The sequence below is a fragment of the Monodelphis domestica genome, chromosome 4 (assembly GCF_027887165.1).
Source record: "Monodelphis domestica isolate mMonDom1 chromosome 4, mMonDom1.pri, whole genome shotgun sequence".
NCBI classification, from domain to species: Eukaryota; Metazoa; Chordata; class Mammalia; order Didelphimorphia; family Didelphidae; genus Monodelphis; species Monodelphis domestica.
In genome coordinates, this window is record NC_077230.1 from 68,079,397 (window position 1) to 68,223,575 (window position 144,179).

Sequence of the window (144,179 nt, forward strand, 5' to 3'; positions counted from 1 at the left end):
AGAAACAGACTGTGAAGGGCTTTAAAAGCTGAGCTGCGGAGTGTACATTTTATCAAAGAAAAAACAGGGAGTCATGAGCAAAGGAATGAGCTGCTCCAACTTATTCTTTCAGACTATCATTTTGGCAGCTTGAGCATCATTGGCAGCTGGAGAGAGAAGAGACTGGGGGCACAGAAACCAATTAGTTGCCTATTGCAACAATCTAGCCAAAGGGGCTTGAACTTCAAGAAAAGCAAATTATTCTAGGGAATTGAACACAGTAATGCAAAGATAGTTTGTCAAAATGATCCATGTGTGTTAATATTTTTAATGTTTAACACAAATGGACAGCAAGGTATTCCTGATGAGTACTATGATGAAATTTCTAAGAAAATTAAAATAAAATTATGTTTTGTTTGCTCCATATTTGCTATGAAGAACTTTCAACTTGATAGCTGTTTATTGAGCCGATTCCCACTAATATTTTCTAACTCCCAGGGCTGTTGATGTCATTGCTGAGAGAAGAGTAAAGGCCTAGGAATGGGAAGAGTTATAGCTGTCACAGTGCCAGTAGGGAAGAGGCACATTCCTAATGGCTTACGTGGTGTTGGTGTGGGTCCCTCAAGTCCTCAATACTTTATCTATGTTCCTGTCCTTATTTGGTGTTTTCAATCTCTATCCTCAGTCTTGTCTTGTACCATTAGACCCCATTTTCCCTCCATGCCATCAATTTCCTGTGGTTTCTGGGCTTTTCTTCTGGATGTTCTCTTGGTTTTAGTTTCATTAAATAACCACAGCACACTAAGACAAGATAAAACACATTTCTGTGAAGTAATAAACAAATGAAAAATGACAACATCCTAAGTGACAGGAAGAAAGATGCTCATAGCCAGGAAAAACACTGGAAAACCATCAGAAAGAAAGTGAGTAGGGCTGAAGATGCTGGGAATACAGATACTATTCTGAGATAATATATGTAAATTGCTTTGCAAATCTAAAGCGCTATGTAAATGTTAGCATTTTATTACATTGTCATTATCATTATCTTATCTAGAGCTTGAACAATCCAATTACCCATTCCTACTAGGATCTTCAGGCCCAGTTCTCAGGAATGTATATGATGGAGAGGCCAGGCTGTATGTAATCCCCTGACAGAAAAAATCCCTGAAAAAAATTCACTTCATTTTAAAGAATAAAGCACAAGGCCCAAAAGGCTCTCTGAACATGTAGCTAATGATAATTTGGAAAATTTTAAACTTGGGTATTGAGAGCAAAAGCACAAAATAATCATATCTGACATCTTCAGATTTTTTAAAAAAAGAAAATACTGTCTTAAACGCTCAGTACTTTAGAAATGCTTCCCCCTCAAATTTTCTTATTGAAAAGGGGGGTTCACTTTTGTAGAGAAGATTCGTCAAGAAAATTAGGACTTTAAAGTCAGTTTTGTCTTTTAAAATAGTATTTTACCATTTTTCGTGAATTTTAGGGTTTATGATTTAGTTAGTTCACTGAATTCAGAAAATAGCACACATCAATCATAGCACAAGTTGCTATTAGATCTCAAATCAGGTGACAACATTGTATCTTAGTATAATAATATTGTCATATTTCAGTGGAACTCTAATCCCATTCCTGGGTATCCCCCCTGCAAGGGTATAGTTTGAACTCATCTACAATTTCTAATCCTGTGCCACCCTTGTTCACATCCTATCATAAATCCTCTAGAAGGAGTCCATAAAAGGTGGGGCCCTTCCTTTTAGGTCTCTTCACATTAAGAGGATAGCAATTGAGCAAAGGGCTGTCAATCTATTACCTCTCCCTTGTCCACATCCTTTTCTCTCTCACTCTCTATCTCTTTGTATGTATGTGTGTGTATATATATACATTTGTACTCCAGAAAATTCAATGTGATCATGTGATCCATGTAGTCCATGTGGTCCATGTGGTCCATGTGATCACAACAGGTCTTATTTCACTGACGTAGACAGAAGCTAAATATTTTAGGTATGGCCAAGTGTCTCTTAAGAGTTCTAATTCTTACTTACACTACTGTGTAATTGTACTTTGCCTTAAAAGAACTAGAGGAGGCTCTTCAACTGCATAACCTTCACATCTGGTACAAATGAGAACAGCTAACACCATCTACTAATAAGTGCTGATTCAGATAAAGCGAACACTGAAACAATGATCTGGATAATTCAGGTCTCCAGACTTGTTGAGTTAAGGTTGGGGGTGGGGTTTAAATCCACAGATGGACATCTGATTTGTCAGATAATTTTCCAACTCTCTCATTTGCCTTTATTAAAAAAAAATTGCTAGGGAATTAACACTAACTTGGTGAAACTTTAAGCTAGGCCTTTCTTTCCAAACCTGGCTCCTACTCTGCCCTGTGCAATGATTAAATAGCAAAAAAAATTCTGGGGCTATTTAATCTACCTGCTATCTCATGGTGAATTTTTTTTTCTTTTCCTCTTCCCTCCTAGGAAACAAATTAAATAAATAGGCTCACATCCCATTGTATTGATTGTTATCTTCTTGAGTAATGAAGTAATTTATACATAGTGATAGATTTTAATCTCTTTGGTTCATCTTCAACTAGAGTTTGGAAGGAAAAGTAGAATCTAGTTTGTATGGGAATGTGAAAAATTGAATAACGAAAATAAAAAGAGAAAAAGGTTAAAACAAAGAATGACACTAAGGGGAAACTTGATTAATTAAACATAATATTACTTCTAGCAATTTCTGTAAGCATTGACGTTTTTCTCTAAACCTAGGTCATACCTCAATGTCTGAAAAGCATCCAAGACCCAAAATATTATCTACTCATTGTCTTCTCTTTTGTTTCAGGAATGGCTGCCCAGTTTGTTGCTCATTAGCTTGGCTGAACACATAATGTCCTTCATTTGAAGAGTTTGTCATTACTTTTTTCTTATGAAATTACTTTTTATTTTATATATGTGTATGTGTGTATACAGACGCAAATCACAATGTAAGATACAGTGAGATACTTTCTCCTTCCTCTGGGGAATATCTGATCTTACATTAGGTAAAATGTCTAGTATTTTTCTGGTGGCAATAGAAGCTAGAAGATACCTCTAATAAAATAATTTTCTTCAGGAAATCTCATGTTGCAATAAAAAACCCTAAGCATCAAAATTCAATATAGCTAGGACTTTAAAAAAATTATATTTTGTAAAATTTGCATTTGTCCAAGAAGGCTAAAAGGTAATTTCAGATAACTAGAAAGCAGAGGGAGACAAAACCATTGTGACAGGCATCTTACAATTTCCTCAACTAGTTTTAAATAATAGGATCCAATGGTGATTACAAAACTAGTAAGGGATGGTCCAAAGACCTATTTGATGTTCTTATTCTATTTTTATTTTAAAATATACATGGAAGACATACATTGTAAAAAATCTTGTATGATATAGTCCATTGTAGAATATCATTTGTGAGGAAAACTATTTATTCTCTTCTAAGTTAGGATCATGGATTTAGAGATTTACGAGACTTTGGGAACCTTCTAATCTATTTTACTGTCTCATCTTTCAGGGAAGGAAACTGAGGGTCAGAGAGATTAAGAGACATGGTGAAGGCCACACAAAGTAGGATGCACTCAATATGTGTACTGTATAGATTACCCTCACAAAACTTTTACATAGCCAGGAAAAATCCTTTTTAAGTTCTAAGAACAGAGATAACACCTTGTTATCAAGAGAGGCTGAACAAGGACCTTGGCCAATACAAAAATGCCTGAATAGATCAGATCCCTGACAAAAAGCTGACATTTGCACTGGACTGAATAATGATCACAAAATCCAATGAGAATCTACAGCAATTTCTTCCACCTCAGAACAGCACAGGAGGAAGCCCATGGGCAAAGGAAAAGGAAGTCCTCAGCAAAAACATGTGAAACCTGCAAAGTTCTGTGCCTGAAAACAGCAAGAGTAAATGAAGTCTCCTGAGAAAGTCAGAGTGGTCACAAAAGTCCCAATATGGAGAATTTGGAAGTTTAAAAAAAAGTGTTTCCTTCAGTCTCTGAATCAATACTAAGTATTAGTTCCAAAGCAAAAAAGTAGTAAGGGCTAGCAGTTGGGGTTCAGTGTCACGTATCAAAGAAGTGTCTGAGGCCAAATTTGAACCCAGGATCTCCCATCTCCAGCTCTGATCCATTGAGTCACTTCACTATCCCTATAATGACTCAGAGTCCAAGCAGGGTAGATTAGATTATCTCACCCAAAGGCATAGGAGAAGCTTGTTCTATAATGAAGCACCAATCTGGAAACTAAAGATGGGGAGATGAGTAAATCACAGAAAACATTAACCAGGCTCAAAAATCATTGCAAATGTGGAGATTCCCCCAAAGGACTAACTCTTAACAACTAGGCAGCTAGGTAAGGCAACTACTGGAGTACTAGATCTAGAGCCAAGAAGAACTGAGTTCAAATCCAGTTTGAGACACTTAATAGCTATTATCACTCTGGACAAGTCCTAACCTCTGTGTGCTTCATTTTCCTGATCTATAAAATGAAGATAATAATAGCACCTATCTCCCAGGGTTGTTGTGATGATGAAATGAGAGAATCGTGATGCTTTTATACAGTGGCTGGCACATATTAAACAATATATATCAATGTTAGCTGTTGTTGTTAACTGTAAGGAGAGACACAAAGGGAAAAGTAATTTTCCACAAAGCCTACATGAAAAACCAAAAACCATAATAAATGAAGTGAGATTAAAAACAAAAAAGAAAAATGTAATAAAAAACTCCAGAGGAAAGAATTGGAAAGGGAATGATTACCTTTGAAGACAAACTGGTAAACCTTCCCTAAGAAATGGAATCCTTGAAAACTCAAAAAGACCAAACAGAAATCAATGACTTAAAGAAATTACAAAAAGATTGAAAAAAGAAGAAGAAAATATAAGATATCTGATATAGAAAAGTAATTTAGAAAATTGGTCTAGGAGAGAGAATTTAAGAATTATTGGATTTCCTGAAAATCATGATTAAAAATAAATAATAAACCAAAGAAGTTAGACACTTTATTTCAAGGAATCATAAATAAAAACTGCTTATATCTAGTAGAACCAGAGTGCCAAGACAAGCTAAATTCACCACTAGTTTCCTCAAAGAAATCCCAAAAGGGAGTGTCCAGAATAAAACAATTAAAATCTGGAGCTCCCAGGAAAAAAGGAGAACAGCTGCAAACAGCTATAAAGGAGTTCAAATACCAAAGATCTAGAATCAGACTATATCATAGCAGCTTCTATTAAAAGATGAGAGATCTAGGAATACAAGAATAACTTTCTCAGAAAAGCAAAGTATAACCTTTTATGGGGTGAGTGGGGGAAGAGAGGAAGAATTTTCTACAGAAAATATTCAAGATTTTCTGATGAGTTGAAAAGGAACTCTGAAATATAAACACAGGAGTCCTAAGAAACCTAAAAAGGCAAATTTATTTCAGCAGCTGGAAGCAGCACTGTGATGAGAAAAGAAACATCTCTTCAGAGTTGGCCTCAGGTCTTCCTGATTCCAGGACCGGACCAGTACTCTATCCACTGTGCTACATGGCTGCCCACTTAAAGAAAGTTCAGGGAAAATATGCTTCCTAAATGTGTTTATCATTGAAGAGAACCATTAATGGTGAAGTTCTCTAGCTACTCCTTTTAGTGCATAACATTGTACCAACTATATCAAACCCCAGAATATTGTAAAGTCCTCAAAAAGAGATCTCTAATCATCTTAGAGTTTGGCCTTTCTATACAGGAAAATCTAACAAAGAATAACTTTCCTAAAACACAGGTCTGATCATGTCATCCTCCATTCAATAAACTCTAGTTCAAATACAAAATGCTGTGTTTCACATTCAAAGTCCTTTATAAAACAGCCCCTTCCTACCTTTTCATTTTTCTTACATCTTACTCTTCAAAAGTATTTTTGATCCAGTCGCATTGGTCTCCTGTCTGTCCCACTTCAACTCTTGGCTCCAAAGCATTTTCTCTGGCTGTCTTTTGATGACTCTCTGGTTTCCTTTAAGTCCCAACTAAAAATCCCACCTTCTATAGGAAGCCCTCTGCAATTCACTTAATTCTTCTGCCTTCCCACTCTAATTTTCTATTTATCTCTTATATAGCTTGCCTTTGCATATTGTCTCTTCCATTAGATTGTCAGCTCCTTGATGGTAAGGTCTGTCTTTTATTCTTTTTGTAACCCTAGCACTTAGCATAATGCCTGGAATGTAATAGGAGCTTGATGTTTATTGAACTAAATATGCACGCATGCAGTTGGATATGCAACACAGCAATTGCCTGTATCTAGGTAGATACATACATGTATGTAAATTTGAATAGAAATGGAAAATAAGACAATGGGTTGGACTTCTAATTGAAAAGAAGGAAAAAATAGGCTTGATTCAAGCCTTTTGGAAACTGCAGTTATTGTGATAAGCTTAAGATTTCCTCTGAAACAAAAGTGCAACTTTTTTAATACTGGGATTTTTCTAGTGATCATATATAGTTGCATCTAGGTGGCACAGTAAGTAGAATTTTGGATTTGGAGTCTGAAAGTAGTGGATTCAAATCTGGACTCAGATATATATGAGTTGTGTGAACCTGCGTGTTTTAATTTCCTCATCTATAAAATGGGAATAACAGCATCTAAAGGCTTGGTAAGAATATCTGTAAATTGCTTTGAAAACTTTAAAATGTTTTATAAATATGAACTATTATGATGATGGTGGGATATTAATATACTAATATGATTATGGCAGTCTATAAAGGATTAAAATTGAAGCTCACTCAAAGGGCAATGGATACATGGTTGGCTTGAGAGGGTGACAACACGTTATATAAATGAGATTAAATAGAAGCAAATGATGTTATCAAAGAAATATAATTTTGAAAAAGAAGGCAGACTGGTTAAACAAATAGAGGGAAACCAATGTACCATGTTATTTAGTGTAATACTTTTGATGAAGATAATACAAGGAAGCTTCCCATGAAGCAAATGTATATGGGGGGGGGGGGTGTCAAGGGTCATACAGTAAGTTGCTTCATACATCTTTTTTTTTCCTTTTCGACATTATTTATTTGGTCATTTTCAAACATTATTCCTTGGAAACAAAGATCATTTTCTTTTCCTCCCTCCTGCCCCCATAGCCGCCATGCGATTCCACTGGGTATCATATGTGTCCTTGACTCGAACCCATTTCCATGTTGTTAGTATTTGCATTAGAGTGTTCATTTAGAGTCTTTCCTCATTCGTGTACCTTCCACCCCTGTATTCAAGCAGTTGCTTTTTTTTCAGTGTTTTTACTCCCACAATTTGTTCTCTGCTTGTGGATAGTGTTTTTTAGATCCCTGCAGATTGTTCAGGGACATTGCATTGCCCTAATGGAGAAGTCCATTACATTTGATTGTACCACAGTGTATCAGTCTCTGTGTATAATGATTTCCTGGTTCTGCTCCTCTGACTCTGCATCAATTCCTGGAGGTTGTTCCAGTCTCCATGGAATTCCTCCACTTTATTATGCCTTTGAGCACAATAGTATTCCATCACCAACATATACCACAATTTGTTCAGCCATTCCCCAATTGAAGGGCATCCCCTCATTTTCCAATTTTTGGCCACCACAAAGAGCGCAGCTATGAATATTCTTGTGCAAGTCTTTTTCCTTATTATCTCTTTGGGGTATAAACCCAGAGGTGCTATGGCTGGATCAAAGGGTAGACATTCTTTTATTGCCCTTTGGGCATAGTTCCAAATTGCCCTCCAGAATGGCTGGATCAATTCACAACTCCACCAGCAATGAATTAGTGTCCCCACTTTGCCACATCCCCTCCAGCATTCATTACTTTCCTTTGCTGCCATGTTAGCCAATCTGCTAGGCGTGAGGTGATACCTCGGAGTTGTTTTGATTTGCATCTCTCTGATTATAAGAGATTTAGAGCACTTTTTCATGTGCTTATTAATAGTTTTGATTTCTTTGGCTGAAAACTGCCTGTTCATGTCCCTTGCCCATTTATCAATTAGAGAATGGCTTGATTTTGGGTACAATTGATTTAGCTCTTTATAAATTTGAGTAATTAGACCTTTGTCAGAGGATTTTGTTATGAAAATTATTTCCCAATTTGTTGCTTCCCTTCTCATTTTGGTTACATTGGTTTTGTTTGTACAAAACCTTTTTAATTTGATGTAGTCAAAATTATTTATTTTACATTTTGTGACTCTTTCTATGTCTTGCTTGGTTTTAAAGTCTTTCCCTTCCCAAAGGTCTGACATGTATACTATTCTGTGTTCACCTTTCCTTCTTTATGATCAAGTCATTCACCCATTCTGAGTTTATCTTGGGGTAGGGTGTGAGGGGTTGATTCAAACCTAATCTTTCCCACACTGTCTTCTAGTTTTCCCAGCAGTTTTTGTCAAATAGTGGTTTTTTGTCCCAGAAGCTGGGGTTTTTGGGTTTGTCGTATACTGTCTTGCTGAGGTCACTTACCCCAAGTCTATTCCACTGATCATCCTTTCTGTCTCTTAGCCAGTACCAAATTGTTTTGATGACCGCTGCTTTATAATAGAGTTTGAGATCTGGGACTGCAAGGCCCCCTTGCTTTGTATTTGTTTTAATTATTTCTCTGGATATCCTTGATCCTTTGTTCTTCCAAATAAACTTTGTTATGGTTTTTTCTAAGTCAGTAAAAATTTTTTTTGGAAGTTCAATGGGTACAGCACTAAATAGATAAATAAGCTTGGGTAGGATGGTCATTTTTATTATTTTGGCTCATCCTATCCATGAGCAGTTAATGTTTTTCCAATTGCTCAAGTCTAGTTTTAGTTGTGTGGAGAGTGTTTTGTAGTTGTGTTCATATATTTCCTGTGTTTGTCTCGGGAGATAGATTCCTAAGTATTTTATTTTGTCTAAGGTGGTTTTGAATGGGATTTCTCTAATTCTTGTTGCTGAGCTGTGTTGGAAATATATAGAAATGCTGATGACTTATGCGGGTTTATTTTGTAACCTGCAATTTTGCTAAAGTTGTTGATTATTTTGATTAGCTTTTTGGTTGATTCTCTAGGATTCTTTAAGTAGACCATCATGTCATCCACAAAGAGTGATAACTTGGTCTCCTCCTTGCCTATTTTGATGCCTTCAATTTCTTTTTCTTCTCTAATTGCTACTGCTAGTGTTTCTAGTACAATGTAAAATAGTAGAGGTGATAATGGGCATCCTTGTTTCACTCCTGATCTTATTGGGAATTTGATTCACAGGTTTGAATCAACCCCTCACACCCTACCCCAAGATAAACTCAGAATGGGTGAATTGGGAATAATAGTTTATCCCCATTGCAGATGATGTTAGTTGATGGTTTTAGTTATATACTGTTTATTATTTTTAGGAACGACCCTCCTATTCCTATGCTTTCTAGTGTTTTTAATAGGAATGGGTGTTGTATTTTATCAAAGGCTTTCCCAGCATCTATTGAGATAATCATGTGAATTTTGTCCGTTTGTTTGTTGATATGGTCAATTATGTGGATGTTTTCCTAATATTGAACCAGCCCTGCATTCCTGGTATAAATCCTACTTGGTCATAGTGAATGACTCTCCTGATCACTTGCTGGAGTCTTTTTGCTAGTATCCTATTTAAGATTTTTGCATCTATTATTATTATTATTATTAGGGAGATTGGTCTATAGTTTTCTTTCTCCATTTTTGAACTACCTGGCTTTGGAATCAGTACCATGTTTGTGTCATAAAAGGAATTTGGTAGAACCCCCTCTTTGCTTATTATGTCAAATAGTTTGTATAGTATTGGAATTAGCTGTTCTATGAATGTTTGATAGAATTCACTTGTGAATCCATCAGGCCCTGGGGATTTTTTTCTTAGGGATTTCTTTTTCTGATATGGGATTATTTAGGAATTCTATTTCTTCTTATATTTTTGTAAATATTCATCCATATCATATAGATTGGTATATTTATTGCCATATAGTTGGGCAAAGTAGTTTTTAATGATTGCCTTAATTTTGTCTTCATTGGAGATGAGGCCCCCTTTTCATCTTTGATGCTGTTAATTTGCCTTTCTTCTTTCCTTTTTAAAATTAGATTGACCGGTACTTTGTCTATTTTGTCTGTTTTTTCAATAAAGTACCAGCTTCTAGTCTTGTTTATTAGTTCAATAGTTCTATCACTTTCAATTTTATTAATTTCTCCCTTAATTTTTAGGATCTCTAGTTTGGTTTTCTTCTGGGGGTTCTTAATTTGTTTGCTTTCAAGTTTTTTTTATTTGCGTTTCCAATTTATTGATCTCTGCCCTCCCTAATTTTTTAATAATATATGCACTCAGGGATATGAATTTTCCTCTGAGTACTGCTTTGGCTGCATCCCATAAGGTTTGAAAGAATGTCTCACCATTGTCATTTTCCTCAATGAAATTATTGTTTCTATGATTTCTTCTCTAACCGATTTTGGATTATCATATTATTTAATTTCCAATTAATTTTTGATTTGGATATGTACCCTTACTGATCATTATTTTTATTGCCTTATGATATGAAAAGGTTGCATTTATTATTTCTGCTTTTCTGCATTTGTATGTCATGTTTCTGTGACCTAGTGTATGATCAATCATTGTGAATGTGCCATGTGGTGCTGAGGTGTATTCCTTCATGTCCCTATTTATTTTTCTCCATATGTGTATTAACTCTAGTTTTTCCAAGATTTCATTCACATCTTTTACCTCTTTCTTGTTTATTTTTTGGTTTGATTTATCTAAATTTGATAGTGGTTGGTTCAAGTCTCCCCCTAATATGGTTTTACTGTCTATTTCTTCCTTCAATTCTCCTAGTTTCTCTATTAAAAATTTGGATGCTATACCATTTGGTGCATACATGTTGATTAGTGATATTTCCTCATTGTCTATACTCCCTTTTAACAGAATATATTTACCTTCCCTATCCCTTTTGATCAGGTCTATTTTTGCTTTGGCTTTGTCAGATATCATGATTGCAACTCCTGCCTTCTTTCTATCAGTTGAGGTCCAAAAGGTCTTACTCCATCCTTTAATTCTAACCTTGTAAGTATCAATCCTCCTCATATGTGTTTCTTGAAGACAACATATGGTAGGGTTTTGGATTCTAATTCATTTTGCTATTCATCTACATTTTATGGGTGAGTTCATCCCATTCAAGTCCAAAGTTATGATTGTCATTTGTGGATTCCCTGGCATTTTGATATCCTCCCCTAATTCTGACCTTTCTTCTTTAGCTATAACCTTTTAAACCAGTGATTTACTTTAGATCAGTCCCCCTAGTCCCCTCCCTTGATATGCTTTCCTTTCTAGCCCCTCCCTTTTTTGTTCCCTTCCCCCCCTCCCTCTCCTTCCCTTTTTATACTCCCTCCCCTCCCCCTCCTTAATTTTCCCTTCTCTCATACCCTTTTGGATTAGATAGAATTCGGGATCCCAATGGATCTAGATGTTCTTCCCTCTCAGAGTTGATTTCACTGAGAGTAAGGTTTAAGTAATACCACTTCGTGCTCTCTTCCGCTCCTCATATGAGAATTCTTCCCCTCCCCTTCCCATGTGTATCTTTGTGTGGGAAAGATTATTCTATTTTTTTCCATCTATTTCTTGAAGTTAATCTTAGTGCCATCAATGATCCCCCCCTTTTTCTTTCTTCCCCCCCTTTCACCAAATCGTCTTGATGCCCCAATCTTTCCCTATGCATGATTCTTCTAACTACGCTAATGATGCATAATTTTTGAGTTACACATTACATTTTCTCCACATATTAATATATATATATATACATACAATTTTATATAAATGTAGTCCTTATAGAAGAGAGTTTGAATAAAAGAAAAAAGATAACATTTTTCTCCTTTCCCCTTTCTTTGATATTTACCTTTTCATGTTTCTCTTGCTCTTTGTGTTTGGATGTCAAACTTTCCACTGAGTTCTGGTCTTTTCTCTGCAAATAATTGGAACTCTTCTATTTTGTTGAATGTTCATACTTTCCCCTGGAAGTATATAGTCAGTTTTGATGGGTAGTTGATTCTTGGTTGGAGACCCATTTCTCTTGCCTTTCTGAATATCGTGTTCCATGCTTTGTGTTCTCTTAGTGTGTTCGCTGCTAAGTCATGTGTGATCCTTATGGGGGCTCCTCTATATCTGAAGTTCCTCTTCTTGGCTTCTTGTAAGATTTTCTCCTTTGCTTGGAAGCTCTTGAATTTGGCGATTACATTCCTGGGGGTTGTATTTTGGGGATTAAGAATAGAGGGTGTTCTATGAACCCTTTCTATTTCTATTTTGCCCCCTTGCTTGAGAATATTAGGGTAATTTTCTTCAATAATCTCTTGTAGTATGACATTGAAATTTTTGTTTATCTCTGGTTTTTCGGGTAGACCAATGATTCTCAAGTTGTCTCTCCTTCCTCTGTTTTCCTGGTCTGTCACCTTGTCAGTGAGATCTTTGCTTTATTAATTCTTGCTGTTTTGCAAGATCACTGTCTTCCAGTTGATTAATTCTGGTCATTAGGGACTGGTTTTGCTTTTCAGATTGGTCCACCCTTCTGTTAGAGGCTTCTAGCTCTTTCTCCAATTGTGAAGTCTTGTCTGTTAGGCTGTTGACCTCTTTCTGAATTTTTTCCCATTTTTCTTGCCAGAAGGTTTCCATCTTTTGGATAAGCTCCAATTTGAGTTCTTCCAGAGCTTGTGGATAATTTCTGTTTTTTGGGCATGTTTTGATTTTGTTTGAATTTCATCCTCTTTCTCTTCTGTCCCCTGGGTTTTACCTCCATAAAAGTTTTCAATAGTCACTGTTTTCCCTTTCTTCTTGGAGGGTTGGTCTTGGGTAGTGTGAGACATCGCTGTGGTGGTTTTCCCTTTCCTTTTTGGTCAGAGTTCTGGGTGATATGGGCGGGTTTTCTGTGGATTTAAGTTGCCTCAGACTAATTCTTCCCAGCCTCTGCGGTTTGTTAGCGTGCCTGCCCCCATGCTCTTCTTTCTGTTGCACAGCCTGTAAAACCGCTCTGAGGGGTAGATCTCTGGAAGCCCCTGTCAGTTTCCAACGACCCTGGCATGTTCCGCCCCCCCCCCCCCCCCACAGCGAGGAGGGAGCTTTGGTCTCAGGCCATTTTAACAGTTTACAGTTTACAGAGAGTACATGCTGTTTGCAGTTTTCAAGGGCCCCCGCATTCTGCGTGCTCTCCAGTGTGCAGGGTTCTCCAGTGAAACCACCCTCAGAGGTATTTTCCTAGTAGTCCTCCTTAGCTCTGAAGGACCCTGGTGTGTGTGTGTGTGTGCCCCCCCAGACAGAGACTTTCCTTACTCACTCGCTGTCCCTGGTGAGTGCTCTGAGCCCCTAATCTGGTTCCATGGGGGAGGTCGGGGGGGAGGGAAGCTAAGTGCACATTTTTGTGAAAGCTTTTCCGCCTTCTTATAGTGTGGAAATGTTCACTCCCCATGTACCTTCATTACTGTGGCATACTGGAGAGTCCCTCCATTCTTCCAAGGAAGATTTTTATGCTCTTTTGAGGTAGTCTATTTTGTTAGGTGCCGGGGAGAGGAAGTGATTCGCATCTAGATTGCAGCCACGTTTACCTGGAAGTCTTCATACATCATTACAGGGAATTCTCACTTCATGAAATCACAGATGCATTGGAGTATCTTATATTTTGTATTATAGTTATTTGTGTACCCACCCATATATCCACAAGCAGTTTAATTTCCTTGAAGTTAGTGGAGAGATTTTACTTATTTTTATTATCCCTTCTCCTCAACCCCCCAACATAGTGATTTGCACAGAACAAGTTTTTAGGAAGTGTTAATTTAAGTTGTTACTTCCATTCCTGTTAAAGGTTTATGGAAAAGATATAGAACCAGTCATACTCCATAGCTCTAGAATATGTAATAAAAAACAAAAGACAAGTCCACTAACAAAAATTTCTAATTATTTTATTAAAATTATATTTCATCTCAAAGTCTTTAAATCACCAAATTCACCATCACACAATATATGTGAATATATACAAGAATAAGGCATCTTAGACAATGTTCAATGAGGTATAATAATTGTTTTTTTAAATTAAGCAATGTGAAATATAATTGGTTTAAGAAAAAACTGAGCAGAGAACAAATTACAATAAATTTTAATAAGAACCTATTGCAGATTCTGGAATGATTGTTGCATGCATATCCCTAGTCATATTTGACTTCTCCTTTAGTTTTGACTGGAGTAATGTGTGTTCCACTACTCCAATTCTAATGTCCATTTGGACTGTTTCTTGCTTCAGTTTGGTTAAGCTCTGTTTAATCTTTACCAAAGGAGCTGTAAAACAAAAATAACATGGAATAAAAGTATTCTTTTGGAGTACTGATCTATTACTGGGTGTTTGCTTAATAAACAATTTCTTTAATTTTTGTCTTACACAGAAAAATAGGGATTTAAATATCTAGTCAACAATTCCCTGTTGTCTACTCAGTTTTGCTATGGTATTTTGGATATGTGATATTTTCCAAATAGGAAAAGACCTCACTTTTGATGAGTTGAATGTGATCCTTTTTTTCTTTTCTAGGGAATAGGCTGCTGAAAGAGTGAAGATAAATAAACTAGGATTTTTTATGCCCCTTTAAATGATTGTATATATAGGTAGGTGGAGACTAGAGGGAGAAAGAAGTGAAGGTCAGTCACCTTCCAAGTCAAAGCAGTATGGCTGCTATGATATGGTGCAAAGAAGAAAATGTCTGGCCCCATTTGGATGAGTTTTGGACAATCTTGGGAAAATTGAAAAAAAAATCTAGTTCACCGTGAAAGCCGATTTTTGATAAATGTTCCCTCCTGTCCTATTTATCACATCTACAGCGGGAAGAACAATAACATAAAATTATTCTTATTATTACTTTTGTGGCTATTTGTACAAAGAACCAACAATCATCTGAAAATCATGGGATTACTAATGCTGTACCTACAAAATAACCTATTTTTACCACGTGGTATTATTTTGCTTAACAAACTGATTATATAGTGTTTGGCCCCTCTTTGGTTTAATAAAAAAGATTAGGATGAAAAAATCAAAATGTGTCAGACAACAAGTTACTAGTGAATTGTCATCAGGAAAATAATGCTTTGAAGATTTGAAATCTCTCTTGTGATATGTATTTCATCTCCATCAATTTAAACAAATAATTCATCCAAAAATTATAATCATTACCTTAGTAATATTTTACTAACTCAGTTTTTAATTTTGTAATCATTCATCTCTTTCATTGCTACTTTTTCTCTTAAAATGCACATAATACTTACCACCATCAGTCATGCTGCTGCCCTTTTCTTCCATTTCCTGTTTTACCTTTTCTAATTCTTCTGTAATCTTAAATTGAAGGGAAAAAAGAGATTAGCTTCATGAATTCTGCATCATTAATGATTGTTTAAATATTCTCAATGCTTATGGCAGGAAAAATAGATTTAGTATTAACAATGCATAATCTGGTCATGATTCCAGTAATAAAAAATGAACTATGCAAATATTGGTGGCTAGGTGGCACAGCCAGGCCTGGAAGTCAGGAAGAATCATCTTCCTGAGTTCAAATCTGGGCTCAGACACTTACTAAGCTGTGTGACCCTGGGCAAATCGCTCAATTCCTCTTTGCTTCAGTTTCCTCATCTGTAAAATGAGGTGGAGAAAAAAATGGCAAACCACTCGGTTGTCTTTGCCAAGAAAAGCCCAAATAAGGTCACAAGGATTCAGATATGGCCGAAAAGAATGAACAATAACAACATGCATACTATGCTTGATGTGGTAACCATTTGATTTAACCTACTTTGGGACATCTTAAATGGGAGTAGTAACAGCTCCATCCCCATGTCACTTAGGGGGTCTTTCCCTACAGTCTTGGGGTTGCCTAAATAACAAATCAACACTGAACCCTTTGCCCCTTTATCATCAATCAATGGTACCTCCTACTCCCCTACTTTGGTAGGCATGATTTGGTATCAGGTCCTGGGCATGCAGAGAAAGTAGATCTTCGAGACTCCATTCTATGTCTTATAGGAATCCCTTTCACGATCCCTATCGTCAAAACCTCAGTGCCACTTTCCAACTGTGGGCAACATATCCCATGGCATCCCTTCATTTGCTTGAGCTGCTCCTGGTGGTATGTGCTGAACAAACCTGCTTTTTTGATCGTCTTCCTGCCTCCTCAGTTCTTGCAGCTTCCTAAGACCCTCATAAGAAATTCTCTGGATTTCCCTTGGACATATCCATTCTTTTCCCAAGTGCCAGGCCAGACAGTTTCCCTACCACTTATTCTCTTTACTCACCTACTAAAAGGGCACACATTTTTCATCCTTAAAGAATTTTGTTATTAACATCAAAACTCATTAAATTTGTTTTTCATTCACGTTTCCAGACTACAAGATAGTAGAGTAAACCTATTAAAATAGTTTTAAGAGGGGGCAGCTGGGAGTTCAGTGGATTGAAAGCCAGGCCTAGAGACAAGAGGTCATAGGTTCAAATCTGGCCTCAGACACTTCCCAGCTGTGTGACCCTGGGCAAGTCACTTAACCCCCATTGCCTGGCCCTTACCACTCTTGGGCCTTGGAGCCAATACACAGTATTGACTTCAAAACGAAAGGTAAATGTTTAAAAAAAAATAGTTTTAGGAACTAGCTGTTCTAGATATGTAATTATTTCATGACATAAACATATCCCATTACATTATTCCCTGATAATTAATCATTAATTAAAACAGCATAAACACCCAACGAAGTTAGGCATTTCTAAAAGTTTCATACTTCTTTTTTCAGTATTAAGATTTTAAAAGAGAGATAATATCCCTTTTTCCCCTCAGTCTGGTGTTGTGGGGGTAAAAGAATCAAACTTTATAGATATTGTAGCAAAATGCTAAATTGCAAGTTTAGCAAAACATTACCTGCTAAAACAAATACTGTTTAGAATTCTGTAATAATAAAATGAAAAAATATATTTTCAAGTTGTATTTTGTTTTAATTCCTTATCTACAAACCTACATCTTGACTGCCTTATTTCTATCTATTATCAGCAATAACATAAACTTCCATTAGAAAAATATGGCCAATTACTCTTTTTTCTAATTATGAAAAATATTTGATATAATCTAGACATAATTATTACAGTTTAATAAGTCTTATTCTGTCATGATTTAGGATAAATAAAATACACCCAGGACATAGAGTACTCATTCATATAAGGCAAGTTAATTTTTTCAGACACCTAAAAAGCAACCATTGGGAAAACTACCTCTTCTAGAGAACTAAATGATTTCCTGGAATCCTTAAATTGTTGACTTCCCTAACATATCTGAGCTCTTTGTTTCCAGAGAATGTTTTATTTGCTTGGTTGAGCCACAGAATTACATTTGCAGTATTTCTAATGCTATGTATCAAAGTACTTTAAAATCATTAGCAAGTTTTTTAGCATTCCTCCCTGAGGCAGGTTTAATCCTATTAAGAAGTGTAGTCCATGAAATATCATTGGATTGAGAATAAAGAAAATATGGGGTTTAGTCCCAAGATAGCCATTGATCTTGGTCAATTTAAATTTTCTGTGCTTCAGGTTTTTCACTAAAAAATGGGAAATAGTAAAATCTAGAACCTATTCACTGCCAAGAACATAAAAATGAATTAAACAAAATGTGTGAATGGCATAAGATTCTAAGAAGGAAGTTATTATATTATTATATCTCCTCTCTATTTTATGGATAGTAAAAGAGATAAAAATGAGTTAAACATAAACCCTAGATCACAGGATGAATCAACAATTATTAAAAGCATTACTTACATGGTAAAGAATCCTAGATGACTGTTCTACTTTCTACACTATATATTTCTTCTATTTCTGATGTAGCATATTATGATTTAGGCAGTTTAGATATTTAATCATATAACGAACAAGAATTTTCAATTAGAAAATTAAGGCTTCCTCCTATAGAAAATTATTAAGTCATAGGGACATCTGTATAACTAAAAATGGCTGTAGAGGACATTAACAAATGCAGAAGGCAAGTATTTATGCCCATGGCATTGCTTTCACACAACCAAAAAAACAGGATTATAAAGCCCAGGCAAGTATTGGATCAATATGGTGGAAGTGCCTTCTCTGTACCTCTGAAAGGATTCTAGTTCTTTCAGTTACTCCGCCATTTCCCTGCTGGTATCTTTCTCTTGCCTGAAAAAGAAGACATTTAATTTAGTCACACATCCAAAATAGAAGTGCAAGATTACTTAAATATGGCCACTTTGCATTGCCATTTCTGAATATCATTACATGACAAAAGTCTCTTTTTTTGGGGTGGAAATGTATGTGAAAGTAACAATTAAGTATAAGCTGCTTTACATGGCTAATAAATATTATGTCCATTAGGCATACATCTGAACTACACAGTACTATAAAACGATGACATTTTTATTTTAGGATTCTGAATGTATAACTTGCAAAATCATTGTTCTATGTAAAAATCATCTTTTGTAATTCTTAAACAGTATGGGAGAATGGTTTGTGTTCATTCTGTTCTGCACAGCCAGCAGGGAGAGTGAGTTCTAAAAAATCAATCAAAATAACATTATCATGCTCAGCACTTTACCAGAGTTAACAAAGAGGATGACTGTAATCAATCTACATATAGTTTTGGGGAAGAAATGTTAAGAAAATAGTGAATATTAATGCCTAAAAATTACCGAAGGGTTTTAATCTGATTCAAAGCATTTTTGAAGAAACAACAATACATATCAGTATATGATATGTGGTTACTTGGAACATGAAAATGGTCTCAAGTGAAAAGCATCATCTACTTTGTCTTTATGTGGGGAACTCCCAAAGATGAACAAAATGGCTTTGCTCTTTTCCCATTTAAGATTCTCTCCCTCTTTTCCCTTTCTTGCTTTCAGTGTGTGCAGATGTCTGTTGAAGTTAGAAACATGTCTTTTTATTTATGCATTGACTCTCAGTCTGCCCCAGTTTTAGGAAAGTAGAAAGATAAGCCCCACATTGAACCTTTTGGCTCCAACACTGAGAAGAATTATCAAAGTCTGTCAATCTTCTTAAAAGTGGAGGACTTTAAAATAAAATAATTCTGATTTAATTAACTGACATGTGTCTTAGATTTAGTCTTGCTTTTATACCATTTATTTTCTTGTCCTAAACTATTATCTTCCCTTTCTTCAGTGACTCTAAGATCTCACTACACATAGATACTCATCACACTGGGGTAGATCCAAACATTCCCATGTCTTCTCATGTTTTTGAATTTTTGTCCATTGTTTTCTGTAAACTTTCTTCTATTATAAGACTTACTTAATGACTTGGGTTTATTTATTTATTTTATTTCTTGCAGGTCTGTTCATCTGTTATGTCACTCTTGCTACATAACCAATCCACTTTCTTTTCTAGTAATATATATATATATATATTATACACATAATATGTATAATGTATAATAGTCATTGTTAAGGATATATATATCTCCTTAACAATGTATATATGTATGCATGTGTATATATATATATATGTATATATCTCCTTAACATCTCCTGACTATTATACTTCTTTTATTCTGGACCTCTCCTGATACCTTTTTTTGATTGTCACATTGCACTATTGAATCATATGGAACTTGAAGTTCACTAAAACTCCCAGATTTTTTTTTATACAAATTGCAGCCTAGCCATGCCTTCTGAATATTTATGCAGTGGATATTTTGAATCTAAGTGTAGGCTTTAATGTTTAGGTCTATTAAATTTCATTTAATAAGATTTATCAAACTTCTAATTTCTTGACTGCTTTTTGGTTCCTGATTCTTCAGCCAGTGTGCTAGTGATCTCTCCTAAGTTGTGTCTTCTGAAAACAATTACCAAAAAATCCACCAGGATCTCTATGCCTTCTTTAAGGCACTGATACAAATGCTGAAAAACACAGGGCCAAGGACAGGTCCCTAGAGGAATTCCATCAAATTGTCACCAACCCAATATTCTTTGAGTTTAGTCATTCAGTTAAATTCTGACTTGTTTCCATAAGGAGAGTATGATAGACTTTGTTGAATGCCTTGCTGAAATTTAGGTAATCTCTATCTATATATAGCATTTCCCTGATCTGCCAGTCTAGAAACTTCATCAAAAAAGGAAATGATGTTACTCCTCCATGACCTGTTCTGGATGAAACCATGCTGCTTTTCCTGCTTAACTGCTCAGAAATTATTTCTTTAATAATAAATTCTAGAATTTTTCCAGGAAATCAGTCAAACTTACTGACCTATAGTTAGTAGACCCTGATACTCTAACTTTTTAAACAACAAGGATAACCATTAGTCCTCCATACCTGTGCCACATCTCCAATCACTCACATTCTTTCATTCTTTCAATAACTGGTCATCTGGCTTTGGTGGTGAACTCACCATAATAATATATTCTTATTGCTTAGCTTTGATTCTGGCTCTTTATTAACTTTTTATTTGGTACTGCTTAGTCCAAATATTTTCTTTGGCAGAGAAAAGAAACAAAGTAAGAGCTGAATAGTTCTATTCTTCCCTTATAATTTGCTATCTTATTCATGTTAGGAAGAAATCCTAACTCTTCTTTGATCTTTCCTTTTCTAATAAAATAACTGAAAAGGCTTTTAAAAACTCCTTAACATTAACCTCAGCTCATTCTGAGCTTTAGCATCTCTGCTACTATTCTTTCAAGACACATTATTTTTGTGTATTCAACCTCCATTAACTTTTTGATTCCATCTTTTATTCCAGTCTTTTAAAAATCACTAAATTATAGTTGATGCATCCCTTCTTCTCCACTTTGGTTTCTTTATATAGATAACTCTTTTTCCTTATTTGTTTTATTTTTAAGTCTTAAGAATTCTGTTCTGACATACTTCCCCTGCAGAATTTTAGACTATGGGAGTCTAATTACCCACTTTAATTCAGTCTCCCCAAAGTTGGGATGCATGTCTGACTTTATCTGGTTTTCCTTTTATTCCACTCCCCTTCTATAAATTATAAGATGGAATATTCACTTCCTCATAATATCCCCATCATTTCTACTTCAACAACAATTTCTTCTTATTAGCCAAAATCACGTATAAAATAGCTCCCTATGTTTTCTCCATCTTTTGAAGAATGAAATTGCCATTAAGTTGATTCAAGAATTTATTAGCTACTCTGATTTGAGGAGAGAAAGCTAGCAGATGACCAGATAACTTTAGCCCCATTTACATTTTAAGGTCCTTTTAATCAGATTTGCAAGATTCTAGGCAAGAATATTTTTTACCAGCCCTCACTAGGTGCCCTCCATCTTTGGCCAAGAGCCTATTGTTTCTTTACTTTAAGACATGGTCCAGAAATACAAACCCACTTCTCACATACTATCTTCTTACTCAGCTGTTCACTTTGCAAATCTGTTTTCCTTTCCAAAATACCTCCCTTCAATTGGCAGCAATGATAAAAACACCACCTGTGCCCTGAAGGTTTCCAATTTTTTGCCCAGAACTTTATAATTCCTAGCAAAGCTTTCTTAGTTCCTTCTGGAGGTATCATCTGTCTTCTTATGAATCACCAGAAATAGGTAGTGATTGTTAGATTTAAAACACCTCAGTTATCATGAACATGATATGTTGCTGAAAACTACTTTGCCTGTTCCCTGCCTGTTTCCTTCAAAGATGCCTTTACTGTATACAAAGACCAATCTCAGAAAGATTTTATAGATGAAAAGTTAGATATGTGGCTCAATAGTTGTTGGTATTTTCTTAATTCTTTTTTTGGGGGCAATAATATCTCGTGATTTTTTCCCCATTCTGTTCAGTTCTTCTTTTCTTTGGGAGAGTTGGGAAATTGATCTGAGTACATACTTTTTAAACTGTATGATTAGCAGCATGAATTTCCTTTGCATTCTCTATCTCTCAACATTTGGTCATTCTTCCTTACTTTATCTTTGTAAATATATTCCTGTTTCTTTCTTCTTTTTACACTTGGGAGTTAGATAGCAAAGCCCAAATGGATCAGTGTAGTGGCTTTGCTATCATTTAGCCTAAATTGAGTCTTTGTTTTGCTATAGAAATGCTGGCGGGGGCAGCTGGGTAGCTCAGTGGATTGAGAGCCAGGCCTAGAGATGGGAGGTCCTGGGTTCAAATTTGCCCTCAGACACTTCTCATCTGTGTCACCCTGGGCAAGTCACTTAACCCCCATTGCCTAGCCCTTACCACTCTTGGGCCTTGCAGCCAATACACAGTACTGACTCCAAGATGGAAGGTAAGGGTTAAAAAAAAAAAAGAAATGCTGGCACATTTCTACTTTACATCTCTTTTCTGACCTTTCAGTTTCACTTACAAATGTTCTTGCTATGCTCTGGCTTAGCTGGGTCTCATTCCAAGATCACTCTAGAAGCTCATTTTCCTTTCAAATACTTTTCATTATCCTGTGAGGTATGAGATTGACTATAACTTTTTGTAATATTTTACAGATGAATTTATAACAAACCAATGGTGCCAAACTCAAATGGAAATGAGGACCACTAATCATACCTAAGAATCTCTAGGGGCTACATATTGATTTTAAAAACCATATATTAATATTACATTTGTTTTACTGTATTTTTATTTAGGGTTATAAATAATATAAATAAAATAAATATTAACCAATTACATTTGAATCTAGTTTGGGCTGTACTGTTGTGGGTCACATACAGGCTGCCTGTTTGTGCTACCTCAGTGCTAAAATGGTACTGCCTTTGGCTGCCCTATATTTCTGCTTGACAAAAAGACCCAGGGGGGCAGCTGGGTAGCTTTGTGGATTGAGAGCCAGGCCTAGAGATGGGAGGTCCTGGGTTCAAATCTGACCTCAGACACTTCCCAGCTGTGTGATCCTGGGCAAGTCACTTAACCCCATTGCCTAGTCCTTACCACTCTTCTGCCTTGGAACCAATATTGATTCCAAGATGGAAGGTAAGGGTTTTAAAAAAAAAAAGAAGACCAGATGCTTGGTAGTTGGGGTAGTTTCTATGCTTTTTTCAGGTTCTACTAGCAACCATCTTATATTAAAATTTTAATATAATTCAAAATTGACAGTTATCCTCTTTCTGATACTAGAATTTGTCTTTGGCTGCTAAGTCTCCCTATGTTGAAAACAAGTGCTTGGCTAGCCAAGGTATTCCAAGCACTTTTGATTTCCTCACTGTGGTGATTTGTTTTGCATTGGTTAAACTTTTCTCAGAGAAGACAGTGATAATTAGAACCAATCTTTAATTTTCTCCATTCCCTAATTTTTCTTCCTAGGACAACAGTTTATTAAACACCTAGAGTGGGTTGTAGGTGCTCTAATTATGCACACTTATCAGCTCATCTTTATAATTTCTTTTCATTTGCTATTAATTTTGCTCTATGTAGTTGATGATTTGATTACACCAAAACAGCCAATTCTGATATGTCTCCCACTCAGGTCATCTATTAAGAGTCAATTAAAAAAAATTTTTTTAATGTTTTTTGGCACTGCACATAGTTGGGGCTTAAGATGCATAGATAGGAAACTTCTGAAACATCTATAAGCCTTTGGTTTCACTTATTTCTTGATTCCTAAATACATTTCCCAGTATAACTTTTGCTATTCTCTACTGTGCATCAAACTTTCTGCTGCTATCACTCAATATTAAGAAAAATATGGAAATGCATTTTATACTTTCCCCCTCTGTTCATAAAGCAAGCTAATGGAAAAATATGAGCCTGAATCACAGAGTGCCTTGTCTCAAAGTTTGCTGCTCTAGATCATGTCCCTCAGCAACATGAATATTACTTTGGGGACCTCCTTCCTAAAGATGAGTTTTTAAAAAGGAAATCAGAGGTTTAGCATTCCTGACAAATGGGAATAATTATGTCTGCTGCCTACTTAGCTTCCAGGATTATCAAGAGAATCAACGTGCCACTGTTGTCAGGAATTTCATGTTTCTCCAAAGAAAGGTGCTAATGCCAAAGCTTAGGATCATTAACCAGAACTCTCCATGGTCATTCCTGAATTACCTCACTCAGCTGGGCTTGGGCAGCACGATACTCTTGAACCAAATGCTCAAGCTGATTGTTGATGTATTTTTCTCGGCTGCTGATCTTTTCCAGGGTTCTACTGATCTCGTTATGAAGTTTGTCCAAAAATCCCTAGAAATTTCATGAGACTGTCAGTTAGAAAGAGACTTCACAAAGATCTTTTTCAGAAATCCAGTCTTAGTATGGTTATCATTCCATCACCACTCAATTGTTCTAAAGACAAGCAGGGAAAACATTTCTGAAAATTTTAGTTATGAAAAGTTTAGTTAAAAACATTTTAGGTATACTTTACAGAATGTGAAAAAGTACCTACGGGTAGAGGTCAAAGTATTTTTCTATTTTGATATGGCTGAAATCTATATGTGTAGTATTAACCTTGTACAGGGTTCACAATGGAAGTGAGTAGAATGAATGTGCCCAAACTAGGACAGAAAGAGAGTTTCCTCAGTGAAGGAGTGATTTTCCATCCCCAGAGTTCCTACTATGCTGGTATTTATCATCCCTTCCTTTCCTGGCCAATAGTACCTAATAATACCAGTTATTTTCTTTAAGTACTATTCAAGTACATGAGCTCCTCATAGGATGGAGCTTTATTCCTGTCTCATTTATGTCACTACATAATGAGGATTTTTGTGGTGAGGAAATCTTTGCTGACTGATAGTAATGTACTTACCTTTGTCTCTTTTAAAGCAGACTCAATTTCACTTTTGTGTTGGTGCATTTGGTCAACGTGGATCCTCCAGTCCTAGAAACAAAAACACATGAAAGTATTGAATTTAGCAATGGAATACTGAAAAAATACGTTTTTCTCAAATAAAGATACACTACATTCCCCTCTTTTTTTTTTCTGTTGTGTGGTACTGACTTATATGTTAATTACTGTATTCAGACTATTTCATTCCAAAAATAGTCCCATTTCAGGTGAGGAGGTTCTTAAATATAGTTTACAATCAGATTATAAAGCAACATGTGTAAAGCATCTTAGGATAAAAGGCTCTAAATAAATGTAAATTATTTTATGTGTTCACAGAGTGATGTTTGACAATTTGAATATAAATTGCAATTGCACTGCTGGTGGTTAATATTTATGACTATCCATCAACAAAAAAGTATTATCCAAGAACAGAAATAATTGTTTAAGCAATTAGAATCATGTTGCCAGGAATCTCTTTGGACTAAATTATATAGCAAAAGATTATATGTCCCTTAGGATTAAATCTGAAACCTTGTCTGTATAAGGTACTTCAACTTTTCTTATGAAGGTAGCTCCTAAGGAGTCCTATAATTCTTTTTTTCTTTTCAGTTTGTCAAAATTTATTGAGTTTTATGTATGAGATATAGTAAACCATGGGTGCTATTTCTTTTAGATTTCTAGACTTCCTTAGACCTGCTTGGTTAATTACTGCTGTCATGGGTTGTTATATTTGCTGAAATCTACACTGACATTTTAATTATATGACTCTAATGTTTCAAAAACCATAGGTTTGGAACTGAAAAGGGACCTTAGAGATTTCTAGTTTGACCTGTTCATTTTAAAGAGAGCAGGAAACAAGTTGGAGAAGCTAAAGCATTCGTCCAAATCCAGATAGTGGAACAGTGAGGAGCAGAGCTGGGATTTGAATAGGTCCTTTAAATCCAAAAGCAACAATGGTCTCAACTGTGTTTATTTTTTCAAGGTTTTGATTATTTAAAAAAAAACCTACAGTTTTTACAACAGGGACATTTGAAATATTTTCTAATCATGTGCCTATTAAAAAAATCATTAAATTGCAACTATGTAGACCATTTTACTTTATGCTATGGTGCTTATTGGAAAATGAAGACCTACAAACTTGGTATAAGAGGGGAGATAAGATGTGGACATAAAAAAGGATATAAAAAAGTGAAAGAAAGCAGATGGGGCAGGGGGGGAGTGTAGAAAGAGAGGCATAAAATGCCACAGGAGTTCAGAGAAGGGACAGACTCATTCTAGCTAAGAAGGTGGTGGCTTCATAATGGAGGAGGCATCTGAGCTAGAGTTAAAGAAGGGAAAGATTTCAATGGGCATGATGTCACAGAGCACTAGAGGTGGTATGAACATTTTGAGCAAAAGAATGGAGGCAAAAGTGAACAGGGCATTTATGGGGAATAACAAATAGTACAGTTTGGCTAGAATGTGGGGTGTGTGACAGAGAATAATGAGAAATAAAGCTGGAAAAAAAGAATGAGATGGACTTAGAGGGCCTAAAGGCCATAGAGGCTAGGTATTACAACAATCCAGATTTTGGTAATGAGAGTCTAAACCTATGAAAAAAAATTTGTTGTCTTTTATGTGCAAAGGAATAACAGTAGGTGGGGTAGAGAAGGAGCTTTCAATCTTGTAGGGGAAAGAAGATATTTACATGCCCCCCAAATAGGGGCATATGAAAAAAAATGATTAATTAGCTCTGATCAGAGGCACCAGGGGAAGAAGAGTCAGGAATCAAAGACAATCCTGGGGTTTCAAAGTAGATGACTAAGGAGATGAGGGAATCAGTAACAAAAATAAGGAGGGACTAGACATGTTGCAGTAATCTACAGAGTATGTAAAAACTCTGGAACATATATTCTTATTTGCTTGGATAACTTCTTTCCCTAACCCTCTTATATTCTATATCACTTTCCTGAAAGAAATACACAAAAATGTTTCATGAAAAAACTTCTACTCATTTTCCCCTTCTGCTCTGGAATAATAACTCTGGGTAGGGTCAGTCTAGTAGAGTGGGTGACTGGTACTCTTCTCTTAGGTTCTCCTGCATCTCATCTATGATCTTGGCCTCCTTAAGTACTGGCCTTCATGGGTGTCCTAGGTTTTCTGTCTTCCCCATGGGATAATTCTGCTCCTTGTCTTTTCTCCTTCCCCACCAAGGTTTGTGGCTCTTGCTCCATTGCAAAAATTGTAAGTTACAGTTTTGACCATAGCAAAAGCTACCTGGAAACTTTAAGTATGTCAGATGGCAGAATTCATTTTGTCCCAAATTAAAGGAGCAGCCAGGTACTTTGTGCTGTGACAGGTTGTAGAGCAAAGAACTAGTCAGTACTTATGACCTCCATTCATTTCCTTTTCTATTTAATCTCTGTTTCCCATTCACCTATGTTGGCCTAGGTTTATAGAGCTTTCAATAAAAAAAAATATTGGCTTGCAGTGAACTCTGGCAATTGTGACAGAGCAGATTTGGCTAGGGATAAGGTCTCTTCAAACCTGCCAAGAAACAATGGTGCAATGAGCAGTCAGTCACCTGAACCTTATGCCTTATTTCCCTGTATCAAAGGTACAAATTCTACATATAATTTATATATATATATGTGTGTGTGTGTGTGTGTGTGTGTGTGTGTGTGTGTGTGTGTGTGTGTGTGTATATATATATATATATATATTTAAGTGATTTTGCAAATTTTTTTTTTGGTCTTGTCTCTGTTTCTCTCTCTCCAACTGTTATCTTTATTTATTTAATAAAACACCTGTTTTTAAATGGCTAAAAAACTAAAGCAAGGATAAGGAATGGATAACTATTAAAAAAAGATAAATTTCAATTAAATTTCAATTAACTTTGTCTTGATGGCTATGTGATTCTGAGTATATCATTTTAAACTAAATAGGAGTGTGAATTTCAATGATGAAAGTGACCAAGCATTATGCTCATTTAATTTTAACCCCATCTTCACTTTGGGATGAAAATACTAGGGGAAAATTATGACTGAACATTGTAGTGGATGTTTCCATATTCTTTTTTTTTTTTTTAATATATTTTATTTGATCATTTCCAAGCATTATTCGTTAAAGACATAGATCATTTTCTTTTCCTCCCCCCCACCCCCCATAGCCGACGCGTAAGTCCACTGGGCATTAGATGTTTTCTTGATTTGAACCCATTGCTTTGTTGATAGTATTTGCATTAGAGTGTTCATTTAAAGTCTATCCTCTGTCATGTCCCCTCAACCTCTGTATTCAGGCAGTTGCTTTTTCTCGGTGTTTCCACTCCCATAGTTTATCCTTTGCTTATGAATGGTGTTTTTTTTTCTCCTGGATCCCTGAAAGTTGTTCAGGGACATTACACCGCCCCTAATGGAGAAGTCCATTACGTTCGATTATACCACAGTGTATTAGTCTCTGTGTACAATGTTCTCCTGGTTCTGCTCCTCTCGCTCTGCATCACTTCCTGGAGGTTGTTCCAGTCTCCATGGAACTTCTCCACTTTATTATTCCTTTGAGCACAATAGTATTCCATCACCAACATATACCACAGTTTGTTCAGCCATTCCCCAATTGATGGGCATCCCCTCGTTTTCCAGTTTTGGGCCACCACAAAGAGCGCAGCTATGAATATTTTTGTACAAGTCTTTGTGTCCATTATCTCTTTGGGATACAGACCCAGCAGTGCTATGGCTGGGTCAAAGGGTAGATATTCTTTTGTCGCCCTTTGGGCATAGTTCCAAATTGCCCTCCAGAATGGTTGGATCAGTTCACAACTCCACCAGCAATGAATTAATGTCCCTACTTTGCCACATCCCCTCCAGCATTCATTACTTTCCTTTGCTGTTATGTTAGCCAATCTGCTAGGTGTGAGATGATACCTCAGAGTTGTTTTGATTTGCATCTCTCTGATTATAAGAGATGTAGAACACTTCTTCATGTGTGTTTCCATATTCTATATGTGTTTGACTTCAGTCCAAATCCTGCAAGGTTTTTTAGCATTTGCCACTGTTCCTGAAATTGAAAATTTGGTAGAGTCACATTCATGGGTTCTAAGTATGAGCTTTGTTAAAAATCCTTATGAATGCGTAGGAAGGCTATAAGGAAATTGGAGACACTTAAGAAGAGGATTACTGATATGGAGACAATAATTATTTGAATTGTGGTATTGGTATTTTAGATTGACTCAAATGCATAACATGTAGATTACAGATGACTCTAGGAGGAAGGGAGGTATCAGCAGTCTGTGGCACAGGGTCAAATCCAGTCTGTTCTATAGCACAGAGCTAAGAACAGATTTTACATTTTAAAATACAACAAAACTTTATTTAAAAACATAATCAGTTTTTGGGCAACAGTTTGTCAAACCATGCTTTAAAAGAACATTACCATAATCTACATTATCAAAAGATTTATAAGGATTTTTACAGTAAGAATAGGGAATAAAGTATGGATTTTGGAGCTAGGCCAAAACTTGAAAATAATTTCAACTTGTGGAGAGGGTTTTCTGCAATGCCTCCAAGTCAGGAGGAATAGAGTTTACAATGCTGACTGCTTCACTTCTGTATTTGTATCACTAGCACCTAGTAGGTACTTATTAAATTTGATGGCAAATTTATATATAATATGAAGTAAGAGATTATGATTGATATTTGTGCTATGCTGATTTTGTAGTGATAAAATAACAGGCCATTTGAAAGATAAGGAATGGATCTCAGCATATTATTCCTTCTTATGAAGGTCTAATAAGCATTCTTGATTCATATATTTTTAGCAGATTTTAGGATATCCTGCTTCTTACCCTAAATGAAAGATGATTAATACTACTAATACCTTATACTTGTATAGGGGTCATGTGTGTATGTGTGTGTGTGTGTGTGTGTGTGTGTGTGTGAAACCATGACTTTGTCTTAGTAACAACTCTATGACAGAAGGGCAAGGTCTGGGTAAATGGCATAAGTGTATCTAAGTATGGAAGTATCTAAGAACACATTTGAACCCAGGCCCTCTTGATTCTAGCTGGTACTCTATCCACTGTGCAACCTAGCTGCCCTGGTTTCATATCTTTTTCAAATTACTTTCATACACATGATCTAATTTGATCCGCAAAATAACTCTAAAAAACAGAAATGGCCCAGTTGTGTATTTAAAAGAAAACTAGATTTGAAGTCTTTAACACCTGAGTTTGGGGCCTGGCTATGATACTACTTTCTTGGGTAACCTTAGGCAAGTCACAATTTCTCCCTAGGTTAGTCTCATCATCTGTACAATCTGATCTGTTTACCCTGAAGTACTCTTATGAGAACCAAATTACACCGTGAATTGAACATGCTCTGTAAACCTTAAAATGCAAAATGAGTTAGCTAATGATAACAACAGTTAACATTTACATAGATGATACTTTAAGGTGTATAAAGAGCTTTACAAATGTATTATTTCAGTTTGATCTTTACAACAACACATTGAGGCTAAACTTCTATTCATATCTCCAGTTTAGAGAAGAAGAAACAGGCTTGGAGAGATTAAATGACTTGCTCAGAATTACAGAGCTGCTACCAAGTGTCTGAGGCAGGATACAAACTAAGGTCTTCCTGACTTGGAATTCCGTACTCTGGCTACAATGCCCTTAAGCTACTATTACTTGGGTTATGATAATGGAAATAAAGTGCTTTATATCTCTAAAGGGCTACATATCTGTATCACTGTCCCCTCATCACATACTGAGATTAAATGATTTGTCCAAATTTGCCAGATGAGTAATAGAGCCAGAACTAGAAACTAGATCCCTTTACTGACAGTGTTCTTTCTACTATAATGGTGAATTTCCTCTTTTCTCTATCATTCAATTTCCATGAGAAACTAATTCCAAGTACTCCAAATTCCAAGTAATTCCAAATATCTCAATGTCTAAATTTCTTTAATTGTAAATGAGGACATCAGACCCAATTATGTACCAAAGCTTGAAGAGCATAATGTAAATATTTATTAGCTTGTACTAGTGTTATCCGTATTACTTGGGGGAGGCTAAAACTTTTGTAATGCCATCTTGTGATAGCAATGGTCATATGTGTGAGCGTCTACTGAAATTAGACTGAGTCAGAACTAATGGCCTTGAGCAGAAAACCAGACTGAGTTAGATTTTCCAATGTTAGTTTGTTCTCTGCCATTTGGGTGCTATATTTCATATCATCCACACATCTCATTGCTCTTTTAAAAAATTCTGTAGTTTAAAACATAGATAATATTCTATGGAAATGTGCAAAAGTTGTAGCTATTAATGAGCACACTTCAAGGACAACCGAGATGTTGCAGTAGCTAATGGTGGTACGGAGGTCATATGTTTCAAGGATTATCCAAGCTGCTGAAATGGTGGTATGGAGGTCACATGTTTCAAGGATCATCCAAACTGCTGAAATTTAGTTGTGATGACACATAAAGTTAACTCTAGCCAAAAATGGAAGGGGGTGGGGGGTTAGCTGGATAGCTCAGTGGATGAGAGCCAGGTCTAGAGATGGGAGGTCCTGGGTTCAAATCTGGCCTCAGACACTTCCTAGCTGTAGGACCCTGGGCAAGTCATTTAACCCCCATTACCTAGCCCTTACCACTCTTCTGCCTTGGAACCAATACACAGTATTGATTCCAAGACAGAAGGTAAGGGTTTTATTAAAAAAAAATGGAAGGGGGGGAAAAACCCTTTAAGAATTGAAACATTATGTGAAACAGTTTAATCCTTTAAAATATTTAAAATTCTTTTTAAAAATTCTTAAAAATTAAAAAGAACCTTCAAATGCATTTGGAAGCTGGAAAATTTGTTGATTTCTTACAGGGAGGATTAGGTTTCTTGGATTAGGAGGAATAGTGAGATCAGTTTTAAAAAATTTCTGTTAAAAAGCAACACTGGTCATTGGCAAGAAAATATAAAGACTGGAGTACTGAAGATTGGAAAAAGGCATTTTTTTATAGACAAAATTCACTTTTTTTCATTTAAGGCTATGCTGAAACAATTGTAAGAAGTCCAGGTGAGCCTGTAAGATCTGGGGATTGTCATGACTACATCTAACTACAAATTTGGAGTTTGTTTTTAAATGGTGAGTAGGCCTGGAAGTTTTGTTCTCATTGAGTGAATGAATGATGAACTCTGAAAAAGATATTTCTATACTGACAGGCAGAATTATCCCAAAATTATTGTAATTCTCAAATAGAAAGGTAATCTTACAGTGTGACTTATAATATGCCACCAGTCATTAAAGGCTTAAGAAATTCATCTAAGAAATGGATATTTGAGTGACCTGGGAACTTGCATGATTTAAGCTCTACTGAAAAATCTATGGGCTATAATTGATGCCAAGTTCAAGGACATACCCAATATTCAATGTGACCGACATGTGGCTTCATGATGAATTAAAAAATATGTAAAAAGCTTATTGAATTCAATGCCAATCCATGTAAAATAAAGGAGTGGAGAAAAAAAGAGAAAATATTATATGGTAAATTGTTTAAAAATATAAAAAAGTTTGATGGTTTATTTTATAACAATAAATTTCAGTGTTTTCCTTTGTCAATGAGAAATTTGGAGCTGGGAGACTCTAGTCCAGTGATGGCGAAACTTTTAGAGATGGAATGCTGAGTGCCTCCCCATCCATAAATAAGAGCGCTGTGATGATTCTCCCCCCCACCCCCGACAAAGTATCTCACCTGTCCCCGCCCACCTCATCCCCCACTTCCCCTTTACCCTAGGTAGGGGAGGGAGGAAGCACTCCCAATGGGCTTCTGGGCAGAGTGGGTAGGTCATGTGCTCAGGTGCATGGAGAGGGAGAGTGGAGGAACTCTTCCCTGAGTCCCTACAGCTTTCTAGGAGCGAACTCTGATGGGTGACTGCAGGTGTGACCACAAAGAGGGTTCTGTGTACCCTTTTTGGCATCCATGTCATAGGTTTGCCATCACTGCTCTAGTCTAACCTTCTTTATGAGGTAACTGAGGCACTAAATGAAATGACAGGATTTGAATCCAAGTTTTCCTGACTCTAGGACCAATGTCCACAATACTAGGTTACACAATACTACACACACACATACACAATGGTTACTATATCCTTCTTTCTATCTGTCCAAGTCATTATGATCTCTTTACATGTAAGCTCTTAAGAGGCAAGGATCATATTTCTTTAAGTTTTATTGCATAAAGCCTAGTATAGCAAGTGTAGGTGGATGCTTAATGAATTCTGAAATCTGTCTACTAAATGTATCACTTCATATATTTGGTGTCTTCTGCTAGGGAATGAATTAACTGTAAAAAGCCAAATCACTGAAGCTTACTTTTTTAAGTGCCAAAAGCTTAATTTAAACATTTGTGATAGAAAGCTTTTTGAAATATATCACCTATTTCCCTGACTTCCTGAGTACTGTGTTCGGAAAACTGAGTCTTTTTACTGTTGGATAAGGCCCATGATTATGAACTTCAATTACTGTCCTAAGAAATAATACAGTAACTTAAAAGCTGACTGAATTGTATAGAGGTGTTTGGCTTTCCACGAAATGGCCTCATTCTACTGTGCTTTTTAAGTTCTTAGGGCTGTATTTATATTCTTTACTGTAAAGCTTTAACTAACTACATTGCTGTGGTCAATGTATACTTTTGACTTTGCAAACCAGATGAACAAGTTTGTCAGAACAGTATGCCTTAAGAGTTAAATAGGCTTTTAGGTGAAAGTCTGATTTTTTTTCTTCCTTTTGAATAATAGCTCATTTACATGGCGCTTCAGGGGTACAAAGTGTTCTAGATAAATCTTATTTGATTCTCATAATCACCAGGGGAATAGGCAAAGTAAGTAAGTGTTCTGCCTATTTTGTTGATGAAGCTAAAGGTTAAAAATTAACTGACTTGCCCAAGCATTGACTTAGCAGTAGGGCCTAGGTCTTGTGACTCCAGTTTCCTTTAGTTCTCTTTTCATGACACCATGTAAACTTTATGGAAATGGATTACGTGATACCTATTTTGTTTGCTCAAGCATTTTTATTTCCTTCCCAATCTTTTTCCTGTGGTGATCACACCCCTAGCCCTGCTCCCCTAAGTAAAATCCTTAGAGGTTATCTTTTCCAGCCACATTCTATTTTATAGCAGAGGAAACAAAGGCACAAGTTAGATGACTTGCCTGGGATCATAAGAGATAGAACAGAGACCTGAGCTATAGTTCTAATACCAAATGCACTGTTCTTTCAATTGTATTGTGCCTTTGATTCAATGTTATTATGTAACCACACGATAAGAGCATATCCCAGTCTGGCCGTAGCAAATATTTCTGGGACAAGACTATTCTTTTCTTTTTAAAATCATTCATTTACGCCTACTATACAAATATATAACTACAAATACAAGACACTAACTTATCCCTCTCTTCCTCAGACTCTTTTTTCCTAGTAAAATAATGACCTCCATTTTCTCTTTGTACAAGCAGGCTTTGAGACCCTTTTACTTCTGTTTCATCCTCTTCACAAAAGGAGGTTTCACATTTGTTACTGCCTGGATTTTTGAAGATTCCATTCAATTAAAGGCCTGCTTTCTATTAAAAAATTATTTTATTAATGCAAAATTATGCTGAGCATGATTACTGAATATAACTCTTCTCAATTGTTAATTTAGCATTTTATTTATTTTTTGCTGGTAGTAACTACCCTTTTTGCTGCATACCTTTGAAGCTTGTATGCACGATTTTTCTTTGGACATTAAAAAAAAATAACTACTAAAAGAGCCACCTGGAGAAGGCCCAAGAAGTGGGTTAAAAAAGGACTCAAAACTAGTAGAAATAGTTCTTTTTCCAAAGGTAGTTCCTGCTTTCTGAATGATATTATTTATAGAGAGAAGCAACATAATGGGGAGGGGGGGCAAAGAGTATGTAGAAAGGAGGGAATGTATAATTTCAAAATAGTTGCTGACATTTTCAACTTTGTCTATAATTAACCTGAAGCTAGAGACTCATAATCTCAAAATAAAAATGCTATTACTTAAACAATTTCTATTTCTAATAAGTTATGAGTCTGTTATCTTTGTTCAACACCATTTGTTACCAAGGATGGGATTTTCATTTTTAAAATTATATTCTAATGCATATTTTCCTGATCCACATGCTCCTTTCTAGAGCTGCACAACTCAAAAAAGGTTTCCAGGGACATGAAAGGGAACTCCACATCTGGAGAACAAACGTGGCAGTGAAGAAGAGAGAGTGAATCAGACTCAGATAAATGGAAATAGAATTTGGTAACTTCACAATGTGAGGAATAATTCTTTATTGCATATCAAAACCTAAATCACTTTTAAAATGAGAAACAATCTTTGCAGACATCAATGGCAATTAAGTCTGACAAGGAATCAGGTGTGGTACAATGTTATAAAAAATAAAGGACTCTCAACATTAGGAAAAAGTCAACCAAACACACAGGCAATAATAACTATGAGACTACTGTAAAGTAGTCTCTTTTACTGCAAAGTAAAAATTAAGCAAGTCAGTAAAGAGTAGATTGTTTTCCTTTGTTGTTTTTTTAGCTGAGTCTTCTTAAATCATTTTGAACTTACACATCCAATAAAATGAGCACTTCCTACACATAGTAGAACAGAAAAAGAACATTATATGTGAAACTGCATATCTTTATTATATTAATCCTGCTTCTAAGTATAACAAATTCAGTTTTAGCTTTCAAAGCTATCTTGCTTGTCTGGGCTTCTTTTCTGATCTTCCTTCTGTTCTCTGCATTTTTCAAAAAAGATGCCTTGATGACCTACTTTTTCTTTTACTTCTTCCTGTACCCTTACTAATTATTATTTTCATTGCATTGTGATCTGAGATGGTTGCATTTATTATTTCTGCTCTTTTTCACTTTTTTGTAATGTTTTTATGCCCTAATACATGGTCAATTTTTGTGAATGTACCATGTGCTGCTGAAAAGAAAGTGTATTCCTTTTTGTCCCTATTTATTCTCCACATATCTACTAACTCTAATTTTTCTAAGATTTCATTCACTTCTCTTACTTCTTTCTTATTTATTTTTTCATTTTATTTATCTAGTTTGGATAGAGGAAGGTTGAGGTCTCCCACTAGTATAGTTTTTCTATCTATTTCATCCTTGAGCTCCACTAGTTTCTCCTTTAAAATCTGGATGCTATGCCATTTGGTACATGCATGTTGAGTACTGACATTTCCTCATTGTCTATACTGCCTTTTAGCAGGATGAAATTACCTTCCCTATCTCTTTTAACTAGATTTATTTTTACTTTGGCTTTGTCAGATATCATGATTACGACTCCTGCCTTCGTTTTATCAGTTGATGCCCAATAGATTTGACTCCATTCTCTTACTTTCACCCTATGTGTATCTACCTTCCTCATGTGTGTTTCTTGTAGATAGCATATGGTAGGGTTTTGGATTCTAATCCACTCTGCTATTCGCTTGCGTTTTATGGGTGAGTTCATTCCATTCACATTCAGAATTATAATTACCAGCTGTGTATTTCCCAGCATTTTGATTTCTACTCCTAGTCCTGCCTTTTCTTCTTTCAGTATTTCCTTCTACACCAATGTTTGTTTTAATCAGTTCCCCTAGTTCCCAACATTATTTTACTTCCCTTTCTACCCTCTCCCTTTTATCCCCTCCTTATTTTGTTTGCAGTCTTTTTAAAACTACCCCCCTACCCTCTCCCTCCCTTCTACTTCATTTGTTACCCTTCTACTCTCCTATAGGACACAAATCTATTCTCTGCCCCAATGGATTGGATTGTTCTTCCCTCTTTGCATCAATTTCAATGCACGTAAGAGTTGAGTATTTCCTGTCTCTGACCTCTTTACCCTTCAGTGTATTGATGTCCCCCCCCCACCATGAGCTTCTTTGTAACATATAAATTTACCCCCTTTTTTGTTTCTTTTCCCATTTCTTTTAGTATTAACCTCTTTTTTTTAGCTCTAGTTGTGTGTATATATATAATATATACCCACACATGGATATGTATTTATGCATACATATATATATATATACACCTATTTATGTCTTGTCATTTCATCCTATAGTTTGTCACTGTTGCCTCTAAGTGTAATTCTTCTAGCTGCCCAGATGATAATAACAATTTTTAAGAGTTACTAATGACCCCTTTTCTTAGAGGGATACATATCATTTTAACTTATTGAGTCTCTTAAAAAAAGTTTTTTGTTTTGTTTTGTTTTTCTTTTTTCCCTCTTTTTAAATTACCTTTTGATGATTCTCTTGAGTTCTGTGCTTGGACATCAAATTTTCTGTTCAGGTCTGGTCTTTTCTTTACAAATGCTTGGAATTCTTCTATTTTGTTGAATGGCCATACTTTCCCCTGTAAGAATATAGTCAGTTTTGCTGGGTAGTTGATTCTTGGTTGTAGACCTAGTTCCCTTGCTTTCTGGAATATATGCAGCCAGATCCTGTGTTATCCTCATTGTGGTTCCATGGTATCTGAATGACTTCTTGGCAGCTTGTAATATCTTTTCTTTGGTCTGATAGTTCTTGGATTTGGCTATAACATTCCTGGGTGTTGTCAGTTGGGGATTAAGTACAGGAGGTGATCTGTGGATTCTTTCCATCTCCACTTTTCCCTCTTGCTCTAGAATATTGGGGCAGTTTTCTTGGATAATTTCCTGTAGTATTATGTTCAGGCCTTTTCTTTTGGCATGGTATTCTGGGAGACCAATGATTCTTAAATTGTCTCTCCTCGAATGATTTTCTAAATCTTCTGTTTTGTGAATGAGATGTTTCATATTTTTCTCAATTTTTTCATTCTTTTGATTTTGTTTTATAGTGTCCTTCTGCCTTGTGAGGTCACTTAATTCTAGTTGTTGTATTCTGGTTCTTAAAGACTGGATTTCATCCCTGGCTTTTTGGTTATCCTTCTCCTTCTGGTCTGATTTTCTTTGGAGGTCATCTTTCATTTTCTTTACCTCATCTCTCATCTCTTTTGCCTCATCTTTTATCTTCTTTGCCTCATCTTTCATCTCCTTTGTCTCATTTTCAAGCTGGTTGATTCTGGCTTTCAAGACAATATTTTCTGTTTCCAGATGACTTATCTTAGTTTTTAAGTTCTTTTCCCAATTGTCTTCAGTCTCTCTTAATTATGTTTTGAATTGCATTTTGAATTCTTCCAAAGCCTGTATCCAATTCACTGGGATTTCTGCTTTGTTGTTTGGTGATCATTCCTCCTCTGTTCCATTTGCTCTTTGTTTGTTGCCTGTATTGAAGTTGTCGATTATAATTTCTTTTTTCTTTTTCTGTTGTTTGCTCATATATACCCCTTCTGTAGTCCCCATATTTGTCTGTGTTCTTGCTCCTCTCATTGTTCTGGTTTTGGGGTTTTCTGACAGTCTCCCCTCTTGGAGCTTTGTCAGAAGATCTCTCCCTGCAGTCTGTGGGGGAGGGATGTTGGAGTTTGAGCTTCCCTGTCCTCTGGAGGCTTTTGATTGGATTAAAGTCCAGCATTCTGTGAGGCAGGGGTGTTGGAGCTTGGGATTCCCTGACCTCTGAAGACTTTTGATGGGATTAAGTTCAGCTGGGTTGGGCTGGATGTGCTGAGGCCAAAACCTCCTGGAAGGCTGGAGCAATATGGAGGGTCTCCTCCGCTGTGACCAGGCTGCCTGCTCTGTGCTTCCTCTCAAGCTCCTTCCCCACCATCTGTGTTCGATGCTCTGGGCCTGGCACAGCCCTGACCACAAGGTACACCCTCCAGACCAGCACCTTTGCCTGCCCAGAGGTTCCTACTGCCGCTGGAGGCTTAGCGCTCTAGGTGGGGGAGGGGAAGGGTCCTGGGACCTTCTTTCTGCTTTCCCCTTAAACCCTGGCTTTGGGGGGGGCATACCTTTTGGATTGAGTCCGGCAGGAGGGTTCCTTGGCTCTGTCTTGTTGTTAGGTTTGATTTTCAGTCTCCTCTGAGCATTTAGTTTGTAACTGATAAGGAAGGGTATTCAGAGGTCTGAACTTTTGCTGCTTCTACGCCACCATTTTGACTCCGCCTCCTCCCCTACTTTTTCTTTTTAAAAAATGTACAGTCTTTAGGACAATCTTCATAAAAAATAGTTCTTGCTTCAATTGCTAGTTTATATTAAACATCTAAAAAGGAATATTATACCATACCTTAATAAAATATTCAAGTAGTCTGTAAGTTTTAGTCAATCAATATTTAATTAGCTAATCTCAATTATAAATGCCTATTCATATGATGTCAGTAGCATCACTTCTGGCTTCCCTTTGAAGTATTTACATCATAGGTATATCCTTCACTACAGATTTCTTTAAAATCTGCCTCTATGGTTCACTTTCCAGTTATAGATGATGGTAATCTCTAAAGCAAAACACTTGTTCTTCTATTTCAACTTGGATAAATGGAGCCTTTCTGAGAACTAGTTGAAACATTTATCAAAATCAGGGTTGATATTCGGGAAGGTATTATCAGGCTATCTTAAACCCAGAGTATCCTGGATATTCAGTGAGGCTGTAACAAAAGAAACTGGAAATGTTCTACAGTTATTCAAGGTTGGTTGTATTTTTCTCTAGCCCTTCGCTGTATATTTTTACATGTATAATCTTAATTACAGGATTTCTTCCCACTACCCTGAAAAGCTTCTAGGGTACGGACTCCATGAAGAAAGCAGAGATTTGACCTTGATGAGGCAGCTATAACTTCACTACTAAAGCTCCATTCAAAAACTCCTTGTTTTGTTTTGTTTTTATATGTGTTAAGAAAAGCTTTCTGCAAAATCTATTTTGTAGTCCATCACTGAACAATTTCCTATGTTCTCAGACAGCACATGTTTGTCAGTTGACTAATCATCCATGCTGTTCAAAAGTATGTGTCTAGTTAATTTAAGCAGTTTATTTTGATAGTGTTCACCTCCTTTTGATTATAGCAGGTGTTTCAAGGATAAATTTGCTGAAAATTGTATTTTGTTTAAACAACAGCACCATGTACATTTATGGCCCTACTATATTAAATAACATTTATTGTCTGGAAGCAATAGATACAATTACAAACATTTGTGACAGTAATTGGTGCTATTACTCCTGCATGAAGTCTCACAGAGACCAGCTTACTGCCACCTGTATTTACATTTCTTTGTTGCTCTGTAATTCTCAGACTTGAATTTTTTATTTGGCACTTTATTTTTCCTCAAATTATGTGGATATTTCTCAAAAGAAGGTCTGTCTACTTATAAATCTACAAGAGATAAAAATGTCACCTCCTCATTATTCAAATTATAGGAGGAATTTCATTTTAATGAATAATGTCCAATTCTATATAACAAGGCTAGTTCCACATCTTGGGAGACAGCCCATTCTAGCACCACTTTGCTGACATGGATACAAGAACATAAGTAAAAGAGAGAGGGTAAAAAAATGTACTTGACAAGCAGTTAGTCAATCTTGGCCTTTTCAGCAAGGTTTTTATTTGCATTTTAATACCTGTAGGGTATTAAATATTTTTAAACAAAATTGGGATTTTTTTCAAAATGTTGCTAGTATTTTGAGATTTTGTTGTTTGTTTTTAGAGTCATTCCTGACTGCTGATGTTTGAGTGGGTGGGGCTGCAAAATGACAGTGCTCTGTTCTGCTTCTGGGGGAGACAAGTGAGAGAAAAATGTGGGTTTCTTTGTGGCATACTTACAAACTTCACAGGATCACAGATTCAGAGCTAGAAGGGAGCTCAGAGGCTCTCTATTCCAACTATCTCATTTTACAGAAAGGGAAAGGAACTAAGGCCTAGAAAATTGAAGTAACTAGCCCCAGGTCACAAAGATATAGAGTCCAAGTTGGTATCTGAATGAAGATCATCTGACTCTTGAACTCTGAACTAGTGCCGCTTGTACCAGGAGGCTTGGCAAGTAGCAAACTGCCCAGACAAGGGTGAATTACTTACCAAACTAAAATGTCATAATCATTGATAACAGAATTTCAGTGTTGAACTTGGGAGTCATTTACTACAAAGAAACTGAGAATGAGTTAAGTGAAAAGTCAAAGAACAGAGAACAGCAGAACTGGGGCTAGAAATTTCCCCTATGAATTGTGAAGTACATTCTGAACAGTCATGTAAATTATTTCCTTATATTTTAGATGAAGTAATTAACAAAATACTCCAAGTAAAATGTATAGAAGTAGAAGCCAGGAGATCTGGTTCTAGTTTTAGTTGGGTCAGTACTTCACTAGATGACTTATGAGGCTGAAACTTTCTGTGTGTCAAGGTCTATATCTATCAAACCAAAAGTCTGGAATGGATTCCCCAACACTAAGCTCCCTCCCAATTTGAATGATTCATATTTATAAAGAGTTTTACAGTATAGTTTATTCACAACAGTCCACTGAACTAGGTAATAATCAATAAACATTTATTAAGTATCTACAATGTATCAGACACAGTGCTAAATACTGGGGATAAAAAAGAATAGCAAAAGACAACCTCTACACTTGAAGTACTTACAACCTAATGGGGGATGAAAAGGTTTGGAAGAGTACTTGGGATGAACAGTGAGTTAAATTAGAAATGTGTAACAGGACTGATCTGTAGCTGTGAGGACCCAGTTGAGTAACATAAATTTGTAGTTGACTGGTCAGCACAGGTTTGTGATTTTCTCCAGCTTCATTTGGGCATACATGTGTAGGAACAAGGGCAAAAGAAAGTGAGAATGATATAAGACTAAGGCCTGGCAAAGTTCTAAGATGGCACTGAGATAAATGGGCCAGAGGGGGCAGCTGAGTGGCTCAGTGGATTGAGAGCCAGACCTAGAAATGGGAGGTTCTAGGTTCAAATCTGGCCTTAGACACTTCCTAGCTGTGTGACCCTGGGCAAGTCACTTAACCCCCACTGCCTAGCCCTTACCACTCTTCTGCCTTAGCACTAACATACAGTAGTGATTCTAAGATGGAAGGTAAGTGCTTTAAAAAAAAAAAGATAACAGGACAAGAGCCTCAAGAAAAGAGGTCAGCAGGTAAGAGAGGAGAGAAAAACTAATTTTTGGGGTGATAGCCTAGAAAAAAGGAGTTTGCAGAATTGGTGGTTATGGAGTGGACAAAGAATAGGGACAGGGGTTATAAGACAGAGGGAGAAGGTGGAATGATAACAAATTATTATCAAATAAGGGAATTTCAGAGTGCATGAACATGGAATTGGCACATGTATAGGTGTTAACAGGATCAAAGGAATGACCATCTTTGTATGTGTCTGAGTTGAGGTGGATTAGGCCATGTAAAATGAGTAAACTGAATTACAAATATCCCTATTTTACAGAGAAAGAAACTAAAGATTAGATGCATTTACTGGTGGTCACAGTTTATATATCTGTAAGTATTAGAACCTAAGTTTAAAGGTTTAAAGCTAAGAGTGTTAGTTAAGTCTATAATTTTTATAACCTTTAGCATTCAAATACCAACTACTAAGAAGTATTCTTTACTATTACTATTATCCAACAATTTATAATATTCCACAATATTACTAGTCCAATATTTTATAAAATATGTAAAAATAACTATATAAACTACAATCATAGATCAAAGACAAAGTATCTTTGCTCCCTTAGTCAATAACATAGTTATAACCATTTCCATTTCATTTGCTCCTTGTGTCATCATGACTTCTTACATTTGAAAATGTAGTGACATACACTTAACATTTTGTTTTAGTAACCAATACATGAGGGGCTGTGTGGTGTTATAAATAGAAGGCTGAAAGAAAAATTGGATCATAGCACCAGGAAAACATATTAAGGCCTAATTTCTGAAAAATACAATAATAGCTGAAAAGGGTCTGGACCATCTAATTCAACCCTCTCATTTTACACTGAGAACATTCACTGGATTTTTGTGCCTCTTAATGCTATTATTTTCTTTTTGCATTGCTTTCATTTCTTTTCCCCATTTTTCTTTGACCAGTCTTATTAGATTTTTAAATTCCTTTCTGAGTTCTTATGGAGCTTGAGACCAATTCCTGTTTTTCTTTGAAGTTTTGTTTGTGGTTGCATGAGATCACCATCCCCTGTTATTTCTTTGCTTTGCTCTTTGTTAAAAGTTAAAGTGTTTCTTTTGCTGTTTTGTTCATTTTTCAAGCTTTTTATTTTTGCCTATAGATTAAGGATTCTGAAAGCTGATGATTCTGTCTCTTCTGCTGCTAGCTTTCAGGTCCAGGCACTGTGAAGTATTTTGCCCTGGGGCTAGGTCTTCACCAGAGCAGTGTAGGCTTGAAAGGCCCAACACTTCCAGGTGAGTCTGAGATGCTCTTTTGTTGGTGTAGCCCATGTCCTGGGATCCCAAATTAGCCTATGCTCCAAAAATGAACCTGGCAAAGTAGGTGGGGGGTGGGGGGGGGTTGGCCAGCACTCCTTTGTGTGCAGTTTTGTTTCCCGTTTCCCCTTATCCCATGAAAATCAACTCTCTCTGCCTACCTTTCAAGTTGTGTTCAGTAGAACCCTCTCACTTTGTCTTGCTGTTGGTTTTTGACTTCTGTCATTTTGAGGGACTTTTAAAAGATTGGTTTGAAAGGAATGTCAGAGTGGTTTCAGCTTTCACTACTACTAAGCTGTCTCCTTGGTTCCACCCCCTACACTGAGAGCCAGGAAGATAGGTAGACTTCACCATGGTCACACTAGTTACTGGGCATCAGAGGTGGGAATCTGAAGTTAGCTCCTCTGACTCCAAAGTCTGTGCTCTTTCCACTCTACCACACCATTCTATAACCACAGGAAAGTTGATTTACCTCAGTGTACCAGACAACTCTCTAGGACTATAAATTATATAAATACCAGATAACTCAAAACTATGACCCTGGAGAGAAACTGAAAAAATGTACTTCTTTCTCTGCAGAGGCTGAGATTAGGAGTAAAGTATATTACATAAGCAGTTAGGCTTGGCTGATACATTGATTTTTTCTTCTTTTCCTCTCTTCCTCTCCCTCTCTCTCTCTCTCTCTCTCTCTCTCTCTCTCTCTCTCTCTCTCTCTCTCTCTCTCAAACCCTTACCTTCTGTCTTAGAATACAATATTCTGTATTGGTTCTAAAGCAGAAGAGTGGTAAGGACTAGGCAATGGAGGTTAAGTGTCTTGCCCAGGTCATATAACTAGGAAGTGTCTGAGGCCATACTTGAACCTAGAACCTCCTGTCTCTAGGCTTGGCTTTCAATCCACTGAGCCACCTAGCTGTCCCCTTCTTTTTCTTTTATTGTACTTTCTATAAGAGAAGGATAGGGAACAGGAAGAGATATTTTAAAGTGAATAAGATATAAAATGAAAAGACAGCAATAACATTTTCTTTAAAAAGAAAGAAAAAAGAACATTATAAGTTGACAATCTGAATTTGTAAAGGGAATTTCCACAATGAGAATTCTCTACATCAATAAAATTGTAGGTCCAAACCAAAAAATTATCAACAATAAAAAGAAAAATATAAACAATACAGTATGTCATTTATACAATGTCAAAGTTGGCTTCTATTTTATGGGGTTTTGCATAATTAGACAACTGTGATGGGCTTTAAATTTATTAAAATGAAATTCTACTTGTAATCCTTTGAATCTTGTACCTTTTAATATACTGTTTTATGCAAAGCCATAACATTTTTTACAGGTGGCAGGCAAGAGTATTAGGGCACTGGAAAAGGCCCTGGGCATCTGGACACAGAAGCCACAGTGAATTTTAGTTCTGTGGCTTCTTGATGTGACTTCAGTTAAGTCACTTTGATTCTTTGGGCCTCAGTTTCCTCTGCTATAGGTTAGACCAATTAATTTCTAGCTGTAAATCTTATGATCTTGGGAACTAAGTCTCTTATTTGTTTCAGTTGACTGGATGCTAATAGGTTAGTGGGCTTTGAAATCTAGTGAGGTTTCCCTGTGCAAGTTCACATCCTACTCAAAGAAATTGCTTATGTTTAATCAGACAATAAGAAGCATAGCAGTTTTCAAAAGAAATGAAAACCTTATGCAAGAATGCTTCCTGCAAAGATAACAGATAAAATGGAAAAAGCTGGAAGAGCTGTGGGGAGACAGGTACACCATAACACTATGGATGGAGCTATGAATTCTTTATGCTGTGGGCAACCCCCCGCCCCAAACTAGAATAATTGAAAAGTCACTAAATTAGAGACATCCTCTGCCTATTGATACCTCTTCTAGAAATGGATATTATATATTATAAGGAGGTCAAAAAACTTATTGTAGCAGTTTTTAGAATTAAAGAACTGGTTGACTGATTTTTGTTCTTCCTATTCAAAGAGGAACAAAATGACATCACTATTGGTGATGTCTTTTGATTGCTCATAAATTGAATTTAAGTGAGGAAGAGTTGCACAAAGTCATCAGTCTCACTGTCTTTTCCAAAGCTATTAAAATACAGTGGCAAGAAAAAAGTCAAGACAACTAGCAATGGCCTGAATGCAGTAGATGACTTTGGCATCTTCAATGTCTAACCTAACTCTAAGTGCTCCACAATACCTGCTTTGGCTGCCTTCATGGCCACTGGAATAAATTTGTCTCTTCTGCCCTTTCCTTCAGGGGCAATGTTCACATGCTTTGGGTAGACCCCCAAATTCACTAGGTTCGAGGCCTGTTGATTTACCTCAACCCGTTTTACTTCTCCTACTGACAGTTTACTGGGATGTGGCTGTTATGCATTCCACAACTTCTTGAAGCCACAGGTTAAGAGTAGGGTGAAAGGTGGATGAGCAGCCCTGAAAAGGTCTTGGCAAGCTTTCAAACCAGATGTATTAGTCTTTCCTGAACATTCTATGTACCACACAAAAGATTAGAAATAGAATAAAATTAGGCACTCAGTGTCTAGAAGTGGCTGAAGAAATTGCAGCATAAAAATGTAACAAAACTGTTATTGTGTAATACAAAATGAAAACAATGGATAAGTATGGGGATTTCAGATCAATTGAGAGAATGTGTATAGACCAATACAGAGTGAAATAAGCAGAAACAGGAGAATAATTTGTGCTTTGACCACAATAATTTGAAGGGGAACTGTACTTATAAAAACCTCAGAAATCTGATCAATGCAATGAATCACCAGACTACTGACAGTAAAGCATGTCTTGCCTGTTGTCAGAGAAGTGTTGGGAGTTCAAGAAAGAGGTATGTTTTTTTTTTCTTCAGAGATGGCCAATATTGCTCACTACTATTTTGTTAATAAGGGATTTTCCACTGAACAGTGGAATGGGGAGTCACTGGGAGGTGAAAAAGACTATCAACAAAATGTCTTCCCCCAAACAAATGCTAGATTCAAAAAATCTAGGTTCAAGTCTCAATTTTGCCACTGATTAGCTACGCATTTTTAGCCAAGTCAAGCAATTTCCCCCATTGTAAAATTAATCTCCACTTGGTATAGTAGGAAAAGTTTTATACAGGAATCAGAGGACTTGGGTTCATATCTGAGTTTTGTCACTATCTTTGAAACTATGGGCAAAGGACAAGTTCTCTCTACCTCAACTTCTTTATCCATATATATAAAATGAGGGAAATATGACTTAATGATCTTTAAAGTTGCTTCTAGATCTAAATTTATCATCCTATGGACTTTAGTGGTTAAACTATATGCCCTACATGCTATTTAAAAGCTTTAACATTTCTGTGATAACTGATAATGTAATAAGATTTTTTAATAACATTTAGGTTTTAGTTGAAAACTAAAGGTTAAATAAGATTTCAATTGCCCCATTCTTAACAATATACATGTTCTAAAAGATAATTGGATCAAGGAGTATGTGTTTTAAAATTATTTTTAAAATGACAAAATTGTAGGTTAAGTTCAGAATTCAAGATTGTTTTTACAAATGTAACTAGTGGGAGAGAGGGGAGAGAGACCAAGAAAAAACACATAAGCACAGAAAAGTAGTAAAAGATTTGAGAACATTAGAAATACCTAGCAATACTTAGAAGCCTTTTTAAAAAAGAATCCCTATATCTAAATTCACTGCAATCAACCTAAAGATTTACATAATTATGAAAGACACTTTTGATGGAATGAAAGAGGTAGCCAACCGTTTTTTGAAACAACAAAGTAGGAAACATTTAATTACAATTTGAAAAAAAAAACTAAGTCATTAATCAACATTTTTAATTCTTATATCCATGGGGCATTAAAGCATGTTAGAACAGTTGTTCAATGCATTAAATATCCTATGTTAAATCATTATAATTTATAATGTTAGAAATAATTTCTGCCTAAATGAAGAGTCATGTAGGCATTCACAGAAAATTACCTCATACTTTCTATTACTCATTATTTCCAAAGGGTAACAGTAAACAAAGGGCATCAGAATGCTATTCTTTCCCTGGTTTCTGGTTAGAGTCCCAATCTTTGTCTAGAAAGATCACTCTCCAAATAAATGCCAATAAGTTTAATAATTTTAAGCAACTATTTTCCTTTACCTCTGCACATCAAGTGAAATGAAGGTTAGCTATATCACCAAGACTGGGAAGAAGAACATAACATGCATACTTCATCAAATATTTAGATTCAGAATTAATGAAAAATAAGAAGCTTCCAAATAATCTGAAGATGCATCATCATTCTACATTTTAAAAAGAATGCCTTAATAAAGGCTTCTTTACAAACCTATTTCCACGACTATTTAAGTGAGCAAACATTTCAACAAAGAGGGGATATTATAGGAATAAGATAACCTAATTTTTAAAAATAGTTCATCATCTAGGACAATATTGTCCTTCACCTATCCCCTAAAATTGTGAGCTGACATCATGTCAAACCCAGGAAGGTAAATAGCTGCCTGGCTGATATTATATTCCCAACCTGGGATTTGATTTGATTCCAAATTAGCTCTACTTATATTCCTTTGAAATTTCATACATTTTATATACTAGGATTTAATGTGTAAGAGATATCTTTGACATTTTATGTGCTGTCATAATACTTTATTATTGATCTTTTGTTTATACATCATATTTCCCAATATATTCTTCTCTATCTCCCCTTGAACCATCCCTTATAATAATGAAGAAAGAAGAGAAGCAAAACATAGTTCAGCAAAACCAAACAACAAATTAAAGACTGACATTCTATTTAGCATTCCACATTCCTAGTCTCCCATATCTATAAAGAAGGAAGGAGGAAATGCATTCTTACATATCTTCTTTGAGGTCAAGCTGGGGCATTATCATTTTACAACATTCTATTTTATTGTTTTGGTTTCCTAGTTCTTATTTCTTTTTGCATTGGTTCATGCAAGTCTTCCTCTTGCATTTTTGTATTCATTTATCACTTCTCATAGCACAGAAAAATTCTCTTCCATTATAGGTTACTTACTTATGTGTATAGGTATATGTAACTTACTTAACCATTCCTGAGTCATAACACCTTTTAAAAAGGGAGGAAGACCATTAATATAATGGAAAGAATGCTGGATATTTGGAGTCAGAAGAAATGAATTCGAACATCAGCTTTGTTATAGATCACAACAGATTTATGAAATCACTTTGGTTCAAGAGCAATTAGGACAGAGAGGGTGAAGATCAGAGATCACCCACAGCATGAGTCTCCATGACATGAGGTTCCAGGCCCTCCCTTTTATCCCATAGCCCCGAGAAAAGGGCTCGAGATATTTATTTTGTTCTGTATTGTTTGTTTTTCTCAGTTTCCGGCACAGTAGGTAGAATCCCCACTGGACCTGGAACCATCACTCAGAGACATGAATCCAAGGAAGACTTGGAAATTGGGACTATATTTTATAGGAACTGAGTTAAGCTATGAACTAATATCCTTCCTTCACCAGAGTATGAGGTAATGCAGGCAGTAGGAAGAGGTGGGGATGAAGAGTTTGATAACCCTTTGAGCACAATTCTAAATTGTTCTCCAGAATGGTTGGACTATTTCACCACTCCACCAACAATGCATTAGTGTCCCAAAATTTTTCTACAACTCCTCTAATATTTGTCTGTCATGTCAGTGAGTTGGGTGACATATATAACACATATGGTCTTCAAGCAGTTAAGAGCAAAGAGCAGGGTAGTCAGTGGTACAGATGAGACCCTGTCAGGGGTAAATTGGGTCATTTACATTTGCCAGGAAAATGGACCCCTGAAAAAAAAGACTCTGTGCAGGACTTGAATTTAGATACCCTAAATTCTAAGACCCCAAGAGAATATGAGGAAAAATATTAAGGCTGTGATTGTACAGCTTTTTCCCACCCTGGTATGTGTTCTTTCAGAAATCAATTCCATTGATTTAATTTTCCAAACTTTTCATTTGTTGACTGATTGACTATTTAAATTCTGATACTGTTGGCATTACTGAATCCTGCATAAGTATTTATATGTTTAATTTGAGAAATATAAAAGCACCAGAATGATAACTGTCTAGTAGGGATGTTCACATTGTTCTTTTTGTATTTAAACAGATCTATACTGTTTATCTTTTGTGAGAGCTAATGATCCTACCACTTCCTTAGGATGAGAATGCTTGTGCTTAAATTCATGAACACTTGACATTTTATTCTAGTTTTCAAACTGAGCTTGTTTGACTTTCTGAACTATTAAAAGAATGTTTGCAGTTTCGTTTTGTTTACCTTTCAAGTGATCAACTTGAAGTGGGGGAATTTCAGGTGCCTTCATCTGTGTGCACCTGTTATGACTGTACTTCAGGGGATCATCAGAGGGTCCAAGATTATTTTGGTATGCCATGAGTAGAAACAGAAGAATCATGGAAATGTTTCCTCTGAGGATACTTCTCACATCTAAGAAAACTGACCTGGTTGACCTCAGGTCCAAAATTCCTATAGGAAGGCTGCATATGGTCTGGAAAGCTCCATGTCAACTGTCTTTCCAACTGAAAAGAGAAACTAGTTTTCTTTGCCTTTCTTTGCATATAGGTAGAGAAAGGCCCTATAAGGCTATGGCTTAACATGAAGATTTGACAAACTTTGTGAAATACTTTTAGTTTTATTGAATTTTCAAAACTATATATTCAATGTACTGTTGATTTTTTTTTATCTGTACATGGGGTATTGAACAAGGCATCAAAGAATTCCTTAAGAAAAAATCCCCAGGGCTTGATGGATTCACAAATGAATTCTATCAAACTTTCAAAGAACAACTAATCCCAATATTATACAAACTATTTGACAGAATAAGCAAAGAAGAAGTTCTACCAAGTTCATTGTACAACACACACATGGTACTGATTCCAAAGCGAGGCAGGTCAAAAACAGAGAAAGAAAACTATAAACCAATCTCCTTAATGAACATACATGCAAAAATCTTAAATAGAATACTAGCAAAAAGACTCCAGCAAGTGATCACAAGGGCTATTCATTATGATCAAGTGGGATGTATACCAGGAATGCAAGGATGGTTCAATATTAGGAAAACCATCCACATAATTGACCATATCAACAAGCAAACCAACAAAAATCACATATTTGTCTCAATAGATGCAGAAAAAGCCTTTGACAAAATACAACACTCATTCCTATTAAAAACACTAGAAAGTATAGGAAGAGAAGGGCCTTTCCTAAGAATAATAAACAGTAAATATCTAAAACCATCAGCAAACATCATCTGCAATGGGGACAAATTAGAAGCCTTCCCAATAAGATCAGGAGTGAAACAAGGATGCCCATTATCACTTCCATTATTTAACATTGTACTAGAAACACTAGCAGTAGCAATTAGGGAAGAAAAAGAAATTGAAGTTATTAAATAGGCAATGAGGAGACCAAGCTATCATTCTTTGCCAATGATATGATAGTCTACTTAAAGAATCCTAAAGAATCAACTAAAAAGCTATTCAAAATAATCAACAACTTTAGCAAAGTTGCAGGATACAAAATAAACCCACAGAAGTCATCAGAATTAGAAAGAGGAATTCCATTTAATACCACCCTAAATGATATAAAATACTTAGGAATCTATCTGCCAAGATAAACACAGGAACTATTTGAACACAACTACAAAACAATCTCCATAAGATTAAAACTAGATCTAAATAATTGGAAAAACATTAATTGCTCATGGGTAGGGTGAGCTAACATAATAAAAATGACAATCCTACCCAAACTTATTTACTTATTTAGTGTCCTACCCATTCAACTACCAAGAAACTTTTTTACTGAATTAGAAATACCATAACAAAGTTCATTTGGAAGAACAAAAGATCAAGGATATCAAGGGAAATAATGAAAAAAATATGTGAAGGAAGGTGGTCTAGCGGTACCAGATCTCAAACTATACTATAAAGCAGTGGTCATCAAAGCAATATGGTACTGGCTAAGAAACAGAAAGGAGGATCAGTAGAATAGACTTTGGGTAAGTAACCTAAGAAAGACTGTCTATGATAAACCCAATGATCACACAACTTTTGGGATAAAAAAAACCACTATTTGACAAAAACTGCTGGGAAAACTGGAAGACAATATTGGAGAGATTGGATTTAGATCAACATCTCACACCCTAAGATAAACTCAGAATGGGTGAATGACTTGAATATAAATAAGGAAACTAAGTAAATTAGGTGAACACAGAACAGTATACTTGTTAGCTCTTTGGGAAAGGAAAGATTTTTAAGACCAAGCAAGAGTTAGGAAAAAATTACAAAATGTAAAAGAATAATTTTGATTACATTAAATTAAAAAGTTTTTCAACCAAAATTAGAAGGGAAGCAACAAATTAAGGAAAAAATCTTCATAACAAAAACCTCTGACAAAGGTCTAATTACTCAAATTTATAAAGAGCTAAATCAATTTTAAAAAAATCAAGCCATTCCCCAATTGATAAATAGGCAAGGGACATGAATAGGTAATTTTCAGTTAAAGAAATAAAAACTATTAATAAGCATATGAAAAAGTGTTCTAAATCTCTTATAATAAGAAAAATGCAAATCAAAACAACTCTGAGGTACCACCTCACACCCAGTGGGTTGGCTAACATGACAGTAAAAGACAGTAATCAATGCTGGAGAGGATGTGGCAAAATTGGGACATTAATGCATTGTTGATGGAGTTGTGAATTGATCCAACCATTCTGGAGGGCAATTTGGAACTATGCCCCATGGGCACTAAAAGTCTACCATTTGATCCAGCCATAGCATTGCTGGGTTTAGAGATAATAAGGAAAAAGACGTGTACAAGAATATTCATAGCTGTGCTCTTTGTGGTGGAAAAAAATTAGAAAATGAGGGGATGTCCTCTGACTGGGGAATGGCTAAACAAATTGTGGTATATGTTGGTGATGTAATACTATTGTTCTCAAAGGAATAATGAACTGGAGGAATTCCATGTGAACTGGAATGACCTCTAGGAATTGATGCAAAGTGAAAGGAGTAGAACCAGGAGAACATTATATACAGACTGATACACTGTGGTAAAATTGAATGTAATGCACTTCTCTAGTAGAAGCAATGCAATGATCCAGAACAATTTGGAGGGATTTATGAGAAAAAACACTATCCACATCCAGAGGAAGAACTGTGGGAGTAAAAACACAGGAAAAAAAAAACTGCTTGATCACATGGGTCGATGGGGATATGACTGGGGATGTAGATTCTAAATGATCACCCTAGTGCAAACATCAACAATATAGAAATAGATTTTGATCACGGACACATGTAAAATCCAGTGGAATTGTGCATCGGCTACAGGAGGGGTGGGGGGAGGTAAAGGAAAGAACATGACTCTTGTAACCAAGGAAAAATATTCCAAATTGACTAAATAAAATTAAAAAAAATGTGTTATAACATATCAAATCAAATTCTGGAGGAGCAAAACTAAGAAAAGGCTGAAGTGAGCCATTTTTATTGTCTAGAACAACTTAAGAGGTTGGAAGGAGAGATATATTGCACTGGAGCAGGGATTAGCTGGGAATATAGCAACAACAGCTACTGGACTTGGAATCAGCGGCTAGATAGCACCATCAATACCGAAAGCTCTCATTACCCAGAGATAGTAAGGGGAATTGGACATGTTGTCAGAAAGAGGTTACAGGGGACCCCTATGTTGGTAATGGGAACAGGATTGAGTGTTGGTTGACAACTCTAGTGCTTATTACCCAATTCTAGGTCACAATCCAGGAAAGAGATGGAGAAGGGGTCCTTGTTCCTGGTTGCAGTTCCAGGACAGAGAAGGGTACTTAAGTTTGTGTGGCAAGAAAGCAAGGGGCCCTACTTGAGTAAGGGTCGGGAAAGCAAGGACCATATCTCTCCCCAGATTATACCACCAGTGAAGCACTGAATACTTACAGACTTCTATAACTAGCTATGAAAACAGTAGCAAGAAAAAAAAAAACTATAAAGCTTAGGACAGGGACTCATTGCTCTCCTCCCCAAAATAAGCCAAACTCTTACCTAACATTTGGAGTCAAGAAATAGGCTTGAAAAAAGAAACAACAATAGCAAAAGAGAACCTGACCATAGAAAAATGACTATGATGATTAGAAAGTTCAGGATACAAACTCAGAAGACCACAATGTGAAAACATCTACAAGCAAAGTCTTTTTCAAAGGAAAAAAACAGACTTGACCCAGTCCCAAAATGAAGTCTTACAAGAGATGAAAGAATTTCTAAAGAGGTGAAAAAAGAGCAAAAAAAAGTTTGAAAATGAGACTGGAGGAAAAACTAGAAAAATAAGTGGGAGCAATACAAGAAAAATATGAAAAAAAGGATGAAAGGTTAGATAAAGAGGGCACAAAAATATTGAAGAAAATAACTTTTCAAAAAACAGAATTGGCCAAATGGAAAAAAGGTACGAAACTTCAGTGAAGAAAATAATTTTTTAAAGATAAGAACTGGTTAAGTGAAAGCTAATGATTCCATGAGACATCAAGAAATAATAAAGCAAAATCAAAAGAATGAAAAAAAAAAGGTGAAACATCTCAATGGGAAAATAAATGTTATGGAAAACTGGCTGAGAGATAATATAATTACTGGCCTACATAGGCCCACACATCACATTTTAAGAAATTATATATGTTAATCATATATGTGTATATGTTAATTATGTGTGTATATATGTTAATTATTTTTATATATACACACATATATATACCTCCCCCCCAACCCTTACCTTCTGTCTTAGAATCAATACTGTGTATTGGATACAAGGTAGAAGAGTGGTAAGGGCTAGGCAATGGGAGTTATATGACTTGCCCAGGGTCACACAACTAGGAAGTGTATGAGGTCATATTTGAACCTAGGACCTCCTGTCTCTAGGCCTGGCTCTCAATCGACTGAGCTACCCAGCTGCCCCCATTTTAAAATATTTTTAAAGGAAATTACCCAGGTATCTGAGAATCAGAAGGCAAAACAGAATTTGAAAGAATCCACAAATAAACCTCTTGAAAGACATTCCAAGAAAACTCCAATAAATATAACAGCCAAATTCCAGAGTTCTCAGGCTAAGGAGGAAATGGAGTAAACAGCAAGGAACAATTCAAATATTGTAGAGCCACAGTCAGAATCACACAAGATTTAGCCATATTATGACAAAGGAGTAGAAGGTTTAAATTGTGGTATTTCAGAAGGTAAATACAATAAAGGACTTCATTAGCATAGTTTAAAAATTAAATAGAAGTGAAATAATGTAATTCTAAAGAATGAGTAGGTCAAAGAAAAAAATCATAGAAAGAATCAATAATTTCATTAAAGATAATGAAAATGAGACAAAATACCAAAATTTATGGGATGCAATCAAAGCAATACTTAAGGGGAAATTTATATTTCTGAACACTTAAATTAATAAAAGAGAGAAAGAGCAGATCAATGAATAGGGCATACAACTAGAAAAAGGATCAAATTGAAAAACCCTAATTAAAGGTGATAGAAATGAGAATCAAAGAACGTAATAAGTAATGAAAACTTAAAAAAAAACATTGAATAAATAAAACTAAGAGCTAGTTTCATGAAAAATGCATAAATCACTGGTTAATTTGATTTTCAAAAAGGAAGAAAACCAAATTATCAATACCAAAAAAAGGTGAATACAAAGCCAATGAAAATGAAATTAAAACAATTATTAGAAATTGTTTTACTAAATTTGATGTCAGTAAACCTGACAAGTGAAATGAATATTATAAAATATAAATTGTCCATATTAACAAATGAGGAAATAGAATATTTAAATAATACTATCCTAGAAAAAGAAATTATACAAGGCATGACTCCCTAAAAATATTCCCAGAACCAAATGATATTACAAGTAAATTCTATAATTAATTCTAACACTACATAAATTGTTTTAAACAATTGGTAAGAGACCTACCTAATTCCACATATGACAATTTTTTAAAAACCCTTACCTTCCATCTTGGAGTCAATAAGGTAGAAGAGTGGTATGGGATAGGCAATGGGGGTTAAGTGACTTGCCCAGGGTCACACAGCTGGTAAGTGTCTGAGACCAGATTTGAACCTAAGACTTTCCATCTCTAAGCCTGACTCTCAATCCCCTTAGCCACCCAGCTTCCCCCCATCTATGACAATTTTTAGAAAAGAATCCTTTCTTTTTGTCTCAGTATCAATTTTAAGACAGAAGAAAAACAAAGGCTAGCTACTCAATGAATATGGTTTTGATACATTAACCAGGAAGAGCAAAAACTGAGGAAGTAGGCTGTAGACCAATTTCCCTAATGAATATTGATACAAAAATATTAAAGAAAATATCAGTGAAGAAACTACAGCAATATATAATGCAGAGTTGGTATGATATGACAAGGCAGGATTTATGGATGTAATACATGGCTGGTTCAATACTAGAAAGACTATAAGCTTATATACTTAGAAAATCCTAGAGAATCAATTGAAGAACTAGTTGAAACTTTAGCAAAATTGCATGATATAAAATAAATAGATAAATTGATTAGCAGTTTATTTTTTATATATTTATATATTTTATATATTACCAAAAAAAATCAGTACCAAAAGATAGAAAAATTCTATTTTAAAATAACTGCAGACAATATAAAATATTTGGGAATCCATCTGCTGAGAAAAAACTCAGGGTCTATGCGAATATGATTACAAAATACTTTTCACATAAGTAAAGAGATAAAAACAAGTGGAAAAATATTAATTGCTCACAATTAAGTTAAGCGGATGTAATAAAAGTGACATAAACCTAAAATAATTTACTACTTTAGTGCCATGTCAATCAAACTACTAAAAATTATATTACAGCATTAGAAAAAGATAATAAATCCATTTTGGAAGAACAAAATGTCAAGAATAATGATGAAATCAACTTTTAAAAAGTGAAGAAAGGTAGCCTAGCAATACCAGCTCTCAAAGTATATAACAAAGTAGTAATCAGCAAAACAATCTGGTACTGGAAACAGTAGCTGATCAGTGAATAGTTTAGTTACACAATATACAGAAGTAAATGACCACAGTAATCTAGTGTTCCATAAGAGTTCACTATTCAACAAAAAATGCTGGGAAAGCTAGAAAGCAGTCTGGTAAAAACCAGACATAGGCCAGCATCTCCCATTGTATATCAAGATAAGGTTAAAAGAGGCATACTACATGATTTAGATATAAAGGATGACATAATCAAATTAGAAGAGCATGGAAAAAAATACCCTTTTTATGGATGAATAAGAATTTATAACCAAACAAGAGAGAGAATCACAGGAGGCAAAATGGATAATAATTTTGATCACATGTAATTAAAATTTTTTTAAAAGCAAAACTAATATAGTCAAAATTAGAAGAAAAACAAGAAACTGAGGAGAACATTTTATGGCAAGTTTCTCTGATAAACACATCACTTCTTAACTATACAAGTAGTTGAATCAAATTTATAAAAGAAAGAGCTATTTCTTGTTTGATGCAATTTTCAGAAGAAATCAAAGCCATAAATAGTTGTATGAAAAAAATGTTAGCACTACTAATTAGAGAAATGCAAGTTACACCTATCAGATTGGCTACCATGAAGAGAAGGAAAATGATAAAAGATGGGAGGGGGAAAAAGTGGGAATTAATGCACTATTGGTGGAGTTGTAAAATGTTCTAATCATTCTGGAGAACAATTTAGAGCCATACCCAAAGATCTATAAAATTATGAGTACTCTGGCTCAGAAATACCATTATTATTATGTACTCCAAAGAGATCAAAGAAAAAGGAAAAGGGAATATATGTACAAAAATATTTATAACAACTTTTTGTAGTGGAAAGAATTGGAAATTGAGGGGGTATCCATCAACTGGGGAATGGTTGAACAAGTTGTGGTATATGGTTGTGATATAATATAATTGTGCTGCAAGAAATGACAAAATGGGTGTTTTCAGAAAAACATGGGAAGATTTATATGAAAATGATGCAAAATGAAATGAGCAGAACAAGGAGAACATTGTACAAAATACCAATAATATTGTAAAGATAATCAACTGTGAAAAGACTTATGTTACCTCCAAAGGTTTAAAGGATAACAAATGTCTACATTGAGAGAGAACTGATGTAGTGCATACTGAAGCTTATTTTTTAATTCATTTTTCTTGCCTTTTTTGGGCAACATTTCTAATAAGAAAACATGTTTTGCATGACTTCCAATCTTTAATGGGTTTTACATTGATTACTTGCCTCCTAAATAAGTAGAGAAAAGGCTGCAAGCAGGGAGAAAATTTGAAATTGGCAGATTAAAAATTGAATGTTAAGCTCATGTTAAAATAAGGTTGAAGCAAAAGGTGATAATGGTTTGAGTGCCAAAGAACAGGGAGATGTTGGATGACGATGAAAACTATGGATAACCCACAAAATGGAGATTCTGTATGCTGCCAAGAGTATGATTAGGCTGTATACCGTCAAAGCATAGGCATTGTAATATGCAGAGAAGAAATGAAAAGGGGCTTTAACTTTGTTGCTGGCAAGCAGAGTAAGGAACAAAATTGAACTTTTTGCCAGAAGGCCAAAAAGGTAAAGGGTTTGGTGAGATGCCAATTAAACCTGGGATTGATTTAGAACTGGTCCAAGGCCATTTAAAAGAAATCCATAATGGATTTATATAATGGTTGCCCTTTATTACTTGTCTTCCCCATCTCCAGGATAGTCAAAAATGAATTTAAATGAAAAGTGAGATACATTGATCCCAAAGAGAATTTAATCTATTTCTGTGTGCATGTGTTTGCATGCCTGCACAGAAGGGCTTAAAGACAAAGTTTTAATTGTTGATTGCTCTAGATGTTAAGTGTAATGCAAAAGATTATCATTTTAGCCAAAATAAGAGTTTTTATTTAAGCCAGAAGGTGAACAGGAATGGAACATGAGGTGGTTTCTGAGCATAGCTGCTCAAATTCAAAGAGGAAAGTGAATGCTTGAGGAGATAATTTCCTAAAAGAAGCTTGAAAAATGTGTTTTTCATATAAAATTTGTTTATTTGGCATGAGAAAAGTACAGATAATTTGTATTCATTAGGACCTTGTAAACAGTCTAGTGTATAATTCTATTTTACTATATCAAGTTTAATGGAAGTTGTCTGACTTTATTATAGTATTTTTCTAACCAATCTGTATCATATAAAAATGTAGTCCTCTGGCTGCATTTACCATTTGCTCAATCTGAAATATTCAGAAAGGAAATTCTTTTGATATCAATTGGAAATAACTGATATAGGCAAAATTGCCTAAAAATAGGAATTTCTAAAGCCTGGTGATTATCTAATAACTTTCAGGCATTGCATTTTCACTATGAAAATTCAAACTAAAAATGATGATATACTTAAATATTAAAGAACAAATGTTTTAAAACTTAACAAGGTGGGTATATTGAAAACTGTCTAAATCTTGAATTTTGCTATTAAAATAAATATGATAAGAACAAAGTTACACTAAAATCATGACTCTTGTTTTCAAACTCTAATTCTTCCTAAAAACTAGGGTATGCAGATCTACTAAATGTTAAGTGGGAAAAATCCTCTTTAATGCTCCTCTTTACTCACACTAAAGATGAATGGAAAGTGCTATTTTCTGTGTAATTATTAAAACCCAGCTTCTGAACTGAGGTTTGAAGAACCAGGATGAATGTCTCTCTCATATAGGTTTGAAAATGTTTATGAAATACTGTTTGAAATGGTTCCTTGGTTAGTTTATTAAAATGTATTATAATAACTTTAGGGCCTTACCATGCATATTTCCTTTTCTGACAGCAGCTGTGGACATGGTAGCTAGGAAATCACATAACGAAGTCTGACCCAATGTTCTTTCAGATAAGATGAAGAGATGTAAATTTTATAGTAATTCAGTTTGGTATAATTTAAACTTTTCTCCAATCTACTTCCTTCTCTTCTCTGACATCACCACAACCCTGGTACGGGCCCTCATTTTCTTCATGCTAGCCTATTGCAATAGTTTGCTACTTGGTCAGCCTGTTTCAAGTCTCTCTCCATCCAGGTCATCATCCACTCTAGTTGCTATAATGATTTTTCAAAAGTACAGGTTTTACCATGTCATCTCCCTACTCAATAAACTCCAGTGGTTCCCTTTTATTTCTAGGATTAAATAGAGAAAATCCCTTGGCATTCAAAGCTCTTTATAATACTTTCCCCAACCTGAACTCTGCTAGCCCCCTCCCATTCCTAGACTTCTAACGTTTCAAAAATTTCTATATATTCTTCAATACTCTGGTCTCCTTGTACATTAGTACAATGCCATTCTAGACATTGTACTATTTCTCGGCATTTTCACTTGCTGTCATTTATGCCTTCTTGGCTGAATGCTCCTCTCCCTTATCTCTTCCCTGCTTCCCTTAAGTCCTGGGTGAAAATCCACCTTTCACAGAAGTTGTTCTCAATTCCCCTTAATTATAATATTATTTGTTGTCTCTTGGCTACATTAAATTTTGTTTGATCTAATTTTCAGGAAATATGTAAAGTTTACCACATTTTCTCCAAAGCCATTTTATTTTATTTGCCTTCTAATTCTTTCCTACAAAATTTTTATTTCATCTTTAAAGTTTACTTAATTTCTTCTTTGAATTCATGTAATCCTTATGTAAAATTCATTTCTTCCTTAAAGTCTCTGCTTGAAGTTGTTAGGGTATTTACTCTCTCTTTCTGTGTCTTCTTTGGTTTACTCATCTCTCCAGTCTTGGTTCTTTTTTTTTTTTTCAATTGAAAATTTTTATTTAATTAATTTAGAATATTTTTCCATTTTTGCACTATTCATGTTCTTTCCCTCCCCTCCTCCCCACCCTCAATAGCTGACGTGCAATTCCACTGGGTTTTACATGTATCATTGATCAAGTCTTGGTTCTTCAAATGGAGTTTTTATGTCAGGAGTAAACTCCATCCCCAGGTACACTTTTGGTAGATGTTAGTCTTGCTTGGTCTCTTCAAAAGTCCCTTAAGTTCCTATGCTGACCTCTACCTCACAGAGTTAATTCTTCATGGATCTTCAGGGCCCTCTACACTGCCTCATTACCGAATGTAGAGCCTTAGAGTATTCCATTCTAAGGGCTGCCAAGCACAGAGCCTTCATGTTATGGATTTCTTCCACTCTTGCAGTCTACAGATAGAAAGCCTTGTAGGATACACATCTCTATATCATCTCTGGTTGCTCTAGAAGGTTACTAATCAGTCTGCATAGGCTGGTATTGGCTTTGCTAGAGGCCCTTCCAGGAACAGTAAACATTTCAAGGACTTGAAGCTGATTTTTTGTACAGTTCTAGAGTGGTGAAATCATTTGCTAAAAGTCGTTTTTTAATCCTTTCCTTCTGTCTTAGAATTAATACTGTGTATTGGTTCCAAGGCCAAAGAATGATAAGGGCTAGGCAATTGGGGTTAAGTGACTTGCCCAAAGTCACACAGCTAGGAAGTGTCTGAGGTCACATTTGAACTCAGGGCCTCCCATCTCGAGGCCCAGCACTCTATCCATTGAGCCACCTAGCTGTCCCTTATAATGTGTTATTAAATTTCTTGAACATTATTTGGTCTTTTATTATATTTTAGATTTTTTCTGGAGTAGGTATATGGGAATTGGGCAGTCTACTGCCATTCAAGGTAGCCATCTTGGCTTGGAGACCCTTAGGGTCTACAGTTATTTTTGTTCAAGACAGATGGCTAGCCTGGTAGTGAAGTAGACAAAAGTCTATAATTCCAGGCCTCCCACGGTGGGGAGCCTTAAAGGCTCAGATTCATTTTAGCCTATGGTTAAATTTATGGCAGTAGGAAATGCCTCCACTGATAACAATGAAATGTACCCCGTCCTGCAGTAATGCTAAGAGCACAAACATCTGCTTCTGTGAGATACTTGCTTGCTTCTGCTAACCCCTATAAGGAAATATACATATATGAATTTGTTTGAATTCACCAATGCTTTCCTTTGGCACCTGTCAATCTGTATTCCTATAAATTCTGTGCCTACCCATTGTTCGGCGCAACTCTCCCTTTGAGGGCGCCCTGGCCAGTATGACAGGTTCCTCTAATGTGAACTTCTGGGTGTCTGTACATTGTTTCATGAAGTGCTCTAACTTCAATAATCATAGTATTTACTAAATTCTTAGTATATTTCAGGCAGTGTGCTAGGTACTAGGAATACAACAAGAAGCAAGCAAACTCTATGGAGTTCCCAAAGAGCTTATGTTCTAATGAGGAAGATAAATAAATGGGGGGTGGAGGGATGGAAAGGCAGGAGTTACAGAATGGGTGGGGAAGAGGGCATTAAGAATAAGGTTACATGGTTTGGAGCTACTAATCTGCAAGTGCAGAAAAGACCTGGTTCCAGACAAGATAAAAGTGAAAGGGAACCCATGAGCCCAGAATGGTTCTAGGGATGGAATCCAAGGTTCCTGTGGAAAGGAAACAGGCATGAAGGCCAGTGTGGAGTCCAAATGGTCTGGAGCTGTTGGCTAGAAAGTGTCCTTGTAATATTGGGTAATATTTGTTAGGTTCCTTGAGGGTATGAATCACCATGAATAGATAGCAGTCAAGTTTTTTTTCTCTTTTTCTTGTTTTTGAACAAGGCTTAAGAGATTCTTGGCTATGTCTTGGTTCCAAGCCTTAGGAATACAGAAGACTATTCTCTTGTTAACAGATTGGCAGATATCTGCTTTGCTGCCCCTGTTCTAAAAGTCACCAACTAGTACTATTTTTCTCTTTTTAACTTTACAGGATGGCTTTTCAAATGATAGCTCTTATCATTGCATCATTCCTTAGATGACAAGTATCTGTTTTCTCTTCAAATGACCCAGAGATCCTGCCTCTCTTCAGAACTTCACATTTTTTTCATTTTAGCTCCAAATAGATTGGTGTTGTTCTCTTCTTCTTCTTCTCCTTCTTCTTCTTCTTCTTAATAGTCTTCTAGTCTCCAGACTTTTAGTGTAGGTTAAATTTTCTCTCTTCCACTTTATATCTCCCTTATCCATCATTTCCTCCACTTTCTAAAGTCAGTCTATGAAGGGTCCCATTAAATATTAAGTAGATGGCCCTTGGCAGGGGTTCTTCCACAGTCTTGTAAACTAAGGCCCCAGATTGTCTATGTCTGATGTGCATGTCGGTAGAAACCTAGCTCAGTGGAATTATCCTGTCCCATACTCATCTAGAGCCAATCAGTACCCTACACCCTCAGTCTCAATTCTCTCCACTTCCAAAGCTGCTCTCTTCCTTTGGTGTCCTTGTTGACCTCTTTTGATTTTAAGTGCAATCAGGTCTCCCAATCTTTCAAAAAACAAGAAACAAAATAAAACAAAAAAGTTTCACTTGACTCTATTCTGTATTTCTCCTTTTTTTTTTCCCCAGCCAAATTCCTAGGAAAAAATCCATCTATACCCACTCACTGTTTCTACTCCCTGGCTCTTACTTATTCTTCACTCAACCCTTTGTAATTGTGACCTCACCACTCAACTAAGTTCTATCCAATATTACCAATGACTTACTAATTGCCAAATATGATCATCTTTTCACAATCCTTTATTTTCTTGATTTCTGTCGTATTTAGTTGACACACTCTCCTCCTGGTTATAATCTACTCTCTGGGCTTCTGTGACATTATTCTCTTCTGATTCTTCTACCCATCTGACAAGTCCTTTGCTGGCTCATTTCATCCATATTATGATCTCTAATCATAAGTGTTAACTAACCTAGGCTGTGTCCTTTGCACTCTTCTCTTCTTTCTCTCTTTGTGCTTCATGTCTTGAATATACTCTGCACCTTCTCAGAAGGTCTTTTCAGAATCTTTCTCTTTCTTCAAGAATCAGTTCATGGACCAATTTTAATTTAAAGCCTTTCCTGATTCTCCCACAACTGCTACTGCATTTCTCTCCCTACCTACCTTGAATTTACTTTCTTTTTATTTATGCTCTATATGCTTATGTAGATTTTTATATCTCTTGATAAAATGCAAGTTCTCTGAGAGTAGCAAATACATATTTTTTGCATTTGTACCCCAGTGTCAAGCACCTAGTGGACACTTAAATGCTAGTGGAATGATTGCATACTTCTTACTGAATGAGATTTTTAAAAAAACAAACTCTATGTGAATAGTTATACTTTTTATTTCCCAAGTACCTTAAAAATTATTGGTATCTTTTCTTTTTACATCACCTAATTTTTCCTCACATATAATAAAAAAAAATTTAGGGAAAAAGAAAATAAGGGAAAAGAGGAAAAAACCATGCAGCAAAATCAATCCATATATTAAAAATATTTTTAATGTATAATGTTCCATACCCATAAATCTCCCACGTCTGCAAAGGCAGCTGGGGGCAGGTGATTGGGAGAGGGGAACAGGGAAGGAAATGTGGAGACTTCTCAGATTTCTTCATTAGAGTCTTGCTTGTTTTCAATTTTACAATATTTTGCCTTTCAAATTTTCCCAGAAGTTCTTACAAACAAGGAGTTATTTCTCAAATAATATATGTTTTTAGGTTTATTAAACACTATTTGACAGTTCCATTATTTCTGATTTTCCCTTGTCCAATTTCTCCTGTTCTGTGGATCTTCTACTCTCCTTTTTAACCAACACCATATAGATTTGATGACTGCTGCTTTATATTATAGCTTAAGGTCAGAAAGGACTATTTCCCCTTCATTCCCTGCCTTGATATTCTAGACTGTTTGTTTCTATAACTTAATTTTGTTATTAATTTCTGCAATTTATTTGATAGTTTAATTGGTGGAGCACTAAAGGTGTAGGTTAGTTTTGAAAGTACTGTCACTTTACTGGAGAAAGCAACTGCAAACCATTCCAGTATATTTGACAAGAAAACCCCATGGATAGATGTCCATAGGATCATAAAGAGTCTGACACAACTTAAATGATTGAACAACAAAAATGTCACTTTGTCAAGCCATAAGCATTTTCAGTCTAAAGTGGAATTAACAACTAAAATAAGTTGTTCTTTATTTTTTTTAAGGAGCACTTTGTAATTGAGTCTCAACAAGTATATTCTATATGCTCTGGGAATTTGACCTCCAGATATTTTAATGTACTGAAGCTTCTTTTTAAAAATCCTTTATCACCTCCTCTTCATAGCTTGACAGCCACTTCCTTATGTTTCAACAACTTTATAGTTACATACTGCTCCATTTTCTTTTAGTACTAACTTTTCTTTTTCTTCTATCAGTTTGTTTAACAACCAATTTAATAACAAGGCCAAACAGAAATATCAATCCCTAGTTTCAAATTCAAGTACCACTGTCACCAAACTTGCTATTCAACTCTCATTACTTATAATTTGCTTTCCTTAATACTTTGAGAATTTTTTTTTATTTACAAGGCTACTGATCACCTAGAGAATTCACATTTCAAAACTTATCTACTAATCTGTTATGTCTTATTAACAGGTAATAGATATTATTTTTCACTGAGTAGATTAATAGTTTTTAACATCTCTTTGTGAAACAACATCCCTGTCCTAATTCCAACAGCTAATAGGAACATAGCATTTAAAGTTGTTGGAAGGGCCCTTAAAGAAAATCTAGTTAAACTGCTTTACTTTATGAATGAAGAAACAGAAGCCTAGGGAGGTTAAATTACCAAGCTTCAGGTTACACGGGGAAAAAATGTATAAGCCCTGATCCCAGTTATAAATCCCACATTTTGCCACCATATCATTTTAGTGTGCTTTGCCTCAAAGTTCTCCAAAACCTTCCCCAAAATGAAACTACATCAAGTACTTTTTCCCCCAGCTTTATGACTCTGACTCATTCAGCACTCACTTCCCATAGTCTCATCATTTTATAACCAACTACTGCCAGATGCTCCTTGAAGGAAATCATCTTTTTTCTTTCTTTGTACATTTCAACACCATTTAACCAAACAGGACATATATAGTTTTTAAATATATTACAAAACTTGAGTCAAAAAGTTCACACGAAGCCTGAAAAGGATGGAGGAATTGTAGGCCAATCCATTGGACATCTCCTGGCAATTCTTCAGTCCAAGTCCACTGTTCCTTAGCTTGATCACCATAAAGATCCCTGATACTGGCTGGATTTGTTGATCCTGAAAGTAGCACATCTACTTCATGTCTCATTTTTTTTTTTAAAGCTGGAAAGTTTTGGCTAATCCCCTTTAAAAACTGAGCTTATAAGAGCTAGCATTATGAGGTTACTTATTTCCTGCTAGGTTCTATGCCTATAATGTGGATAAGCTGCTATAAGATCACATACAGACAGGTCAAATCTTATTATACAAATTCTTTTTAACATACTGTGATTCTGTCTTATTGGATTATAAGGAGAATTGGGTATTAATAAGGACCCAGAAATTTTTTGTTATGCAGAAACTTTTTTGTCATAAAATATGTTGCTACAGGATTGAACCTATATATTTTTTCTGGACTTAATTTTCTGAATACTAGAACCACTTATGATTTATACTCTTTATTATTAGTTGTATTACATAGAATGTGTGGTGGAAAAACAGATATAAATAAACTTTTAATACACATATAGGCAATATATTTTAAATATTCATATTGAGGCAACAAAAGAGATTTTTTAAGTTAAAGAGTTTGCTTATAAAAATTTTCAAAATTAATTTATTTCTTCATGATACTAAATTGTACCTGATTAATTTAATTTACTAATATTTTATTATAACACACTACCTGGCATCATAACAAATTGGCTTTTAATTTAATTAATTTCTTCTGATATAACCAAAGCCTGGGACAAGGATTTTAGGAAAAAGAGGAGTAAATTCTAAATGAAATTTCAATAAATTTCAGAATGATCAAGTAAGAGAAAAAGAAATTCGTATCGACAAATATTAACATATAGGAGATAAAAGAATACCCCTGAAATAAGCAAATATGAGCCATCTTAAATAATAGCTACATGACTTTTGAAAAAATGTTTCTTCTTTCCTAAATCACGTTGGTTTCTAGGAAAAGAGTACTAAAATAATTAAAGTCCAGGAAGCTAGTTTTTTCAACTCTAAATTGAAAGAGATTTCTAGGCCCATTCTGGGATAGCACTAAGGTGTTAGCTTAAAAGATTTTTTCAACAATTTTGGAATTTCAGAACAAAGTCCCTCATGCCATTCTGCTATGGGTATACAATGGTTCAAAAAGGAGAGGGAGAGAGGAGAGAAGGGACAAAGAGAAATGAATGAGAATGATAATATTTGGCTTTTCCACCTAGGCATGAGTCTGGTTTGCTTTTCCAGAATGGGAGGGGGCACTATTATAGTAGTATTGACAGGAGCAGCTATCTTCACCATCATGCCTCTGTCTGTCTCACCATACCTTATTATCAGTTCGAATCGTGACTTTCAGTTGTGGTAGTACACGTTCCACTTCTAGATTCCATTCTGCAGCATCTGTTGTAGATTCCAAAATATCTTCTTGTTTGGCAGACTCGTTCATATCCTAAGAAAAGAAAGATATTACAAGATTGAGAGTTTATAAAAAGATATAGTGAAATCTTGAAGCATTTTAGCAGCAGTACACAATTTAAATCAGGCACAGTACTACTGAAATTATAATGGGAACAGAAACTATTCTATCATCTTACCCCTATCAAAAGCAAAATTACTCAAAACTACATGTAAAGTAGCAAGAGTACAGAAATCATAGGCTTACAGACTTAAAAAGCTGGAAATGACCTTGGAGTCTATTTAGGTTAAATTTCCTCCTTTTAAGAATGGTGAAAATAAGGCCCAAGTAGTTTAAAAGGTAACTTGCCTAAGATCACAAAGTTAGTCGGTGGCAGAACCAGATTTTGAATATAAGTTCATTTCTTTAAAGGAAGGCAGTGTGTTTCAGTGGAAAGAATTCTGAACTTTCCTATTGACCTTGGAGCCATGGAGATAGTCTGAATCTCAGTTTCTGCTATTGAGGTTCTACAGAGTAGTCATGTCCAACTCTACATTTTCTTGGCAAAGTTACTGGAGTGATTTGTTATTTTCTTTTCCAGTGTACCCATTTTACAGAAGAGGAACCGATGAAAATAAGAGTTATATGACTTGCTCAGGGTAAGTGTTTGAGGCTAGATTTGAACTCAGATCTTTCTGACTCCAAGCCCACTGCTCTGTCCACTGTACCACCTAGTTGCCCCTAGGTTAGTCTACCTAGTCTTAAGTAGGAATATGAACATAGACTCTAGGTAGGGAGCATGATATGATGGAAAGGGAGCTAGATTTGGACTTAGATATCCTGGATTCAAATCTGAATTTGTTGAGTATTATCTGTGTGACAATGGACAGGCCAATTCCTTTCTCTATTTCCTCATCCATATAAGTAGGGAGTTAGAATAGATTCCCTCTAAGGTCCTTTCAATCTTTGAACATGAAAATGCAAAATTATATCTATTCTGATGTTTACAATTTAAAGAGACTTTAAATGTTACCTAGTTTGTCCCCTTTATTAAATGAAAACTTAGGTACAGAGTGAAAAGTGATTTGTGCAAGGTCACTGCCAAATCACAGAGGCAGGTTTCTCATTGTCGATCCAATATTCTTTCTACTATAAACCTGCAGACTGGCAGCTCAGGGTTTTATTGGTGCTTCATGTCATTGGTTGTTCGGGGATTAATTTCCTCTCAGGAGGCCTAAAACTGCACCAAGACTTTTGGGACATGCTGTATAAAGAAAATACAGGCTCTAGTGAGTGCCTAATGGACAGCTATATACATAATGTCACTTAGTAAGAATTGCACTTAGTTATCCCAGTTCATAAGCTGTTCCATGCTCTAAGCTGGACACTTTAGCAAGTTGCATTAACCTTTTCAGAACACAAGGATATCATTTAGTTCATTTATGTAGTAATTTACTAATCAGTAAGATGCCCTAGTGAGCTGAAAGCCTTTAATGTAGCCACTCAAGTTTCCTAATTCATTCCTAAAAAATAACTTATACACCATCAGAATCTATCTAATTATTTAATGAGGAAGGGGAGAAAAGAAAAAAGCCAGGGTTTATAAGCCAGCATTAACTCAGGACACTTCAATTTCTTCCTGTTTGCCCCATTTACTTGACTACCATTTCCCCCAACAGAAATTCCTAATGCCTAGTAACTTGATGCATTAACCAAACAAACCATAAATTTGAAAGAATATACATAATTTTCAAAGCCTATACCTTGCACTGGTTAAAATATTCCCTTAGAAAATTATATTTCCCCAACTCATTTGTTCTCTATTTAGTACATGTAATTTTATGCAGGGCTCCGAGTAGAAGAGAAACAAAAAGTTGCTTTGGTTTAATCAAAATGATCTATCATGATGACAAAGCCCTCTTATAAACCAGCATTCACAGGGATATGTTGGAAACAGCCTTTGCTAGGGAAGAGCTGCTGCAAAAATAGCTAATCTAAACCAGACCATGACCACCTAGAATCCTTGGATCACAGCATCATTCTGCATGACAGAGTTCTCTTGGCTAACAGTTAAACCTCTTTAATTTTAATTCTTTCTGATAAAAATAAATCACACATTCATTCAATTCAAAAGAACTTATTAAGCATCTAATAATAAATGCCAGCGGTTGGTATACAAAGTAAAAAAACAAATAGGACCCTGTCTCCTCAAGGAGCTTATAGTCTTATTATATAATATAACTTTATATATACTGATAAGAAAGCTTACATACACAAAGAAGAAAATACAAAATATTTTCAAAAAAATTTCCAGGAGAAAGGAACTAATAATCACCAAGGGAAGGAAGAACCACCTTGCCTTCTTAAAAAGTTTATTAAAAGCAATTTAGCTTCTCCTTCATAACTCAGAATTATCCTCATGAACATCAAGTTTTGTACTGTATGCAATATAGTGGTGCCATTATGGTTTACTAAGAGATTTCTGGAGATTCACCCTCATAGAAAATGGCCCTAGATCACAAACTTGAGTTCTTATGTCTGTCGTTTTTCCCTCACAATTTGCTGTCTCATTTTTTGCTACCAAATTATACCTGTCTGAAGCAGTCCTCCTTCCTGTTTTGCTTCTTGCAATTTTTATGGCCTTGGAAAAATTAAGTTTGTTGGTGTTATGTTTGGGGTTCAGTTGCACTCCAAAAGAATTTGTCACTCGAGTTCTGTTCATCTCAGGCAAAGCTTTTATTGGTTTTATTCTGAAGAAGTGGCTCCAGCTGGTAGTAGTGGAGCTGCTGCTTGCTTTTTAGGAGTGGAGCTGCCTTCCCCTGAGAAGTGGGGGATAAGATTTTTAGAGAAAAAGTCAATGTCTCTCTGGCCCCTCCCCTTGGCTAGGCTAGAGAAGATGGACAGACACCTGTAGGTAGCTCTACATAGGCAGGAACTCATGGAATTTCACTCGATGGCTATTCCTTGGAGGGAGCCAGGTGACCAGTTAAGTACCCCTGGCTTGGACCACAGCTCAGGGTGATATCATTTGGTGCTTGAGAGTTCCAGCTCCCAAAAGTTCTCTTGGTCATGAATATAGCAAGACACCTGGACTGGGGCAAAGTCTGATGTCATTTGATAACTGACACAGGGGTCCCAGCCCCCATCATAACAATTATGTAGATAATAAGAGTTAATATGCTCTGAATAAAGGGCTTGAGTAAAGTACATAGCCTTACTTAGTTGCCAGGATTTTGTAACACCCATTTCAGTGATTCAAAGGTCTTTTTAGCCTCCTTCCTAATTCTTTCTTAAAAACAAAAACAAAAAAACCATTACCTCCTATCTTAGAATTAATTCTCTGTATTAGTTCTAAGGCAGAAGAGTGGTAAGGGATAGGCAATGAAGGTTAAGTGACTTGCCCAGGGTAATGCAGCTGGAAAGTATCTGAGGCCACCTAAATCTTTCTTAACTTTGTTCTAGATAGGGGAGATAGCCAAGCTCCTGATAGGTGAGACATTACAACTGGGTAACAGAATTTCCCTCTTCATTCCTCAGGAGTAAATGGAAAGCTAGATTGAGGAACAATAATATGCTACTTGGATCAGGAGGATTTTTCTCAGAATAGATAACCATTTTAAAGTAAGTTAAAGTTTGGGCTGAAAGAATCTTTTAAAATGTTGTATGTCTCTTTAAGGGCTGTATTTATCTTTAATTCAGTGAGTCTGAGTCATTGCTTTCTTGCTATATTAGGTTTTGCATGATTTAACAGTATATTACCATGAAGATAAATGTTTAATAGTACAAGTTAAAATGTATATTCAGATTTGTTCTGAATGATTCAAATTAAATACTAGTTGTAATCTATCAAGGGAAGAAAATGGATGGAAGCTCATGTCTTTAAATACACTTAGTTCATGAAAATTAAAAACAAGAAACAAAAAACTACCCTCAAATTTCAAGGCTGATGAGAAGAAATTTTATCCCAAACTGAGTAAACGGAGCATTTGAAGAAATCATATTCCCATAGCAAAAAAAAAAAAGGTTTTTAAAAAGGAAAACAAAAAAAATATATAAAACTATCACTTATCTTTTCAGCTAGAAATTTTAATTGGCCTTTGATAAGTCTGATTTCCAAATTTCCCTTTTATTAAGCTATTTACCAAGAAAAGAGGTTGTTAATCATGAGAGTGAGAGGCATTAGATGGATAGCCTGAGTAGGGGGCAGAACTCCTGAGATACTTAGCACTAAGGAGAGATAAAGTGAAGGAGTTTGGGGAAAATAAGAAAAAGAACTGAGCAAGATATGAGAAATTATAGAAAAGAGGAAGTACAATCAACATTAGTTGGCAAAATACATAAAAAATCATGTATGTAACAAAGTACCAAGGCACAACATAGAGTCAGAGTTGGTCCTTAGAAATGCCAGGTCCCACATGGACACACAATGAGTGGCTTAAACTATATAAATATGAGCAGGCTGTCGCTGTATCTATTTTCTTTCATTCTTTCCTAATTATAATCCCCTGTAGCTTCCACAAGGACATTCAGTATTAGTCTGTTTGGTCTTCTAGACACTCTTCTGACACCAAAACCAACCTTTAAACAAACCAAATTACTACTTATTCTGTGATTTTAAAAAAAGTTTTTACCACATTCTTTTCAAAACAAATAGAAAATCAAGTACTACTCTGGGGCTGGCAATGCGAGGAAAACAAAATGAGTACCAGATATGGTCAATTAATTTAAAACATTTTTTATTATGTTCCTGCTATATGCTATGCTAAAAACTGGGGTTACGAAAAGGAATAAAAGGTAGCTTTTGCTCTTAAAAGAGTTTATAATATAATGGGAAGAAAAGGGGAACAATGTACAAATGAATATAAACAAAACAAGCTAAATATGAAATAATTAACAGAAGGAAGGAAACAGGAAATAAGAAGGTTTTGGAAAGGTTTCCTGTTGAAGGTAGGACTTTTGACTAGGCCTTAAAAGAAGGTCAGTAGGTGAAATGGGGGAGGGAGAATGTTCTAGGCATATAGGACAGTGAAAACAAAATGCTTGGGGCTGATAGATGGAATATCTGTGAGAGGAGGCCAGTGAAAACTAGGACTGAAGAATACATGTTGGAGAATAAGGTATTAAAAAGCTGCAAAGGTAGGAGGAGGCTAGATTATGAATGGTTTTGCATGCCATTTTTGTATTTGTTTCCAGAGGCAATTTGGAGCCATTGAAGTTTATTGTTGAGCAGTAGGGTGGAAAGGGAGAAACTGTTCAGACCTTTATTTTAGAAAAATCACATTAGTGGTTGAATAGGGAATGGATTGGAGTAGGGAGAGACTTGGGACAGGCAGTCCCACCAGAAAGCAATTGCAGCAATTAAGACAATCACCACTAGAGTGATGGCAGTGTCAAAGGAGAAAAGTGGGCATATTCCAGAGATATTCAAAAGGTGAAATCAAGAGGCTTTGGCAACAGCTTGGATATTGGGGGGCGGGGGGTGTGTGGAGCAGAAGTCAGAGATTGTGAGAAATCCAGAATGACTCCTAGGTTTTGAACCCGAGGGACTGAGAAAATGGTGGTTGGATAATGAACTCTGGTTTGGATATGTGATCCTTGATCACTAGGAATTTATAATATTTTGGGTGTAACAAGATATATAAAGATTATACATATGTATGTCAGAAATTATAACAGTGAATGGTTACCAAAATAAATGTTAAAGACAATTCTAGAAGAAATTAAGTGTAATTGTGTAATTGTGTGTAATAATGTGTAATTGGGAGATTTTACAGAAGAGGTGAGACTTGAACTGGGCTTTGAGGGTTAAAATTTAATTAGGAGAAAAGAGAGAGGGCATTTCAGATAAGGAAAATAGTGCATGCAAGACACAGAAATCAATAGGATTTAGGGTGCCCTAAGTGGAATGGCCTGATGGAGCACAGGGTGTGTTGTGGAGTTGTGAAAAATAATATAGGACAAGAGTGTGAAGGACCTTTCAACATAGCCTTTGAGAGATTTATATTTTATCCTGACGGTAGTTAGTGATTATTGAAAATATATTAGTAAAAAAGTGAACGTGAATGTTAGGAAAGTCTAACAGAACATGCTTAATTAATTGTTGTGGATTAACTGATAGATAGTGAGAGGCAGTGCATAGACAGCTAGCCTTGAAATCAGGAAGATCCAGGTTTAAAACATGCTGCTGACAGTAGTTATGTGATCCTAGGTAAGTCCTGCAGCCTCAGGGCCCTCTGCAACTATCTAAGACTATCAATTGTTTAAGAATTGCTCATCTGAACTGGAAGAGAAAATCTGGCAAAGTCCAAAAGAAAGTCCAATGGTAATGTGAAAGATGAAGTCATCTCTTCTCTCCTCACCTTCCCTTCTCTTTCTCCTTTTAGTTAGGATCTCAACTTACTTTTAAAAATACTTTTCTCTTTACTGAGAAAATTGAGACTAAGCATGAGTTCTCTCTCTTCTGCTTCTCTTTTTTCCCCAAAATTTCTATCCCTCAGTCTTTATTAATGAAGTGACCATTTTCCTTACCAAAGCCAACTCCTCTTAATCTTACCCATCTTTTCCAGCATATTGCATCCCTAGTTATCCCCCAGCTATCATTTTAATCATTTCTCAACTAGATTTCTTCTTGATGCTTTCAAACATATCCAAACCATCCTATCCAATCCCTCAAGTCATCATCCTCTATCTCTCCTTTCTCTCAAACTCCTAGAAAAAGCTATCTACACACACTTCTTCTCTCTCTTATATATTATAAGATATAAGCAAACATCCTTGCTGACCCCACATATATGTACAAAAATATGTATAATAAAGTCTAACTGGTAAATTAAAACACAGTAAGCCATTACCAACATTAAATATAGTAGTAATACAGTATTATATCATTTTAACATATTTACAAATATTATTATACAGCACTATATGGTAGTCCCTCTTATCCACGGGGGTTGTTACATTCCAAGACCCCACAGTGGATGCCTGAAATTGCTATAAGTTCTCATTTTAACTTTTAACACCTATGTTAATTTTACTGTGTAGCTCCCCCTCCACCCCCCATAAAAACCCTAAACACACCTCTCCCATGTGAAAGCAGATGAACTGATACATGGGCAAACAGCTGCCCTAAAAGTACTTGATACTCTACTACTACCTCCATCCAGCAGCCCCCCTCCCTGCCTTTCTTCTTCTCATGGAATGTCCTTGGGTAACTGAAACTGTGGGTAAGGGGGGGGTACTGCTGTATGTATATGGATATTCTGGATGTATTGGAGGAAGACTAAAGTTAAAAGGGCTTAGCTCCTATAATAGTCCAGGCAATTAGTGATGAGGTCTAGAATTAGGATGCTAGCTTTAGAAAGAAGGTGGGGAGAGGCAGCTAGGTAGCTTAGTGGATTGAGAGGCAAGCTTAGAGATGGGAGGGTCTGGGTTCAAATGTGACCTTAGATTATTCCTAGATGAGTGACCCTGGGCAAATCACTAAACCCCCATGGCTTGGCCCTTACTGTTCTACAAATAATAGGGGGGAGGAGGAATTGAGAGAGAGAGAGAGAGAGAGAGAGAGAGAGAGAGAGAGAGAGAGAGAGAGAGAGAGAGAGAAAGGAGAGGAAGGAAGGAAATGTGTTGAAAGGCACTTTGGAGACTCCATACAACTTGGTAACTAGATATATAGGAAATACAAATACTTGGTGCTTTGAATCAAATATGACCCCAGAGCTTCAAGCCAACAAAAGCAGCAGTAACAACAACAATGACATCATCAAGAAATCATATGGATTAAGATTTTTATGTTAAATTTCTGGAGGACACAAAATGTAATATCCTTTTATGTAAGGTATCATCACCAAACTGTTACCTCCACAAGGTTTTATTTGCCATGTGACAAAATAGAATGTTATTTATCCTCGTGCTAGGAAGCACCTCCAAATTTCTCTCAACTAGAAGGAACATTGAAAAATTCTTCTTTCTGCCTTTTCCAATTCCACAGTTGTACTACTCAGATGAAAGTGAGAATCCATCCTATTTTGAGTAAAGAAAATCTAAAACTACATGAACAGATTGGGTTTAACTCTGTTCTTTCCAATGAAGAGTGCAAGAATCATTTTTCCTCCTAAAAGCAGAGGAGACAGACTTTTCTCTCCACTTTTCCATATATATATGTCCATTTCCAGATGTTTAGGTTCTAGGAATGAGGGAAAAGTTGGAGAACTAAAAACAATTCAGCCATAGTCTTTATTCTACCATAGAGAATTATAAACATATATGGAAAAAAGTGTAAAAGAATGGTTTTCAAATTAACAAAAAAAAAAAACTACATAATGTTTCCTTTTTGACTGCCATATTATTACAAACTTGTACTAGTAACATTAAAGCTAAAACATTTCCATTCTAAGCCCATACTTTCATTTTCTTACAGCTTTTGCTTTTCAAACTGAAATTTCACATTCTTGGTACAATGAAATTTTTTGCTAAGCAATTAAAAGCCAATTGTGTTCAAACCTTTTGAGATGCTTAGTTTTATTCTGTATAACTAAGGATTTCGTTTCTAAAATCTCAAATTTAGCATTTCAATGAAGAATAGTGTCTATGACATGTTTGAAAAAATGTTTTGAAATGAAGTGATGGGCATTTAAAAATAGCATTTAGAGCATGCACAGCTTCCTTACTTTTTTTAACTAGAGAAAGAAAATGCAGTGTGCCAATGTGATACTGTTACATATGAACAGACACTACCACACTATCTCCCTCAGCCCTAGCCCAGCCTTCATTCTCACATTTATGCAGCCTAAACCCTCTCTTATCAATACCACCAGAGATACCCAATCACCAAAGCCTCTGTTCTACTAGTGGTTTCTCAGTAGATTTGGGTTTTGGATACAAGGATCTGGGCACCATTCCTAACACTGTTTCTACTGGAATACACTTCCAAATAGCAAGCATATAAATAACTTCAAAGTGAACACATTTGATGGTTTTATACATAACACAGGATTGCATTTTCTTTAAAGTTTCATATTTCTTGCCTCGGTAAAGGTCCCACTTTATTCATTTTTACTAAAATAATCTCTTCTACCTTTCAAGACCTCTGTGTTGAATCATAAAATCTGAAATCTATAATGAGACAAACCCAAATAGCAATCCTGTTGTGAAAGCGCAACCTGTGCAATCCTAAGATGCAGTCAGACACACAGCTGTCTCAGGCAGATGGCTTTAGTGGGCAACATCGTGAGCTCGCCAGATTTTTCAAAAACGAAAGAGCTTTCTGCCTCATTAGTACTTGATGGCTGACCATCCACAAACACCTGGCATTCTAGGCTTTTTCCGCTTGTGGCAAAGCAATCATAGTCTTATCTGTTGAGGATATTTATTATACAACCTGAGTCAATGGAATTTCATACTTAGAGGATTTTACAAAGTCAGAAAGTAAAAAAAAAAATTACCTATTCTATGCAACTGGGATAAGATAGAGAAAGTTCTAGCCAGGACACAAACTAGTGGTAAATCAGGATGGGGAAGGTGCTATTTGTGTCTCACAACTGGTTATTTTTTTCTCAAGGAAAAAGTCATAAGACTTTAATATCTGATATAAAATTATGAAGAAGCACATTTTCTTCTTTCTAATAATCATCTATACTTTCATCTAAACTACTTTTTTCTTTTTTATAACTAAATGCATCATCTCTATCCTATACTCCTTTTACTCACATTCCAGGATCACCAAGGAAAAATATTGTGTAAAACATGTCAATGTAATAATGCATTCAAATGGGAAATGGAAGTTAATGACATTGTAACTTGTCAGATTTTAATTCAGAATTTCCGGACTTGTTTGGATTTAAATGCTAAGTTAACAGTTCCATTCAGTGGTTTGCTGGTAAACATTTAACAATTGGTTCTCTGGGGAAAAAAAAAAGTTCATGACACTTTAAAGTTCAATCTACATTGTTAACATTCTCCATCATTTCTTAAACCCATACAATAAATAAAATAATTGAGCTTTGATTTGCAGCATTTCTCAATATCGGAGATAAATATTTACTGATTTCCAACTTATAAATGCTCATTCTGAAAACTAAACTATTAAGCCAGTTTGAGCTGGCTCTAGCATACCTCTGGTTGAATTCCCATTATTCAGTGGTCTGTTATTTCATCTTAAGTTCAACAAATGTTTTCTGAGTCTTTACTATGTACAAAGTATTTTCCATGTACTTAGGGAAATACAAAAAGATGTATTTCCTATGACCTAGGAGCTCATAATCTGGCAAGGGAAGTAATTAAATGAAATGGTGGCTACATTCCCAAGATAACCCACAAATGCTGATTTAACCCATACGATACTAAAAAAGTTTATTAAATTAAAAGGTTTCAATTGTGCTATAAGGAATGATGAACTGCTTGATTTCTGGAAGAACTAGAAAGACCTACATAAACTGATGCAGAATGAAATGAGCTGAACCAGGAGAACACTGTACACAGTAACTGAAACATTGTTGGATGATCAAATGTGATTGACTCTGCTACTAAAAAAGCAATGCGATGACCCAGGACAATTCTTGAGGGCCTTATGAGAAAGAATGCTGTCCACGTCTAGAGAAAGAATTGTGGGAGTAGAAATCCAGAAGAAAACAAGTGGAGTTTTGGTTTTAAAAGACTATTCTATTGCAAAAATGAGTAATATGGGAAAAGGATTTGAGTGATAATATATGTATAACCCAGTGAAATTGCTTGTCAACTCTAGGGGGCGGAGAGGGGAGAGGGGAGATCAAAAACAAGAATCATGTAACCATGGAAAAAAATTAAAATTAAATTATATAAATAAAAATATAGTCGTTCTGTACTATAATTAGTACAATAGAACCCAATCAATAGTTTAACAATGTTTGTTTATGGTAAAAAAAAAAAGGAAGAGTCCTAACTTGGAATGTGATACATTTCTCCTGACCCCTCAACTGGGAGTAGGTCAAAGTCCCAGTTTGAAGAGGGCAGGGAATGGTGAATGAATGATGGGGGTGAGGAGTAAAAAGGGGCCCAGTGGGATAAGAGGAACAGGAATAGGGCTTTCATATTGGAATATGGTATTGGAATATTGGATATTGGAATAGGACTCTTTCTGGTATTACTCCCTAGTGACCCATTCCCCAATAACTCTTTTGTGTTTTAATTTTGGGAAGATTGAGGACATAGGTATAATATTCTTTGACTATCTGTTCTCATGTGAATGACTGTTTCAGATGTTGCTTTGGTGATCCCTGTCCTATTACTAAGCATATGGCTCTGGAAAGATCAATATCTCCCAATCTGTAATGGTCCATAAAAACCATTAGTGACAAAATAAAATACTTTTAACAAATAAAGGCTTATTTATTAAATTTTATAAACTTAAAAAAATACTCCTCTTATTCTGTTCTTCCTCTCTTCAGGCTCCAGGTCCCTTGCCCCTTGAATTTTTGAAAGCAATACACTCAGATGATTCTCTCTCCTCCCTCTCCTTCTCCCTCTCCCTCTCCCTCTCCCTCTCCCTCTCCCTCTCCCTCTCTCTCTCTCTCTCCCTCTCTCCCTCTCTCCTTCCCTCTCTCATCACCATGATGTTAGCACTTCTCCCACATTAAGAGTTACCAAGAACAAATCAGTTATCAGGGAACATCTTTCATTTAAGAGTAGGGATGACTGGAATTTTTTCTAAAGTCATAAGCTCTGTTCCTACAGTTATTTCTTTCTTATTTTTTTCTTTTTGCTATATAATTAAATGAAACTTACTTCTCTTCCTGAGCAATTGCTCAAGATACAAAGATAGTTTTATTTCACTTGGGCTAACTGTCTCCCCAGGTAAGAGGACTGCCAGTGGAACATGCCCAACACATCTTTGGTTTCCCATTTTCACTTAATATAGATTTATAGTGTCTTCGTGCAAAATATTCTTCCATAAGCTTGTATTGGGTATAGCCTTAGTAATCATAAATCTTTCATGCTAGTCTGTGTGCATAATACTGTTTTTGTCAGTCGTCAAAGGAATATATATTTAGTACTGGATGGGACCTCAAAGGCCATCTAATCCAAATTTCTCTTTTTATACATGAGGAAATTGAGATGCAGGGAGGTCAAATGACTTGCCCAAGGTCACTAGGATAAGCAGAAAAGGCCGGATTTTAAACTAGTCTCTGTTATCTCAGACAGTGTTCTTTCTAAGATCAGCCTGCTTTCAAGACACCTAGATTTTATCATTTTTTTCTTCATGCACTATTAGGTTTCATGCATTCTCTCTCTTTTTTTTTAATAGTTCCCACTTTTAACTTCCTCCCTTTCTCTGAACTGAGAGGCACACTTCTAGTCAAATGTTTGAAAGACAAGTGTGTTCATTATTATATCTTGCTAGACCCACAGCAGATTCTAACACTTCCTTTTGCAGGTCCCAGATATTGGTGTATTGGCTTGTTTCCCTCTTGTTTTCTCATCAGATAATGGGAAGAACATTAGACCTGGGGTCAGAAAACCTGTCCCTTTTCCTCCTCCCTCTCACTAATACCAAAAACCACTTAACACTTTGCCCTGGACATCCAGGAATTGGCCAGGGAGAAAGAATGGAATGGTAAAATGACAATCCTGGTTAATATGGGTTGAAGAGGAAGGCAAATGTCAAAGAGAGGAAAATTCACAATAGGGAGTGAAGTTTCTTTACCATAGCTACCAAGCTAACCAGTCGAACAACTATTCAAAAGTATAGCATTGAGTCTGTCTATAAAAAAGCCTGGAATTTCTTTCTAGTTTGTCAACCATCAATAAAAATTTATTCATTATAGAGGGCACTATAGAGATAACACAGAAGTATAAAATAAAGTCTCCACCTTTGAGAATTTTAGTAAATAAGATGTTTACATTTACTAATATTAATGGTACACAGAGACTGATACACTGTGGCAGAAACAAATGTAATGGACTTCTTAAAAGTAGCGATGTTGTGAAATTTAGATTACTCCACCCTACTTATATCTTTCTTTATGGAGTAAATAAAGTTGTAATCTCCTGATTGAACAACAAAGGTACTTAGTTCTTACTTTATAGTGAAGCTAGAACTTTAAGCTAAGTTTATTTTAAGATTTAATACAAAAAGGTGTTAAGTAACTATAAAGGTTAAATTAATCACAAAAAAAGGTTAAATAACTAACAAAAAGTGAACCTAACAAAGAAGTGTTAAGTAACTCAAAAGACATAATCTAGTCAAAAAACTATTGATTTAATAAATAAGACTAGAAGCTGGTACTTTGAAAAAACAAATAAAATAGACAAAGTACTAGTCAATCTAATTAAAAAAAGGAAAGAAATACACCAAATTGACAGTATTCAAGATGAAAGAGGAGACCTCACCTCTAATGAAGAGGAAATTAAGACAATCATTAAAAACTACTATGCCCAATAATGGCAACAAATATGGCAATCTAGGTGATATGGATGAATACTTACAAAAATATAAATTGCCTAGACTAAAAGAGGAAGAAATAAATTACCTTAACAATCCCATTTCAGAAAAAGAAATTTAACAAGCCATTAAAGAACTCCCTAAGAAAAAATCCCCAGGTCCAGATGGATTCACAAATGAATTCTATCAAACATTCAAAGAACAACTAATCCCAATATTAAACAAACTATTTGACAGAATAAGCCAAGAAGGATTTCTACCAAATTCATTCTACGACACAAACATGGTACTGATTCCAAAGCCAGGCAGGTCAAAAACAGAGAAAGAAAACTATAGACCAATCTCCCTAATGAATATAGACGCAAAAATCTTAAATTAGGATACTAGCAAAAAGACTCCAGCAATTCATCACAAGGGCCATCCACTATGACCAGGCAGGATTCATACCAGGAATGCAAGGATGGTTCAATATTAGGAAAACCATCCACATAATTGACCATATTAACAAGCAAACTGACAAAAATCACATGATTATCTCAATAGATGCAGAAAAAGACTTTGATAAAATACAACACCCATTCCTATTGAAAACACTAGAAAGTATAGGAATAGAAGGGCCTTTCCTAAAAATAATAAACAGTATATATCTAAAGCCATCAGCAAACATCATGTGCAATGGGGATAAATTAGAAGCCTTTCCAATAAGATCAGGAGTAAAACAAGGATGCCCATTATCACCTCTATTATTCAACATTGTACTAGAAACACTAGCAATAGCAATTAGAGAAGAAAAAGAAATTGAAGGTATTAAAATTGGCAATGAGGAGACCAAGCTATTACTCTTTGCAGATGATATGATGGTTTACTTAAGGAATCCTAGAGAATCAACCAAAAAGTTACTCGAAATAATCAACAACTTTAGCAAAGTTGTAGGATACAAAATAAACCCGCATAAGTCATCAGCATTTCTATATATCTCTAACTCATTTCAGCAGCAAGAATTAGAAAGCAAAATACTATTTAAAATCACCCTAGACAATATAAAATACTTAGGAATCTATCTGCCGAGACAAACACAGGAAATATATGAACACAACTACAAAACACTTTCCACACAGTTAAAACTAGATCTAAACATTTGGAAAAACATTGATTGCTCATGGGTGGGATGAGCTAACACAATAAAAATGACAATCCTACCCAAACTAATTTACTTATTTAGTGCCATACCCATTGAACTACCAAAAAACTTCTTTACTGAATTAGAAAAAACCATAACTAAGTTCATTTGGAAGAACAAAAGATCAAGGATATCCAGGGAAATCATGAAAAAAATGCAAAGGAAGGAGGACTTGCAGTCCCAGATCTCAAACTATAATATAAAGCAGTGGTTATCAAAACAATTTGGTACTGACTAAGAGACAGAAAGAAGGATCAGTGGAATAGACTTGGCGTAAATAATCTCAGCAAGACAGTTTATGACAAACCCAAAGACCCCAGCTTTTGGGACAAAAATCCATTATTTGATAAAAACTGCTGGGAAAATTGGAAGACAGTGTGGGAGAGATTAGATTTAGATCAACACCTCACACCCTACACCAAGATAAATTCAGAATGGGTGAATGACTTGAACATAAAGAAGGAAACTATAAGTAAATTAGGTGAACACAGAATAGTATACATATCAGACCTTTGGGAAGGGAAAGATTTTAAAACCAAGCAAGACTTAGAAAGAGTCACAAAATGTAAAATAAATAATTTTGACTACATCAAATTAAAAAGTTTTTGTACAAACAAAACCAATGTAACTAAAATCAGAAGGGTAGCAACAAATTGGGAAACAATCTTCATAAAAACCTCTGACAAAGATTTAATTACTCAAATTTACAAAGAGCTAAATCAATTGTACAAAAAATCAAGCCATTCTCCAATTGATAAATGGGCAAGGGACATGAACATGCAGTTCTCAGCCAAAGAAATCAAAACTATTAATAAGCACATGAAAAAGTGCTCTACATCTCTTATAATCAGAGAGATGCAAATCAAAACAACTCTGAGATATCACCTCACACCTAGCACATTGGCTAACATAACAGCTATGGAAAGTAATGAATGCTGGAGGGGATGTGGCAAAGTAGGGGCACTAATAACTAATAATAGTTGTAAATTGATCCAACCATTCTGGAGGGCAATTTGGAACTATAACCAAAGGGCGCTAAAAGACTGTCTGCCCTTTGATCCAGCCATAGCACTGCTGGGTTTATACCCCAAAGAGACAATAAGGAAAAAGACTTGTACAAGAATATTCATAGCTGCACTCTTTGTGGTGGCCAAAAATTGGAAAATGAGGGGCTGCCCTTCAATTGTGGAATGGCTGAACAAATTGTGGTATATGTTGGTGATGGAATACTATTGTGCTAAGAGGAATAATAAAGTGGAGGAATTCCATGGAGACTGGAAAAACCTCCAGGAAGTGATGCAGAGCGAAAGGAGCAGAACCAGGAAAACATTGTACAAAGAGACTGATACACTGTGGTACAATCAAAGATAATGTACTTTTCCATTAGTGTCAGTGCAATGTCCCTGAACAATCTGCAGGGATCTAAAAAACACTATCCACAAGCAGAGGATAAACGGTGGGAGTAAAAACACAGAGGAAAAGCAACTGCTTGACTACAGGGGGGAAGGGGATACTACTGAGGAGAGACTAAATGAACATTCTGATGCAAATACCAACAACATGGAAATGGGTTTGAATCAAGAACACACGTGATATCCAGTGGAATTGCGCGTGGGCTATGGGAGAGGTAGTGGAAGTGTGGGGGGAGGGAAGAAAAAAATGATCTTTGTTTCCAATGAATAATGTTTGGAAATAACCAAATAAAATAATGTTAAAAAAATAAATAAAAAGAACAATTTAAAAAATGAAAAAAATAAAAATAAAAAAATAAAAAGACATAATCTAATCAAAGAAGATGAGAACTAAAGAATGGGCAGTCCTGGAAAAAAGCCTCTGATGTGATTGATAGATGTGAAAATTGAGAGGAAGGGACACAAGAGTATAAAAGGTCTATATATTTCATGTCACTTCCCCTCTCTGGTACCTTTGGCAGCTGGTGGCAACGTGCTAGGCCTTTTGGCATCTTGGCATGGCTTCAGCTATTGTCTGGTTCAGTGGTGAGTTTCTGGCTGAGTTTTCCCTCCTTTACTTTCCAAACTTCATGCTTTTAGAAGCCTAGACCTAGTGGCGGAGATCTTGAACTCCCCCCTGGCACAGGCCAGGCGGGAGAAATCCTATACCCTCTTCCCTCTTTCTCCTTAAATCCTTCCCTCTATATTAATTAAAATTACCATAAATTTCCAGACTGACTTGGGTATTTTATTTGGGATTTTTTCCCTGGCGACCAATTAATTTAGATTTTAAGTCACAACCCTAAAATTATCTCTACAATGGTAAAGACCCAGGACAATCTAGAAGGACTTATGAGGAAGAATGCTATCCCCATCCAGAGAAAGAACTGTTGAAGCATAAAACAGAAGAAAAACATATGACTGATTATATGGTTTGATGAATATATGCCTAGGATTTTGGCTTCAGAAGAATACTATTACAAATATGAATAATATGGAAAAAGGTTTTGTATAATGACATGTATAATCCTGTGGAATTGCTTTTCAGCTCTGGGAGAGGGGAGGAAGAGGAAAGGGAAAGAACAGGAATCTTATAACCATGGAAAAATATTCTAAATAATTTAAATAAAAATAATATTAATGATACAAAGTAGCATTTGATAATGTCAAATGAACCCTAGAGATAGTATTACTGCTTATTTGGCCCTTAGTAGTAAAAGCAAACTCATATTTATATAGTACTTAGATTTTCTCACAACAATCCTATGAAGTAAACAAAATAATTACCATCACCCTTATTTAAAAGGGGATGGAACAGACTGCTCAGAAGAGTTAAATGCTTACACATGGCCAAAGAACCACTAAAGAGCAGAGCCTTCTTTCTACTGTAACATGTTAACTGGATTTAACTAAGATAAATAAGTTATAATTTTAATTCATTTTTATTATAATTATATTTTTAGGTATGTGAAAATAAAAAAACTTTTAAACAAAGTGCTCAAAGGACAAAATATCCAGTTCTATTCATTTCAACTTATACCAAAATATGAATAGTGATTTAAAGCTAAAATGCCTAATGTTTTTTGTTCAAGAATCAGTATTAGATAGAACTCACCAATCGGTAGGTCTGTGCCTTTAAAACATTGAGATCAATAAAGTTTTCTTCATTGTCAGTCTCCTCTTCCTTGGAAAAGAAAAAAATTTCTTCAATACATTGTTATCAGAAATCATGATTTAAAAATATTATTTAAAAATATTGTGAAAAAACAAACAAAATATTGTTAGGCTTATTCTAAAACTATTGTGGGGCAACAAAAAGACAAATCTATAGAGGTTGTGCATGAAGTTACATACTATGTTAAAGGTAGTATTTATTGGTGACAGAATTAATGCTTGTCTTCTAGGAACCATCCTAGTAAAGTTCAGAGATTCTTCTTTATCTGTGGGTAGACTGCTAGATAATTAATTTTTTGGGGTCATAGTAACACGTGAATTCATTTATTAAGATTGAGATGTGTTTAATCTACATTGACAAAACAACAAATCCTTGACATGTAAGTTGATATTTCTTTTTAAAAAAGAGAAATAGCTACTAGACATATGATGGAACCAAAATGAATGGAGAGGGAAATTTATTGGGACTCAATCTTATGATTGATTAAGAAACAGAAAAGATCTATGTTAATGTTAGTCCTAGAAATGAGAGGTTTCTTAGACATTTGAAGCTATTTATAGGGCAGCAAGATTTAGGACAGTTACCATACAAATTAACAGAGGCAATGATGTTTTATAAACATAGAATGTGAAGATATATTATAAAGGAATAATCATCAAACTTTTTCTGGAATTGGTTATAAGGTTATAAAACAGAAAAGTATATTAGTAGAATAGGTTGAGTAAAGAAGAATCAGAAACATTTGAACTCAATAATACAGTAATGATAAATCCACTATTTAGGGGTAATATTCCCTGTTTGATAAGAACCCCAGGGAAAAATATAAAAAAAATCTGGCAGGAACTGAATTTAGACCAGTATCTAATGCCATATACCACAATAAATTATAAACCCATACAACCTGAATAGCAAGGACATGGAAAAAATGAAAATATATGAGAACCAAATTACTTAACTTTCATAGGTATGACTAGCTAGAAAGCCTTTTTTAAAAAAAAACCTTTACCTTCTGTCTTAGACTCAATACTGTGGATTGGTTCCAAGGTAGAAGAGTGGTAAAGGCTAGGAAATGGGGGTTAAGTGACTTGCCCAGGATCACACAGCCAGGAAGTGTCTGAGGCCAGATTTGAACCTAGGATCTCTGGTCTCTAGGCTGATTCTCAAACTACTGAGTCACCTGCATATCCCCTACAGAGAAACTTCTTAAATAAACAAGGGATAAAATCAACAAAAATAGATAATTTTGATTAAAATTTAAAAGCTTTTGTATGAACAAAGTTAATTATGATAAAGAAGAAAGCTGTTAATTTGTAAAATAAATTTGCATCAAATATCTCTGAAAAGGGTTTTTGATATCCAAGATATAATATAGCGAATGAATATAAATATATGTCTAAGAACCATTCCATCCTGATGTGGTCAAATGATCTAACTTTTGAAAACAAACGTTTGTCAAAAAAATTGTGAACTATTAAAAATTATATAAAAGATTGCTCTAAATGACTAATAGGAGACATAGCAATCAAAACAACTCCAAGCTTTCATCTCACACACAGTAAAGTGACAAATATGAAAAAAGATTCTATTAATAAATGTTGAAGGACTATGGAAAAAGAGTCAATACAGATGTATTCATAGTAGAGCTGTGAAATTCTTTAACCAATTTGGAAAGTAATTGCAATTAAGCTAAAAAAGTAACTAAATTTTGCCCACATCCTTTGACCCAGAAATTCCTCTGTGACTCCCCAAGAAGGCCAAAGAAAGGAAAAACCCTATATATACACCAAAATGTTAAGGTTAGTACTTTTGTTTTAATGGTAGCAAAAGATTAGAAACAAAGTAGATGCCTATCAATTATGGAAAGTTAAATAAACTTTAGTGTGTGAATGTAATACTGTAACCAAAGGTTGAGAACACAGAGACACAAGAAAAGTTATGTTAGTGAAACAGAATAAGCAGTACCAGAAAAACAATCTACACAATGATAAAAAATCAAAACAACAACAAAAACACACACATGCAAGAATTATAATTATAATAATTTCAATAACCAAGTTTGACACCAAAGAAGAGAAAGTAACTTCTCCCCCCCCCCTTTTTTTTGTGTATGTCTATCTAGCTAGAGATTGCTTGATCTTCTAGAAAAATTTAAAACAAGTCAATATTCTTCTAAATTGTAAAGGCTTCACAATCATTCTAGATTGATATGGGATGTTCTTCAAAGCAACTTTGATTCCTTATAATGGAGTCAGAGAATTTACCTAAGGTTTTCTTACAGCCTAGTTGAGTTTAGGCTGCCTAATCTATTGACTAGAAATTTCCTACTACAACCTGGTCACGTGCTCAGGTAGTCCAATCAGTTACTCTAACTGTATTTTTAAAAGCCTATGGAAACAAGTCCAATCCTTCCCCCAAATTTTAGCCCTCTTGACACCCCAACCCCCAAATTTCTAAGTTTGATACATGGTTTTGGGAGATGTGAGAGATGAAGGGGGAATAATGAAGATAGGCATAGGAGAGAATGCTGCTTAAGAATGCTTCTAGAGAAGAGGTGTAAATAGGACTTTGAAAAGAATGTATTAATATTGTAAAGAAATGTGAAAAGGAGGAGTGTAAGTATGAAACTGAACATGCACTGTCATTAAGGATCCTAGTGTGGAAATTAACTTGACTCTGCCACTCTTTTAGCAGAACTTAGTTTTAGAAAAGACTGAATAATCACAAGCCTGAGCTGAAGACTAAAACTTTGCTCTTGTCTACTTCCTACAATTGCTTAAGTCATGATTCTTTGTTTCCAAAGTTAGTTCAGAATTCAGCTGGTCTGTAATGGGTGAGGTTTAGAAATCCATCTCTTCTGCTAATTCCCTGTGGCTAATACTGGGAGGGCTGTATGTGAAAGTAAAGGAGTTGTTGGGCCTGTTATCTTTAGTTACCACAATCCTTCAAGGATGTCTGGTTTGCTGTCCAAAAGTCTGACCATGATCTCATACCTGAACTGTAACAATGAGCTTTTCTTAAGTCATGTGGGAAAGCAGATGATTTATCATTGGTTCAGTCACCAAACTTCTAACCATTTATGTCAGTCTCTGCACCTCAATTCTGTAAACCAATCATTTTGTGTTTTGAATCCCATGATATTCATTCACCCTGCTCATGTTTTGTGTGCTCCTCTCTCCTCCTCTTTGTGATTTTTGCTTTAAAAGGCCTTATGTTGCTATAATTAAATATTAAAGCACTAAGACTAGACTTAACCTTTGACATAAGGGCAAAAAATGAATAGGAAAGTAGAAGTAAAAAGGAATTTGATTTAATAGAGAGATTGAAAAAATTTTTAGAATTATATTTTTTTATTTGACTCAAAAGACTTGCTAAGGCTTGTACATATACCTTAAAAATTCCAATTTATAATACAGAAGAGAGTATCCTTTTAGGTGAAAATAAATTTATAAATATAAGTTATCAGTAATAAAGTGGCTTTCCCATCTTCATTTTAAGTTAGCGAGTGGGAAATTTCCTGATTTGTTACTTCTATATTCAGTTATCACAGTACTTTACTAGTTACAGGTAATTTTAATTAGTTTAGAACACAATAACTTCCACACAGAATAAAGCGGTTCTCTAATTTATTTCAATCTCCCAATTCCACATATCTTTCCATATTCAATCAAATTGCCAACCCAATCTAGTTCATGTTCTGGGCAAAGGACTATGTGAGAAGGTAACTCCATTGACCTCACAATTTTGATTTGTTGCAGAAAAATAGATTTAAATACCAGCAACCTGGTCTTTTAGTTTCACATTATGAATAGTATCTTAAGCATGAACAAAGGCCCAGAAGGTGTAGTGCAACTTAAATAAGATCTTTTATTCGAAGGCTTCAAGAACATTTAACCAACATTTGTTTATCTGAACATTTCTGTAAGGGTGGTATTGTTATAGACACAAATGGTACTGAAAAATAAAATTATGGTCTTAGGACAGAAGAACAGAATCATGCAAGACTTATGTATTTGGCTAAAATACAGAGTATATTATAGGGAATGATCTGAAATAAGCCTGTTGATAAGGGTAGACTGAAACCAGATTATGAAGTTTTAAATGCCAAGCAAAGGAGCCTGTACTTTGACCCCAGCAATAAGAGAGCAGTGACATGTTTAGACCTATGCTTTAGGAAGATTATTTTGGCAAAGGCATGAAGACAAAAAAATGTGGGAAAAGTATTAGAGAAGAGAGGATAAAAGCCAATTAGCAGGCCTAAGTAAGAGATGATGAAAGGTTTAACTATCAATCAATAGGCATTTAAGCATTTCCTCTAGGTGCTGGGAACACAAAACTTTATTTTGAAACAAAATAAGGGTGGTAACCATGTAACTGGAGAAAACAGGATTGGTGGAATGAAAAATGTGAGAAAATGGGTGGAAGTAGAGTCAAAAGTTGGTATTTGATTTCAGGAGGAGTGAAGAGACTTGAGAGAGAAGGAGAAAAAAGAAAAGTAAGAGGCAACTCCAAGTATAAACCTGGGTGAATGAAAGGTTAGTGATAAGACTCCACTGACTAGGGAAATTTAGAGAAAAAGTAGTAATATGGTAGGGGAAGATAAGTTAATTTTGGAAATGTTGTATCTGAGGAACCTATGGATCATCCATTACTATTGGAAAGGGCAAACTGGAGCTCAGGAGAAAGATGAGACCTGAGTATAAAGATTTAGGAGCCATCATAATAGAGATAAATAATTGAATACATAGGCACCAATAAGATCAACCAAGAGAGAGTAAGTAGAGAGGGCTTTTAGTCTCTTTTTTGCCATAGACCCTTTTAACTCTAGTTAAGACCATGGGCCTTTCTTATTAGAAATAAGGTTTTTAATAAGCATAAAATAAAATACAAAGAATCACAAATGAAACTAATTATATTGAAATAGTTAGCACATTACTTAAAATTAGGATTATTGGTCCCAGGTTAATAACTTCTAATATAGAAAGACAAAAGGGCCCAGGATAGAGTATGTGAGGTACAATGATGTTTAGTAGATGGGACATGAACTCAGCAATGGAAACTGAGAAGAAATTCAAACAGAAAGGGAGAGAACAAGAGAGAAGTATTACAAAAACCCAGAGAGAAGAGCAGAAAGCCAAGGGCTTTCCTAATGAGGAGGACTAGAAATCTGGTGCTAAACCACTTGATAAAGGAGGAAAATGTCCTGAAAGCCTGTAGATAACTTCAATCAGATCTGAATATATGAAGGAGAAGATACTGAATGATTCTAGCACAGGGAGGGCCCGGAAACATCAGTGAAAAAAACAAAGAGTATATGCCTACTCTTATGAGTAACACAGGCCACTTGGACCTAAAATTAATATTTTCCCCTTTTCAAAGTCAATGTAAAATTATATTCTAGGACATGACAACTTCCACCATTGTAACCTCAGCAGTGCCTGGCACATAGTAGGTACTTAATAAATGCTTGTTCCCTTCACTATTCCTTTTCTTAAACCCTTATTTTCTGTCTTAGAAGTGCTACTAAGTGTTGGTTCCAAGGCAAAAGAGTGGTAAGTTTTAGGCAACTGAGATGAAGTGACTTGCCCATGGTCACACAGCTAGGGAGTTATCTACAGCTAGATTTGAACACAGGATCTCCTATCTCCAAGCCAGGCTTCTCTATGAATTGAGCCACCTAGCTGCCCCTCCCTTCCCTATTTTTAGAAGAGAACAAAAGACATTTATCAAGAGGCAAGAAACTCAGAACTAATTAATAATAAAATTAATTGAAAAACCTGATGTAAACAAACACATACCACAATTTCTTCCTCAACTTTGTTTACTGTTAATTCTGCATCATCTTCTGGAACTGTTTCCTCTTCTAATTCTTCTACTGGGTATACTGGCCTAAAAGAAGACAGCTTAGTTTGTGGTATTTATACATAAAAATAAATCATATAATAATAAGGAAAATTCTAAGAACAAAAAAAATTTATAAAATTGTTCTAACTTTTGTCATGAGATTTAGAAAATACTAGCCAAAATAGTGGTTTTCACTGGAATTTTCCTTAATCGTAACATTCAGGAATATGAAAAATAATATTAGTTAGTATTTGTGCATAACTTCCAAATAATTTGTGTGCTAAAATATGTCATCATATTACTACTTTAGTATACTCAATATGTAGTACTTTAGGTTTACCTCTGTGGTAGGTCATACTTTACAATCTTCATTTAACAGATGAGGAAACTAAGGCACTCAGAAGTTAAGTGACTTGCTCGAAGTCATATAAGCTAGTAAATTTTAAAGGTAGAACTTGAACCCAGGTCTTGTAACTCCAAGATCAATGTTCTTTCTACTATACCACAGGACTAATTCAGACTGTTATCTATGACAGTTAAGATTTCATAATTCTTACGTGGGAGTTATTAAATTAATGATTTACCTTCTCAAATGTTAATCTATCCTTTTTTGCCATACTTATTATTCACATAAAAATGAGTAATTGCAACTATATGACCTTAAATGTACTGCCTTGCTCTAACAATCAAATGTAAAATTCACACACATCAGCCAGAATAAGTTTATATAGTTGATCCCAAAAGCAAACTAACACTTTATTTTAAACCTAGCATAAACAGTCTAAAAATTTTAGGTCTATATTAACTTTTTTTCCTCTTCTGTATTAGCTGAGGTGTTTTCCAATATAAAATAAAACAACAAGAAGGGTTTCTCATGAGATCAATTTTTAAGGTTCTGAACAGTTTGGATTAAGAGGCTACTTATAAAAATACAAGTATTATGGTGATCTTACCTTTTCCAGCTGAAACCAACATATTTTAGGGCTTCTTCAGCTAAACAATCAAGAACATAGCATACATGCTCTCCATGACCTGACTTTAACTTTGATGGAGGAAAATCTGCAGACCTTCCCTAAAATAAAGACAAATTATTTTCTTATTTGTATTCAAAATGTGATATGACAAATGACATGTTGTGTATATATGTTTGATTTGGGGGGAGGGGAAGAAGATTAAAAAGTGGTTTAAATAATTATGTTGCTAGTCTATCTTTTTTCCTTCGTCTTTTTCCTAAGACACAAATAACATGGCCTAAATTTGGCAAGAAGTCAATTCATCTTTTCCTGATGAGCTATCTGACTAGGGAAAATCATTATTCTCTTAGGTCACCCTATACAAAGCCAAAACAATCAGTTGAAAAGTGAAAAAAAAAATCAATAAGGCTGCTGTTTGATCTATATAATGCCAACTGGTTTTACAGAATCTCTCTAACCTCAACATTGAAGTGATGAGTTCAATTTAATTAAATAAACATTAAGTACCTACTACACATAAGGATCTATTCTAGGCACGGGGATACAAAAACAATTCTGACTATCTGCAATGAGGATTTATAATTTTATAGAGATGAAATACCACCACACACACATTTAACTAACATAAAGGATGATGCAAAGCATAGAGGTTATAGGAGGCATAGTCTCAGTCAAGAAAATTGGGGTTTAAATTCCATTTCTAATTCATATATGATCCTTAGCTGGTTGCTCAACCTCTCAGTGCCCCCAAGCACAAAGACCAGAAGTTGTAAAGTATTAGCTGGATCTGAATTGGTAGGTAAGGTTTTCTTATCTAGAGTTCCCTTTACCACTGAAATCATATACCAAGATCCCCTTAAAAAAAAAAGGCAAGAAAGGGAGAAGAATATTAGAAAATGCTTCAAGGAGGGTATGTCAACAGAACTGGGTCTTGAAAGATGAGGTGCTTTAACAGGCAGGGAATTGGGAAGGAAGAGAAATTTCATTCCAGAGAGAAGGAATAGTTTGAGCAAAGAAATTGAGACACAATGACAACAGGATACAAAAAGCAGTCTGTGTAGAACACAGCATAAATGAAACAGAATAGTATGAAATGAAGTGAGAAAGATGATGTTAGAGTAGGGGAGATCTTAAAATGAAAAGATTAGGAATTTATAAATTTGCAGATAATGGAAAGGCAATGAGTTTTTGAGAAGACAAATAATGTTATTAGAGTGATTAGGATCCCCATATGAAGGATGGAAGAGGTGATAAATTAGAGGCAGAAAGACCGGTCATTTTATTTGCCATTTAAGGCCCACTACAATCTTAAGTATTTGGAAGATTATAATGGAAGTAAGATAAAAGGATAGGATGGTAAATTAGGACCACTCATGGAAGCAACTGGACTGAGAGCTCCCAGACTTTGAGGTACTTGAGAATGAGGAAGATACAATCAGCTTTTCCTATCCTTTTCAATTTCATCATGGTTTAAGTGTCTCCACAAATAAATGAATATATGATTAAAACTCTGTGTTTACACCAGAGACTGAAAAAAGAAACCTACACCCAAGATTTATGTACTTTAAGGATATTTATTTAGGAATATTATTTTATATTCAGCAAGAGATGTGAATGGGATGCTACAAATTTGCAAATCTCTATTCAGATTTGGCCAAAGGTATGGCAGTTCAGTTCAGGGAAATAACTGAACTAACTCCTAAGGTTGTTTTCCAGCTTTACCAGGAAAGTCCCATCTCCAATAAGTGTTAAGAGCTGTTACTTTTCTTTTCCAAGGTTTCAGGATGGTGATTATTGGGGTGTCAGTGTTATCTGCTCCCTCTGGTCTAGAAGAGTACTGTTGTATCTTTAAGCATGGTAACAGATTGAGGGAGATGAGGATGATCCCTAACTTACTCAAGGTTAGCTAATGCATGAGGCAAGGTATGATGGGGCTGTCTGGGTCTGGGATATTATGAATTTAGTTGGATAAGAAAAAACTTTCCCAACAGATTTTAGAAGTAAAAACATGAAATCAAGGCACTTTATAGGGGTGTTCCCCTTTCTTCTCCCTTTCTAGTCTATATGTGAAATGCTAACTTAGATTCTATAAGGTAGAAGGGAAAATAAGCTTCTAATACACAACGATATAGATAAGGGAAGAAAACAGTAACATTAATATAATCACATATAAATGTGATTTATTTACATCTCTCAGAATGAGGAAGGACTGCATTTTCAACTTAAATACTCACAGAAGCACAATTATATCCTCATACACATAATGAGAAAGTGATATAGAACTAAAGGGACCATACATTAAGGAAAGCATTGCAATATTTAGTTTTCTGGACCCACCAAAGGTAGGGAGTTGGTAGCCTGGGGGCAGAAACACCACTTAGGAGGCTATATATAGGGGCAACTAGATGGCTCAATAGGTAGAGAGCCAGGACTGGAAATGGGAAGTCCTAGGTTTAAATATGACTTCAGATACTTCCTGGCAGTGTGACCCTGAGAAAGTCACTTAACCCAAATTGCTTAGCCCTTACTCCTCTTCTGCCTTAGAACCAATACTCAGTATCAATTCTAAGACAGAGGGTAAGGTTTTATTTTTTAAAAAAGAGGCTATTATAATAGAATAGGCAAGAATGGATGTTCTATATGGCACTACTCTGTCCAATTTATCTTTATCATATCTGACTGTTCTTTCTCAACTTTCTTTGCTAGCTCATCATCCACATCTTGCCTCTTAATTGTGACTGTGTTCCACAGCTCTATTCTAGAGTTTCTCTTATATCTCTACAATTGCCCTTGGTGACTTCATCAGTTCCCCATAGGCTTAATTATTATCTCTCTGTAGATGACTCCCAAATTTATATATTCAGGTTTGTCTCTTTTGTTCTATATCACCTATGGCCTATTGAATATTTCAAACTAGATGTACAGAAGTTATATCTTTTTTTTTTTTAAACCCATACCTTCCTTCTTGGAGTCAATACTGTGTATTGGCTCCAAAGCAGAAGAGTGGTAAGGGCTAGGCAATGAGGGTCAAGTGACTTGCCCAGGGTCACACAGCTGGGAAGTGTCTGAGGCCAGATTTGAACCTAGGACCTCCCCCGTCTCTAGGCTTGGCTCTCAATCCACTGAGCTACCCAGCTGCCCCCTAGAAGTTATATCTAAACCCAAAATATTCAAGAGAACTCATGATCTTTCCAAAAAAACTCATTCTTCCACTGAACGACCCTATGTCAAAGGCACCACTATTATTTCATCTATTGTTATTCTTCAAGTCTTCATTCTCCCACACTTTACATATTCACTCAGGGTCCTAATATGGCCATTTTAAAACTGCTACAATATCTTTCACAGCTGCCTTTTCTCATCTCCTCACCATACCTTATTTCACTACTACTCTCTTTCTGCATGCATTATTCCATTGTCTTCCTAATTGTTCTTTTTCTATCAAGTATTTCTCTACTTGAAAGCGATTCTCAACACAGCTGCCAAAGTGATTTTCCTTAAGCATAGACCTGATCATATCACACCTTGACCCCAAATATTCCAGTGTCTCTCTACTGCTTCTTGGTCAAAAATATAAATTTGAGGGTTTTTTTCCAAAGCTCTCCACAGCCTCATCTGAACCCATCTTTCTTTTCTAGTCTTATACTTAATTTATTTTCCTGTACCCTGTGAGTAAGTAAGGTTGTCCTAGTCTCTGCCCATATTTCATTTCACATGAATGGTTGTCTGCAATGGCTGTCTCCCATTCCCAGAATGTACTTCTCTATTCCACCTCATAGTAACTCTCATTTCTTTCATGACATGAGATGGATCTGAAAAGATAGAAGATAGAATTGATAGAACATGACAAATAAGATATAAATGAAAATGGAGGTGAGAATCAAAGAAGACCCTGAGATTTCAAGCCTGAGTGACCATGAGGATGGTAGTAGCACCATCAACAGTAAGTTAAAGGGAAAGTCAGTTTTCTCTGTGTGTTTAGGGAGGGAAAGGTCATGTGAAAGAGGAAAAGTGAGGCTATGGTCTATATGATGGAATATAATGGAAAGCATAGAAGTAGGTAGATATAGCTTCTGATACAATTTTTACAATTAGATATGAAGATAATCTACAATTTCTCTGATGGAGAAAATTCTAGAATTAAATGCTTGCATTATGTTTACCATGTCTATTAGAACCACTATTACCCTTTTCTTGGAGAAGAATAGAAATAAAAAACTTTTTTTATTTAAAAAAAAAGCATTTTTCATAAAAGTATTATGAACCACAACAAAATGTATTACATTGTTTTTCAGCTTTTTTTTTCAGAAATGTGAACTAAAAATTCATTTTTTTTCTGATTAAGAAATTTTCAAGATTAAGAAAAATATACACATTTCTGTAGTATATATCAGTGTAAGTGAACGATTTTTGGAAGACAGCTTCAGGAACCTAAAGATAGCAGAAACTATGTTAATAATACTTTAAATGCAATTACAATTCTTTGATATTATTTTGGTACATCCCATCTGAAAAAAGTTAAAAAACTCATAAATAGGAAAATGATCTCAATTTGAAAATACAAACTCTTTTGCACTTACAAATGATCGAAGCTCAGATAATATATTAGATATTGTTGCATTGGGGTCATCATATTCCTGTGGTTGTTCAAAGGGGCATCCTGCTTTATTAATTAGCCAAGCAGCAAGAGTGCAAAACATGTAAAACTGTTCACCTGGATTGGTAGGCAAAGCAAAATAATGTCTGTTTCAAAGAAGAAAAAAAAAGAAATCAGATTTCATCTGTTTAAAAGTAACATCTATGATATTTCAAAAGGATGTTTTATTTTAATGGCAACATTAAAAACAAACAAAAAACTAAAAAAAGATAGTTTCTTAATCAATTTCAATATCATATCGACATTAAATGTTTATCAATAGGGAGACTCACAAGTGTTAGAGCTGCAAGAAAGCTGAGATCCTCTCATATGAGAGATAAAGAAGAAAAAGAGGCATAAAAAATGACCAAGCTAATTTTTTAAATTGTATTTATTCTGTTTTAAAATGGCAAGAAAAGTCATACAACTAGTTACTGACAGAGTTGGATTTGCTAACTTAGTAGTATCTTGATACCTAATTCTGTCATTTTTTCACTGCTCCATGATCTTTCCAAATGATAGAATCAGAAAATCATCACTTACACATGTCAGCTAATAATGCCTATAGTACAGGGAAGAAAGGATATGAAATAAAGAAGTCTATCTGAAACCTAAATAAAGATTAATAAGATGCTGAATAAATCACACAAGTTAAAATGCTTAAGATACCATATTCCACATCTAAAATATTCAATGAGCTTTCTAACTTCAAAATCCAACCAAAAACAGTATCAGATCTGAGATCTCATGAAATTTAATAATTTCAAAAGACAACTAGATAGCAACAATATTAGTCATAATTCAAGTTCAAGAATCTTTCCTGCCTCTGTGATCATCATAATTATTAATTTACAAAAGATGGTATATATGTTGCAGTTCAGTTTTTTTATTGACTTTTTTCAGTACATAGCCCTCCTGTGAATGGCCATAACAGAAAGAGAGCAAAGAAGAGAGATGATGACATTATAAATACAAGTAGACATGTACCTCATATATCCTTCTACTGCTTCTCCCAAGATTATAGTTACCACTACCTCCACTCTCCTGGTCAAAACTGATAAATTCAAATGAAGAGACCCAGTATGTCTCCATACACATATTTAATATACACTCAAGTATCCTGATCCTGATGCACTGGTCACAGTATTGTGATATAAATGATATAAAAGAAACCCAGGAACTATGTATTTGTTGAACTGAAATATAAGTGATCCACGTTATACTAATCAGTGAAGTCTAAGCAATCTCTAATAACATGTAAATATCATAAATATCTACATATATACACATACACACATGTATTTCAACCTATAACTAAAACCAGCATTATAACCATATTTTTCGTTTCCTCCAACTTTTCAGATTATGAATAAACTGTAGAAGAAAGATGACTTAGGTAAAGACCAGGTAGTTTAAATTTTAGATTATATCAATGAAGAATAAAGGAAGGTGTTTGAGATAGAGTCCGAAAAAATATTTGAGTTTATTACATAGTAAGTAAAACAAGTTCAACACTGAATAAAACTCTAATTCAAGTTCACCTGCGCAACACAAAAATAATCAAAATTAATGTTAGCATCAGTCATGAAAGAAATTTTATGAAACCAATTTATTTGGCTAAATCTAGACTAAGTTGATTGGAAGAGAGAGTAGAAGCTGTCTATTTTTACCAAATTAAAAAATAAAAGAGACACTGTTCTGTAAATAAAAATAGGTTCTGAATTTCTCCCCCAAACAAAAGTAAGTACTCTGCTTCTCAGACCTTGCAGAACACAGTGTTCTTCTGATCACAGGCTCGAGAATTATATACACAGCAATAAACGGTATGGTCCTCTGATCTTTGTCTATATCCATTACGATATATTCTCCAGACTTTACTTGCACTGTACCTTGCAAACATGATACATTTTGAAAGATACCCAGTTTGAACTCTTGCACGCTCTCTCTCTCACTTATGCCCCAAGACTCCTCAGTTTTGGTAAAACTGTCCCAGCTGGGTCATGCAAGCACAGGAGAGTCTGATCCAGACTTCAAGATAAAAGTGTGTGAGCTGCCAGACCCCTTCACCCTTTGGGCCCTAAACACCAGGAGTACAGCGCGGGGTGTGGAAGGGGGCGTGGCCACGGCCCAGGGTCCTACCTGGACAGCGGTTTCAAATTGTTTCTGCGCAGGATCTCCTCTTCGTAGCGCAGGAGCTTTAGCTTCTCCACCAGGTCTTCCATCACCACGAACATGTGGTAGGCCGCGCCGGGGCCCCGTTCCACGTACAGGCCTTCCCCACTCGCGTCCCCGCCACGGCCCCGAAGCACAGTGTCCTCCACGCTTACCGGCGGCACAACGGCCGCGGCTACAGCCATCTCTGCGGGGGTGGGGTGGGGGAGCGTGGAGGGAGGGATAGAGCAGGGGAGCGTGGAGGGGGGCGGGGGTGAGTTGAGCGGTCTGAGTCCGGGGCTAAAGCGGCCCAACCACCACCCCAGTGGGGCCGCGCTCAACTCCGAGGCTAACTCCGGGCGCCACGGTCTCCTGGCAACGTATCAACCTCCGGTGACGTCACGCCCCGCTCCGGAGTCCTGGAGCCCCGCCCTTTCCTTGTGATGCCCACGTGCCCTGGAGCACTACCCCGCCACTCCGGGGACGCTGACGTAGACCTTGGTCCCTCCCACTTAGCTCTGTGAATACTGAGCAGACGGTAGGCGGGGCTAAGGGACTTTACTGGGGTTAGGTTTTGCATTCGCTCTAAGAGTTTATGCGAAGGGAAAATCAATGTCTCTTTATAGATTACTTACCACGACTTACCCCTCTTTCATTTGACACTGGCCTCCTGTCTGTTCCATAAACAAGAATCTCCGTCTCATGTCTCTGGGCATTTTCTCCGACTGTTCCCCTTCCCTTTCTTAAATATCAACTAAAATTTTACTTCCTACTGGAAGCCTTCTCTCTTAATTCCAGCTCCTCCCCTCTGTTAATCATTTCATATTTACCTTGTGTAGTTTGCTTTGCATATATTTTGTTTGCAAAGTGTCTCTTTCCCCAATAGATCGTAAGCTCCTGAGGGCAGGGACCATCTTTTGCCCCTTTGTATACTTAGCACGTAGTAAGTAGGCATTGAGCAATTAAGGATGTGCCACCCAGAAAGCATAGACTCCAGCTTTCTACCTCTTTCTCAGAACTCTGAATTTCCTATAAGCTTCTGTGCGCCAAGGGAACATAAAGCTACTCCTTAATTCTACTGGCAAGCAATGATGGGTATTTTCTTCTCTGGTGCTTCTTATTGCTTGCAATTTATAAAGTTCTTCAAAAGAGTTTAAAGGCTCCTGGAATAGAGGAAGGGGATAGGACCTTCTCTGGATCTGATCTGCTTCTGAAGCTCTTCTTATCTCTAGGGGATGAATGCAATTGAGTAGGGGAGGTGCATTAATAGTGCTGGTGTGTTTTTACCTGATTTAGACCAGAACTTAACGTGAAAAAAGAAGACATATACATCCTACTACCCAATTTATCTGTGACTGCAGAAAGTAGTGGAGAGACAGTATTTGCAAGACTGAAAAGTTGTCTTAGGAGGAGTACCTTAGGGAAGGTTGTGACTAATGCTTGCAAGATAATCATAAATTTTTGAAAAGTATTTTTAGCAGTTTTAAGAATAAAAATTACTTAGCAGCTTGGCATTCAAGAATAAAAAGTATGTAGTGCATAGTAAGTGAGCTATGTCTTTAATTGGTTCCAAGGATGAGGAAAATTCCAGGCCTTACAAGTTTTCAGCCACAAATTTCTGGAACCTTGGCCATGCCACTTAAGTACAAAAATTTTCAGTTCAAGTCCAGAGTGATTTTAGAATGTAAAGTGGGCACTTAAAGGTGTTAGATCTTCATGAAGAAGTATTCCAGTTTCAATTCAATTCTATTGGCAGGCAATGATGTATTACTTCCACGGTTACTTTCTTACTAAATGTGTGGGAGTATAGCATTAACTAAGTATAAAACTTCCTCTATTCTATAGTTTCATATGCAAGTTTATTATTTTTAGGAAAGGCCCTTCTATTCCTATGCTTTCTACTGTTTTCAATAGGAATGAATGTTGTGTTTTATCAAAGGCTTTTTCTGCATCTATTGAGATAATCATGTGATTTTTGTTTGTTTGTTTGTTAATATGGTCAGTTATATGGATGGTTTTCCTTATATTGAACCATCCTTGCATTCCTGGTATAAATCCTATCTGGTCATAGTGAGTAACTCTTGTGATGACTTGCTGGAGTCTTTTTTCTAGTATCCTGTTTAAGATTTTTGCATCTATATTCATTAGGGAGATTGGTCTATAGCTTTCTTTCTCTGTTTTTGACCTGCCTGGTTTTGGGATCAGTACCATATTTATGTCACAAAATGAATTAGGTAGAACTCTTTCTTTGCTTATTTTGTCAAATAGTTTTTATAATATTGGGATTAGTTGTTCTTTAAATGTTTGATAGAATTCATTTGTAAATCCATCTGGACCAGGGGATTTTTTCTTAGGGAATTCTTTGATGGCTTGTTCAATTTCTTTTTCTGATATGGGGTTGTTAGGTAATGTATTTCTTCCTCTGTTAGTCTAGACAATTTATATTTTTGTAAGTATTCATCCATATCACCTAGATTTCCATATTTCTTGCCATATAATTGGGCATAATAGTTTTTAATAATTGCCTTAATTTCCTCTTCTTTAGAGATGAGGTTTCCCTTTTCATCTTGGGTACTGACAATTTGGTTTTCTGCTTTCCTTTTTTAAATTAGATTGATGGGTACTTTGTCTATTTTATTTGTTTTTTTCAAAGTACCAGCTTCTAGTCTTATTTATTAACTCAATACCTTTTTGACTTTTAATTTTATTAATGTCTCCTTTGATTTTTAGGATCTCTAATTTAGTTTTCATCTGAGGATTTTTAATTTGTCCTAGTTTTTTTTTTTTAATTTGCATGCCCAATTCATTGACCTCTGCTCTCCCTAATTTGTTAATATATGAACTCAAGGATATGAATTTCCCCCTGAGTACTGCTTTGGCTTCATCCCATAGGTTTTGAAAGGATGTCTCCTCATTGTCATTTTCTTCAATGAAATTATTAATTTTATCTATGATTTGTTTTTGACTAATGTGTTTTGGATAATTGTATTGTTTAATTTCCAATTAATTTGTGATTTATCTCTCCATGTACCCTAACTAATTATTATTTTCATTGCATTGTTATCTGAGAAGGTTGCATTATTATTTCTGTTCTTTTGCACTTGTTTGCAATGTTTTTATGCCCTAGTAAATGGTCAATCTTTGTGAATGTACTATGTGCTGCTGAAAAGAAGGTGTATTCCTTTTTGTCCCTATTTATTTTTCTCCACATATCTATTAACTCTAATTTTTCTAAGATTTCATTCACTTCTCTTACCTCTTTCTTATTTATTTTTTGGTTTGATTTATCTAGTTTGGAGAGAGGAAGGTTGAGGTCTCCCACTAGTATAGTTTTTCTATCTATTTCATCCTTGAGCTCCACTAGTTTCTCCTTTAGAAATTTGGATGCTATGACATTTGGAGCATACATGTTGAGTACTGATATTTCCTCATTGTCTATACTGCCTTTTAGCAGGATGTAATCACCTTCCTTATCTCTTTTAACTAGATTTATTTTTACTTTGGCTTTGTCAGATATCATGATTGCGACTCCTGACTTCTTTTTATCAGTTGATGCCCAATAGATTTGGCTCCATCCTCTTACTTTCACCCTATGCGTATCTACCTTCCTCATGTATTTTCTTGTAGACAGCATATGGCAGGATTCTAATCCACTTTGCTATTCGCTTGCATTTTATGGGTGAGTTCATTCCATTCACATTCAGAATTATAATTACCAGCTGTATATTTCCCAGCATTTTGATTTCTACTCCTAGTCCTGCCTTTTCTTCTTACTCTATTTCCTTCTACACCAATGTTTTGTCTTTAATCAGCCCCCTAATTCCCATCCTTATTTTACTTTCCTTTCTACCCCCCTCCCTTATTACCCCCCCTTATTTTCTTTGCAGTCTTTTTAAACTATCCCCCTATGCTTTTCCTCCCTTATCCTGCTTCCCTCCCCACCATTCCATTTGTTTCCCTTCTTCTCCCCTATGGGGTGCAAATCTATTCTCTGCCGCAATGGATTGGATTGTTCTTCCCTCTTTGGGTCAATATCAATGCACCTAAGAGTTGAGTATTTCCTGTCTCCAACCTCTTTACCCTTCCAGTGTATTGATGTTCTCCCCCCTCCCGCCATGAGCTTCTTTGTGACATATAAATTTACCCCCTTTTGTTTCTTTTCCCATTTCTTTTAGTATTAACCTCTTTTTTAGCTCTAGTTGTATATATACAGATATATATGTATTTATGCATACATATATCTATATACCTATTTATGTCTTGTTATTTCATGCTATACAGTTTGTCACCGTTCCCTCTAAGTGTAATTCTTCCAGCTGCCCAGGTGATAAGAACAGTTTTTAAGAGTTGCCAATGATCTCCTTTCTTATAGGGATATATATCATTTTAACTCATTGCGTCTCTTAAAAAAAAGGGTTTTTTTGTTGTTTTCTTTTGTTATTCTTTTTTCCCTCTTTTTAAATTATGTTTTGATGATTCTCTTGAGTTCTGTGCTTGAACATCAGATTTTCTGTTCAGGTCTGATCTTTTCTTTACAAATTCTTGGAATCCTTTTGTTTTGTTGAATGACCATACTTTCCCCTGTAAGAATATAGTCAGTTTTGCTGGGTAGTTGATTCTTGGTTGTAGACCTAGTTCCCTTGCTTTCCAGAATATCACATTCCATGCCTTTCAGTCCTTCACTGTAGATGCAGCCAGATCCTGTGTTATCCTCACTGTAGTTCCATGGTATCTGAATGACTTCTTTTTGGCAGCTTGTAATATTTTTTCTTTGGTCTGATAGTTCTTTGAATTTGGCTATAACATTTCTGGGTATTTTAAGTTAGGGATTAAGTATAGGAGATGATCTATGGATTCTTTCCATTTCCACTTTTCCCTCTTATTCTAGAGTATTGGGGCAGTTTTCTTGAATAATTTCTTGTAGTATTATGTCCAGACTTTTTCTTTTGTCATGGTCTTCTGGGAGACCAATGATTCTTAAATTGTCTCTCCTGGAACGATTTTCTAAATCTTCTGTTTTGTGAATGAGATGTTTCATATTTTCCTCAATATTTTCATTCTTTTGGTTTTGTTTTATAGTGTCCTGCTGCCTTGTGAGGTTACTTAATTCTAGTTGTTGTGTTCTGGTTCTTAAAGTTTGGATTTCATCCCTGGCTTTTTGGTCAACCTTCTCCTTCTGGTCTGATTTTCTTTGGAGGTCATCTTTCACCATCTTTGCCTCATCTTTTGTCTTCTTTGCCTCATCTTTCATCTCCTTTGCCTCATTTTCAAACTGGTTGATTTTGGCTTTCAAGACACTATTTTCTGTTTCCAAATGACTTATCTTAGTTTTTAATCTTTTCCCAATTGTCTTCAGCCTCTCTTAATTGTGTTTTTAATTGCATTATGAGTACTTCCATAGCCTGTATCCAATTTGCTGGGATTTCTGATTTATTGTTTGCTGGTCCCTCCCCCTCTGTTCCTTTTGCTCTTTGCTTGTTGCCTGTACAGAAGCTGTCTACTGTAATTTCTTTCTTCTTTTTCTGTTGTTTGCACATATTTACCCCTTCTTTGCTCCCTGTATTTTTCTGTGCTCTTGCTCCTCTCATTTTTTTTGGTTTTGGGGGTTTCTGTCAGTCTCCCCTCTTGGAGCTTTGACAGAAGGTCTCTCTCTACAGTCTGTGAGGGAGGGGTGTTGGAGTTTGGGCTTCTCAGACCTCTGAATACTTTTGATGGAATTAAGTTCAGCTGGAATGGGCTGGATGTGCCCTGAGGCCAAAATCTTGTGGAAGGCTAGAGTAATATGGAGGGTCTCAGCCCCTATGACCAGGCTGCCTGCTCTTTGCTCACTCTCCAGCTCCTTCCCTGCTGCCTGTGTTTGACACTCTGAGCCTGGCACAGCCCTGCCCGCAAGGTACTCCTTCCAGAAGAGTGCCTTTGCCCGCCCAGAGGTTCCCGCTGCCTCTGGAGGCTTAGAGCTCTAGGTGGGGTGGGGAGGGGTTCTGGGAACTTCCTTCTGCCTTCCCCTTAAATCTGAGTGTTCTTGGATTCTGGCTTTTGGGGGGCGTACCTTTTGGATTGAGTCCAGCAGGAGGGTTCCTTGACTCTGTCCTCTTGTTAGGTTTGATTTTCAGTCCCCTAGGAGCATTCAGTTTGTGATCAGTAAGGAAGGGTTTTCAGAGGTCTGAAATTCTGCTGCTTCTAAGCCACCATCTTGACCTGATTTTGTTTTTAAAATAAAACACTTAACAACAAGATACACAGAGGAAATATTTGTAAAGTTTTATGGGGGGTGAAATTAAATATTAGGAAAAACTATTTATTACAGCTTTAATATTGAACTTCATTAAAACAAACTAAATTTATCTTTTTATCATTTTAAACTACATTCATTGCATAAAAGGTAGCTTTTCAACCACTGCTAGGTCTTTTCAGGTTTCTTTGTCCATTTATTTTCATTCACTTTTACTTGGATACATTGGCACTTGACAATGATGCATTTTCTCTGTTCTCCTGGGAGGTTACAGTTATTTTTCACAAGAGATTAAATTCTCCTGAAGCTCTCCTCATCTAATGGCACGAGTTGGCTCTTTGAATGCAGTCCCTTTTTGTCCCTAATGCTCAGTAGATTCCTTACATTTTCTAGATGAAATGGATTGCAATAGGCAAGAAAGATCTAATTTTTTCATCATTGTTGGGGCAGTAGTAAATGGTTTCAAGAGCTGATTTGGCAAAAAAGACTTGTCAATAAGTGTCTCTCTGATTATGAGCCTCTCTGCTTGGTGCCCAGTTCACATAGTATTTACCAAGGCCCGCTTTAGAAACCTTTTCAGTTTGATAGGAACTTCAGAGATTAGAGTTAGCTAACAAAATCCCTCAAAAACTCATAATTGCCTTAAGTATATCAACTGGTTCTTTTTATGGTGGCAAAGAATTGGACATTGAATGGAAGTCCTCATTTGGGAAATGGCTAAACATATTGTGGTATATGATTATGATGGAATACCATTTTGCCGTAGTTATCTCTGTGTCTCTTGTTTTGTTACCCATAAATTTGAAAGGTATATTTTTCCATTTTTTTTTATCCCTTACCTTCTGTCTTAAAATTGATGCTAAGTATTGGGTCCAAGGCAGAATAGCAATAAGGGCTAGGCAATGGGGGTTAAGTAATTTGCCCAGTAGAAGTGTCTAAGGCCAGATTTGAATCCAGGATCTCCTTTCTCTAGGCCTGACTCTTTATCTACTGAACTACCTAATTTACTTTTGATATTAGTCTTTATTTCTAAATTATTTATCAATTTTCTTGGTATACAACTTGAGATGTTGGTCTTTGCCTAGTTTCTGCTCACTACTTTTCAGTTTTTCCAGCAATTTTTGTCAAATGGTGGGTTCTTCCCCCCCCAAACTTGGATATCTGGGTTTATCAAACACTAGCTTATGATCCCTTACTATAATGTATTGTGTGTCTAATCTATTTCATTGGTCCACCACTCTTATTTCTTAGTACTAGAGTGTTTTAATGATAATCATTTTATGATATAGTTTGAAATCTAGTAACTGCTTTGCTACCTTCCTTCACATTTTTTCTCATTGATTACCTTGATATTCTTTTTTTTTTTAACCTTACCTTCGGTCTTAGAATTAATACTATTCCAAGGTAGAAAAGTGGTAAGGGCTAGGCAATGGGGGTCAAGTGACTTGCCTAGGGTTACACAGCTAGGAAATGTCTGAGCCAGATTTGAACCTAGGACCTCTCTAGGCCTGGATCTCAATCCACTGAGCCACACAACGCCCTGCCCCCTACCCCCATACCTTAACATTCTTGACAATTTTTCCACATGAACTTTGCTTTTGTTATTTCTAGTTCTATAAAATCATTCTGTGGTAGTTTGGTATGGCATTGAATAAGTAAATTACATTACATAGAATTGTCATTTATATTGATTTGGTCTACCCATGAACAATGACTATTTCTCTAGTTGTTTAGATCTAAGATATTTGTGTGAAAACTGTTTTGTAGTTGTGTTCATATAGTCCCTGGGTTTGTCTTGGCAAGTAGACTCCTGAGGATTTTGTAGTGTCCACAGTTATTTTATTTTATTTGTTTTTTTCCTACAGTTATTTCAAATAGAATTTTTCTTCACTTGCTGCTGAGTTTTTTGGTAATATTTAGAAATGCTAATGGATTATCAGGGTTTATTCTGCAACTTTGCTAAAGTTGTTAATTGTTTCAACTAGTTTTTTACTTGATTTTTTAGAATTTTCCAAGAATACCATTATATCATCTGCAAATAGTGATAGTTTTGTTCCCTCACTAGCTATTTTTATTCCTTTAATTTCTTTTTTTTAATATATTTTATTTGATCATTTCCAAGCATTATTCGTTAAAGACATAGATCATTTTCTTCCCCCCACCCCCACCCCCCATAGCCGACGTGTAAATCCACTGGGCATTAGATGTTTTCTTGATTTGAACCCTCCTTTAATTTCTTTTTCTCTTCATTGCTGTAGCTAGGATTTTATTACAGCATTGAAAAATAGAGTTGGTAATGGATATTCTTGCTTTGAAAAGTTTCAGGTTTCTCCCTGTTACTGATAATTCTTACTCTAATTTTTAGATAGATAATAGTTATCATTTTATTGGGAAGGGCTTCATTGATTCCTATGTTTACTAGTATTTTTAATATGAATGGATATTACATTTTGTCAAAGACTTTTTTCTATATCTATTGCTATATTTGTATGATTTTTTTGTTTTCATTATTTATATAGTTAATTTTGCTTGTAATTTTGAACCAATCTTGCATTCTTGGTATAAATATTTCCTGGGGCTCTAATGCACTGTTGGTAGAGTTATGAACTGATTCAACCATTCTGCAGAACAATTTAGAACTATTCCCAAAGGTCTCTTAAACTGTGTATAGTGTTTGACCCAATATTGTGTCTGTTTCTCAAAGAGATCAAAGAAAAGAGAAAAGGACTCATTTGTACAAAATTATTTGTAGCAGTTCTGTTTGTGGTTGCAAAGATTTGGAAATCGAGCGGACACTTATCAGTTGAGAAATGGTTGAAGTCGCAGTATATGAGTGTGATAGAATACTTTTGTGATTCAAGAAATGTTCAGCAGGAAGGGTAAAAAAAAACTTGGGAAGACATATGAAATTATGCAATTTGATATGAACAGAATTAGGAGTACATTATACATACTAGCAACACTATATTTAAGATATTTTACTGTAATCTCCTTGTTAGTGTTTTATTTAAAATTTTTGCATTGATACTCATTAAGGTGATTGTTCTATAACTCTGTTTTTGCTCTTCCTGGTTTAAGTATCAGAATAATTTGTGTCATAAAAGGAACTTGGTGGAAGTCCTTTATCTATTTTTCAAATTATTTATATAATATTGGGATTCATTTTTTCTTTAAATATTTTCATCAAATTCACTTGTCAGTCTATCTAGTTGTGGGGATTTTTTTAGTTGTCCAATTTCCTTTTCTAAGAATATTTCTAAGGGTTATTTGAATATTCTATTTTCTCTTTTGTTATTCTTAGCAGTTAATTTCTTTGTAAATATTCATCCATTTCACATAGATTATCAGTTTTACTGGCATTTAATTGGGCAAAATAACTCCTAATGATTGCTTTGATTTCATCTTCATTGATTGTGCATTTACCTTTTTCATTTTTTATACTAGTAATTTTTTTTTACTTTTGAAATCAAATTAACCATTGGTTTCTCTGTTTTGTTGGGGAGTGGATTTTTTTTATGAAACAAGCTCCTAGTTTTATTTATTAGTTCAATATTTTTTACTTTAATTTCATTAATCTTTCCTTTGATTTTCAGGATTTCCATTTTTGTGTTCAATTAAAGACTTTTAATTTGTTCTTTTTCTAGTTTTCTTATTTGAGTGTACAATTCCTTGATCGACTCTTTCTCTCCTGATGGACATGTTTAGAGCTATCAATTTTTCCCTAAGTATTGCATGCTGCACACCACAAATTTTGGAATATTGTCTCATGTTATTTTCTTTCATGGAATTGTTTTTTGATCCACTTATTCTTTAAGATTAGATTATTTAGTTCCCACTTAATTTTGTAATATGACTCCATAGACCTTCATTTAGTATAATTATTATTGTATTATGGTCTGAAAAGGGTACATTTTGTGAGATTTTTATGCCCTAATATGTGGTCAATTTTCATGAAGGTGCCAGGTATACTACTCCTCTCTATTCCCATTTTTTCTAGTAGTCTATCATGTCTTAACTTTTCCAAAATTCTATTCATTTCCTTGACTTTTTCTTATTTATTTTATTGTTAGATTTATCTACCTTCTAAGAGGGGAAACATACTATTTCCACCTGTAATTTATTTAACTTTTCTTTTAAGAGGTTGGATGTTATGTCATATAGTACATATTTGTTTAGTGTTGCTATACTTTCATTGTCTATGGTACCTTACAGCATGATGTAGTTTCCCTGCTTATTCCTTTTAATTAGGTATATTTTTTATTTTGTTTTGTTGATCTTGATTGTTATCCCTACATTTTTACATCAACTGAAACATAATAGATTCTACTCTAACCCCTCATTTTAACTCTGTGTGCGCCTCTGTTTTCAAGTGTGATTCTTGTAGGACTGATAGGCATGGAATATGCTATCCCAGGAAGCAAAGGAACTAGGTCTACAACTAAGAATCAACTATCCAACAAAAGTAACTATATTCTTACAGGGGAAAGTATGGTCATTTAACACAATAGAAGAATTCCAAGCATTTGTAAAGAAAAGACTAGACTTGAACAGAAAATCTGATGCCCAAGCACAGAACTCAAGAGAATCATCAAAAGGTAAAGAGGGAAAAAAGAAAAACAAAATAAAACAAAAAACTTTTTTTTAAGAGACCCAATAATTTAAAATGATATGTATCCCTCTAAGAAAAGAGGTCATTTGTAACTCTTAAAACTTGTTATTATCACCTGGGCAGCTGGAAGAATTACACTTAGAGGGAACAGTGACAAACTGTATAGCATGAAATAACAAGACATAAATAGGTATATAGATATATGTATGCATAAATACATATACATGTGTGTATATATACATACATATATACAACTAGAGCTATAAGAAGAGGTTAATACTAAAAGAAATGGGAAAAGAAATAAAAGGTAGTAAATTTATATGTCACAAAGAAGCTCATGGTAGGAGGGGGGAGAAAATCAATACACTGGAAGGGTAAAGAGGTTGGAGACAGGAAATGCTCAACTCTTACATGCATTGAAATTGACCCAAAGAGGGAAGAACAATTCAATCCATTGGGGCAGGGAATAGATTTGTGCCTTATAGGGGAGTAGAAGGAAAACAAACAGAATGGTGGGGAGGGAAGCAGTACAAAGAAGGGAAAACATAGGGGGATAGTTTAAAAATATTGCAAAGAAAATAAGGGAAGAATAAAAAGGGAGGGGGGTAGAAAGGGAAGTAAAATAAGGGTGGGAATTAGGGGGACTGATTAAAAACAAAGCTTTGGTGTAGAAGGAAATAGTGAAAGAAGAAAAGGCAGGACTAGGAACAGAAAACACAATGCTGGCAGATACACAACTGGTAATCATAACTTTGAATGTGAATGGAATGAACTCACCCATAAAATGCAAACGAATAGCAGAGTGGATTAGAATCCAAAACCCTACCATATTCTATATACAAGAAACACACATGAGGAAGGTAGATACACATAGGGTGAAAGTAAGAGGATGGAGCCAAATCTTTGGGGCATCAACTGATAAAAAGAAGGCAGGAGTTGCAATCATGATATCTGACAAAGCCAAAGTAAAAATAGATCTAGTTAAAAGAGATAGGGAAGGTAAATATATCCTGCTAAAAGGCAGTATAGACAATGAGGAAATATCAGTACTCAACATGTATGCTCCAAATGTCATAGCATCCAAATTTCTAAAGGAGAAACTAGTGGAGCTCAAGGATGAAATAGATAGAAAAACTATACTAGTGGGAGACCTCAACCTTCCTCTCTCCAAACTAGATAAATCAAACCAAAAAATAAATAAGAAAGAGGTAAGAAGTGAATGAAATCTTAGAAAAATTAGAGTTATTAGATATGTGGAGAAAAATAAATAGGAACAAAAAGGAATATACCTTCTTTACAGCAGTGTATGGTACATTCACAAAGATTGACCATGAATTAAGGTATAAAAACATTGTAAACAAGTGCAAAAGAGCAGAAATAATGAATGAAACGTTCTCAGATCACAATGCAATGAAAATAATAGTTAATAAGGGTACATGGAGAGGCAAATCAAAAATTAATTGGAAATTAAACAATATGATTCTCCAAATTTGATTAGTTAAAGAACAAATCATAGAAATTATCATCACATTGAAGAAAATGACAATGAGGAGACATACTTTCAAAATTTATGTGATACAGCCAAAGCAGTACTAAGGTTAAAAATCATATGCTTGAGTTCATATATTAACAAATTAGAGAGGGCAGAGGTCAATGAATTGGGTATGCAAATTAAAAAACTAGAAAGTGAACAAATTAAAAATCCTCAGAGGAAGACTAAATTAGAGATCCTAAAAATCAAAGGAGAATTTAATAAAATGGTAAGTCAAAGAACTATAGAACTAATAAATAAGACTAGAAGCTGGTACTTTGAAAAAACAAATAAAATAGACAAAGTACTCATCAATCTAATTATAAAAAGTAAAGAAGAAATCCAAACTGATAGTATCCAAGATGAAAAGGGAGACCTCACCTCTAATGAAGAGAAAATTAAGGCAATCATTAAAAATTATTATGCCCAATTATATTGCAATACATATGGCAATCTAGGTGATATGGATGAATATTTACAAAAATATAAATTGCCTAGACTAATAGAGAAAGAAATAGACTACCTAAACAACCCCATATCAGAAAAAGAAATTGAACAAACTATCAAGTAACTCCCTAAGAAAAAATCCCCAGGTCCAGATAGATTCACAAATGAATTATATCAAACATTCAATTATACAAACTATTTGAAATAATAAGCAAAGAAGGAGTTCTACCAAATTCCTTTTATGACACTAATATGGTACTGATTCTAAGGCCAGGCAGGTCAAAAACAGAGAAAGAAAACTATAGACCAATCTCCTTAATGAATATAGATGCAAAAATCTTAAATAGGATACTAGCAAAAAGACTCCAGCAAATGATCATGAGGGATATTCACTATGACCAGGTAGGATTCATACCAGGAATGCAAAGATGGTTCAACATAAGGAAAACCATCCAAATAATTGACCATATTAACAAACAAACCAACAAAAATCACATGATTATATCAATAGATGCAGAAAAAGCCTTTGACAAAATACAACACTCATTCCTATTGAAAACAGTAGAAAGCATAGGAATAGAAGGGCCTTTCCTAAAAATAATAAACAGTATATATCCAAAGCCATCAGCAAACATCATCTGCAATAGGGACAAACTAGAAGCCTTCCCAATAAGATAAGGAGTGAAATAAGGATGCCCATTATCACCTCTATTATTTAACATTGTACTAGAAATACCTAGCAGTAGCAATTAGAGAAGAAAAAGAAATTGAAGGTATTAAAATAGGCAATGAGGATACCAAGCTATCACTCTTTGCAGTTGATATGATGGTCTATTTAAAGAACCCCAGAGAATCAACCAAAAAGCTAGTCGAAATAATCAACAACTTTAGCAGTGTTGCAGGATACAAAATAAACCCACATTAAGTCATCATCATTTCTAAATATCTCCTACACATCTCAGCAGCAAGAATTAGAAAGAGAAATTCCATTTAAAATCACCCTAGGTGATATAAAATAATTAGGAATCTATCTGCCGAGGCAAACACAGGAACTATACAAACACAACTACAAAACACTCTCCACACAATTAAAACTAGATCTAAACAATTGGAAAAATATCAACTGCTCATGGGTAGGATGAGGTAACATTATAAAAATGACAATCCTTCCAATTTACTCATTTAACGCCATACCCATTGAACTACCAAAAAAACTTTTTTACTGAATTAGGAAAAATCATAACAAAGTTCATTTGGAAGAACAAAAGATCAAGGATATCCAGGGAAATCAAGAAAAAAAAATGTGAAGGAAGGAGGCCCAGCAGTCCCAGATCTCAAACTATACTATAAAGCAGTGGTCATCAAAACAATTTGGTACTGGCTAAGAGACAAAAAGGAAGATCAGTGGAAGAGACTTGGGGTAAGTGATGTCAGCAAGACAGTCTATGATAAGCCCAAAGATCCCAGCTTCTGGGACCAAAACCCACTATTTGATAAAAATTTTGGGAAAATTGAAAGACAGTATGAGAGAGATTAGGTTTGGATCAACATCTCACACCCTACATCAAGATAAACTCAGAATGTGTGAATGACTTGAATATAAAGAAGGAAACCATAAGCAAATTAGGTGAACACATAATAGTATACGTGTCAGATCTTTGGAAAAGGGAAGACTTTAACACCAAGCAAGAGCTAGGAAAAAAATCACAAAATGTAAAATAAACAATTTTAATTACATCAAATTAAAAAGTTTTTGTACAAACAAAACCAACGTAACCAAAATGAGACGGGAAGCAACAAATTGTGAAACAATGTTCATAACAAAATCCTCTGACAAAGGTCTAATTACTCAAATCTATAAAGAGCTAAACCAATTGTACAAAAATTCACGCCATTCACCAATTGATAAATGGGCAAGGGACATGAATAGGCAATTTTCAGTTAAAGAATTCAAAAGTATTAATAAGCACATGCAAAATTGTTCTAAATCTTTTATAATCAGAGAAATACAAATCAAAACAACTCTGAGGGATCACCTCACATCTAGCAGATTGGCTTATATGACAGCAGAGGAAAGTAATGAATGCTGGAGGGGATGTGGTAAAGTGGGGACATTAATGCATTGCTGATGGAGTTGTGAATTGATCCAACCATTCTGGAGGGCAATTTGGAACTATGCCCAAAGGGCGATAAAAGATTGTCTGCCCTTTGATCCAGCCATAGCACTGCTGGCTTTGTATCCCAGAGAGATAATAAGGAAAAAGATTTGTACAAGAATATTCATAGCTGCACTCTTTGTGGTAGCCAAAAATTGGAAAACGAGGGGATGCCCATCAATTGGGGAATGGCTGAACAAATAGTGGTATATGTTGGTGATGGAATACTATTGTGCTCAAAGGAATAATAAAGTGGAGGAATTCCATGGGAACTGGAATGACCTCCAGGAATTGATGCAGAGCAAAAGGAGCAGAACCAGGAGAACATTGTATACAGAAACTGACACACTGTGGTACAATCGAATGTAATGGACTTCTCCATTAGTGGCAATGCAGTGCTCTTGACCAACCTGGAGGGATCTATGAGAAAGAATACTATCCACATTCAGAGGAAAAATTGTGGTATTAGAAACACAGAAGAAAAAACAAGTGCTTGAATACATTGGTCGAGGGGATATGATTGGGGATGTAGATTCTAAATGAACATACTAATGCAAACACCAACTACATGGAAATAGGTTCTGATCAAGGACACATGTAATACCCAATGAAATTATGCATCAGCTGCAGGAAGGGCGGGGGGAGGAGAGGGAGGGAAATAATGTTATTCTTGTAACCAAGGAATAATGTTCTAAATCGACTAAATAAAAAAAAGGATACTGTGTACCAATATATGTGATAGACACCTACAGTTTTTCATGTGATTGCCTTTCTAGACATGACTGTTAGAAAAATGTATCTGCTTTCAAACCTCTTGCATGTACTCATTTCAGCTTGAACTACCATTTTAAAAAAGATACATTCCATGCAGATACTGCTATAGCATACCAAAATAACTATTTGGAGGCCTAGAATAGTCTCTTTTCCACATTGGGAGCTTTAATGTTTACCCTGTTTTTTTAAACCCTTACCTTCCATTTTAGAATGTATATTGCTTCTAAGTTAGAATAGCAGTAAGGAAGGGCTAGGTAATGGGCGTTAAGTGACTTGCCCTGGGTCACACAGCCAGGAAGTGTCTGAGGCCAGATTGGAACCTAGGACCTCGTGTCTCTAGGTCTGGATCTCAATCCACTGAGCCACCTAGCTTCCCCCTGTTTACCCTATTTTTAAGTATTGTAAACAAGGAAATAGCCTCTCCCCTCTCACTATTATAGTATAAAAATTACATATAATATGCATGTATATTGGCATACCTTTTATCATAGTTCTTTTCTAATAGACCTACATGGTTGGAGGTGGTCATTCTTTCTCAAAGGGTACAATATTTGAGTTTCTTTTGAAGCCAGAAAGGCTTAAGATATGTTCTTATTATTGGATTGTATGTCATTTGAGGACTTACCTAGCTAAGTTTGGAACGATTTGGAGAGTATGGTAGAATTCTATAGTGTAGCTTGGAAAGCAATGAGACAAAGCTTGCTTCGGTATTCTTCTTCAATGGTGCTTTTTGGAAGATCCATCCAAATCATCATCTTGGCCATAGACAGTCTTTCCAATGAGTAACTTCTAGAGTTGTTTTGAGGACTTAGGATCAAGAACTAGGATATATATAGGTTTATGTATATTCTCCAATATAGAGAGGCAAAGAAAACATCTGCTGTCATCACATACCAGTACATCTACTAAAAGGACAAGTTAAGTCATTCAGGTAGATAGTATGTGACCCTTCTAAACCCTTCCTCCTCCTATTTCCTTTTGGTTTGTGCACTCATCTTTGTCATTACAAACTAGAGTATTCTTTTTAACATTTAGATTATGTTTTAGCCATTATTTATACCCCATGAAGCCAAAATTTCTGAACCCAAATGGAGCTAGACCAGGAAGAAGTGGGGCACAAGGATGAAAAGTCAATTTAAATGATTGGTTTTAGCAAATCTTCCATTTGCAAATAATTTTATTTTCTCTCAGCCAGCTTTATTTAATATTGCAGCATAAAACTAACTAAACTTGATATTCAAAATGAAAGTGCATAATATATTTTGTAAAGAAAGAAAATCTGTCTTAAATGTCTTGTGTCAGCAACATCAGTTTTTTGGCCATGAATTACATCCTGATACCCAACCTGTCAGTGCTGTACTCAGTTAACTCCCATTATTCTGTCTTTACTTTCCTGTGTATAAGTTTTTTCCTCCTAGTAGATTGTTAGCAAAGCTCTTTGAAGGTGAAATTTTAAAAAATTTTTCGTATTGAGATCACCAGCATCTAGAACACCACCGTAATAGATATTTATTAAATGTTTGATGAATTTATTTAATGTCTTGTATAAGCAGATAACAGTGATTCTTGGTAAACTGCATCAAATCCAAATTGCTCTTAAACTCTATAAGGTGATGGTAACTGTAAAATATTAGAATAAGTAATGAGGTGATATAATTTGGGGTGACTAGAACTCTTGCCAAAATCATATAGGTAAAAGTTGGCAGAATCTTTTGTTTAATAATTCTTGAGCAGTGGTTTTTTCAAGGGAACAGAATTTCTAGTTTTCAAATTAGCTTTTATCAAGCCCCAAGAATATGCTGGCAATGTTTTTGAGAAAAAGATTTTATCATATCTTTAAAATGTTTCTCCCAGTTCCCTGAACAGCATCTCCCAGAACTTTGAGAGGAGAAGAAAGAAAAAAAAGTACTATATTGCTGCTTGAGAGATTAAGTAAATAAAATGGTCATGTTTGCAATATTTTTTAGTATCCTCTGCATCTAGATTCAAGAAAAAGGAGAAAGACATCATAGAGCAGCACAGATCAGGAACTCCTAGAAAGCAACTTGTTAGAACTGAGCTTTCCAATGAGGTTCCACTCACTTCTTGCAGACTTGGGTAAATCCTGAATTCAGTCTGGCTGTTTCATTATTCTTTCTTGAGAAAAGCTATTTTCTTTGGAAAATCTCTTTTCTTTTTCTTTTCTTTTCTTTTCCTTTTTTTTTGTCTTTAAAAAGACTCAATTCCACAAAAACATCACATTGTAGAGAAGGAGCTGGGTGTAATAGAAAAAGCCCGAGACTGAGATTTAGATGTACTATTGGTTCTAGGGCCAATTCTGTCACTGTCTGTGTGTCCTTGTGCTAATCAGCCTTTCTGAGCTTCCTTTTCTTCTTCCATAGAACTTGAGTCTAAATATGTAAAAACCAAGGAGCTGGGATTAGATCACTGTTTCCCAACTGCTCACACACAGCAAATTTTTAATGATTCTTTAAAACTTTTACTACCAGAAAGCCTTATATCTCTTTGTTTAAATGGAACCCTGCCTCAGCGCTTTTTTTTTTTTTGGCCGAGGCCCTTCCAATATGTGTTGGGAGGGCTTGGGTGCTCAGGCTTCAGAGGCAGAGTAGTCTGTAGTAGAGAATTTAAATATTTTACAGGTCTGCAATGCAGTTTGGGTTGGAAAATACTAGCTAGGAGCTTCAGCATCTTACAAACTACTTATGCCTCATGAATTTGGGCATCATGTGGTATAAATGATAATTGTAAATTGATGTGACAGGCTAATATTATTTCTCTCCAGTAGAATATAATAACCTCCTTTTAGTCAGAGACTATTTCTTTTTCAATCTTTGTAACTATAGTGTCTCTCATATTGTTTGGTACATAGCAAGTACTTAATTAATGCTTGCTGAATTGTTTCCCAGTTCTGTTCTTAGTTTTTAACTAATATATGAATTCAATTTAATGAGCACTTATTAAGTGCCTACTATGTATAAGGCACTGGTAGGCCTTAGGAAGACAGAGATGAAATAAGACATAGACTATTTCCTCCAGAGACTTACTATATTATCATTTGGAGCTTGTTGTTGTTAAGTTGTTTTTCAGGTATGTCTGACTCTTTGAACCAATTTGGGGTTTTCTTGGCAAAAATACTGGAATGGTTTGCCATTTTCTTCTCCAGATCATTTTACAAATTTGAAAACTGAGGCAAACTGAGTAAAGTGACTTGCCTGCTATTAAGTGTCTGAGACTCACATTTGAATTCAGGTCTTCCTGATTCCAGGGCTGGCACTCTATCCACTGCTGGTGTTCATCCTAGAATCAATCCTGAATGCAAGGAAGGCATCACACCAACAATGTAATCACAAGGGGAACTTTATTGCTAGCTCCAGCTAGGTTCCAGGACCAAAAATACAAGCCTGGACCCGCCTTGGGGTTGATGCAGGGTTTATATTCTGTTCTATAGGTGTAGGGAGCAGTTTTCCCGTTACAGCTGCTGGCTGATAAGGGCCTGGGGGAGGGGGTGCATCCTGTTCTGCCTGACTTCCTAGAAGGAATGTTCCTCTTAGATTGCGGTTTATGGGGGTCCTAAGTTCTTATCTGGGCCCAACACTAGCTGCCTCATATACCTTACAGTATATTAAAACATCTCAATGATGATGAAGCTTCAGTCTAAACTTATGCCTTATAGAACAGCTATCTCCCTTAAACTAATGATTCCTTTGAAGTTGATGGCATAAAACCACTGTTCAGACCCTCATCCCCTCTTGCCTGGGCTATTGTAATTGCTTTTTAATTAATCCTTGTTTCCAGCCTCTAGCCTCTTTGATCCATTCTCTACACAACAGCCAAATTGATATTCCTAAAGCATTTGTGGTTCAGTGATGTCTGACTCTTCCTGTTTCCATGGGGTTTTCTTGGCAAGATACTGGAGTAGTTTTCCATTTCCTTCTCCAGCGTGTCCCTATTTTACAGATGAAGAACTGAGGCAAATAAGGGTTAAGTGACTTGCCTAGAGTCACACAGCTAGTAAGTGTCTTGAGGCTGGATCTGAACCAGATCATTCTGATTCCAGTGCAGTGTTCCCTGCACCATCTAGTGACCATGCCCCTTCTTTACTTCAGTATTTGAGAGTATTGCCTCCTTATGGCATGTGACTTTGTACCTCCAAATCATAGAAGTGCTTCAGGTCAAATTGTAAGCAGGGAGATTCCTTTGCTTCTTGGTATTCTTGTTCATGCTGACCCTGCACATCAAAGAGAAAGACCCTTGAGAAAATTATCCCCCTTGGACTCTTCCCCAGGTTTCGACATGGACATATATACATATTTTGGTTATATCCCGATACCATTGATTGTAATCTAGGATTGTAATCTTCTTGGTCCCCTAAACTATGCCTAGCCAAACCTAGGTCTTTAGGACATAAGACATCGCTCTGACCCTGATCAAGTGACCCCCCCCCCATTGAATTCATATCCTCCCCGAGTCACATAGCACCTGCTGTAAATAAAGTATAAAGACCTCTGAATTAATCCTTTTGAGGATGCAGTCTACACATTTGAGCCTGCCTCCTGACCATTCAACATTACCTTCTAAATTAATAAATTTCCTTTTTTTATTTTTAAGCTAAGTTTTGGAGTCTTGCATTCTTGCAAACCTATCCAGAACCCCAGGGGTTTGCCTCAAGCCCTGCACAACACTTATAGCTTCTCTGATATAATATGAATTGCTCTCCTTAGTACTTACATCTCTTTCCATTTGATGCTAACCTGCCTCGGTGTCTATTTCCTCCTACCCTACATTGCAGCCTTCCTGGTCAATTTGCTATCCCTTAGTGCCCAGGATATAGCAGCCAAAACACAGTAATGACACAATAAATGTATTTTGCTATGACATTTGATCTCTTACCTCCCCTACTTTAAAAAAATCCTTATCTTCCATCTAAGGCAGGAGAGTGGTAAGGGCTAGGCAATGGGGGTTAAGTGACTTGCCCAGGATCACACAGCTAGGAAGTACCTGAGGCAAGATTGAATGTGTGTGTGGGGGGGCAAGGGGGGTTAACCGTCCACTAGCCACTGAGCTACCTAGCTGCTGCTTCTGTTAGGGTCTGTTTAGGGGCCAAGGAACAGAAGAGACGCTGCAATCAGCACAGAGAGGTAGTTTATTGTAACACACTTCCACACGCGTAGGGAGGATCCCAAGGCAGGTCCTCCCCGAAGCAATTTTAAGGCAGGCTTATATACCCATGGAGCTTACCAGGGGTCAATATGGTTATCACACGGGGTGGAGGGGTCAAGGTGGTTATCACACAGGGTTCGTTGGTTTAGGGGGGGCGCTTATCTACACCAGGTACATTGGCCTAGGAAGGGTGCTTATCTGCCCCAGGTTCGTTGGCCTAGTTCCCTTTCATTCCACACTTTTTTTTTTCTCAGCAGCTTGGAGTCCCCGGGTCCCGTGGTTGTTGAGTGATTACCATGGCTGGGGGTGGTTGGGCCTGTGAACCTTTGGGCAGTGCCTGCGCTAGGAGTAGTGGTACCTGTCTTCTAAGGAGGTTGAGTATCAGGGTGACCAGGGGTGGACCCCCAATAAGTAGTAGGATGACGAGTAGGATGCCTCCGATCGTGACAACGAGGCTGGTTAGCCATGGGGAGAACTCGAACCATCCAAGGGAAGGTAGTGTAGCCCACGGTTAGACTCTCTATCTCTCTGCCTCTTTTCAAGGTTCTTCCTGATGGTGGCTAAGTTACTAGGAATCACTCCAGAGTGATTAACATAAAAACAGCATTCTTCCCCCAACACGGCACAGAGGCCTCCTTCCTTAAAGAAGAGGAGGTCCGGTCCCCGTCTATTCTGCAGCACTACTTCGGCTAGGGAGCTGTGTGACTGTTCTAGGAACTTAATGGAGTCCTCAAGGCGCTTAATGTCGCTATCCATTGAGGCCAGGACGGGTTGTAACCCAGCTCGTTGGTAGACGAGGGCCCCTATTCCTGTGGCTGCTCCCGTTGCCCCTAGGATAGCCGCTACTGCCAGACTTATGGCTCCCCTTTTCTGGCGGTGGGTTGCATGTTCCAGGGCCCCGGGGATCTCATCTTCTGGGTGGTAAATGACTCTAGGGATAATAACGACTGCTACGCAGAAATCCTGGCCCGTGCTCAGGTATGCAACGGAGACACATCGTTGTAGTCTGGAATAATAACATACCCATCGCGTACCGTTGGGGGGTCGGAGAAATGAGTTGGCAGGTAAAGAACCTAAAGCCATGTTGGTGGCACAGAGGGAGGTGTAGGTCCCCTGGTCGGTGAGGTTGGATTGGCCCACACAGAGTCCTCTTCCCTCCACTTCCACAGTTACCCCGACGGTGGTATCCATCCAATTGCAATTAGAATCTCGGTTGGAGCTTTTTGGGTCGAGTATGGTTAGGTTGGAGGGGGCCAGGTTTTGGCTATACCCAGAGAGGTACGAGGATGGGGTAAGGCACAGCCAGCAGGAGGAAGTAAGATTTGGCTGGGTGTTATTCAGGGCCAGGAAGGTACCATTGAGTAAATTGAGGTATGGGTCCAGTCTGGGGTTCAAATTACCAGCCGTGCGGGTGAGGGGTAAGGGAAGTATCAGGATGATCGAAAACCAGGTCCTGGTTATGACAAGGAAGGGGATCGCCGCGAGGAGCAGAGGAGGAAGGGACCCAATATCCGTGGCGGTGGACCTCGGGGGGGGGGTCGGTGGGGGGATAGGGGTCCCAGATGAAGGGGGGGTTGGTGAGGGGATAGGGGTCCCAGGGGTCCCATATGAAGGGGGGCTCGGTGGGGGGGGTTCGGTGGGGGGATAGGGGTCCCATATGGGGGGGGGGTGCGTTGGGCAGCCATTCGGCCAGTATCTTGAGGAGCCTTTGGCTTGACTCCGACGAGGATCCTGCATAGGGCTGGATGTAATGCCCCGTAAGGTTTTTGATGACGGCCATAGCGGTCCCTGTGCACGAGGAGCTGGCATATTGAAACCACGTGACTACCCTGCAGGTCGGGGTGGGCGTGGGTAGGTCCCTTCGTTCTGGGGGGGCAGGTGTTGTTTTCCTAAGCCTAATCTTGGGCCTTGGTTGCCGGGGCTGACTCTGCAGCGGCCCTATGCTGTGAGAGGTGGTGACCAGTCTTTTTATAATCCTGAAGGTGGTCCCAATGTCTTTTCCCCACTTTGCATCTTTCCTGATGCCCCAAGTTCGCCCATGTAACCAGGTCCCGGTCGTCGGTTGGAGGACCATAAAGTTGAGGTGGGTACACTGGTGGGGTGAGGGGTGACAGGCAAGTCTGATAAAGGGGTCCTGTTCTGGTGGGGCCCAGGAGGTACTGCCCGCTACTGCAGTTTCGCAGCCCCAGCGATGACAGTAAAACTGGCCAGGGGAATTGCAATAAGGCTTTTCCGGGTTGTAACTAGGGCATACGTAAAATGGCCCGCCGGCGCCCCACTGGGTACATGGGGGGCCCTTGGGCCCGCTGATTCCGAAGGGGAATAGTCTGCACACCTTGATTGTAAAGGTCGGGGCCAGTGGCGTGGTGATGGTGGCAAGGGTGACCCACCTGGTACGGGTGGTGGTCCACCTGACCAGGCCTGGCCGGCGCTGAGTCAGCATCACATATAAGCACGTTAAGGTCCAAGTGACCAGCCTGTGGGGGTTCACGTCCCTCCGTGGTCTGGTTCGGGTGGAAGGTTCGGGTACGGGGGTGCCGTAGGTTGCGATGGTAGACGCGGTGGCTGTTCCAAGCTCGACAGGAGCGGTGGTCTCGACAGGAGCGGTGGTCTCGACAGGAGCGGTGGTCTCGACAGGAGCGGTGGTCTCGACAGGAGCGGTGGTCTCGACCGGCCCCACCCAGAAGACGCAACTTCCCGAGGTGTCCCAGGCCAAGCAGGAAGCACTGGGGAAGGGGGTCCAGGGGATTAGGGGGGGGCATACTTCTGAGTAGCGAACAAGTTTTACGGAGTTCCGGATGCTGCACCACAATGCGCAACTTGAGCCGTGGTCTCGACTGCGTATGAGAGTGTATCCCTCTGGGCACTGTGTCAGGGATGGGGAGGTGAATGCAATGTTACGGAGGAGGAGGACTATGGTTAGCGAGAGGAGGTGGAACCTCTCAGCCATTAGGTTCGGCTAAGCGTCAGCTTCAAGGGATTGTGAGGGTGGATCCTGGCTTGCCAGTCTGGGTTCGGTGCTGCGGTCGGTCTAGTGTGCGAGTGGTGGATCCAGGGGCCTATCCCGTCTACCTTGATAGCTGAGGGAGTAGTCATCAAGATCACGTACGGTCCCTTCCACCTGGGCTGGAGGGTTTCTTTCCGATGTCTCTTGACCAGCACCCAGTCACCTGGCTGGAGTTTGTGTGGCTCAGCAGGGGGCGGCTGGAACCTGGCGCGAAGACGTGGCCACAGATCCGTATGTATCTGAGACAGGGAGAGAACAAATTCTCGAAGGTGGGGAGGCGTCTTCTCGGGGGACGGTGTGGAGGGGAGTATCGGGGGTAGGGAGCCATAAAGGATTTCGTAAGGGGTGAGGGATAGGGGGCCTGGTGTATTACGGGCTTTAAAAAGGGCAAGGGGAAGGAGGGTCACCCAGTCCCGGCCAGTCTCCCAGGTGAGTTTAGTAAGAAACTCTTTTAGGGTCCGATTCATTCTCTCCACTTGCCCTGAACTTTGGGGCCTATACTCGCAATGCAATTTCCAATTTACCCCCAAGCCTTTCGCTAAGAGCTGAATGGTTCAGCTGACAAAGGCCGGACCGTTGTCCGATCCTAGGGAAGCGGGTGACCTGTACCTGGGGATGATGTCTTCTAGGAAGTGTTTGGCCACTACCTGGGCGGTTTCAGTTTTTGTAGGGAAGGCTTCTGGCCATCCTGTAAAGGTGTCGATCATGACAAGGAGGTACTGGTACCCGAATTTCCCTGATTTTACCTCTGTGAAGTCAAGCTCCCAATGCTCGCAGGGTCGCGTTCCTCGCAGGTGGGTTCCGGGGACTGGGGTTGGTTTCCCAGGCTGTACAAGCTGACAGGTGGTGCACTTGCGGACAAGTTCCTCGAGGAAGGAGTCCATGCCGTGGAACCTTATCCGCCACTTGCGTAGAAGCTCCCGGAGGTTGTGGTGTCCTAAGTAGGTGAGGCAGTGGAGGTGGGTAGCCAACAGGCAGCCTGCTGAGTGGGGCAAGAGGAGGTTGCCCTCCTTGTCCCGGGAGAACGCCTCGTGGTCCCTCGTAGCAGCCCCCTCTTGTTTCCCTACCCATATCCGGTCTTCCTTTGAGTACTGGGCCAGTTCCGAGGGAGGGGTCGGGATCGGGAGGTCATCAGGGGATGAGGTAAGGGTGAGGACTGAGGGCATTGGGGCTTGAATTGCTGCCTTCCTGGCGGCCTCATCCGCCCATCTATTTCCCAGTGCCGGGTGGGACTCTCCCTTCTGGTGGCCCAGTGTGTGTATAATGGAGACCTGGCGGGGTTCCCATACGGCCCCTAACAGTTCCTGGATGTAATGTAGGTGTGCTATCGGCTTCCCGGTGGATGTTATGTATCCCCTCTCGCGGTAAATGGGGGTGTGAATGTGCAAGGTGGCAAATGCATAGCGGCTGTCTGTGTAAATGTTCACACGTTTCCCTCTCGCTGCCCGTAAGGCTGCTTCTAAGGCGAGAAGTTCGGCTTGCTGAGCTGATGTCCCTTCCGGGAGCTTGGCCGCCCAAACAACGGTTCCTTCATCATCGACCACTGCTGCCCCTGCTACCCTGGCCCCGGAAGGAGTGATGAAGCTGCTCCCATCAGTAAAATAAGCAAGTTCTGGGTTGGGTAGCGGTGTGTCCTTGAGATCTGGCCTGGCCGAGATCACCTCCACCAATATCTCCTGACAGGAGTGGAGGCTTGGTTGCTCCCCCGAAGGTAGTAAAGTGGCTGGGTTTAGGGCTGTTGTAACCTTGAAGGTAATTTGGGGTTCATTGAGGAACAGGGACTGATAATGGGTGAGTCTGGAATGGGAGAGCCATCTGACCGGAGGCTGTCGTAGGACCGTCTCTATGGCGTGGGTCGTGGCTATCGTCAGTGCCTGGCCGTGGGTCAGCTTGTCTGCGTCTTTGACCAGTAAGGCAACTGCCGCAATTATGCGGAGGCACGCTGGCCACCCTGACGCAACCAGGTCCATCTTTTTGGACAAGTAAGCGACAGGCCTATCCCATGGTCCTAGCCTTTAGGTAAGGACTCCTTTGGCCACCCCTTGCCTTTCATCCACAAAGAGGAGGAAAGGCTTCTCAGGGTCGGGTAAGGCTAAGGCTGGTGCCTTCAGCATGGCCGTTCGGAGTCTCCGAAAGGCAGAGTCCATTTCTGGTGTCCAGGTCCATTCTCTGGACTCCCTAGCGGCCTGGTAGAGGGGGTTCGCTATGGTGGCAAAGTCGGGAACCCATAGGCGGCAATACCCTACCGTGCCGAGGAATTCCCGGACTTTCCTCGGAGAGGAGGGGGTGGGGATTGCCAGGATGGATTGGGTCATTGCTGGTGTGAGCCACCGGAAGCCCCCCTTGAGGCGATACCCCAGAAACGTTACCTCAGTCCGCGCTATGTGGGCTTTCTTGGCACTGACCCGGTATCTGGCATCCTGGAGGCACTGTAAGAGCGCACGAGTGGCTTCTATACATTGCTCTTCGGACGGTGATGCGATGAGGTCATCCACGTACTGCAAGAGGGTCACGTCTGGATGGCTGGAGCGGAATTCTTCCAGATCATGCGCTAGTGCGTCGCTGAAGAGTGTCGGGCTGAGTTTCAGTCCCTGGGGGAGTCTGGTCCAGGTCAACTGTGAGACGACTTGGGAGGTTGGCGAGCGCCACTCAAAGGCAAAAATGGGTTGGCTTACGGGGGCCAGGGGCAGTGTGAAGAAGGCATCTTTTAAGTCCAGAGTGGTATACCATGTGAGCGAGGGATGTAGATTGCTGAGTAGGGTGTAGGGGTTGGGGACAGTGGGGTGGATGTCCTCCACTCGCTTGTTAACCTCCCGAAGGTCCTGAACTGGGCGGTAGTCCCCGGATCAGGGTTTCCTGACTGGCAGGAGGGGGGTATTCCATGGGGACTTGCAGGGAATAAGTATCCCGGCTTTCATAAGCCTCTCAATATGTGGTTGGATGCCCTGTCGTGCTGCTAGCGGCATGGGATACTGCTTAACCCGCACTGGCGCGGATCCTGCCTTCAAGGGGATCACTACCGGGGCGTGGTGAATTGCTAGTCCCACACCTGAAACCTCTGCCCATACTCCTGGGTAGGCTTCTACCCAGGGTCTGATGTGTGGAGGAATGTCTTTCGAGATGGGGGCGGAGAAAAGGCAGTGCTCATCTTGGAGGGCCATTGTAAGGATGGTGAGGGGAGTCCCTTCGGCATCTGTGATCGATACTGAGTCCTGGTGGAAGCGTATACAGGCGCCGAGTTTGTGTAGGAAGTCCCGGCCCAGAAGGGGCGCGGGGCTATCGGGGACGACCAGAAAGGAATGGGAAACGGTGTGGAAGCCAAGGTCCACAGTCCGTTCAGTGGTCCAGGGGTATGGGCGGGAGCCGGCTACCCCCTGAACCAAGGAAAACTTAGAGGTGACATCCCCGAAGGTCTGCTTGAGAACTGAGTGTTCTGCCCCCGTGTCTACTAGTAAGGGAACGGCAGTCCCCTCAATACGAGCAGTTACCCAGGGCTCGGGGAGGGGGCCCAAGTCCCGTCCCCATCAGTCCCTATCGCTAAAGGACAGGGCCTACCTACCGGATCGGTTGTTCATAGGTGGGGGCCTCCTCCATTGTCCTCTGGTGCTGGAGGTTTTGTGAGGGCACTCCCATTGCCAGTGACCTGGCCTCCCACAGGTATAGCAAGAATTCCCTGGAGTGGTGTTTGCCTGGGTTGGTGGGGGCTGAAGGACCGCTGCCAATATGCGGGTGGTATCTTGTTGGGCCTTAAGCATTTGTCTATGTGCCCGGTCTTCTCTGGAGCGTTGCTCAGAGAGTTTTTGGTCTTGCCTAAGCAAATCTTCCTGCCTGAGCCGTTCTGCCCTCTCTTTGGGGGTTTCCCTAGAGTTATAGACCTTTTCTGCCACTTTTAAGAGCTCCTCCAGGGATTGTGCTGTGAAGGCATCTACCCTTTGCAGCTTTTTCCGGATGTCTGGAGCTGACTGGTTAACGAAGGCTAATAAAATGGCGGTTGATTGCTGGGGGCAGTGGGATCCATAGGGGAGTAGATCCGGAAGGCATTCTTCAATCGTTCTAGAAAGGCTGCCGGGGTCTCCTCCGGCCCTTGTCTAACTGCCCCAATTTTGGTCAAATTAGTAGGCTTCCGTGCTGCTGCACGGAGGCCCGCTAGGAGATTCTGGCGGTAGGACTGAAGACGCTCCCTACCTTGTTCTGTGGAGAAGTCCCAGTCAGGTCGGTTAGAGGGGAAGGTGGCCTCAAGCCGCACGTTGTCAGTGGTGGGGCGGCCATCGTCTCCTAAAATCAACTTACACCCTTCTACTAGGATTCTGTCGCGCTCCTCGCCGGTAAAAAGGGTGCGAAGGAGCTGCTGACAGTCATCCCAAGTGGGGCTGTGGGTTAAGAAGACGGACTCCAAGAGGTCTATAAGTTTCTGAGGGTGTTCCGAAAAAGGGGGATTCTGATGTTTCCAATTATATAAGTCAGAGGAGGTGAAGGGCCAGTATTGGTGCATTAATGGTCCTCCCGGGACCATGGGCCCTACTGCCCGGACAGGGAGGGCCATCGTGGAGGATGGTTGGGCGGCTTCCTCCTGCAGGGGGGGTGCGTCCCCTTGTCCGGTGGGCTGGGGGAGAAGAGGGTGGTCCCAGGGGTAGTGCTTGGGCTTCCCCTGGGGGATGGGGGTAAAAGAGGGCTGGTGGATTATAGGGGGGTGGTAGGGGAAGATCCAATAGAGGCTCTTCAGGGGCTGGGAGGACGGGGGGTGCCGAGGGGTCCGGCTGTTTGCCCCCAGAGGTGGCGGCGGCTCGTTGGTCTAGGGTGAGTGCCAAGGCCTGAATCAGGTCCATGTAGGGCTGGAGCCAAGGCGGGGGATCTTGGGCTAGGGATTGCCATGTGAGGATGTACGGCATTTGGTCAGGGTGCCCCTCCTTCCCGGGGAGGAGGATTCTTGCCCTCACAGCTGAAATTATGGCCTTATCCCATGTACCCCCAAAGGGCCAGCCTACTCCAAATGTGGGCCATTCCACATTAACGAAGGTTTGGAGTTTCCCTTTCTTCACTTCTAATCCCATGCTTACCGCCCTATTTTTAAAATCCCCAAAATGGTGGAGGACCAGGTCGATAGGCTGGCTTTGAGAGTTTCCCATTCTTGTTTAGTGAAAGTAATAAGAAAAATGAGAAGGCAGATAAGGAGAGAAAGGAAGATAAGAAGTATAAGGCCACGCGTGGTGAGAAAGAATTCAAGGGGACCGTCAGCTGAGTTAGTGTCCCTGCGGCGGGGGGATAGCCCAAACAAATTAAGGTTAATTTTGGGCTTTCCCATGTGCCGGTGGCCGAGTGAGGCGTCCCTCAGTCGATGCGCCGGCATACTACAATGAGTGGGACTCAAACCCACTGAAGGACTTGGTCCTAAAACTGTGGCCTCACAACCAAAACAGGACTCGAACCTGGGGCCAGTACCTGCAGGATTTTGTGGGGTATGCGTTGGGAGGGAAGGGCGCCTCTTCCCGTATCCAACACCCCATTTATCGTCGTGTCGAACTGAGACTCAAACTCAGGACACTATGAAAGGACTTGAACCAAGATTTGGTAGAAACCGAAACTAGCGGGTAGGGTTGGGAGGGGGTAGCGGGAGGGGTGAATGGGATGGCATTCGCTTCCTCGGTTTCCCGGCTGGGCCCCTGCTGGGGAGACAGAACCGCGGTACCGCCAAGTCCACACTCAGAAACAGGTCTGGAGTTCAACCGAGTCACGGGCAAGCCCTCACCCCGGAACGGGATGGACCCGTGACGCTTAGGACAGGTGTGTCGTATAAACCCTGACCAGGAGCACAGTGTGCCACCCTTTGCCTATATGTGTTTCACGGGGTTTTCCTCCAGCCATAAAGTATGCCACGCTCTCTCATTCACTCACACACTCAAGCCCAGAACCCCGCAGTTTCGGTTTCAAAAAAGCCAATAGGGGTCCTGGAGGCTTACCTGCTCGGCGTAGGTCTCCTGCTCTCCGTCTGTGGTTCCTGGACTCCCTCGGGACGAGCCCCCATATGTTAGGGTCCGTTTAGGGGCCAAGGAACAGAACAGACGCTGCAATCAGCACAGAGAGGTAGTTTATTGTAACTCACTTCCACACGCGTAGGGAGGATCCCAAGGCAGGTCCTCCCCGAAGCAATTTTAAGGCAGGCTTATATACCCATGGAGCTTACCAGGGGTCAATATGGTTATCACACAGGGTGGGGAGGTCAAGGTGGTTATTACACAGGGTGGGGAGGTCAAGGTGTTCATCACACAGGGTTTGTTGGTTTAGGGGGGGTGCTTATCTACACCGGGTACGTTGGCCTAGGAAGGGTACTTATCTGCCCCGGGTTCGTTGGCCTAGTTCCCTTTCACTTCCTCACCTCACTTTTGCATAAACTGTACCCCTTGCCTGGAATATTTTCTCTTCCCATCTCCATTTCTTGGAATCCCTCATTCTCTCTAAAATGCAGGCCAAGAAATATCTACTACTCAAAGCCCTTGTGAGCTTTAGTACCCACACTTCACTTCTAGGGTTCCTTCCTTAATCATGTTGTATTTATTTACTTTTCCATATAGGTTGTTTACTCCTAGGTGAAATTCTCCAAGGACAAATACTGCTTCAAATGGGGTACAAATACTGTACCCCAAGAACTTAGCACAGTGTTTGTAGCATAATAGATGCTTAATGAATACTTGTTTGGTTAAATTGAATTAAGCAAAACTGCTCACTGAATCTTTGATTTCCTGGTATGGAATTGGTGATTTGAGTCTATTTCAGCTGATGGGGTTGTTTTATGCTTTTTAAAATTTAAGACACTTAAGACATAATCTACTATTGCATAAACCCAGCTGGAAAAAAATAGCAGATAAGTAACTCCTAAATGTATTTCAAATATTAGGTCTGTTTTCATGATAGGACTTCCATTCCATCAAATATACTAGTGGCAGTTTAATTTGTTACATATCGGGCGCTGTTAACAAGGAGGATTGATCTGATTGCCAGAGTTTGAAGGTTAAATGGAAATTTAGTTTACTCTGTGAAGGACAGATTAAAAAGATTCAATTTATTTCACAGTCAGAGGAAATTTTTTAAAAAGAATTTAAATTCAAGACTTTGGAATTGGGTTAACAGACATTTTATAAAAGAAAGCTGCTGGTGGTGTCTTAATAGGACTTCCAAGGATCTGGATACACTGAAACTCTTGCTAGAAAAGCAAAATTATTCCCTCTTTTCTGCAGAAACCCTCACGTTTGTATGTATGGGTAACGCAGGAATGCTTCATGGTGATAAGTGATGAGAGGAAGCACCTTCTGAATACCAGATCTACAAATGTATGGATCTTGGATCTGTCTGAGGATTAGGAAGCTTTGTGTGGTTAAAAAAAAACAAACTACTTAGTAAACTAGCAAGGATAGGGGATTTAATCTTTACTCTTTTGTTCCTCTTTAGGAGAGAATTAGCCCATATCAAGTGCTGCCCACATTCTTTGTCTCACAAATGTCAACTTTCTATGTTCTATAACTTATTACTCTTTGTGATATTCAGCAATCACAATCACAGGTTTACAAATCACTTAGTACCCTGTGAGGAAGAAGATACAAATATTATTTCAATTTTATACAACACAGATACCTCTAATTTTAGTCTTGTAAAAAATGAGTCATTAAAATTACCATGAAATAAAAAAAAATTCTGTTAGAAAGGGTCACCTTAAGCTCCCCTGGAGTTTCTCAAATTGCATTTATAAAATAATTGAGAGTCTCAGCTTGTTAGCATAACCCTGCTCAAGGTGATAAGCAGGTAGAGATTAGTGAGCTGATGAGAATCATAAATTTCCCCTAGATTATTGTTAGAAAGCCAGAAGTCTGTGACAGAGGTAGGCAGAAAGAAAGATCTATTGTGTGGGTACTCCTGAGTTCCTCTATCCCCTTCTCCCTATTCATTTCCACATATAGAGCACCAGACTTCATCCCTCACTTGGGTTCCCTATTTGTTACATCTATGCTGCAAAGGGAATTTATTACTATCAGTTCGCTACTCTTCACTTGACTGCCCTAGCTTTGAGACATCCCCTAAGTGAAATAACATATAGCTTCCTCCTCAACATAATGAATACCATTGACCCTGTCTGAGTGAGCAAATGTCTCTTTATAATGAGAGTTGTCAGTCTAAAAATGGTAACTGTGGCAGAGTTGTTAGTGATTATCATTATATCCAGTGTTTGAAATTCTAGTTCTTTTTAAAAATGTTTATAAGACCCCTCTAATTCCAGAATATGGTTGGGGGGTGGAGGGGATTGATACCTTCAATTTCTTTTTCTTCCCTAATTGCTACTGCTAGTGTTTTTAGTACAATGTTAAATAATAGCGGTGATAATGGGCATTCTTGTTTCACTCCTAATCTTATTGGGAAGGCTTCTAATTTATCCCCATTGCAGATGATGCTTGCTGATGATTTTAAATATTTACTGTTTATTATTTTTAGGAACGGTCTTTCTATTCCTATACTTTCTAGTGTTTTCATTAGGAATGAGTGTTGTTTTTTTTTTGTCAAAGGCTTTTTCTGCATCTATTGAGATAATCGTGTGATTTTTGTTGGTTTGCTTGTTGGTATGGTCAATTTTTGGATGGTTTTCCTAATATTGAGCCATCCTTGCATTCCTGGTATAAATCCCACCTGATTATAATGAATAACCCTCATGATCACTTGCTAGAGTCTTTTTGCTAGTATTCTATTCAAGATTTTTGCATCTATGTTATAATATTTATGGGGAAATGGATGGGATTGAAGAACAGGGAAATACTGAAGGTTTTATAACAGGGAAAGGAGGAGTTGAAGGGAAAGAGGGAATATGGCTGCCAGTGAGGTAAAAGGAGAGAGATGGCCCCTGCTGATAGGTTATTTTGAAAAATGGGGTTCCTGAGAAATGGGCCACTTATGATAACCTGAGGGTATGTCTTCTCTATGGATTGATGTGGAAGATACCCCAGAGCAGGTAAGCACGGACCTTCCTGAGGGACAAGCCTCCCCCCAGACCAAGGTCTCCCAGCAGGGGTCCAATAAGGACTGTTTATAGTTGAATGGCTGTGCTTAGGTTCAGCTCCCTCTATGTCCCCTGAAATGTTAGTCCCCTTATCTGTCTGCGATATTCAAATAAAGATAAATTTAAATAACAAGTTGGATTGGGAGGGTATCAGGGAAGAGGAAGATAGATTCCTCAGATGAGGTTTGAGTCTCTGAGGCCAGGCCTCACAGGCTGGTGGAGGGTTTCTGTTATTCCTGTCTATGTTATATCTGTACTAGCTTTCTTAATTTCAAAAATTTTAGCAGTAGACAGTGAGAAGAAGAAAAGTTCTGACCTTCAGAGCTGGTTGGGCCTGTCTCTTCAGGCTGATGCTCCTAAAGACGGGCCTTACAGTTCAAACTGCTTCCCTTAAATCCTTTTGTCAATGACACAATCATAGGAATCCAGGGAGAGCACACAGTTGGGAATATCAGGAATAGAACCACTTCTATCCAGAGTCTGGGAGAGAGCTCCTCCTTCCACTTCCAGGGCCAGCAAGGAAGTGATAGTCACAAGACCAACTGCCACTCCCAGTTGCCCCTTCCCCCACCAACTGTCAGTCTTGTTAATATGTTCTCTCTCTAACACTCCAACTGCTGTTGGTTCCAACTCAGTGGCAGAAAGTCCATAACTTGGTTTAGTTTTCCTTTCCACAATGTTCATTAAGGAGATTGGTCTATAGTTTTCTTTCTCTGTTTTTGATCTGCCTGGCCTTGGAATCAGTTCCATATTCGTATCATAAAAGGAATTTGGTAGAACTCCTTTGCTTATTTTGTCAAAGAGTTTGTGTAATGTTGGGATTAGTTGTTCTTTAAATGTTTGATAGAATTCACTTGTGAATCCATCAGACCCTGGGGATTTTTTCTTAGGGAGTTTTTTGATAGCTTGTTCAATTCCTTTTTCAGATATGGGATTATTTAAGTATTCTATTTCTTCTTCTATTAATTTAAGAAATTTATATTTTTGTAAATATTCATTGATATCACTTAGATTGCCATATTTATTGCCATATAATTGGGCAAAATAGTTTTTAATGATTGCCTTAATTTCCTCTTCATTAGAGGTGAGGTTTCCCTTTTCATCTTTGATACTGTTAATTTGGTTTTCTTCTTTCCTTTTTTTTATTAGATTAACCAGTACTTTTATCTATTTTATTTGTTTTTTCAAAGTATCAGCTACTAGTCTTATTTATTAATTCAATACTTCTTTCACTTTTGATTTTTATTAATTTCTCCTTTAGTTTTAAGGATATCTAATTTAGTTTTCATCTAGGGATTTTTAATTTGATCTCTTTCTAATTTTTTAATTTGTATGCCCAATTCATTGACCTCTGCCCTCCCTAATTTGCTAATATATGAACTCAAGGATATACATTTCCCCCTGACTACTGCTTTGGCTACATGCTATAGATTTTGATAGGATATTTCAGCATTGTCATTCTCTTCAATGAAATTATTAATAGTTTCTATAATTTTTTCTTTAACCTACTGATTTTGGAAAATCACATTACTTCATTTCCAATTAATTTTTTATTTGCCTCTCATGTACCCTTACTAATTATTATTTTTATTGCATTATGATCTGAAAAGGTTGTATTTATTATTTCTGCTCTTTTGCACTTGTTTGCTATGTTTTATGCCCTAGTAAATGGTCAATCTTTGTGAATGTACTATGTGCTGCTGAAAAGAAGGTGTATTCCTTTTTGTCCCTATTTATTTTTCTCCACCTATCTATTAACTCTAATTTTTCTAAGATTTCATTCACCTCTCTTACCTCTTTCTTATTTATTTTTTGGTTTGATTTATCTACATCTGATAGAGGAAGGTTCAGGTCTCCCACTAGTATAGGTTTACAATCTGTTTCCTCCTTAAGCTCCACTAGTTTCTCCTTTAGAAATTTGGATGCTATACCATTTGGTACATATATGTTTAGTACTGATATTTCCTCATTGTCTATACTGCCTTTCATCAGGATGTAATTACCTTCCCTATCTCTTTTAATCAGATCTATTTTTACTTTGGCTGTGTCAGATGTTTTGATTGTGACTCCTGCATTCTTTTTCTCAGTTGATACCCAATAGATTTTGCTCCAGCTTTTTACCTTTACCTTGAGTGTCTGCCTGTTTCATGTGTGTTTCTTGTAGAGAGCATATGGTAGGATTTTGGTTTCTAATCCACTAATTCCCTCCCCCCTCTCTTTCTGCCCATTTTTGTACTCCCTGCCTAACCTCCCTCCCCCTTGATCTTTCCCTCTCAATTTTCCTGTAGGGTAAGATAGAATTCGATACCTCAGTGGATCTAGATGCTCTTCCCTCTCAGAATTGAATCAACTGGGAATAAGATTTGAGTATTACATATTAGCACTCTCTTCCTCTCCTTCTTATAATAGTATTCTTCCCCTTCCCATGTGCCTCTTTGTGTGATATAGATTATTCTATTTATCTTATTCCTTCAAGTTTCTCTTGGTGCCATCTTCTATTCCCCTCCGCCCTTTTTCTTTTTTTTTTTGCATATCATCTTAAGCCACTTAGTACTACAACCTCTACCTATGAATAATTCTTCTAATTACTATAATAGTGGATACAATTTTTGAAAGTTACAAATAACATTTTCCATATATTAATATAAACAATTTGACCTTACTGAAGCCCTTAAAAATAAAAATAATTTCCCCTCTTTTATTTACCTTTTCATGTTTCTCTTGATTTTTGTATTTGGATATCAACCTTTCCACTTAGTTCTGGTCTTTTCTTTACATATACTTGGAAATCTTCTATTTTCTTGAATGCCCATACTTTCCCCTGGACGTATATAGTCAGTTTTGATGGGTAGGTGATCCTTGGTTGAAGACCCAATTCTATTGTCTTTCTGAATATCATATTCCAAGCCTTTAAGTCCTTTAGTGTGGAAGCTGCCAGATCTTGAGGAATCCTGATTGGTGGTCCTTGATATCTGAATTGTCTCTTTGGGGCTTCTTGTAAAATTTTCTCCTTAACTTGGAAGCTCTTGAATTTGACAATTACATTTCTGGGAGTTGTCTTTTGAGGATTTAGTGTAGAGGGTGTTCTATGAACTCTTTCAATGTCTATTTTGTCCTCTTGTTGAAGAACATCAGGGCAGTTTTCTTGGATAATTTCTTGTAGTATGATGTTAAGGTTTCTGTTTATTTCTGGGGTTTCAGGTAGACCAATGATTCTCAAATTGTCTCTTCTAGATCGGTTTTCCAGGTCTGTCATTTCTCAGTGAGATATTTCCTATATCCTTCTGTTTTGTCATTCTTTTGACTTTACTTTATTAATTCTTGCTGTATTGTGAGATCATTAGCTTCTTCTTGCCCAATTCTCGTCTTTAAAGTCTGATTTTCAGCTATGATTTTTTGGTTTTCCTTTTTGGTTTTGTATATCCTGATTTTCATGGGTTCCATCAAGTCATTTCTGGTCTTCAATTTACTTATCATTTCATTTGATTTCTGGGCTTCTTTTTCTAAGTGGGAAATTCTGAATTTTAAACAGTTATTTTCATTTTGAACTCTTTCCCACTTTTCTTGCCAAGTTTCTCCTATCTTTTTAACTTGGTTCTCAAATTCCAGTCTAATTTTTGGAGAGCTTGTGACCAATTTATATTTTTTGGGAAAGTTTGGATGTGTTTGCTTGCTTGTTGTTCTCTTCTGTAGTATGTTGTTTCTCTAAGTAGGAATTATCCAAAGTCAAAGGCTGCTGCTGCTGCTGCTGCTGCTGCTGCTGCTGCTTCTTCTTCTTCTTCTTCTTCTTCTTCTTCTTCTTCTTCTTCTTCTTCTTCTTCTTCTTCTTCTTCTTCTTCTTCTTCTTCTTCTTCTTCTTCTTCTTCTTCTTCTTCTTCTTCTTCTTCTTCTTCTTCTTCTTCTTCTTCTTCTTCTTCTTCTTCTTCTTCTTCTTCTTCTTCTTCTTCCTTTCTTCTTCTTCTGTAGTTATTGGGTGTTATTGGCCATTGCTTTTTCAGTTTTTCCTTCCAGTGTTTTTTTCCCTGAGGCTTTTTTTCAAGCCTATACAGTGTCTGCTTTGTGATGCCCCTCTCTGCTCTGTCTCTAGACCCATGATCTGTAATCAGCCTCCTGGAGTCCCAAGTCTTGCTGCTCTTAGGGGTAAGTCTGTGGTGTCCTTAGCCAACCCCTGAGAACCTAGAGATTGCCCCACAGATGTCTGAGTGAGAATGGTAGGCAAGTGTTTGTATTGAGCTCCAGAGAGGTTTTTTCCTTGAGGCTATTTTCAAGTCTATGCAGAGTCTGCTGTGTGCAGCCCCTCTCTGTTCTATCTCTGAGCCCAAGCTCTGTGTTCCTCAGCCTCCTGGGGTCTCACATCTCAATGCTCTTAGGGTAAGTCTGTGGTGTCCTCAGTCTGCCCCCCAAAAACCTAGAGTTTGCTCCACATTTACTCTGACTCTGGCACCATAGGTGTAGTGTGGGAAGGGTAATGAGCTCATGTTTTGGTGGGAGTAAATTTTGCCCCCTTTTTAAGCATGGAAATGCCCAAAACTCTGTCTACCTTCAATGCTGGGCCCTACAGTTGAGCCCTTTCTCTCATCTGATTTTGGTTTTGTCCTTTTGAGGCACTTTATATAAGTCAGTGGATAGGAGAGGAAGAGGCTTGTTTCTACTCTGGGGCCATCTTAACCCCAAAGCCAACAATATTCTCTAGAACTTACTTTCTAATGGAATAGAAAACAGAAAAGAGAATGGTGGTCAGAAAGGAGTACTTTGGTCTGGAAAGTGCAGGAATGCTGAGTTTATTGACACGATCTATCTAGGAACAGTGGCACAGTGGATTATGTTTCATGATTTCAGTAAATCAGTAATTGGGGACAGGGCCATGGCAAGGCAACTGGTGAGGTTGTGGAGAAAAGAACTGAATGAAGAGGGCACAGGTCTATTTGGGTATTGAGGATATTTCTGGGCTGTTATTTAGGAGAAACATTACATGTATTCTGTTGTCTCCAAAATCCAGAATCAAGACCAATGAGTAGTGCAGAGGGAAATCGTTTTTAGAACTAATGCTAACATTTGATTCTATTTTAGCAATATTATTTACATCTGTCCCCTCATTATTTACAGTCAAGGACCAATCTCAAGCTGGAAGGCTTATCCAGAGGTGTCAAAAAATCTAGTTTGTGGGTCACATATAGCCCTGAACCAGATTAAAATGTAATTTGAAAATTTGATAAAATAAATAACAATATTGTAAAACCTTTACCTTCTGTTTTAGAATTGATACTAAGTAAGGGCTTGGTTGTTTGGGTTAAGTAACTTGTCCAGAGTTACAGTGTAATAGCAAGACAGGGGGACTTTAAAGATGAAGGGACCAGAAAGCAGCTGTTTTTGAGGACGGAGTTCAGTGTAATCCCTTCGAAGTTCTTCCTCTACTAAGCTGGGCAACTTTAATGGAGTCAGTCAGTCCAGACCAGAGAGTAAGTGTACCACTCACAGATTTCTTCTTTTCATCAATTGAAAATCCCTCTCCTATTACATAGACTCTGAGTCAGTTCTGTTGTAATTTAAAGTTATCTAATTTATTTTGAAAGGAAGGGAGAGGATAGAGGGAAAGAAGAAGTCCCTGTTATTTCTTTCCTTTGGCAACTTTTGAGGGTTGGATCAAAACTCTCTTCAAGGAATATAACTGATTTTCCCTAAGGGAAAATTATAGTCCAAATGTTGTCTTCAGTTTAGGGAAAGAAACTCCATTCAGCTCAGTCATGCAAAAGGGTTTGAGAAGAGTATCTCTCCTATCCAGTGTAAGAGAGTAATACATTGTAAGAGAATAAGAATGCAGAAAGCTTGGAGAAAAGATGCAATGAATGGAAGCTTGGAGATCCATCCATCAAATAAAAATTCCAGGGGAGAATGTCACCTGGAGACAGCAGTCAAAAACAGGAACACACAAACTGCTTGTGGCTGACTCTTTTTCCTGAGACCATTGGGAGAGAGAGCTAAGGATTTTCCTCTGCCTTTTGGTCACTAATTTCTTCTCTGAGATATTGGAGTTTGACTCTGAAGGCCCTTTCAAAGCTGCTAAAGACATCCCTCTTATAAGGCTATATATATAGTTTTAGATATTCATTTTAAGATTTATTCTAGATTAAGGAAATCCTAACCCCTCTCTCCTATCCAACTTCCCTTTCCCCTCCTTCCTTAAAATAAACCCGTTTCTAACAAATTTAGAGAGTGAGTTATCTATCAGATTTTCAGTCAACTTACTCAGTCTGGATCCCAGCTTCTCTCCAACTGAAGAGAACAAAGGAAGTTGGTGGGAGGAGAGGAGGGAGATGAGGTCTGATTCTTCACTACAGTATTGCCCAGTGTGCTTGCTCAGCAGCCTCATATTACCATAAACCACCTAACAAAATAACCACCTAATACACGAGCTCTTTCAGAGTCTTAGATAAGAAGACAGACCAGAAATCTCTCTCTGGCCAACAGTTTTTTCTTTTGAATTTTCATGGAATTCTCCTATCCCCCACAAGTCCTGAATGTTCCATTTGCCCCTCCAGAAACCTTTTCTTCAAGTTTCAGGTTTCCCTTGTTTTTGGCTATTTCCTTGTTCACCCAGGAACCTAAATCTTCAAGTCGAAGATGGATGGCTATCTGTGGTAGAGTATGATGATGTGAATTTTATATTTACTCCATCCTGCTTAGTCTTTAGAATTTTAGCAACCAGGAATGTATACACCCCCACTTAAGGATTAAGTGTGGGGGAGGAAGGTCTGTGACCTTCCTGTGCTAGCAAGTGACAAAGCAGAAACAACTGACTGACCCCCTGGGCTGTCCAAAGCCAAGTTTAAGCCATCATTGATACACGTGAGACACAGGAAGTGACATAAAGAACTGCTTTGATATTTCATGTCACTTCCTGTGAGAGGGGCTTGGCAGTGGAATTTGACTGTGGAGGAGCTTGAGTGTGAGACCTCAGACTAATTCCCTTAGATAATCATGTGGTGAGTGATAAGGCTGACTCCCCTTTCCTTGGGTTTTCTGGAGGCAAAAACCTCTGGAGAGGCCCATCTCTTGGGATCTTCTTTCCTTGGCTTTTCTGGAGGCAACAGCCTCTGGAAAGGCCCCTTGGATGAGGCCTCTGAACTCCTGCCAGGTTCAGACAAGGGTGGGGTAGCTATCCTTCCCTTTTTCCTCTCTCATTCTTAATTTCTTCCTTCTATTGTAAATAAACCACTATAAATTTCCATTCTGACTTGATTATTTCATTGTGATTTAGAATTTAAATCCCTGGTGACCAACTAAAATATATATTCAGTCCAACCATAATTTTACCCCTAACAATGAGATTAAATTAGATTGTGAGTTCTCTGAAGGGAGGTACTGGAGTTTGCTTTTCTTTGTATCTTTAGCTCATTACTATCCCTGGCATATAGTAGGTGCATAATGCTTATTGATTTATTAACTAGAATGTATTTCTATATCGTGTAGGATGGTAATAAGTCTCCAAGGTCATTTTTAATGAATTTTCCCATCTAGAAAAGCCAGGACTATTGCCATTCTTTTCAAGATATTTATTAAGAAGCTTTCTCTAGCCTTAGAAAAAAAAAGGTTTAACTTATTGGATTGTTTTTTTCTTTATGAAAAATTTTCCATGGTTATATGATTCTTGTTGTCTTCATCCTCTCTTCCCCACCACCTCCCCAAGCTGACAAACAATTTCACCCGATCATACATATTTTATCTGAGAGGATTTTTTGTCTGATTACTGCAGTTTAAGAAAAATTCTACCTGCAAGATGTTAACTTTCAGGGGGCAGCTGGGTGGCTCAGTGGATTGAGAACAAGGATTAGAGACGGGAGGTCCGAGGTTCAAATCTGGCCTCCAACACTTCCTAGCTATGTGACCATAGGCAAGCCGTTGAACCCTCCATTGCTTAGCCCTAAGATGTAAGATGAAAGTTTAAAAAAAAAAAGATGTTTTTTTCAGTGTGTCTTCAGTTTGTCAGGAAGAAAGATTAAGTAATAATAATATCTTGTATTTATATGGTGGTTTAAGGTTTGCAAATTGTTTTACATACATTATCTCCTTTTATTCTTACAATAATTCTAGGAGGTTTGGTGCTATCATTAACTTCATTTTATTAAAGGGCAAACTGAGGATAAGAAAGATGAAGTGACTTACCCAAGATCACAGAGGTATTAAGTGTCTGGGGTAGAATTTGAACTTGGGTTTTCTTAATTCCATGTTCACTCGTCTACTAGGCCTCTGAGATGCCTTCAAAAAGCAGATTCATAAGATCATAAAGGTCATAGATAATGGCTAGCATTTATATAGTACTTTAAGATTTGCCAGGCGCTTTACATATATTATCTCATTTGAAGAAGGAAAGTAGAGGCCAGTTTAGGCATATAACTCTGTGAACTGCTAATTATTGAGTAGTATTTTGAGTGAATTAGGGGCCTTAAAGGCAACAGTTCTGTGGCATATGGACAATCTGTGCTACAGACCTTAACCACAGTGACTGTCCTTGCTTTATATAGATGAACAGGTTGACTATTTATCAAGCATTTTGTCAGTTGCTTAAATTGAGGGATTCTCTTATGAGTTTTGTTTGAAGCAGGCCTTATTCAAATAGATGCAATGTTCTTCATTCAAGTCAAGATTATGGGCTTGAACTGTGCCCTTAATGCAGTACGTTAATTTCTGTAGTCATAGCCTCCCTGATAATTGAGTGAGGTATGGTCTCCAATTCCAGAGAACTGAAGGCAATTTCAGAAAGATTCCTGGTTCTAAAGGAACACTAGAGCAAGCTGAATTAAGATTTTATTTCATCAATAGTAAAAATTCTTTACGAACTATATGGTCAAGTGACCCCCCCCCTAATATTCTTTCCTTTTCCTCAGGCTTTAAATGTTGACAGACTCTGCCTCCATACTGTTTTTACCCCTCAGTTTAGTTTTGAGGCAGATGTGCATGAACCAAGGCAACCAATAAGCACTATCCTACCAAGAACTATCCTACCAAGATGTTCTTGGAACTGTGAGGGCTTTAACTTTGGTAAGAGAAGGCTGGTGGTAGGGAGCAAGGTAATTAGACATGGGAGCTGTGTTTGAAGGTTTACATGACTACCATATGGGAGAGAAATTAGACCAACTGAGTCACTTTAGAGCAGTGATGGTGAACCTTTTAGAGATGGAGTGCCAGCCTGCCCCACTCCACCCCCTCGACTAAGTGTTGTGCCCCTCCTCCCAGAGACTGAGTACTGTGCCCCTCCTCTCAGACTGGGTGCTGTGTCCCTCTCCCTAGAGACTGAGTGCTGTGCCCCTCCCTCCAGACTGGATGCTGTACCCCTACCTCCCCTTACCCCAGACAGGAGAGGGAGGAAGCACTACTGTTGGGCTACTGGGCAGAGTGGTGGGTGATGAGAGGGGCATATAGAGAGGGTTAGGAGAGTGGCCCTAGTGTTCTGCTCCCCTTCACATTCTGCTGCCTGTGAGCTGCCTACCTTACCCCTGTGTGCTCCTACTGGGCTGCAGGGTAGAGGGGCAGGGGATGTGAAAAAATGTCTTCAGACATAGTGGAGAGAGGGAAGGGAGAAGCTCTTCCCAAGTCCTTCTGCCTTTCTAGTAAAGGACTCAGGTGGGGAGAGGGGAAAGGCAGCCTGCGCGCCCACAGAGAATGCTCTGTGTGCCATCTTCGGCACCTGTTCCATAGCTTCACAACCATTGCTCTATAGGGTATAACTAGAAGGAATGGTTGAAATGGGGGTAAATTTAGATTTGACATAAGGAAATACTTCCTATAATAAAACAAAAGTAGAATGACCTGGTTTGGGAAATAGTGGATTTTATTTTATTAGTGGTCTTCAAGTAAGACTTTGAAAAAGTTCTTTTTTTTTTTAACTCTTCTTTTCTATTTTAGAAACAACTTAAGATAAAAGAGCAAGGGCTAGGCAAATGGAGTTGACTTGCCCAGGGTCATTCAGCAAGGAGATGTTTGAGGAGGTCAAATTTGAACCCTAGGCCTGCTGCTCTATCCATTGTGCCACCTAAGCCACCCCTTGAAGCAATCTTTTTTAGGGGCCTGAGTTAGACTAAATGTGATGCATTTAAATTCTAAAATTCTGTGCTTCTATGATATAGTATGTAAACCATATTCAGGAACTCCTTTAAATTAGAGAGGAAGCTAGGCATGGAAGTTAATAGATCAAAAGCCTTTCACAACCTAAAGATTATTAAAGGAATGAGAATGGAATTAAATCAATAGTAATGTGCCTTTTTCCTATTGAATTTATCCTGAGAAGGGGGACCTTTTCAAGTCTAATGAATACCAAAACAGCCAACCTTTTATAATGGCCAAATATTTAGGAAAGGTGACTTCCATTGTTACTCTTCCAAACCACTGAGAGTTAGGAGTTAAACTTCCTGGGGTGGTTTGACATTTGCCCTCCCTGTATGTCAGCTATTACTACTTACCCAGTTAAAATCTGCTTTTTGCCCTGAGCACTCTTCCATATAAAACAAAAATTTGCTCTTTTCTCATGGCTGGTCTCTTCCTTGAGCACAAGCATTCTTTATATGCCAACTGACTTTTTAAAAAAATCTTTTCCCTAGAGCACTTCACCAGCTAACTGGTATTCTGCAAGGAGGGCTGTAGAAAATAGATGTTAACAGAGGTTAGTCCCATAGGAGCCAGTTGTTTAGACCATGAAATCAAACAGAGGACCCATCCTAGTGAATACAGAAACAAGCGTTTTTGATATTTTTATTTTGTTGGAGAGTGCAGAGAAATCTTAGGGCATTATAGAGTACAAATATTTGAAAATTAGCATCCCTTCCCCTCCTCCCCAAAAGGCTATCTGTTAAATACAAAGCAGAAATAGCTTTAAAATTTTTTAATTTAATTAAAAAACAAAACAAAACCTTAGCTTCCATCCTAGAATTAACATTCTGTATTGGTTCCAAGGCAGAAGAGTGCTAAAGGTTGGGCAATGAGCGTTAAGTGATTTGCCCAGGGTCACACAGGTTGGAAGTATTTAAAGTCAAATTTGAATTCAGAACCTCTAGTCTTTGGACCTGGCTCTCAATCCACTGACATTCCTAGATGCTCCCCAGAAATAGCTTTTGAAAGACAAAAGATATAATTAAAAATACCAGGCTCCATTTATTCTATATATTCAATGCTTTTATGTAAGCAGTGAGAGATAGTGCTCATCTCTTATGGTAGCAGTATATACATCAATTTCCTTTTCTCAGAGGATCATGTAGGGGAGGCAAAGATGATGACCTTCATTGTCTCCAATTCCAAGCAAAAATTTAACCATTATAAAATAGCCACTATGAAGAAACCAAAAGAGCCTGGGAATTGATCAGCTTGCCAAGCAGAGAAACATGGCAGACAAAGGCAATACTAGTTTAAAATACAGTCTTATTTATTAAACACCATGAAGAAGGATGAAAAATTAAAAACAATATTGCCTTACAAAACAGCAATATGTAAATGAAGAAAAAACTTGTTTAAAAAACCCATTACTTAAGCCATATTATGCTAAAGGCATTCTTTGGAGGGAAATAGTAGAAGAAGACAAAGATGTAAAGTAGGGCAGATTTGTCAGTTTTTCTATAATTATTTATTGTCCTTATTAATGACATTGAAACTACCACTTTTGGACTAACATCTTACTCCTGCTATAGTAGATCAATTGTGTCAAACTCAAATAGAAATTGGATCCTTGAAGTGCCTCCAAATTGACTAAGAAGGCCACAAATTAACCTGTTGTATTGTATTTTTATTTATTTTGTTAAAACATTTCCCAATTGCATTTTAATCTAGTTCAGTACTAACTTCTGAATTGTTGTTTTTGGGGTGGTGAAGGGGTGTGTGGTGGTACTTGTGTTCTAGTGCCTTGAGTTGAATACTTTTATACTAGTTAAAGGAAATAGAAATATCTCGTAAAAGATTAAGTTGAGAAGAGTGACTGGGTTAGATCAAGTACATACAAAAGAAATTAGTTTTCAAAACAACATAATATAAAAACACCCAAGAATTGGTTGTATTTTTTCTTTCTTTTTTTCTTTTCTTTTATGAGATAGCTCAGGAAGAAGGAAAGAATGGGGAAAAAAATCATGGATTAGATATTGTGTTACCCAGAAGGTGATACATATAGCTATTTTTCTATCCTTTAAAAATCTTAAGAATGATCTATATAAATATCAAGGATATCCTTTGTGAACATGAAACAAGAGTTCACAAATAATTATTATCTACCTGAAATTGGATTGCAATGGATAGAAAAAAATGCAAAGAAGATAAGACGTCACCATGTTTATTGACTTACCCTCTTCCTCAAAAAAAAAAAAAAAGAGAGAGTAAAATTCATTCTTAAAGGCTATCCCCCAAGGAGGCTGTTGTTCATATATTAAAAGCATAAAAGATTTTCTGATAAATATAATCAGTAATCATAGAGAACTCTCTTTACCAGCTTTTAGATGGTCAATATCTAGGAAGGCATAAACCAGGGAAATAAGTACTAAACAAAGGTAAATTATGGCTATGTTCATGAGTGTTATAGAAACAGGGTCCAATTGGAGAGGAAATTGATTACTTATAGAAAATGAAGTTTGCCCCCCCCCCGCCCCCGCCAGATGTTCTGGTTTATGGCTATAAGTAGTGAACAGCATATTTCTAACTGTAATCTCTCTTCAAAAAGGGGTTTAAGTGATAAAGGAAATATAATAGCAAAGGACATGGGATGCTCATATGTAGCAATAGCCAGGTATAACATCTGAAAAGCCTGTGGGCTCTACTGGTACCAATAAAACAGGGAGGAAAAAGACTTACAAAAAGGCAAATCCACAATGTTTGGATGGATTTATGGGAGAACATGGATGAGAATTGCACTGTAGCAGAAGGCATGGATTGATTGTGATCTATACCAGTCAATGAAGGTAAGACTCACATAGCTGAGATAGAAGATTCAGGCAAGCTTACATAAGTATTTTCTAAAAAGTTTGTAACAGGCTAGAGTGAAGGGCTGGATTGAATAAAATGAAATTCATTTTCAAATTTTTGTTTATATCTTTTGTTTTTATATTGCCTTCATTTATGAATATAGCCTGCCCTAACCACCACTGAGTAAGACATCCTTTTTTTTTTAAACCCTTACTTTCAATACTGTGCATTGGTTCTAAGGCAGAAGAGCAGTAAGGACTAGGCAGTGGAGGCTAAGTGACTTACCCAGGATCACATAGCTAGGAAGTATCTGTGGCCAAATTTGAACTCAGGTTCTCAATCCACTGAGCCATCTAGCTGCCCCCTAAGGCATCCTTTTTTAACAAAGAATAAAGAAAAAAAGGAAAAGACCCTAGCTTTGTTATTGCCTAATAGCTTGATCTTGGGCAAGGCACAGAATACTGTATCTTTCAACTTCATCTATACCAGGAAAATTACATTTTTCCCT

At 37.2% G+C, this 144,179-nt stretch overlaps 1 protein-coding gene across 1 annotated transcript; it reads right to left on the reverse strand.

Moving 5' to 3' along the window:
- Positions 1-13,909: 13,909 nt before the first annotated feature.
- IFT57 (intraflagellar transport 57) lies at positions 13,910-98,785 on the reverse strand. The gene is made up of 11 exons (XM_001362089.5): positions 97,774-98,785; positions 95,579-95,741; positions 90,978-91,096; positions 89,979-90,069; positions 84,124-84,192; positions 66,395-66,517; positions 24,701-24,772; positions 24,007-24,138; positions 18,118-18,180; positions 15,279-15,345; positions 13,910-14,303 (listed from the first exon to the last, which is right to left on the reverse strand). Exons 1-11 carry the CDS (start codon positions 97,989-97,991, stop codon positions 14,125-14,127), a joined length of 1,296 nt encoding a protein of 431 aa, XP_001362126.1. The 5' UTR covers positions 97,992-98,785; the 3' UTR covers positions 13,910-14,124.
- Between the last annotated feature and the right edge of the window lie 45,394 nt (positions 98,786-144,179).

Excerpts from the sequence above, each read along its gene's own strand:
- IFT57 (XM_001362089.5), bottom strand. The coding sequence starts at position 97,991 with ATGGCTGTAGCCGCGGCCGTTGTGCCGCCGGTAAGCGTGGAGGACACT. Across the intron at positions 66,518-84,123 it reads AGGCACAGACCTACCGATTG|GATATGAACGAGTCTGCCAA; the intron begins GTGAGTTCTATC and ends TTCTTTTCTTAG. Across the intron at positions 24,139-24,700 it reads CTGCTTTAAAAGAGACAAAG|GGATTTTTGGACAAACTTCA; the intron begins GTAAGTACATTA and ends TGAAATTTCTAG.